The sequence below is a fragment of the Girardinichthys multiradiatus genome, chromosome 10, assembly GCF_021462225.1.
Source record: "Girardinichthys multiradiatus isolate DD_20200921_A chromosome 10, DD_fGirMul_XY1, whole genome shotgun sequence".
In the NCBI taxonomy this organism is placed as follows: domain Eukaryota; kingdom Metazoa; phylum Chordata; class Actinopteri; order Cyprinodontiformes; family Goodeidae; genus Girardinichthys; species Girardinichthys multiradiatus.
Genome location: NC_061803.1, coordinates 33,309,318 through 33,437,633, shown reverse-complemented (window position 1 = coordinate 33,437,633; position 128,316 = coordinate 33,309,318). Strand labels below are relative to the sequence as shown.

The window sequence follows — 128,316 nt, the reverse complement described above, 5'->3', positions numbered from 1 at the left end:
AACACAGGCCGACTACGGTAATTATTAACTGCAACAACATCTGGTTTAGTCAACTGGTGAATGCTATTTTGTGATTTAAAAAATAAATGATATAAATTCTACTTACAGATTTAACGAGAGGCGTATTCCTGAACGTTGGAGAAGTCAGCGTTTGTAACCGTCTGCCTCCGAAAAAATCAAAGTTGAGACGGAAACTTGTCTTTAAAAAAGACAATCCGATCCCAGCTAAACATATCCATGAAGGAGAGGGTGAAGCCATTCATGCGCCACAGTCCCCTGACCGTGCGCCGGAAAAATTAACAGCTCCGGAAGAGGTGAGTAAGTAAAAAAAAAAAAAAAAACTTTTCTATGCATATGTTTTCACGGGTGTATGCGATATTGCAGACTTGTTTTAACCCCTGAATAAATATTTTACTGTTATATCGAATGATTTAATCCAGAACCTAAGCCTGGATAAGATTCAGCAGAACTGTACCAGTTCAGTGCAGGAAGAGTTGAAACCACCCAGAACCGTTCAAATACCCTGTGTACGGATTAAGTTATAGTTATATTCAAATTCTGTTCTATCCAAATCTTCACAGAAACAAGATTTTTTTTTTCAAAAGACAGTAATATATAACTGTTTTATTCTTCTTATACTCATTTACGCCATCAAGTTTAACGCTTTTAACTGTATGTCAGACACTGTTACTGAAACATTGCGCTGATATCAAGGTAATTTAAACCGATCCATGGGTTTTATTCTTCTTATACTCATTTACCTACTGAATTAGTTTGTATATTTTATTAATTTATATATTTTTTCTTTATCTTTCCAGAGGCAGCGTTGATGGTGGGCAGCATGGCGGTAATTTCAATCCGGAGGTTGCAGTCAACCCTGATCAGATTGAGGGAGATCCTCCTGTGACTGTTGAACGTGAACGTTTTAATAACATTGAAATAAGGAGACCTTTTACCATCCCGCCTCCCTGCCCTGGTAATGTCCCTGATCTCGCTGCAGTCTATATAAACATCATGCGTATTCTCACTGAATTAGCCAATACTGTAAGATCTTTAGCCAGACGTAACAATGTTGTGAAGCTAGAATTAGTTGGGGAAAATCTGAACCGTAACGTCACGTTTACCATTAACGATGATGGAAATATGATTCTGCCTGCTTTTGATTTTTTAGATGAATTAGTACAGTCCAACGCTGAAATGCCTGCAGATAATAACCTGGAATTTGTTCTACAGGTAGTTAATGACCCTGGAGGAGGGTCGAAGCGTAAGGTTAAAGGAACGTTAGACTGTGAACTGATTAATAAGAAAAAGCGTCACCTGTATATTGTAGATAATACCGGTAATCAGTTATGCTTTGCCATCAGTCTTGCACACGTCTCTGACTCTAACCTTACTGATAATCAGGCTTTAGAGCTGGGGAGGGAGTGGCAACACAGGGCTGGTTTAGATGATCAGACAGCAGTAACTTTCAGCAACATTGGTAAATTTGAAAACATTCTAAAGAGAAAAATTGTAGTGTTTCACAGAACCGTTACAGGCTCTGCATGTAGGATCTCTGCTCCTCCCCTTCTGGTTGGTTCTGGCAGCTCATTGTCTGCAGCTGCAACGCATTCTCCTAATGAGCTCATGGGCTTCTTAAGGTAGCTGCTGATACAGACCTTTGCTGGAACATAACATCAGTTATGTGGACTTCTGTCTGCCTGCCTGTCTGCCTGTCGACCTGCCTATTGACCTGCCTATCGGCATACCTGCCTGCCAACATCTAGTAATACTCCCTCCTAAGGACTGCACTGTAAATATTCTCATCACCAGTACTCTCTCTTTCTCCTTGGATTCCTGGGTTTATCTCCTCCTCCTCTGGCTTCTGGACAACTCCAAATCAAGATTCCTTAAACAAAGTCTACAGTAGAAATAAACCTCATTTACCGTCTTATCCTGTATGCTGAGTCTGTTTCATCCTCTAGTTTTGTTCTACTTCGACTATTTAAGCAATTGATGATACTGCAGCTCTGTGTAAATTTGAGACCAGTTTCCCTGATCGATCAAACCCTCTTTTTCTGCTGTTATTTCAAGGTCACTACTATGGGATAAAAAATCTCAAGGGTTTTATAGGATCGAGATACATCTGTGCATATTGTTGCAGAAGCTAGGAAAAGCCAGAAACACACCATTGTGAAGGCTGTTGTCCGGTGTGTCACTCATATCAATGTATGCGTGAAATTAACGAGCCTGTCGCCTGTGCAGGTTGTCACAGAATCTGTCGTAATTCTTCATGTTTCAGCAGACATAAGAAACCTCGCAACAGACCTAGTGCTGACAGGCCTATGAGTGACTGTGAGTTGGTAAAACTGTGCAAGGTGTGCAAAAGGATATACGTTATTCCAATCAGCCAGCACGATAATGTAAAATACCGTATTTGCGGTGAGAATATACCTCTTGATTTAGATGTGACGTGTGATGGTCATCTGTGTTACATTCAACCCGGCCAAGCCTGTAATCAGTTAGATGATAAACAGATTTTTTATGATTTTGAATGCTTCATCAATGAGAACGGTGTGCACATCCCCTATCTGGTCTGTGTTAAAACACTGAAAGGTGAGGAATGGCATGCTTATGGATTGAATTGCACCCAAACATTTCTTCTCCATTTCAGGAGACCGATGTACAGAGGCTTTACCTTAATAGCACACAATGCATGTGGGTATGACAGCTACCTGATTCTCACAGCTATGCTGCAGTTAGGCATTAAACCTCATCTCATCATGCAGGGAAGTAAAGTTCTCTGTTTAACCGACCCTGATTACAGGTTAAAATACATTGATAGTCTGTCCTTCATGTGTATGAAGCTTAGTGCGATGCCGAAAGCATTAGGTTTTAGTGATCAGACCAAAGGTTTTTTCCCCCACCTATTCTCCTCTGAACAACATCTCCAGTATGTGGGGTCTTTTCCTCCTCCATCCTCCTACGCTGTAGAACGCATGAGCCTTCAAGAACAACAGGTGTTTAACAGCTGATACAGAGAAGTGAGCAAAGGGGTTTTTGACCTTGAGAAGGAAGCTCTTCGTTATTGTAAAAATGATGTGGACATTCTTTATCAAGGTTGTGTTAAATTCAGGGATGAGTTCTTTCAGGAGACAAGTGTGGATCCACTTAAATGCGTCACAATAGCCTCGGCCTGCATGAAGGTTTTTGTAACCAATTTCCTTCCTCCTAAAACCTTGGCCATCCCCTCACCTCTGGACTACAGACGTAGTAGTAAGACGTTTTCCAGCGCGTCCATTCATTGGCTTGGCTGGATTTCAGATAGCAGAAAAATAGACATCGAACATGCATTAAACATGGGGGAAAAGAAAATTGGTCCTTATTCTGTGGGTGGGTATGCAGATATTAACGGTGTCAAAGTTGCGTTTGAATTTTACGGCTGTTTTTTCCACGGCTGTAAAAAGTGTTACATGCCTCATGACAAGTGTCCTTTGAGAGGGGTAGCATTTGAGCAGTTTTACGCAGCCACTGTTGAGAGAAGCAAGGTGTTACAAACTGTGTACGGCCTTCGTCTCAAGGTCATCTGGGAGCATGAGTGGACTGAAATGAAAAAATCAGACCAGGGGGTAATCAGCTTTCTTGAGAAAATTAATGCACCCAAATCATCCCGAGATGCTCTGTATGGTGGTCGCACCTGCCCTATGAGGTTGAGGTACACAGCGGGGCCAGGTGAAACTGTACACTATGTGGATTACACATCTCTGTACCCTTATGTAAATGCTAACTGCGTCTTTCCCCTCGGACACCCCACCATCATTTACAAAGATTTTGATGATCCCAGCAGCTACTTTGGCATCATCAAAGCTGTGGTCTACCCCCCACGAGGTCTCTTTTTCTCCGTTTTGCCTTACAGAACATCCCAAGGTAAACTTGTGTTTACTCTCTGCCGCACATGTACTGAAATAAATAACCAGTCAGGTCCCTGCAGGCATAATGATGAGGACAGAGCTCTGACAGGTGTGTGGGTGAGTGTAGAGTTTTGTGTTGTGATTATTAATCTGAGAATATTATTTAATATTAATATTTTAATATTTTATCAAATAATATTTCGGTCTGTTAAGGGTTGTCCTGTGAATACCAGCCCAGTAAGGCGATGGTATTAGGACAAAACAGAAAGGTGTGAGATGAGCTCTGACATTATTGAACAGCATAAACTCTGCACACGCATGGAATGAATTCACACAATTTCTTAAAATACAAGAATTTATTAACAAAAATAAGTCAACTCAAAATCAAACATATTTCAATCAACAAACTCTTTACTATGCTAAAACAATCCAACTAAACTACCAAGCAGAATTAAAGAATAAGGAAGACTAATGGGCTATGTACAATATAAACAAGTTGATTAAAGACGATTGGAAATCATGACCAAAAGAGTGATGCAACATTACCATGCAATGTTTATGTTTGAGAACCAAGGATTACCTTGAAGGATCTGGAAATGAAGTTAAGTTAGTCATGGAACTAACTTAGGCAATATTCAGCAAACGTTTAGACAACCACTCACAATGCAAGATCAGATAAAATATTATTTTAATAAAATAATGTTTTAAATAATGATCTGCTGAATAAAATCAACCTTTTGGATGACCATTTCTCAACGGTGTCTAATTAGCTGCCTTTATTTATTGAAATAATATTTGAAGAAATAATATTAAGGGAGTATTTTGGAAACGAGCCAAATCTTTCTGGAGAAATGGGTCTTAATGGTGTTTACTTAGTTATCAAATCTAGTAAATGGTGTTTAGGGACTATTTACTGGATTGAAGACTAAACCTTTCTGGGTAAATATTATTTAGCACCAGAATCAAACACACACCTTTAAAAATACCGTTATTAAAAGGTTTAAAATGCATCCAATTAGACGCAGGCAAAATCGAGGTGAACCCTGCCAAAAGACAGGTAGCAAAACTGTGTTTAAACAGCTTTTGGGGAAAGTTGTCTCAGACCACAGTCGTCACTAACCCTGATGAGTTTTTCAGCTTCATATTCTCGATCAAATACAGGGTTAACTACTTCCATTTCTTCAACCCTGAAATGTGTGTAGTGCAGTGGAACTTAAGTAAACGTGTCATCTCTCCCCCAAGCAAGGTAAACAATGTTTATTGCAGCATTCATCATCGCTTATGCACGTTTAAAACTTCATTGAAATTCCTCAGCACATGATCAGGAGGGATAAAAAGAGATTCCGCTTAAGAAATGCTGCATTTGTTAAAAGGTTTCGGTTGGTGTATGACAAGAGATGCCTTTTTTCTGACAGGACAACTCTGCCTTGTGGTTATTAGAGCTTAAGAAGAGGAAGAAAGATAAAAATAAAAAAAATAATAATTTGCATTCTGCCGATTAACAGGAGATTGATTTTGATCCTAGCGCCTTTCTCATGTATGATTATAAGACCCAGCGGCTGCGGGAAAACGTTTTTTGAAAAAACTGTTTTGCAAAATAGTAACCACGTCATGGATGTTGTTCCAGAAAATATTGTGTGGATTTACACAGCTTTTCAGCCCATGTATGCTGAATTGCAGAAGATGAATAAAAATATTAAATTTGTGGAAGGATTGCCTCATTCTTTTGAAGATGATCAGAATCATCTGATTATTCTAGACGATGTTATCGCTGAAGCCTCAGATGATGAAAACGTGATGAAGGTCTTTACCCAGTTTTGTCACCATCATAATATGAGCGTCATGATGTTGACTCAGAATGTTTTTCATCAGGTAAAGTTCAGTCGCACCATTAGTTTGAACTGTAATTATATGGCGTTGTTTAAGAACCCGAGAGATAAACTGCAGTTGAATATACTGGCCCGCCAAATATTTCCATTGCAAAAGGGTCTCTTCCTGGAGAGTTTTGAAGACGCAATGAGAGAAGCTCATGGCTATTTAATTGATTTCACGCCTACCTGCCCGGAACATTTCAGACTGAGAACAGGCATAATTCCTCACCAGTGGCCTGCTGTGTACGTACCCAGAACAAAGTAAGTCATCATGTCTGCGCGTATAAAAAGGAATGTTCCATTATTCAGAGCTTTGTACCAAGCCAGTCCACAGAAACGTAAAGATATTCTCGCACACTGGTGACCCGACTTTCTTCAGGCTCTGTGTGAGATTGCTCTGAATATTTTAAAAGGTAACATTAAACTATCACCCTCTCAATACCAGAAATCGAAGAAACAAAGAAAAATCATCAGGTTGTTGGCTGATAAAAGAACTGGTATCAAACGTAAACAGCTGGCTCTCAAAAACCATGGAGGTGGTTTTATTCTCCCCATCTTAATGGCTCTTGCCCCCTTGATTGGTGATCTAGTGGGTGGAATCATCAGGAGATAATGTCTCTCAAAACATCGCAGAAAATGTCATTTCCCCTCATCAGTTCAGGCGTCTGACCCAGTTAGAAACATCCATCAGACAGACGGCGGAGGAGAATTTGGATGCTGAAATGAGAGCTATACTGAATGACCCTGGTTTGACTTCTTATAAAAAAATAAAAAAATATGATGCACTTTTGCAGAGGTATCTCACTCTACTCAAGCAGGGTGTGAAAGAAGAACCACGGGTGAGTTTGACGCTTCAGCGTGACACACCGAGCGAGACTCCAGACCGTGAGCAGCATAAAGCAGATAACTCTTTCTCCCCATTGGTCGAGATCCGAGCAGGAACACCCTAAAAATACTACCATGAAGCCAAAAAAGTATCTTCGTAAAACAATACTACCTCCCAGATGGATCACATTTTCACCATAAACTGTTATAAGAAAATGAGACGTGTAACCTATTTCTTTCATTCAATAAAATCTTCATTGATTATATATTCATGCCTAGCATCATGCTCTACTTCACACACACACACACACACACACACACACACACATACACTGATATACATTTTAATTAGAATTTAAACTAAATTTAAATTAGAAAAAACAAAATAGACAATTTAAATCCCATAACAATCCTGAAACATCTCCAAGGAGCATGCACTGAGTGAAAAATGCAGAACTCTAATTAATGACACATTTCTGGTGTTTTTTTACAAAGTTAGATACCATTAAATCATTCTTAAACACATCTCCAGTGTATTTAGAGAACACTTGCTGCAGTGATAGACTGCATGATCTATGACAGAGGTAATAAATACAATGGTGACCGCACATTGTGGACAGAGTGTTTTAGAGCTGGTTATTGTGATACAATATTTTTGATGATCTGTCTTTTAAAAATGTTACGATGCTTGACGGGTAGAAATCAAAATTCGGAGGGAACCCATAAGAGTCAAAAAAGCTGGCTTCGTCATTCTCTTCCAGAGTCAGAGCTAACCAGTGTTCTCCTGGCATGTGTGAAGGATGTGTTCACTATAAAGTATGCAAGTCCTGTGAATGTGTCAGCGAGCAGCGGCAGCTGGTTGCACGCCCACACACCGTAAAACAAATCTCCCAGCAGATGATGCAGCAGGTTCTCAATTTCACGATTATTCCTGTCTGATTAGATTAATAATAATCCACCAGCACACGCCTCTTTGAATCAATCTCTAAAATAGAGTCATAACAAGCGTAGAAGATCAGCGTGGTGGTATGAGGCAATGGTTGCCTGAATCGCATTTCCAATCTTAAATTCCCGCTGGAAAGTGGAGATAGAGCATCTGTGTCCTCACTTGGGTTACGATTAAATGCGAATAGAGAGTATCCTTGTTTAAATTCTTGACGTGTTATACTCAGCGGAAGATCTTTTAGATGTCGTCCTGTAGCCGTAAACAAGTTGTAATACTCTCTCACTGAATTGCCTTGGTTAAAATTGGGTTGGAAGGCCTTAGCTGGAATTTGTCTGCCATCCTTGCAAAAGGCTAAATATTCCATATCAAAATGATTAAAGTCAAACGGATTGAGATCTCGTGTTCCTGTAAAAGCGTCATGATCCAGTAAAGCAATCACCACATACTTGGGAAAGACGCCTAAGAAAAGATTCTCTTGATTGCACACCCTTGAATTTTCAGGGATGGAATATGTTTTTACATTCACACGTGAAAGTGGATACAGAGCATTTGCTTTCATTAAAGCTGAAGCGTGCCCCAGTCGTACAGCTGGAGAGACAGTAACTTTTTTGATAAAAAGAGATGCTCCTAATATCCTGAGTTTGTAAGTGGAGTCTCTTGCGGCCATGAGACAAAAGGCATCGTTGGCTCTTGTAAGTTTAATTTTAAGGTCAACAGAGTTTAAAAGAAGTCTCTCGCAGAAAAATATGTCTGCATGCAAGGGGCCTAGGAGATGTACCACCCTGGAATTTTCCGTAAAGCCTGCTCTGCTGTTAAGACCTTGGTTAGGGCTGTTAGTTGTAACAATAGAGTTCAGAGCCCCGGCAGTGTCTTTGAAAAAAAGACTAGAGCTAAACTGGCTTTTTAAAGAATCCTCAGAAAAGTTTAACAATGTCTCAATCATGGCTCTATATGGATGTGTGGCTCTGGATTGTGAAATCAATCAATCTCCGAGAGTGACATCACACTGACTGAAGATGGTGTTTAACAGGTAGTTGATGAGCCCTACAGGTGCATCATTCAGCAGGTTTGTTCCTTCCTCGTTAGTAATTTTCACTCTGAGATGCAACAGCGTATCGTTGAGATCTAGATACTTTTCTCTGTCTCCCGGAATGAAAAACTCGATTGGACCTCCATCGGTGATTGCTGATAAAGGCTGGATCTCGGTGTAAATTTTATCTTCAATCGATAGCTGCGTCATCGGGACAGAAAATAAGTCCAACTCTTCTAGCGTGCACTCTGATGATTTGTTAAGTAAAAGAGCCATTATTTAAAATTATCAAAACTTGCGGAAGACTTCCTTCCTCTTTGTTTGTCAGCTCCGACTGATCTCCTTTTTCGTTGTTTTTCGCTTGTTGTTTTTTAACCATCCTTATACGATTACCAGGGGGTCTTGTTCTGGGTCTTTTGGATAAAACCATAATTCCTGAACATTCTTGACCATCGGTGTGTGTAGAACCACTCATTTTACTCACGGCCTTCCTATGACATCCGAAGCGATATTTGATGCAGCCGTTTTAAGATGGGGTTTTGTAATAGCAAATCCCTTTTTAACCAGAGGGGATACAAAGTGGAATAATTTTGAAAATAATGATCCAATTCCGCGTCCGTACATGACCGGGGCCCCATAAAACCCTGGCAGATTACCGCCTGATTGACTTACATAGTAATTTACAAAGCGATTTGGATCACGTCTCAGACTTAGCTGTGCCATGTTCTGTCTTACCTGCTTGGTGCACAGTGTTGAAGGACCAGGGGAATATGAATGATAATCAATCAGTCTTAGAGGTTATGTATATCTCTGTTTATACAAATAAAATGTATCTCAGGCTACGTTGTGATATCACCGGTTTGAAGTGTAGTCTTACGACGGTCTTTCCATAGATGAAATTTACAGGAACATTTTGGTCCGATTTAATTTCTATATGGATATTTTCAAAATGTCTTCTGGAAACTGGAAGGTAGTGGGAAGGGTTAAACGTCAGAGTAACGATATCACTGAATTTGCCTTGTACTTTGATGGTCCTCAGTAAAGGTGCAAAAGCGCTGCCTACTATTTGCGGGCAGACCACGTCGCTGTAGCAGTATAGGTGATAGAAACCAGCCTTTATATCCGCAGGGAAAGGAGCCAGTGTTGGTTCAGCTACATGAATCCATTCCCTGGTTTCACACCCAGCATATAAGGTAGAGTACTGAAGAAGCGTATTTCAAACTGACTGCTTGCTTGAAATGCAAATCTCTTTTGAACTTTGCTGAATTTAATGTGGATACCCGAGTTCATTAAAAAAAAAAAACATTTCCATCTCACCGTACAGATTCTGAAAGGCATTTTCTGAGGTCACTTTCATAGGGCTCATTTTAATGCTGGTGTTGTAGCTGTGGTTGTAGCTTCTAGCTAAATTTTGCAGTACATCAATGTACCGCCGGGTGTTTTTAGCAGTAAAATATCTCCACATCCTTGTTTTTAACGTACGGTTAAACCTCTCAACCACAGAGGCTTTTGCTTCACTTGCTGTGGCAAAATGTTCAATACCGTGTTTCTCCATTAGAAGCTTAAATTTCTTGTTAAAAAATTCTTTACCTGCATCAGTCTGAAGTTTTTTAGGGACCTGACTTTCTTTAAAAACTGGTTCAAAAGCCTTTAGCACCTCTGCAGCAGTTTTCCTCTTCAAAACACGTACATACGCCCTCTTTGAAAAGATGTCAATGACTGTTAATAAATAATTGTAACCGTCATTTTCCTTGGCCAGAGCTTGCATGTCACAGAGATCGGCTTGGAACTGTCTCAATGGTCTGGCGACAAAAACTCTGTTTCTCGGGAACTTTATTCTTGCAAGTTTATGTAGAGTATAGGTATCTTCTCCCGATAAATTCTTTTTTAACTTTTTCAACTGCTACCTTCTTCCTCATTTCATCTTGCAAAACCCTCCTCAACCTTTCTATACCCCCTAAAATTCCCGGATTTGATGGGTTGTAATATACATTCTTCATCATCCTTCTTTCAGACGTCCCAGTCTTGTGCTCACTCTGATGACTACTTGTTAAATAATGAAAAAAAAAAAACACCCGAGGGTATATTTATACTTCTTTTGTATTTTTACCCGTCTTTAATAGAGAAACAGAAAAAACACATTCAGATAATAAAGATCAATTCAAACATTGCAATCTTTAAAAAAAAACAACAACAAAAAAAAAACAGTTATATATGTATACCAGTAGAAAGCCAGGAGAGAATGCAGAAAAGACAAAACAAGTCATCAAACATCTGAGATCGGATCGTAGCACTCTGAAACAGAGTTAAGCTGCTTGAGACAGTCATTACCGTTCATCTTATCGTACATATCAGTGATTACACTATGGAAGCCTTGTACCGATTTCAGTTCATATAAAACCGTCTCTGCAATCGTTTTCACTCTGAAGTCATCTGCTTGTATGCATCGAAGTGTCAGAAGTTTCTGAATAGTAGGAAGGAGCTTGGGGTTTATGAGTCGTCGCACGATGCATTGAAAGTTGATTTGGCCACCAATATCTCCAGGCACTGATGCTGTCGTTGGCTCGGGTGGTTCGTTATGCACCCGTAACAGGTTTCTTTGAGATAGTTCAAACAGCTTATGTTGAATAGATGAAGTATCGCTGTTTTCACCGTATTGATGAGAGAGGTTGAGATCCAGCCGTCAATTTCATCACCCAGATTACTCTCCTCCTCCTCTGGTGAAGGCTGAGGGGCAGGTATCGGATTTGGAGTTTGTGAGGAGGGTGAGTAGCTGATGGTTGACTTGTCCTCCATGACCACCCTCTTGTCTTCAGGTTGGACATCTGTGTCCGTACAGTTATGCACTCAATACTTGGTCGGGAATCCTTTGGCAGAAATGACTGCTTCAATGCGGCGTGGCATGGAGGCAATCAGCCTGTGGCACTGCTGAGGTCTTATGGAGGCCCAGGATGCTTCGATAGCGGCCTTTAGCTCATCCAGAGTGTTGGGTCTTGAGTCTCTCAACGTTCTCTTCACAATATCCCACAGATTCTCTATGAGGTTCAGGTCAGGAGAGTTGGCAGGCCAATTGAGCACAGTGATACCATGGTCAGTAAACCATTTACCAGTGGTTTTGGCACTGTGAGCAGGTGCCAGGTCGTGCTGAAAAATGAAATCTTCATCTCCATAAAGCTTTTCAGCAGATGGAAGCATGAAGTGCTCCAAAATCTCCTGATAGCTAGCTGCATTGACCCTGCCCTTGATAAAACACAGTGGACCAACACCAGCAGCTGACACGGCACCCCAGACCATCACTGACTGTGGGTACTTGACACTGGACTTCTGGCATTTTGGCATTTCCTTCTCCCCAGTCTTCCTCCAGACTCTGGCAACTTGATTTCCAAATGACATGCAGAATTTGCTTTCATCCAAAAAAAGTACTTTGGACCACTGAGCAACAGTCCAGTGCTGCTTCTCTGTAGCCCAGGTCAGGCGCTTCTGCCGCTGTTTCTGGTTCAAAAGTGGCTTGACCTGGGGAATGCGGCACCTGTAGCCCATTTCCTGCACATGACTGTGCACGGTGGCTCTGGATGTTTCTACTCCAGACTCAGTCCACTGCTTCCGCAGGTCCCCCAAGGTCTGGAATCGGCCCTTCTCCACAATCTTCCTCAGGGTCCGGTCACCTCTTCTCGTTGTGCAGCGTTTTCTGCCACACTTTTTCCTTCCCACAGACTTCCCACTGAGGTGCCTTGATACAGCACTCTGGGAACAGCCTATTCGTTCAGATATTTCTTTCTGTGTCTTACCCTCTTGCTTGAGGGTGTCAATAGTGGCCTTCTGGACAGCAGTCAGGTCGGCAGTCTTACCCATGATTGGGGTTTTGAGTGATGAACCAGGCTGGGAGTTTTAAAGGCCTCAGGAATCTTTTGCAGGTGTTTAGAGTTAACTTGTTGATTCAGATGATTAGGTTCATAGCTCGTTTAGAGACCCTTTTAATGATATGCTAATTTTGTGAGATAGGAATTTTGGGTTTTCATGAGCTGTATGCCAAAATCATCCGTATTAAGACAATAAAAGACCTGAAATATTTCAGTTAGTGTGCCATGAATCTAAAATATATTAATGTAAAATTTTCATCATGACATTATGGAAAATAATGAACTTTATCACAATATGCTAATATTTTGAGAAGGACCTGTATATTGATACCTGCTTCTAGCACATTTAAAACGTCTGTTGGGTGTGATTGTTTCTTTCTGAATGTACAAGTGTTGGACAACACAGGCTAGTTTATACATTTACATGGGATTCTTACAAGTTATTTATTTCAAAGTTGCACTCTTTTCCAGACTCAAATTTACATATAATTCCAGACCTAAAAATCTCTTTATTAACAAACAAAATAATCAACAGCCCAGCACAGGACCAGAAAGCTGCATTGATCTCCAGCTGATCATCTGCTGTATGCCATGTTTTTACCTGATCCCTCCAAACATTTTACCTGCAGTAGGTCCCTCTCTTATGTATGTATGAAAGTATTGCAAACCAACTGTCTTAAATAATAGACGGAGGTTCTGTGATACCAAACATCATGCATGTGACCTATCTTTGATTTAGTTTATTCTCAATTATCTTTCTGATGGATTCCATCTGGCATTGAGAAACACACACTGTGCCAGAGGAGTTAAACTCTGGCCCAGTTCATTCTTCAGCAGTTCAACGTCTTCCTGTGATTCAGGTATTATGGATATTCAAGAGATTTACCTTTTATGGTAAATTCAAAATTATTATTTTGGAAAAGGAGAATGATTCTTTATTCTAATGTGCAATACATGAAATCCTTTGTTTTACATGAAATATATATTTTTAGTAAAAAATAAAAAAAAAGACTCAAACTTTTTTACATGAATTCACAAAATTGTCGACCAATGTTCAAAACCTGAGAGACCCCACAAGTAACGATAACAAATCCTAGGTATAACAGGTTTGGTCTTGCAGTGTGTAGTGTCCAACAACGCCAAGCAAAACACAACCACACACAAACAAATTTTACTCACAAACATTCAGATGTCAGATGGTAAATCTCGCAAACCCTCTCAAGACCAAACGTGAATTCAGAGTAATTCCCTTCCGTGTTTCTAACACCTCGCTTTCTGATTGGCTACACATCACAGTGAACAGGCTGCGTGCTCGTTTATCTTTGGGTAACACTCCACACGGTAGGATATGGGGCCAAGACAATCCAACATGTTTAATTTCTGCTATTTAAGGTCGGAGCAGTCCTGACTTCCTTCCGAGCAGACTAGATCACTCTTAACACAGCAGGAATATCTCGTAAGATTATCTTAAGAGCCATCACTATAATCGGGGCATTTCAAAAGGGGAAGATTGAGTCAAAAATCTGCATAAACTCATGCCTTGTGAACCAGGCATCAGACCAGTGCTCTTGCTTCTTGATAGGAGGAACATCTAAACGAAGATACACTCACCAGCCACTTTATTAGGTAGACCTGTCCAACTGCTCGTTAATGCAAATTCCTAACCCACCAATCACATGGCAGCAACTCAATGCATTTAGGCATGTAGACATGGTCAAGACAATCTGCTGCAGTTCAAACAGAGCATCAGAATGGGGAAGAAAGGTGATTTAAGTGACTTTGAACGTGGGATGGTTGTTGGTGCCAGACGGGCTGGTCTGAGTATTTCAGAAACTGCTGATCTACTGGGATTTTCAAGCACTACCATCTCTAAGGTTTACAGAGAACGGTCCGAAAAAGAGAAAATATCCAGTGAGCGGCAGTTCTGTGGGCAAAAATTCCTTGTTGATGCCAGAGGTCAGAGGAGAATGGCCAGCAGACTGGTTCGTGCAGATAGAAAGGCAACAGTAACTTAAATAACCACTCGTTACAACCAAGGCATGCAGAAGAGCATCTCTGAACGCACAACACGTCGAACCTTGAGGCGGATGGGCTACAGCAGCAGAAGACCACACCGGGTGCCACTCCTGTCAGTTAACAACAGAAAACTGAGGCTACAATTCACACAGGCTCACCAAAACTGGACAATAGAAGACTGGAAAAACGTTGCCTGGTCTGATGAGTCTCGATTTCTGCTGCGACATTCGGATGGTAGGGTCAGAATTTGGCATCAACAACATGAAAGCATGGATCCATCCTGCCTTGTATCAACAGTTCAGGCTGGTGGTGATGTAATGGTGTGGGGGATATTTTCTCAGTACACTTTGGGCCCCTTAGTACCAATTGAGCATCATGTCAACGCCACAGCCTATCTGAATATTGTTGCTTACCATGTCCATCCCTTTATAACCACAGTGTACCCATCTTCTGATGGTTACTTCCAGCAGGATAACGCACCATGTCATAAAGCACTAATCATCTCAGACTGGTTTCTTGAACATGACAATGAGTTCACTGGACTCAAATGGCCTCTACAGTCACCAGATCTCAATCCAATAGAGCACCTATGGGATGTTGTGGAACGGGCGATTTGCATCATGGATGTGCAGCTGACAAATCTGCAGCATCTGATGCTATCTTGTCAATATGAACCAAACTGAGGAATGTTTCCAGTACCTTGTTGAATCTATGCCACAAAGGATTAAGGCAGTTCTGAAGGCAAAAGGGGGTCCAACCCAGTACTAGCAAGGTTTACCTAATAAAGTGGCCAGTAAATGTACTACTTCATCAAAATCCTCTGGACACAACAAACACAATCACAGTTCATTATATATTTCTAATATAAATAAATTACTTCAATTAAAGAAAGTTTTTTACCTGTTTTTGTCAATTTTACATCACAAATATGTTTGCGCAACCTTTTAGAGTGAAAAAAAAAAACTAAGGAAAAGGCAAAGGATATATGTTTCACTTGTTATTCACAAAGAGCACATACCTTTCCACAGGAGAGGAAAAATAAAATCTGTCACACTTCACAACTTTAGAGGAGGATTTTGTTTTTAACAAATTTATATTTTGGCTGGAAATCAGCAGGCTTTTACATTGTTTTACATGACTGAAATAATTTCCACACAGAACATCAGTGAAAACAAAATGTTTTGGGGGCACACTGAAGTTTTTAGAACAATCTTTACAAGTCTGGTCAGTTTCTGCATTCTTCATTTGCAAAACACACCTGCTAGGTTGACATGAAAAGCCCATTATCTTGTTCTAGGCTGAAATTCAAACATAATTGACCGTCTGTGCTTTTTCTCTCCCAGCTAGAATTTGGACCTCTATTATGTCTCACTTTGTCTTTGCTCAAACTGCTTCACTTTGTGAGTTTTCAAGTGAGATGTTAGCTTATATTTTTGGCTAAAACCTTTGCGGCAAAAGCTACAGCTATACGGTTTTTGTCCAGTGTGGACTGGCATGTGTTTTGAAAGTGAACCCTGGGACCGAAATGCTTTACCACAAACAAGGCAGACGAACGGTCGATCTTCTGTATGGATTCTCATGTGGACCTTACGTTGGGAGGTTTGGCGGAATCTTTTCCCGCAGACGTCACACTCAAACGGTCTCTCTCCCGTGTGAACTCTCATATGGATTTTAAGCTCAACTGGCCTGCGAAATCTTTTATCACAAACATTGCAGCTGAAAGGTTTTCCAACCATGTGAACCACCATATGATTGAAAAGAGTCCCTTTTGAACTAAAACTTTTTCCACAATCCTCACAAACAAATGGTTTTTCACCAGTGTGAATTCTCATGTGTATCTTAAGGTTGTCCCTTTTGTTAAATTTTTTCCCACACACGCTACACTCATGAAATTTCTCTTGTGTGTGGACTTTCATGTGGTTCTCCTGCTTTTCTTTTGTGCAAAATCTTTTCCCACAAACATCACACTGAAAGGCTTTCTCAACTCTGTGGACCTGCATGTGCATTTTGAGGCCTGAGCGTTTGACACATGTTTTGGGGCATGTGCCACAGCCAAAAGGTTTCTCTCCACTGTGCGCTTTTACATGTGCATTATGTTCTTCCTTCCTACGGAAACTTTTCCCGCAGACATTACAGCAAAAAGGTTTCTCATGAATGTGAACAACCATGTGTGACTTTAGACATGACTTAAAATGAAACATTTTCCCACAGTCCCCACAGCTGAATTGTTTCTCTTCAGAGTGAACTCTCATATGTCTCCTAAGACTTGAGAGTCGAGGATAACTTTTATCACAGACATCACAGCAAAAAGGTTTTTCATCTGCATGGACAAGAACATGTGACTTCAGATTTGCTTTCAGTTTAAATATCTGTCCGCAATCCTCACAGCTGAACGGTTCCTCTTCTATGTGAAGCTTCATGTGGGTCTTCAGATGCCTATGTTTTCTAAACCTTTCACCACAGTGCTTACAGGTGAATGGGTTCTCCCCAGCATGGACCAGCAAGTGTCTTGTGAGGCTCCGCTTGTAGCTAAACTTCTTAGCACACTCAGAGCAGCTGAAGGACGTTTTCAGCTTCTCTCCTGTGTGGACTTCCATGTGTGTTTTAAGGTGCAGCTTACAATGAAAACTTTTCCCACAGACTGTACAGCTGGATGGCTTTTCTCCCACATGCACTCTCATGTGTAGCTTAACTTCTCCCTTCCTGCGGAAACTTGTACCACAAACATTACAGCAAAAAGGTTTCTCATCTGTGTGGACGACCAGGTGCGACTTAAGATGCGACTTAAAACTAAAGCTTTTTCCACATTTATCACAACTAAACCCCTTTTGTCCAGAGTGGATTTGAGCATGCCTCTTAAGAGTTGAGCTATTCTGAAATGTTTTTCCACAGTATTCACAACAAAACTGTTTCTCACCTTTGTGGATGTTCATATGCATCTTAAGTTGCATATATTGGCTAAATGTTTCACCACAGTTTTTACAGAGAAATGGCTTCACTTCAGAGTGAACGTGCAAGTGCTTCATGAGGGACCACTTCCGGCAGTACAGTTTCCCACACTCAGAGCAGCTGTAGGATGTTGTAACAGCGTCACGGCTTTCATGATCTTTCAAACATGGCTCAGTTGTGTTGGTCTGCTTCAGACTTCCAGCACCATCCTCGGCTTCAGTTCCCGTATCAGCAGATTTTGGCCAGCAATCATTACCACTGACATCTGTATCTGAAGAATCTGAATCTGCTCCTCTACAATCCTCTCCATCAGTCTCTATCTTCATCTGCTCAGCTGAGCTGCTGGTTGAGGGCTCTGTCTCTCGATCATCTTCGGTTTTGATTTGATGAAGCAGCAATGGCTGATGTAGCCCGTCACCTTCTTGAGTCTTCACATTTTCAGCAGAGAGTGAAATTCTGATTTCCCTCTCTTCAACCTTAATCTCCATTCTCTTGGGGTGCAGCTCACTGAAGCTCAGAGAACCTTTTTTTCCACCAAGCTGCACTGAAACACAAGAGTATTTTAGACAACAGCATTTAAAAGGAAACTCTTTTCTACAGTTGCTGTGAGATGTTCACACAGGGCACCAATTACTTTTGTTGAGGCCCCAGCCATGATGTAAAACATTGATGAACATTGACACTGAACTGTACACAAAGGCCTGTATGAACCTCTGGGACCCAGTGTGCATGAATGTCTCCTTGCTGGCAAGCGGGCATAGCTCTTCAACTTGAATCCAAAAGTGACTACGATCATGCCAAACGTATGCAAAAAAGTTAAGTAATGATTTTGCTGTTCAATTACCTAGCATTCATTCATAGAAAAGGAATAAGAACATGCCTTTTCTTCTGAGGCTTCCAGAGGCAGCCCTAATTAAAGCAAATTTTTCCCCGCAGCCAGAGAACAAGGCATCGAGACCGCAGCATCGCACGCCCTGCTGCGAGCATGTCAACCACACATCAGCCACTGAAGGAGCCAAACATGCCTTTGCTGTATAGTTCAGTCCATATGTGGATGACCAGACAGCTTCGCATTCCTCAACCCGTTGCCCAGAAACCTTTTCCTCAGCATGGTTCACGTAAGAGGTAGTGTTTGACCAGAGAAGATGAGTTTAGAAGGAAATAATCTAAATAATGTTGTTTAATGATGTTTGTTTTTGTTTGTATTGAGAAAACTCAGCTAAGTGCTAGTAAAACAGCTGCTCAGCTAATGATGTGTTGTGTTTTTAAAGTTAAGACAAACTTTATTTAAAAAAGGTGGTTTTTAAACAGATCAGCCATAACGTGCTGTCAACGCATATGTATTTTCATCCTTTTATTGATGGTATTTTAAAAAGGTACATGTTTTATTTTAAAGGAGTGGTAACAAGCTATAAGGTCCCCTTTTTGTTAGCTGAAACCACTAATGGCTAAGGCTAAACATGTGATTCGCTGCCATCTTATGAATCTATTAAATATAATTTATCTATAGAGGTTGTTAGTTTCCAATTTAGGAAAACTAATATTTCCCTAAATATTATTTTACTAAATAAAGGCAGCTAATTAAAGATCAGTCAGACTAATTATATCCAGAAAGGTTTGGTTCTTATTCAAAATAATATTTCCTTAAATATTTTTTTAAGATTTCTTTAATTATACTTCCTTAAATATTATTGTACTAAATAAAGGAAGCTAATGAAACACCATTAAGAATTAGTTATCCAGAAGATTGGTTTCATTCAGCAAATAATTCTTTGAAATATTATTTTATTAAAATAATGTTTTATCTGATCTTGCATTGTGAATAGTTGTTTGAAGGTATACCAATTATTGTCTAAGTTAGTTCCAAGACTAACTTTATTTCCAGATTCCTCAAGATAATCCTTGGTTCTCAGACATAAATAACATTGAATGGTAATGTTGCATCACTTTATTGGCCATGGTTTTCAACCATCCTTGATTTACTTGTTCATATTGTATATAGCTGGTCTTCCCTATTCTTTCATTCTACTTAGTAGTTTAGTTGGATTGTTCTAGTATAGTAAAGAGTTTGTTGATTGAAACATGTTTGACTTTCAGTTGACTTATTTTTGTTCACAAAATCTTGTATTATAAGAACTTTATTCCATGTACATGCAGAGTTTTGCTTTTCAGTAATGCCAGAGCTTGGCTCACCCTTTTCACTATTGTCCTAATACCACCGCCTTACTGGGCTGGTATTCACAGGACAACCGTTAACGGACCAAATTATTATTTATAAAATATTTAAATATTAATTATAAATATAAAATAATGTATTCATAATAATAATCAAAACATGTTATAAGTCCAACATTAGGAGGAGGAGTTCAGCACACAGAAGAAAGGCTGAACAGATTACAGCAAAGCAGGTCTGTTTTATCCTTTTTTTATATGTCCACTCTCTCTCATGGAACATACAGGATATTGAAATATGTGCTGCCTATTGGAAAACTATGAAGAACAAAATGCTATATGTACCATCTGGAATACTCACAAGACCACAAAGAGTTTGATATTAAGAATTTCAGCTCCATAAAGATTATGCCTTTAACTGAGCAATTCTTCTGTGCAGTATTCATTATAATGCCATAAAATCATTGGTATACTCCTGAACAGGATTACTTAATCCTCAAAAAGTGAGACAGCATTGGAAGTAACTGTAGAAACAGATCTGTGTTTGGACTGTTTTGATCCTGTGGAGCTTCCTGAGTTATCAAAAATATTAGCTTCATCTAAACCTTCAACTTGTATGTTAGACCCAATCCCAACCAAATTATTTAAGGAAATGTTGTCTTTGAATACAAGCCCCATTTTTACATATGATTAATTTATCCTCAGTAAATTTATATGTATCACAGTATTTTATGGTAGCTGTAATTAAAACTTTACCTAAGAAACCTTCGCTTGATCGAGATGACTTAATAAATTACAGACCTATATCCAATCTTCCATTTTTATCTAAAATCCTTGAGAAAATAGTTGCTAATCAAGTGTGTGAGACATGTGTTGTGAATTGGCGCTGTATAAATAAAACTGAATTGAATTATTCATCCATAATTAGACACACGGTATTTTGCAAATTTGTAGTGTATTACATTACCCCCAAAAATATTTGTACCCCTGGTAAACATTTATAGAAAGCCTTAATCTAAATGCATATTTTATTGCAGTATAATTTATAATCAAAAGCCAAACTTTATTTATTCAGTGAGAGGGAAATCAGAATTTTGAAATAGGCGCCTCTTTACGGAATGTTTTTACAGAAATTGAGCATTTTAAAAATGTGCATATGACCCTGTTAACTTAACCTCCTGTTTCTTTAGAGTATAAATCTGACTTGACATAGAGCCCAATTTCCTTTATCTAGTGGCAACAAGGCTGAACCCAATTTTATCTTTCTCCATGAACAGTGAGCAGGATGGTAAGGGAGGTAAAAACATCTCCAAAGCTCACTGTTAAGAGAAGTCTTCCAAAGACCAACATCATAGGGGTCAACTATTAGATGTTGTCTGCACACACTCTTGTTTGGGATAGATGGTAGCAAAGAGCCTTTTCTGTCCTACCATCACAAATGTAAACATGTGGATTTTGCTAAACTCTGCTGGGGCTTTGACTGGACCTATGTGCTTTGGTCAGGTGAGACTAAGATTGAGGTTTGGTTTTAGCAACAAACACTTAGATGAGTCTGATGTGAAACAAAATACAAATATGTGGAAAAGCCCCAATAATGCATGGTGGTGGATCTGTGATGCTGTGGGCCTGTGTCTTTTCCAAAGGTCATGGGAACCTTGTTAAAGTGCATGTTATCAACACAAAAGTAGTTGGCCAGAACCAAATAAACCATCTTTAATGGGCATCTCAGTTCTTCGAACTAATCCTATAAAAAAAACTTGCTGGTTGAGCTGAAGCGAAGTTAACTTAAGAAAGGACCAGGACGGGACAGTCTAGAACAGCTTTGGCTTTTATTTCCCCAGTTAATAAATATATCCACATTTTAGAGAGAGAAAAGGACATCTTGACCACCTTGTGTTTTCAAAAGTGCTCTATCACATTTCTTCACATCACACCAATGGTCAAGCATTACTTTGACTAAATGCTAACTCGTCAATTAACTTGATTTAATTGATCATGTAATGTTTCACCAGTCCAAAATTAGGTAACCTTGGCCCACAAATTACAACTTCAAACCTAAAAAACCCAAGTTCACCAGATTCCACCACTTCTTGAGTGAATTTCAACATCTGCAGCAAAGTTTTTTTTTATGGAGGCCAAAAAAGTGTTTTATTCTGTCAAAGCTGCACCACCAGAAGAGACTCTGCATGAACTGTTTTTTTTTTATTTCTTAAACCAACAGAAGCAGGATCCTTTAATCAGTCTGTGTAGATAATAAAGTAAGATTCTAATGACCTGTCTCGGTCATCTGGTGTAGGAAGAGCTGAATATCTGAGCGTTTAACTCTTAGACATGACTATGTCCATGAGCAGTTTGCTCTTTAAAATCTATTCAATAATCTTTATCTATTGCCATTTTCTGTTGTACAGCTTTGACTGTGGAGTCCTGGGCCCATCTTCTTGTTTGAAAGCAAAAACACAAAAATACAAGTTTCTAGAAACTAGGGTGTCTTGACAACTTCATTCACAGGGACACCAGGCTGCAGAGGAGATGATTAACATACTGTTGCTTTGATGCGTAGGAAAGACAAGCTGTGCAGATAAGTCAGTTGCCTATCTATTGTTTAAGTTGTAACATAACGTGCTTAACTTTAAACTCTGCAATTTAGAAGTTTATGCTTGACTCTCTGATTGCCCAGTGAATGGGATATAGCTTTTCCTAATGATATACCTTTATAAATCATATACCTTGTTATGTAAATCCAGCTGCTCTGTGAAGTCCTCAAAGGTTTGTTAGAGAATAATATGAATAAAGAGCATCATGAAGACCACAGCTCAGGGGGAAAAATCTGCAAGGACCACCATTAGTTGGACTCCACAAATCCGGCCATTATAAAAGAGTGGCAAGCAGAAAGTCACTGTAAAAAGAAATCTATGAAAAGTCCAGCTTTCTATTTGTTAGAAAAGAGCAAACACGCAGAAAGTGATCTGTTCAGATGAGAACAACACTTTGTGTAGAAGGAAACTAACACTGCACATCATCCTGAAAATGATATCTCCACATTGAACATGGTGGTGCCAGCATCATGCTCTGGGGATGTGTTCTTAAGCTGAGACAGGGAAGCTGGTCAGAGCTGATGGACAGATGGATGGAGTTAAATAGGGGTTGATCCTGATGAAAACCTGTCGTAGGCTGAAAAAGATTTGAGACCAGCGGAGGAGGTTCACCTTACAGCAGGACAACAACCCTAAACACACAGCCAGAGCTACAATGGAATCACTGAGATCAAAGCTTATTCATGTACTAAGTCCGGAGCTCAATCCAACTGAGAGTGTGTGGTAGGAATTGAAAAAATATGCTCACAGATACTCTAAGTACACTCTCACTGTGCTTGAACGCTTTTGCAAAGTAGAACAGGCAAGACTTTCAGTCTCTAAATGTGCAAAGCTGGTAGAGACTAACTCCAAAAGACTTCCAGCTGTGACTATGGCTGTAGCGAAAAGTGGTTCTGTAAAGCATTGATGCAGGTGGGTTAAAAGCATATGCAAGCCACAGTTTTATTATTTATTTTGTTAAAACCAAGTATTAGTTTCCTTTCATGTCATAATGAAACACTACTTTGTGCTGGTCTATCGTATAAAGTACTGGTAAAATACACTGACGTTTTTTGGTGATAATGCAACACAAAGTGAAAACAGTTCAAAGGGTTTCAATACTTTCACACAATCATTGTAGTTTAGATGCCGAGAATGTTTCTTACTGAGATCTTTGCCGACTTGTGTCTGCTCCAGTTCTGATGTAGCAGGTATGGCGAGGACCACACTGAGTGCTCTGTGGCCATCTGCTCGGAGGCTTTTATTTTCTGACATCCTCTCTTTGCTTCCAATTTTCCGTTTTACACCCAGCGTTTAAAGCTCATGGATCAATCTGCAGTTTTTTAGGTTCTAAGATGCCTTTGCTGTAAATGTCAGGGAGAAATACTTGTTAAAACCACTGAGAACCCAGGGCAACTTTGAACATAAATGATTTATTGCATACTGTGAACTATTGTTTATAATCATATAAATCAGAATTTGTGCAGCATTGAAGCAACAACAAATAAGTGGATGATTTGTGTAAAGAGCTCTTTTTTTAACAAACTGAATCAAAATCAAGAGGAAGGGTAATACTGGAAATTTATGAGAGCTGCTTCTAGGATCAGCTTATTGCTCTTATTTTCTGCATATAGATGTTCTGCCTCCTGTTCTGTCAACTTTTCTTCTGGTTTTAATATGTCCCATCAGTTTAAGATTGTATTTTGTGGTCATTTGTGATCATCTAGAATCCTTCATCCCGGTTAGTTGCGTTAATGAGCAGCATGCCACAACACTGAACTGGATCTTCATGATCAGAGTACATTAAAGCAGGGCAGCTAAAGATACCCTGGATGTATCCAAGCTTTTTTGGTAGAACAACTTTCAGCCCTGACTGTGACGTTGGAAACCAAAGATAAATGTAGTTTTTGGAGCAGAAATGTAGACTAACCGTCCGGTTAACAGACACGGAGAGAAACATGTCCTTGTTGGTAACTCTGGTCTATCTAACGCTATCAAACAGCTCCTTACATTTCAGTTAATTGGTCTATTTATATGTGGAACAATCTGTCCCTCAGCAGTGATTCCAGCTGCAAAAGAGGGTCGCACCATGTTTACCTTTATTTTCTGCAGCAGCTTCGATCTTCCAACGAAGATTCACGGTTCCTCTGGGTTTATTCAGCCTCCATCATCGTCCACATGACTGGGTTCGGCTCCTAAAACCTATTCCAACACTGACAGGTTTAAGACTAGCGGTAAATGTTCTGAAGACACAAATAAATCTCTCCCGGAAGAGCTGCTTTATATCGGCGTGCCACAGCGCCATGTCAACATGTCCGCCATATTGGGAGGGGAAACCACTCCCGTTATAACCATTAAACTGAACGAATGAGCTGCTTGCGTATTGGGTTTTTAGCCGTTTGTGGTTTAACCTAAAAGTTTTAGACACACTTTCTCATTTATTGGTTTTTGATTCTCACTGAAAGCATCAACTCTGAATGAATGCCTATGGAAATATGTAGCAGACAAAAGAATTGTAAAATAACATTAAATGTGTTTGTGTTTTAGATACCTCAAAGTAGCTGCCCTTGACTGAAAAATTAATCTTTGGCCGTCTCTCACTGAACCGCTGGGAAGTTCTGTCAAGACTCTTTGGAAAACCATTTCAGGTGACCACCTCATGAAGCTTATTGAGGGAATGCCAAGAGAGCAAAGCAGTAATCAAAGCAAAGGGTGGCTATTTTAAGAGAATGTAAATGTTTTTAGATGTAGATGTTTAGAGTTATTTAACACTTTTTTTTAACTATATAATTCCATATGTGTTCACTCACAGTTCTGATGCCATCAGTGAGAATCTACAATGTAAATAGTCATGAAAATGAAGAAAACCATTAAATGAGAAAGTGTATGTAAAACATTTGACCAGTAGTGTATGTGAAAATTAATGTTTTAAAATTGTTTTTATGATCGATTTGGTGTAGAAACACTTTTCATCTCAACGACTGAAAAGCTTGAAAGATCCAACAATGTACAGTGCCTAGCAAAAGTTATCATACCTTTTGAACATGTTCAGATTTTGCCATAATACAACCCCACACCCCAAAGTGTATTTTAAAGTTAAAGGGGTACAAATACTGATTTTTGTGATAGACAAAGTTGTGCATGAATGTGAAGTGAAAGGAAAATGATTATGATTATATGAACCATTTTTACTAATGAAATGTCTGGCCTGCATTTGTCTTCATTCCATCTTAACCAATAGTTTGTAGAACTACATTTTGCTGTCATTACAGCTCCAAGTCTTTTGCCCATTTGTCTTTAAAGAATAGATGAAAATCAGTCAGCTTGGATTGGGAGCCTCTGTAAGCATCAATTAAGTTTTCCCACAGATTCTCAGTTGGATTTGAATGTAGACTTTGACTTGCTTCTATGTCATTGCTGAGGAAAAGCATCCCCACAACATGATGCTTCCACCACCATGTTTTGCTATGACAATGGTGTGTACAGGGTGGTAGTTTTCCATCACATATACAGTTTACATGTACATACATACATGTTCCCTACATGGCTTGTAGTAAACTGTAAACCATAATGTTCTTCTTGCCACTTTTCCATGAAGACCACATGACTAATAGTTGTCCGGTCTACAGATTCATTCACCTGACCTGTGGAGCTCCTCCAGAGTTACCACGGGCATCTTGGCTGGTTCTCTAATTAATGCTGTCCTTGTAAGCCTGACCCTGCCTACATTAGTTGTACATATGGAGACCACATTGGTATGAAATGGATTAAATACTGCCTGTCCTAAAAGAAAAGTCGCCACCTGAATTTAACTAAGCAAATAGGTACGAGCCTCCCATTGGATAATTACTGCATGGACAATTATGTTTCAGTTGGCAACAAGTTATTTAACCCAAAGTGGTTCAATGAGTTGCTTCTCATTTCTTAAACAACCTTGTCAAAAGACACATCCCGTGGTTGTGGAAAAGATGTCAGTCTGTTTCAGAAGGATCAAATCACTGGCACGCATCAAGCAGAGAAAACATCTAAAGAGATTGCAGAAACTACCAAAATTGGGTTAAGAACTGTCCAACGCATTATTAAAAGCTGGAAGGATAGTGGAGACCCATTGTCATTGAGGAAGAAATGTGGCCGGAAAAAAATCCTGAATGATCGTGATCGGTGATCACTAAAACGTTTGGTGAAATCAAATTGAAGAAAAACAACAGCAGAACTCCGGGCTATGTTTAATAGTGAAAGTAAGAGCATTTCCACACGCACAATGTGAAGGGAACTCAATGGATTGGGACAGAACAGCTGTGTAGCCTTAAGAAAACCACTAATCAGTGAGGCTAACCGGAAAAAAAGGCTCCAATTGACTAGGGAGCATAAAGATTGGACTCTGGAGCAATGGAAGAAAGTCATATGGTCTGATGAGTCCAGAATTTACCCTGTTCCAGACTTATGGGCGCATCAGGGTAAGAAGAGAGGCATGTGAAGTGATTCACCCATCATGCCTAGTACCTACTATACAAGCCTGTGGGGGCAGTGCTATGATCTGGGGTTGCTGCAGTTGGTCAGGTCTGGGTTCAGCAACGAACATGAGACATCATTCTCACACATGGACTGGCCACCACAGAGTCCAGACCTTAACCCCATTGAGAATCTTTGGGATGTGCTGGAAAAGGCTTTGCACAGCGGTCAGACTCTACAATCATCAATGCAAGATCTTGGTGTAAAATTAATGCAACACTGGGTGAAAATAAATCTTGTGACATTGCAGAAGCTTATCGAAACAATGCCACAGCGAATGCATGCTGTAAACAAAGCTAAAGGCGGTCCAACAAAATATTATAGTGTGTGACCTTTTTGTTTTGGTGGCCAGGCAGTGTATTTGCTCCCATATGAGATTGTCCAAAGAATACATAATAGCTTTATATGAACTTGCTTGAATACATGATAACTGGGTAAAAAGCAGGACCCAATTGTTGTACCATTAAGCTAATTGTGCCATTAAAGCTAATTTTCTTAAACACGAATAATGAATAAACCTAGATAAGGTGACAGGGGGCATTGCTGGAAATGAAGCCATACTGGTGCAAAGAACTGAGCCCGTTACTATTAAATAAGCCATTCTGGTAGTCCGTAGTAGCTTTTGTTGCCCGGCTCCTTATTGTCTCTTCTATACTGACAAGAGTCATAGTAACAAACTTTAAAAATACATCCATGAATGTATGAGAAATTTTTTTTAAATAAACCTGTACAAAAACTCTGGTCATATTGAGATATAAATGATCTAAATCTATTTTCGTTTATTTTACAGATCCCTATCTATTTATTTTATTATTATAAATACACAAGCAGGTCTGGGTTTGTAATCAGTGTGCTCCAAACTCAAACGAAATAGCTCCTAAAAGTAGACAAGAACATAATTTATGAAGAAAGTTACCCGCAGTACATTTAATGTTCTAACTTACAGACCAGGATGTACTGAGTACAGCATGATCTTACTGTAAAAAACACATTCTTATTTTGGGTTTAAATTAACACAACTGACTTAACAATGTGGTATATGTACAAACAAACAGTTGACTGACAAAAAAGCATCACCAAAATCTACCCATCTGTTCCTTGTCCTAATATGCACCTTGTTTGAAAATGTAATCATAATCTGCTCATAACCTTTTGAGCTATTTTGCAACCAGACAGACAGATTGGAGGGACAGACACACCAACAAAAACATAACCTCCTTAGCAGAGGTAATTAGTGTAAATATGCATGGTGTTTCCCAGCAGAGCAGATGGGCACTCTGACTTGCGGAAGAAACTGTCTCAATGGCGGCTGGTGTTTGCCATGAGCTCTCTTGAGACCTGAAGGAAAAAGTCTAAACAACTTGTGTCCAGGATGTGTGGGGTCCGCAGAGATGTTGGCCGCTCTTTCCTGATCCTAGACCTGTACAAGTCCTGGATCGAGGGAAGGTCATCCCCGATGATTTCTCTCCCGATGAACTTAATCGTTCTTTGTGGTTTGGCCCAGTCATGTTGTGTGGCTGAGCCAGTCTACACACTGTTGGACGAACACAGGACAGATTGAATAATGGCCACATAGAAGACGACCAGCAGTTCCTGTGGCAGGTTGTACTTCTTGAGATGCTGCGGGAAGATGCTTCTTCCAAACAGTATTTGTGTGAGGACCAGCTCAGGTCCTGAGGAAGTGTGGTTCTTAGGAACCAGAAGTGATCCAAAATGCACACAGTGTTGTTGACGCTAGTGAGGGGACGCTAGTATGGGTAAGGTTCACTTACACTGGTCTCCATCCACTGCACCTTGTCTGCACCCTCTTCTGCATTGGCTGCAGCTTTGGATGGCTGACCTCAATTGTTTAAACTGATCCACCTTCAGTGCCTCAGATCCTTCACAGTTCCACATCTGTTTCTCTTGTTTATACACATAGATTCAGTCTTGCTTCAACTCACTTTCATTCTTCTTCACTCCAGAGCAGACATCCACCTCACCAGTCTCTTTCATCTGCCCTACTATCACTGCAGATCAGTGTCATCAGTCAACATCATATTACATGGGTTTGTCCTGTCTGACCTAATCTACTAAAATGTCCATTAATCATGGTATTTATATGATCCCTGATCAAATCCCACCCCAGCATTTAACCCATCTGTCTATTCATAACACACTCCTCACCACTGTCTCACTGTCCTTGTACATGTCCAGAACCACCCCTCTTCTCTGCCATTTCCGATTTCCTCATTCAGTACTATAGTTCGTCTCTAGCGCCCCATCAGCTGCATTGTCTGGAGCTATAGCACAACTCCTTCTGACCTTCTCAATTTAAACTCAAGTGAATACTCTGGCTTCAGGCAAGGCAAGTTTATTTGTTTAGCAACAACACAGTTCATGATGAAAAAAACCCATTAAAAACAAAAAAGGAATATAGCAGTGGCATGGTAAAAGAAAAGTTGGATTACAGATTGAAATTTTTTCTAAAAACCCTCTGCGGGAAAATTTAAATCTTTAACCCATTCATTGATGCACTCTGTACTTTTTGTTCCACATTTTTTCATAATAAAATGAAACATTTCTCCCTGGGGAGGAGGTAATTCCTTAGTACCTTCCAGCCCATTATGCATCTAGGTAATGGGGGATATTCTTTTAAAACTTGTCCACATCTTTAAATGTAGATATTCTTACAATTCTTCAGATTATATTTTTTGCACTGCGCAGGGCAAATATTAAGCACAACGATGAGACAATTAAAACTTTTCAACAGCATACAAAACCATTGGGAGAAAACTCTGAAAGTTAAGAAAATTTAAGTTTTATTTGCAAAATATGATCTAGTTAGAATATTCGTTCTTACAACGGGCCATTACATCACCTTATTCCAGACTACAAAACAAAAATTTTTATATTTTTGTTTCTCACAGGTTGAATTTGCACATTTGGAGCTATGTCATTCCATTGCTAAAATTTAGACTACAAAAAAATGTTTCTAGTGTTTTTTTTTGGAGGATTATGGTGCAGAGAGACTGTTAAACACAACAAAACCCAAATTTTCATCACTGCATTCAGATGTCCTAAACACACCATCTTATTTTATAAGAACTGTTTTACATATAAAGCGTTCAGGAACACTTGATAATATCAAAAGGCTGAGCCTCCATCGGTTCCAGCTGTGCTGCAAACAGAAGTTACACACAGCCTTTCTAGTAGGATTCATTAAACTTTGTAGATAACAATATTTAGAAAGTACTCAACTTAAACATGGCCATCACAAGATTTTGATGGATTTTTGTATCTATGACTCTACATCCAGGTTCTGATTTTGGACCACTTAACATATGAGGCTGAGATAACATCAGTGTTCTGGTGCAGAATAAAAAGAGACAGTGCTCGTGGTTATGACAGCCACTTCACAAGCAGAGTAAAAAGAAAAGCCCATCACAGTGAAGTTGGCTCAATTTTCCCCAGGTTAAACTGGTTTCCTCTGTGGGTTCTCAGGTGCCTTGTTAATGTACGGTTTTCACTAAAGCTTTTGCTACAGACATTACAACTGAATGGTTTCTCTCCTGTGTGAACTCTTGTATGTTTTAAAAGAGACCCTTTCTCACGGAAGGCTTTACTGCAGATATGACAAATGAAAGACTTCCCCCCCGTATGGATTTTCATATGTATTTTAACATACGAGCGTTGGCGAAATCTTTTCCCACATATTTCACACCCAAAAGGTCTCTCCCCTGTGTGTATTCTCATGTGTATTTTAAGGTCTGCATTTCTACGAAATGTTTTACTACAAACGTTGCAGCTAAAAGGTTTCTCTACTGTGTGAACTATCATATGGTGCACAAGACTTCCTTGTGTGCGAAAACATTTTCCACAGTCCTCACAAATAAATGGCTTCTCCCCACTGTGGATACGCATGTGAGCCTTCAGATTTGCACTATGGTTAAATCTTTTTCCACAACCCTCACAGTCAAGAAGCTTCTCTCCTGTGTGGATCCTTATGTGATATTCATGGTGTCGTTTAGCACGAAATGTTTTACCACAGACCTCACAGGTAAAAGGTCTCTCCCCTGAATGTATGGTCATGTGTTTCTTAAGAAGCAGTTCAGAACTAAAGCTTTTTCCACAACCCTCACAGTTAAACGATTTCTCTCTGGTGTGTGTTTGCATGTGTCTCTTAAGATATGACATACAACCAAATCGTTTCCCACAAACATCACAGCCATAAGCATTCTCTCCAGAGTGGACTTCCATATGCGTTTTAAGATGAAACCTACAGTTAAAACTTTGCCCACAGATGCTACAGCTGCACGGCTTCTCATCAGTGTGCACTCTCATATGAGACTTAACATCTTCACTTCTGCGAAAACGTTTACCACAAACATCACAGCCAAAAGGTTTCTCATTTCCATGGACCACCATGTGGGACTTAAGATGAGCTTTAAAGTTAAATCTTTTTCCACACTCAGCACAGCTAAATTCCTTCTTTGCAGTGTGAAGTTTTAAATGTTTCCCAAGATTTGAGCTATTGTGAAATGTTTTGCCACAATGTTCACAACAAAACAGCTTTTTTTCTTTGTGGCTTTTCATATGTCTGTTAAGATGTATATGTTGACTAAATGTTTCACCACATGTTTGACATAAAACTGTTGTTTCTCCAGCATGAACATGCAAGTGCCTTGTGAAAGTCTTCTTGTGGCGAAACTGTTTACCACAGTCAACACAATCAAAGGACGTTTTGAAAGTGTCACAACCTACATCATGATTCAAGCCTGTATCAGATACACTTGACCAAATAGGACCACAGTCCTCTGCTCCAGATCCAGAGTCAGAAGGTCGTTGCCAGTAACCTTTATCGCTGACATCAGTTTCTGAGGAGTCTGAATCACAATCATTAACATTTTGGTGTAAAATAATATCCGGGCTTCTTGCTGGTTCTGGTTCACCACAGTCATCTCCATCTTTCTCCAATTTAATCTGCTGATCTGACTGGTTGGTTGAAGGTTCTGGCTCACTGTTGTCTTCAGTTGTGACTTGATTAAACATTGAGGAATGAGATTTCTCGTCATCTTCAGTCTTCACGGGTTCAGCAGCAAATGATATTTTAACTTCATTCTTTTCTTCCTTTATCTCCATAATATTTCGGTTCTGCTCTCTGAAGCTCAATGGAATCTTTCAATTACGAAGTTGCACTGAAACACATGTATAAATGGAAGAAAAAAAAATCACTTAATATCAAACCTGTCCTTCAACCCATGTAATAGATTTGCTACCTGGACCAAAGACACTCATTGTACCTTTTTGTTCTTCCCTGTCCACCAAAATTTGACACTACTGACTTGATCAATGTGCTTTTGGGCCAAAAACTCTTAAACTAAAAGTCACATAAGCAAATACTTCATTTATCACCACATTCCCTGGAAGTTTTTTTTATTCTTTGTTTGCATCAAATGTGCATTCTGTATACATTTTTAAAATTTTCCAAAATGGGCAAAAACTAACTTTCATTGGTAGCAAAAAATTAATGGCCATATCTCAAACATAGTAAGATATAGCAACCAATATTGAATTAGCAGTCAAAGAAGAAAGAATGGTTGCAAATCATGACAGATTAGCCTTTTAAATGTCATTTTAATTAGGTCTCCTCCTCTAGCAATGAAAGCAAAATCATTTTTGTTGGTGGAAATTACCTCATGTACTGTTGTTAAACATTGGTAAAAGTGTTTTCTATGATTTAATAAAGTCAATCAAGCTATTACCACAAAAGGATATCATCTCCAGATATCCTTTTGGAAGAGCAATACTGCTCTGGCACACTTAGGCAACCTGCTTCTCCATATGGTTTGCCTGAAATGCTGCAACAGTACATGTAAAAAAAAGTATTTAATATTATGCAGATTCTTAGAGTCTCTAATTCTATTGGTTTGTGAAAAAATAAATTCATATTCGTTCTGAAGACTATTCTGTCTTATTCTATTATGTCCAAAGCTTCTAGGCATGTATACAATATCTAAAACATCTTGGTGCTAATGTTGAGACACAAGTTTACACAAAAAAGTTGAGTCAGTTTTGTCCTTGACTATTACAGACTCAGAGTTAATGGACTCTAGCATGTCTGTTAAAGTGAGGTAAAATCTCTCCATCTTTGATCTAGTGCAATTGCAATGAATGTTTGGCTGAACGTTGTGTGCACAGCAAGAGGCTGTAGTAGCTGGAGGTGGATGCTTTATTTAGTTACTGATGATGCTATATTAACCTCTTAAAAATCATAGTTCAGCAATTGACATAAAATCACAAACATCACTTCACAAATCCCTTTAGCCACTCACATCATGCACGTTTATAACAGAACCGAGTTTAATTTCAGAACATGCAATTGGAATCACCGAACCGAGAGTGCATGACGTAAACATCAGCTTCCTTAGAAACAAACTTATTTTAAGAAAACACACTAAACTCATATTGATAAATCTGATAAACTGTTTCCAAGTTAAGCAGATAAACAAGGCCTCGTTGGAGAGCACAAACATGCAGCTAAATGTCTACTTACCTAACTTTGGCTAGTAGCTGCTGGAGGAGTGTTGAAGAAAAATTGTATTTTCTAAAGAAAGAGAATGATAACCTTTCAATCAGCTTTAGTAATTTAGCCTTATAAGGGAGACAGGTCTTTCAGCATCAGATGTATTACTGAGCAGAGCTGAGGCCGGTCTGCTGAGACAAAGGCTGACACTTCCTTTTATCAGCTTAGCAAATCCCCATGTGACCTGGCACCCCCTCTAGGAAGGGCAGAGGTGAGAATCAACCTAACTTTCACGCAGACATCTCGACTCCTCTGCAACAAATGTTCTTGTGTTGAACCAGCAGGGGTTCCAGGGGTAGGAAGAGAAACAAAACACCTTGTGTTCAGGCACATTTCCCCTTTAGCTTGTAAATGCAGTCGGGATGACCAACAGGAGGGGGCAGAAAGGAAGGTGGACGGCTTGTCACCTCAGAAGGACAAAAGCAATTTAAATTTTGAAACAAATGAAACGTGTTTCATGTGTGATCGACACTTATATAAAGCAAAATATAAAAAGAATAATACTAAAAAGGGAGAAACTGAATAATATAATAAAAGGAAGAAAAAAAAATACAGCCATCCTCTGTGTGAGTTAAAAACCTGTCAGACGGAAATTAAAACACATTTGTGTATCAACCAACAATCAGGCAGGAAAATACTCACATGACCCCTCCACCAAGGCGGTCACTGGCATGGTAAAGGTATGACCAGAAATAAAAGAAACACAACAAAAAACATGCAATAAAAAAAACGTGATATCCAAATCATCAACACTCTGTGTGTTCATTATTCTTACAGAAGCATCATTAGAATCAAGAAACAAAAAAAAATGATAAATGTAATTTGAATAAATGGAGATTAAACAGTGGGAAAATCATCAAGATCACCATCATTATTAAAGTTTGAAGCTGAGTCATCAGGGCCATCCAAGGAACCCCCTTCAGAAATATGTTTAGAAACAGGAACTCTAACCTTCTGGAAGAAGACAAATGACCTTATGATTTCTAACTTTGAGGCAAGGCGATGGGCTTTAAGTAGATTCTGAAATAACTTTGTACTGCCCAAGGGATTATTGTGCCCTTCCACCTCTTCAATCACTCGCCAGTAATCAGCTTACAGTTCAATTCGATTCAATTCAGTTTATTTATAAAGCGCCAATTCACAACACATGTTGTCTCAAGGCACTTCACAAAGTCAGGTACATACATTCCAATTAATCCTAACCATTGAACAGTGCAGTCAGATTCAGTTATTTATTCAAATTGGACAAAAAGTTTTTCTATCTAAGGAAACCCAGCAGATTGCATCCAGTCAGTGACTTGCAGCATTCCCTCCTCCTGGATGAGCATGTAGAGACAGTGGACAGTCACTGGCGTTGACTTTGCAGCAATCCCTCATACTGAGCATGCATGTAGCGACAGTGGAGAGGAAAAACTCCCTTTTAACAGGAAGAAACCTCCAGCAGAACCAGGCTCAGTGTGAGCAGCCATCTGCCACGACCGACTGGGGGTTTGAGAGAACAGAGCAGAGACACAAAGAGAACAAAGAAGCACTGATCCAGGAGTACTTTCTATGGGAAGGAAAAGTCAATGTTAATGGATGTAGCTCCTTTAGTCGTTTCATCTTGAAAGAAAGAACAGATAAACTCTGAGCAAGTTTTCAAGGTTAGAGTCTGAAAGAGAGCACATAGAGTTTGTTACAGTTAAGCTCAGTCAATCGCCATGTCTAGGAGAGAAAAAGGGTTAAACACTGAAAGACAGGGCCATGTGGATCATCTGTAGAAGGTGAGCATTAAGTTGTTGCCAGCAGAAGCTTGGACAATTCCCCTCTCCAGAAAGGTGTCACAGGTAGACACAGAGCCAGGCCAGGAGCTTCTAGGAAGAGAAAAGAGAGAACAAAGTTAAAAGCTGAAATAACAGCAAATAATGCAAAATAGGAGAGTGGTATGAGAATGTAGCGAAGAGGGTGAAAGTGGTCATTATGTCCTCCAGCAGCCTAAGCCTATAGCAGCATAACTACAGAAATAGTTTCAGTTCAGATTATTTAGTTAAACGGCGCTTATTTACAACGTCGTCTCAAGGAACCCCACAAAGGGTCCCACTGATGGTCATTGTTATACTAAAAACCACAAGAATCAGGATACCTCTCTCTGTCAGACTGATTATAACCATTGGAAAAGAGATGGGGTCATACACGTAGCAGAAATGGAGGGTGTGTTTGCACCTCAACTGAGCCGGTTTCGGCTAAACCTGACTGCCCCTTACTCCAACCAACAGGGAGGGAGGAAGGCTCCCTCCCTGGTAAACTAAGCCACTCTAACTATAAGCTTTATCAAAAAGGAAAGTTTTAAGCCTAGCCTTAAAAGTAAGGTAAGGTAAGGTAAGTTTATTTATATAGCGCTTTTTAGTAACGAGACACTCAAAGCGCTGTACATACAATTACAATACAATCACAAAGAGCACAGAAAAACAAATCAAATGCTAAGAAATGTAAAAATCTATGAATCCTTCTGAGAAATCTAAAAATCTCTGGCCAACATTACAATGATACAGATAACTTTAATAATCCTTTGGGTTTTAATGATAAGAGATGGTTCTAAACCAATCTTTCTAAAGAGGTAATTATATCATTAAGTCCTCTATGTAGGGGAAAGCATCTTGTGCTAAGAAGTCTCATCATTCCACTGAATTCTAACTAGTGAAGCTGAGTCACTGGTACAAAACAGTTTTAATCCACATTTTCAGGTGCTAATAATATATTGCTTTTACTGGTGCTGAAGTTGAACTAAGTAATCTAATTAAGAAAGCTGGGTCATTGGTGTAAGAGCATCTAAAGTCCAAGTTACTAATAATGTTTGGTTTTCGCTGGTAAAATCTATGAAAAGTAATGAAATCACACATTTAGGTAAAGTAAGATAGGAGGGGGAAAACATCTGACTCTATTCTGCTAAGAATAGAGTCTGAAGTAGTACAAAAAAACCTCAGTAGGGGTAAGCAACACACACATAAGTAAAGATTCAGCAAGGGTACGGTGGAATCTTGAGGGTGCGAATGTAAGTCTGAGTGTGTTTGTAAGAATTAGACTGTCAACGCTGATAGAAGCACCATTGTCCTTGAGAAGAGAGGTGGAAGTTTTATCAATCGGCCGCATAGTCCTATCAGCACACAGCTGGTAGGGGAGTGCTGGGGAAGAGCGTTGTGTTTATATAACATCCAGGAGACATTTTGTCGACAGCCAGTTAGCAGAAGTTGCCAAGGCCACATTGGGGCGCCAGATTTAGAAAAACAATAAATGTTGTGGTTCAGGCAGTTGTGAATTTCCAACCACCTTAAGAGTTTTACTGGTATGTCTCAAATGCAAATCCAAATAGCCAAATTTCTGGTATTTTTTGCAGATCTGGAGCGTACAACTTCTCCAAGATTATATCCTTTAACCTCTGAGTCCAACCGCTGCCAGGCTGCGATTCTGTTCAAGAATTGTGTCCAGCTTGCGATTCTGCTCTCTTAACATTTCAGTCTGAGTGTTGATCGCTCTACAGACTCCATCCAACATCGCAGTCAGCTTTGGAATGCTTTGAACAGCCACCCACGTTTTGTGAATCACTTGATAAGCCAGGTAACCACCAACTCCAAAGAAGCAGAACTCCAAATATGTACACATCTTCTACGTCCTCGACCGACATTGTAGTCAGGCACACAATCTTCCACTGCTGCCAAGAATCCATTGTGTTTGCAGAGAAGAACGTCCCGTCTGGACAAGAGGGTCTCCTTTATCCTGTCTTCCCGTAGGAAAAAAAAAAATTTGACCAATTACGTCAAGAGTCCAGCTGACCAAATCCATAATTTACAAGTTTGGAAGATATGCAAAGCGAGGCTCCGAGAAAAATACATACAAAAGCAGAAGCAGGGATCAGCAGGGAGGGAGGGAGAGAAAATGCGTCTTCTACCGAGAGCAAGAGAAAAAAAGCAGACAGGGTGTCTGCCTCATGGACCAAAACCGGGAGCTGGTTCCACAGGAGAGGAGCCTGATAACTAAAGGAGCGCTGTCTGCTAAAACCAGCAGCCACAGAGACAGTTTCTTCCCCCAGGTTGTTTCTCTGATGAACACTTGACAATCAAAGTTCCAGAACAACACCGTACATACTTGGACTGATCTCACATTATATTCTGTTGTAAAGTCAATTGTGGACATACAGTACTGTGCAAAAATATTAGGCATTTGTGAAAAAATGCTGTAAACAAAGAATGCTTTCAAAAATATAAATGACTGTTTATTTTTAGAAATTTACAAAAAGCTAAGTGAGTGAACCCAAACATTCATCCAGTCATTAAGAACTATCTTCAGCGTACAGAAGAACAAGACTTACTGGAAGTGATGGTATGGCCCCACAGAGCCCTGATCTCAGCATCATGGAGTGTGTCTGGGATTAGATGAAGAGACAGAAGGATGTGAGGAAGCCTGCATCCACAGAAGATCTGTGGTTAGTTCTCCAAGATGTTTGGAACAACCTACTAACCGAGTTCCTTCAAAAACTGTGTGCAAGTGTACCTAGAAGAATTTATGCTGTTTTAAAAGCAAAGGGTGGTCACACCAAATATTGGTTTGATTTAGATTTCTCTTTTGTTCATTCACTGCATTTTGTTGATTGATGAAAATAAATGATTAAGACTTCCATTTTTGAAAGCATTCTTTTTTTACAGCCTTTTTTCACACCTGCCTAAAAATTTGCACATTACTGTGTGTACATTTAAAAAGATATTCTTCATTATTGAGAGCATAGTGCATTGGAGTGAAATTCCTTGTTTGTCTGTACAAACTTGGCAATAAAGTTGATTCTGATTCTAGATATTGGCCTTATTGCTCGCTTGGATTATGCACCTGTAATTTTGTCCATGACCCAATAAGACCCACTGAATGCTAATTTTCTCTGACAATAAACACATCCCTGCTATTGGATGAACAATTCATATAGCTCTTGGAGAAAAGAAATCATTTATTTTAAGAACTAAGTTATAAAGATGACATTGACCCTAGAATCCTATGGGACAGTTATAAGGCTTACAAGAGGCGTGTAAATATCTCAGTCACATTAAAAACATTGAATGGCAAAGCAGTTGAAGTTAGAAAAGACGATGAAACAATTAGAGAATGCATTCTATTTTTTTCTGCAGCTAGCATAGAACAATGCAAAGAAACAGACAAATAACATTTATGTTACAGCCAACATACAAATATAGACTATCTATATCAGAATCAGAATCAGAATCAGAAAAGCTTTATTGCCAAGTACGTTTTTGGACATACAAGGAATTTGTTTTGGCGTAGTTGGTGCAATACAGTAGAAATTAAACAGTATAAACATATCTACAATATAATATAAATATATGTGCACAGTTTTAAGTGAGTGAGAGTAAAAGTAGAGCAGTATAAGATGCAAGAGCAATACAACAGTGCAGGTGATCATTGTGCAAGTAAAGCAGGAGTCCAAGCTGAGCGTTAATGTAACGCATAGAGTTACAGGTTACAAGTGTCCTGTCAGCAAAAAAAGGGGGGGGTGTGGGGGAAAGGGAGAATGTCAGGGTGGTTTCCGGGCTTTGTTAACCAGGCTGGTGGCCTATCAGGTAAAACTATTAGTGACAACAGGGACAAATGAACATTTATAGCTTTTTTGTTGCACTTTATCACCACGTATCTGCGAGCTGATGGCAGCAACCTCTAATTACAGTAAGGAGGGTGGCTTGGGTCAGCAAGTATAGCTTTAGTCTCCCTTGTGATTCTTGTCCTGTAGAGCTGAGGGAACTCAAGGAGATTAATCACTATAGTTTTGCTGCACATCTTAATAGTACTGTTTAGTCTGTGCTTATTTTTCACAGGAAGTCACTCAAACCAACAAACACAAGAAAATGTTAAAATCTCAATAAAACAGGAAAACAACATTTTCTTAAAAAAAGATGTCAAGTTTGAAACTTCTGAATTTACAAAAAAAGTACATAGGGTGGTTAGCCTTTGCACAGACTGCATCCGTATTAGCCTCAAAGGTCAAACAGTTGTTGATCATTTTATTGAGGTTTCAGACCTCAGTAAAATTATTATGCCTGTATGGAATGACAACTGTAAGAGTTTTGTTTCTGCCACTAGGGGGGCGGTGACGTACTTGTTTTTCTTCCTCAGGTCTTTTGTGTTCTGGAGCGATCGGCAGAGCTGATTTTTCTGTCCTCATATTTCGTCCATTTGGGTGACTTTGCTAGTCTGGCAGAGATTAAGTCTGACTTTGTTCGAGATGTGCCTTATTGTGATGCTCTGTGTTTAGTGGATGACAAAAGTAAGTATTGTCTGTCTGGACATGCATGTAGTGTTAAACTTGATGTGATTGGTTATCTGTGTATTCCTTTTTCCTCCTCAATAAGCAGCGTTTATCTGTTTATATGTTTATGCTAGTTTATTAGTAAACCGATTCCATATTGTTAATGTGGCTTGCATGTGCCGTGGCTGGCAGCTGCGGTGCCGCTGCAGGACGGTACAATTGCTTGCTCTATGAGGGGAGGAAGAAGCAGGGTAGAACGGTGTGTAGTTTGGGCACTCACCTGTATAATATGCAGGAGTTAACCAGTAGATGGTGCTGTTGAATCACCTAAGCTGCTGAACTTATAGATAGTGACTTTTAAGTGGTTATTATGGTGTAGAGCCCAGTTTGTATTTTTGTTTAAGTAATTATGTAAAGACTAAATGCTTAAATATGTTGTTTATTATTATTTTTACAGAACTATACCAACGCTGAGTTCTCACAATAAAGTGCACAGCCAGTGGAGTCTGTTGCAAGAAGATAAACCATCTCTCACTCATTATTTCTGTGTCCTGACTGGCACCGTATCTTGTTTCATGCATACCAACACACAAATTAGCGCCAAAGAATTCTCTCCTCTACAATGCCTTTATTAAAGGCAGAACTTTTTAATATTATTCACTATCAGAACTTTAATCCGACTCCAAGGGCCATTGTTTCTAAGGATGACGAAAGCAATCGAATGGGAATATATGTTTGGAGTAGTGAGAAGAATCGGTTTTGGACCAAATGACTGGGCTTGGAACAAATCTCTATGCAGAGCTCCTACTGCTTCAGTTGTAACAAAAGGTTTCCTGTCAGCTCCCTTTAAATTAAACAGAGACACAGCACAGGGAAGTCCATCATCTCCTCTCCTCTGCTCTGACCATTGAGCCTTTAGCTATGACTATTAGAAAGAATCATTGCAATCAACTGTCAAAGTTTTAATCTGAGATACATAGTATGAGCTTGGATGAACTTGCATGGTTAAGAAAATCCTGGTATACTTTAGTTAAATGTGCAATATTGAGTGATGTTTGGGAATGAATGTTGCTCCTGCCCCCTATAATTTCAATATGTAATAGATTTAAATGGGTATAATATAATATACTGTATAATGTTCATATTTCTCAATATATTTATAGTAAGTATAAAACATGAGTTTCCCCAAACTGTCCTGAATGTAAGACTCAAATTGGAACAAGCAGTGGTGTAGCAGGCTTTTCAAAAGTGCGGGGATGTTTTCTGTCTGTGGGTGGCATCGGCTGTAAATTAAGATTCTAAATGGGTGTGTTTTATGTTTTATATAAACTTTTCCAAGAGATTTGTTACAGTTTCATAAAAAATGCTTATAAACGTTACATGTACAATGAAAATAAGCACCTCACATACACACATACACACACAGTCTGCTTCAACTGACTTTTTGCACAAACTGTAACTAAAACATAGTGTAGTTTAAACCTACATTTATTTAATTGCTGACCTCTGAACCTTCACCTTCTCTGAAACTGATGCCTGCTGCAACTGCCTATTCTAAACCAGAAGGGTGCAGTGGTGAAGATTGGGCTCAAAATGATCTGAATACTTTATGGCTTAGTTTAAACAAAAAAATAATAATTCAAAATGTATTTGTTAAATTTTCATTTAAATAGGCTTTTAGCTTTTTACAGTAATATCACTTATAGAATTTCTCTTGAAAAAGTTGCCAATCTTCTCTCACCTTTTTCTTTTCGGCATCTGAATTATACTGAGTGACAAAAAACAATTAAAAGCTTGACAGTGTCATGAATCTGACTGACATGACTGCTTTTTTCTGGCAACGTATGCTAGCACATCCAGAGAAACATCATGTTAGCAAAAAGCGAGGTCTGTGTCGATACATACCGGTGTATCTTCAGCATGAACCAAATGTAAGACAAACACAAGACAGGCGGGACTTAAGGTGGAAAGCCAATCAGCAGCCGGTGTCAGGTTTCAAGAGGAGATGGAAGAGGAGAAGAGGAACCGGAGAATGGAGGAGAAATACAACGAGCACAAGCGGAGGAAAGAGACTGGATGCGCTGTGGTAAAAGTGAGGCTATGCAATCATCTCACAAGGAAAAGTGTGTGTGTTAAAACATCCACATCCCCCAGGGTTGTGACGTCCATGGGAGCAAGGCTCCTTTGTCTGTCGGAATGTCATTCAAACTTTCTAGAGGGCTGAATGTGCAAATATCAATCTTGGAAGTTTTTGTCTCAACAAAACTCAGATGTGTTGTTGATGGAAGGATTGAAGTTTTTCTGCAGGAATAGATGAAACCATTGGAAGCTCAGGGACTGAACTGTAACTTTGGCTCATGGATATTATGTACATGACCGAATATGTGGCTGGATCCATGTGGGAAGGAACTTTCTTCAATCCATTTTAAATATTTGTTTTATGTTGCGATGCATTGCTTTGTGTATTGGTCTCGCAATATAAGTAAAACAAATGAACATTTACATTTTATTTTACAGTCCATTATAAATGTGGATATAATTCCATTCCTGGGTAAAACAGGACCATTCAATGAATCCTTGGGAAAGATCTTACCTAAACGGTGAAACCAGAAAGTATACTTTGTTCCAGTTGCCATACTGTGTCCTTGGCAAGGATGTGCTTTCAGCTGTACTTACCATGTTGCGAACTTAGCTAGGCCCGTGTTTAAGAAATGAGTATGGAACATAGGTTTACAGGTCCTTCTCAAAATATTAGCATATTGTGAAAAAGTTCATTATTTTCCATAATGTAATGATGAAAATTTAACATTCATATATTTTAGATTCATTGCACACTAACTGAAATATTTCAGGTCTTTTATTGTCTTAATACGGATGATTTTGGCATACAGCTCATGAAAACCCAAAATTCCTATCTCACAAAATTAGCATATTTCATCCGACCAATAAAAGAAAAGTGTTTTTAATACAAAAAACATCAACCTTCAAATAATCATGTACAGTTATGCACTCAATACTTGGTCAGGAATCCTTTTGCAGAAATGACTGCTTCAATGCGGCGTGGCATGGAGGCAATCAGCCTGTGGCACTGCTGAGGTCTTATGGAGGCCCAGGATGCTTCGATAGCGGCCTTTAGCTCATCCAGAGTGTTGGGTCTTGAGTCTCTCAACGTTCTCTTCACAATATCCCACAGATTCTCTATGGGGTTCAGGTCAGGAGAGTTGGCAGGCCAATTGAGCACAGTGATACCATGGTCAATAAACCATTTACCAGTGGTTTTGGCACTGTGAGCAGGTGCCAGGTCGTGCTGAAAAATGAAATCTTCATCTCCATAAAGCTTTTCAGCAGATGGAAGCATGAAGTGCTCCAAAATCTCCTGATAGCTAGCTGCATTGACCCTGCCCTTGATAAAACACAGTGGACCAACACCAGTAGCTGACACGGCACCCCAGACCATCACTGACTGTGGGTACTTGACACTGGACTTCTGGCATTTTGGCATTTCCTTCTTCCCAGTCTTCCTCTCTTGCTTGAGGGTGTCAATAGTGGCCTTCTGGACAGCAGTCAGGTCGGCAGTCTTACCCATGATTGGGGTTTTGAGTGATGAACCAGGCTGGGAGTTTTAAAGGCCTCAGGAATCGTTTGCAGGTGTTTAGAGTTAACTCGTTGATTCAGATGATTAGGTTCATAGCTCGTTTAGAGACCCTTTTAATGATATGCTAATTTTGTGAGATAGGAATTTTGGGTTTTCATGAGCTGTATGCCAAAATCATCCGTATTTAGACAATAAAAGACCTGAAATATTTCAGTTAGTGTGCAATGAATCTAAAATATATGAATGTAAAATTTTCATCATGACATTATGGAAAATAATGAACTTTATCACAATATGCTAATATTTTGAGAAGGACCTGTATGACGTGAGTGAACAACAGCTGCTGAGTGTGTATCTTTGATCTACCTAAATTATGTCACAAGTAAAAGACAATAGAATGATACAAAACATGAGTTCATATTTTTATAAATCAAACTATGCATAATAAAGCTACACTAAATAGAACATTTAAATATGGTACAGACATTGTTTTGGTTATTGGTTTCTATGAATGCACTTTCAGCACCTGAGAAAAGCTGTTCTTTATTCTGGACCACTTAAGACTTTGTGTTGGGATGGAATTGTTTATGTTTTTAATGTTGAAGTCAGAGCTTGCGGCATTGGAAAAAAGTGACCTGGTATTAAGCAAGGACAAGCAACAGTTTAGTAATGAAGCTCTTTTTAATGGGGGGAAAAAAACTATAATCCCCATAAAGTTATACGTATACAGCCAGTTTGCAAGGAATGTGAATAAAGCCTGGACAGTTGTTTTTCTGAATCAGATTGGTTTGATGTGTGTTATCTTAAAATGATTCGTGAGTGCATGTTTTTCACTAAAAACATTGCTACAGACATTACAGCTGAATGGTTTCTCTCCTGTGTGAACTCTTGTGTGTTTTAAAAGAGATCCTTTCTGAAGGAAGGCTTTACTACAAATATGGCAGACAAATGACTCCCCTCCATTATGGAGTTTCACATGTATTTTAACATACGAGCGTTGGCGAAATCTTTTCCCACATATTTCACACTCAAAAGGTCTCTCCCCTGTGTGTATTCTCATGTGTATTTTAAGGTCTGCTTTTCTACGAAATGATTTACCACAAAGATCACAGCTAAAAGGTTTCTCTACTTTGTGAACTAGCATGTGGAGTGCAAGACTTTCTTGTGCACTAAAACCTTTTCCACAGTCCTCACAAATAAATGGCTTTTCCCACTGTGGATACACATGTGAGCCTTTGGATTTGCACTACGGTTAAATCTTTTTCCACAAAGAAAACAGTCAAGAAGCTTGTCTCCTGTGTGTATCCTCATTTGATATTCATGGTGTCGTTTAGCACGAAATGTTTTACCACAGACCTCACAGGTAAAAGGTCTCTCCCCTGAATGGATAATCATGTGTTTCTTCAGAAGCGGTTTAGAACTAAAGCTTTTTCCACAACCCTCACAGTTAAATGGTTTCTCTCTGGTGTGTGTTTGCATGTGTCTCTTAAGACGTGTCATATAACCAAATAGTTTCCTACAAACATCACAGCCAAAAGCTTTCTCTCCAGAGTGGACTTCCATATGTGTTTTAAGATGAAACCTACAGTTAAAACTTTGCCCACAGATGCTACAGCTGCACGGCTTCTCATCAGTGTGCACTCTCATATGAGACTTAACTTCTTAATTTCTGCGAAAATGTTTACCACAAACATCACAGCTAAAAGGTTTCTCATCTGTGTGGACCACCATGTGGGACTTCAGATGAGCTTTAAAGTTAAATATTTTTCCACACTCAGCACAGCTAAATTCCTTTTTTCCAGTGTGAATTTTGACATGTTTCCTAAGATACCATCTATGGGGAAATGTTTTGCCACAATGCTCACAGCGAAACACCTTTTCTTCTTTGTGAATTGTTAAATGTCTCTTGAGGACTATATTTTGACTAAATGCTTCCCCACATGTTTGACAAGGAAATGGATTTTCTCTAGCATGGACATGCAAGTGCCTTGTAAGGGATTTTTTGTGGTGAAACTGTTTACCACACTTAACGCAACCAAAGGAGGTTTTGGTAGTGCTACAACATACATCAAGATTCACACTTGACCTAGATACACCAGTTTTACTATAGCCACTGTCATCTGCTTCAGATCTAAAATCAGCAGATTTCTGACAATGATCATCCTCAGCATTAGTTTCTGACACATGGTTATTATCATTTAGCAGTAAAGTATCAGAGCTTCTGGTTGGCTCTGGCCCCTCACAGTCCTCTCCATCAGTCTCTGTCTTCACATGTTCAGCTGAGGTGGTGGTTGGAGGATTCGTCTCTCTGTCGTCTTCAGTTTTAATTCGATTAAGCCGTGAGGAGTGGTATTTTTCATCATCTTCAGTTTTTATAGTTTCTTCAGTAAAGGAGATTCTGACTTCCTTCGCTTCATCCTTAATCTCCATAGTTTCTGTATCCGGCTCATTGAAACTCAGGGGAACCTCTTCTTTACCAGGCAGCCCTGAAATACGTAAAATCAGGAACAAAAGTGAATGTATGAAATTTTGAACCTGATCTTTCACTCTTTGTTTTTACAGTGCCTTGCGAAAGTATTCGGCCCCCTTGAACTTTTCAAACTTTTGCCACATTTCAGGCTTCAAACATAAAGATATAAAATTCTAATTTTTTGTGAATAATCAACAAGTGGGACACAATCATGAAGTGGAATGAAATTTATTGGATGTGTCAAACTTTTTTAACAAATGAAAAACTGAAAAGTGGGGCGTGCAATATTATCCGGCCCCCTTGCGTTAATACTTTGTAGCGCCACCCTTTGCTGCAATTACAGCTGCAAGTCGCTTGGGGTATGTCTCTATTAGTTTTGCACATCGAGAGACTGAAATTCTTGCCCATTCTTCCTTTCAAAACAGCTCCAGCTCAGTGAGGTTGGATGGAGAGCGTTCGTGAACAGCAGTCTTCAGCTCTTTCTAGAGATTCTCGATTGGGTTCAGGTCTGGACTTTGACTTGGCCATTCCAACACCTGGATACGTTTATCTGTGAACCATTCCATTGTAGATTTGGCTTTATGTTTTCGATCATTGTCTTGTTGGAAGATAAATCTCCGTCCCAGTCTCAGGTCTCTTGCAGACTCCAACAGGTTTTCTTCCAGAATGGTCCTGTATTTGGCCCCATCCATCTTCCCATCAATATTGACCATCATCCCTGTCCCTGCTGATGAAAAGCAGGCCCAAACCACGATGATGCCACCACCATGTTTGACAGTGGGGATGGTGTGTTCAGGGTGATGAGCTGTGTTGCTTTTACACCAAACATATTGTTTTGCATTGTGGCCAAACAGTTCGATTTTGGTTTCATCTGACCAGAGCACCTTCTTCCACATGTTTGGTGTGTCTCCCAGGTGGCTTGTGGCAAACTTTAAACGAGACTTTGTATGGATATCTTTGAGAAATGGCTTTCTTCTTGCCACTCTTCCATAAAGGCCAGATTTGTGCAGTGTATGACTGATTGTTGTCCTATGGACAGACTCTCCCACCTCAGCTGTAGATCTCTGCAGTTCATCCAGAGTGATCATGGGCCTCTTGGCTGCATCTCTGATCAGTCTTCTCCTTGTTCAAGATTAAAGTTTAGAGGGACGGCCGGGTCTTGGTAGATTTGCAGTGGTCTGATACTCCTTCCATTTCAATATGATTGCTTGCACAGTGCTCCTTGGGATGTTTAAAGGTTGGGAAATCTTTTTGTATCCAAATCCGGCTTTAAACTTCTCCACAACAGTATCTCGGACCTGCCTGGTGTGTTCCTTGGTCTTCATGATGCTCTCTGCGCTTTGAACAGAACCCTGAGACTATCACAGAGCAGGTGCATTTATACAGAGACTTGATTACACACAGGTGGATTCTATTTATCATCATCAGTCATTTGGGACAACATTGGATCATTCAGAGATCCTCATTGAACTTCTGGAATGAGTTTGCTGCACTGAAAGTAAAGCGGCCAAATAATATTGCACGTTCCACTTTTCAGTTTTTAATTTGTTAAACAAGTTTGACACATCCAATAAATTTCCTTCCACTTCACGATTGTGTCCAACTTCTTGTTGTTGATTCTTCACAAAAAATTTGAATTTTATATCTTTATGTTTGAAGCCTGAAATGTGGCAAGAGGTTGAAAAGTTCAAGGGGGCTGAATACTTTCGCAAGGCACTGTACCATTTCATATTCAACAAAAGTACTGCTGGCCAACTAGTATAAGAAAATGATTTTGATCAAAACAATGTGAATAAATGCTGATAGGTTTTTAAGGGTTTCAAATCCCAAGCAAGCGAGGAGAACAGGAGAGAAGGTAGGAAACCCTAAGGTACATTCTGTGTTGTCTGTCCAGCTGCGGTCTGGCCACTAGAGGTTATGAAAAACTAACACACAAGTAAACAATACAAAAGACACCACTGCTGATACAAAGATCCCCTCCTTTCCTATTACTTAACCCAATGCTTTTTGGTCTGTAACCCCAACATATAGAAGTGCTTTATGTATTCCCATCTTAATGTGATGATTTTTTTTTATCAAAGAGGCTACACCACATCCATTTCCTCCTAGATGGCTAATACTACATAACATTTGAAAAAAAAAAAAGTTAAATCTTTTTTAACACGGAGGGTTTGAGGTTCAATGGTAAAAAAGTTGCCAGAAATAACATATTTAGATAACACCTGAATCTAAACACCTGTGGGTCTGAGTGTGAGCGCGCTTGTGTATACAAGGTTTCTCCATAAAAATATGCAATAATGAGGCCCGACAGAGCCCAGGGGTCCAGGCCCTGGCAAGCAGCTACTGGAAGTGAGCTGGCACACACCAAAGCACCCAACCTTGGACACTGAGAACCCCAAGTAAACCAGCGGACAGAGACACCAGCCACCAGCAAGTTGTGTGGCGGAGAGGAAATAGGCCCCACATTTGATGGGAGGCCTAAACTAATCCAGGAGAGCCAATTCTGATTCTGGTGTTTAGTGTATTGTACAATCGGTCTCCTATTTTTGTCCATTTGTGTTTTTAAGATGATCATATATGCCGTTAAGGTGCAATAACTAATACACTGAGTCCAAAAGCTCTATAGAGCCAACTGAGCTGTCTCTCCTTTGTAAGGAGCCATCAGCATTTGACGAAACATGTTGTGGATCTTCCATAAGTCTGGAGAAGATAGAAGTAATTTACCTCACAGCTTGTCAGGCCCTCAAAACTACACACAGAGCTGAGTTAACCAATAATCTATTCCAAAGCATCTTTAAAGGGGCAGTAGATAAGATTATTTCCTTAAACCAAGATAACCTTTTACAAAGGAAACCTTGAACAAAAGGATATTTTAGTGCCACGTCTGGACCAAACCCTGTCTACCTCATAGTGTCCTTAAAAGAGTGATTCACTTTGTTGTGACTTATAGACTGGACTATTGCAACTCTCTCCATACTGGGATGGACAAGTCTCTTTTTCATCGTCTGCAGTTGGTCCAAAACAATGCTGCCCGTCTGCTGACCAGTAAAAGGCAATGTGATATAATATAACAAACATGAAACGACTCTGTAGGATTAAGTATGCATATGTTACCTTATTCATCACCTTCTGAAACCGTTGTGACAGTTTATATGTTTAAACTGATTTTGGCCAGGTTATTGTGTGCAATCCAACAGTCCGTGTCTTGCATTTTTTTTAATAGCAATGTTCCCATTATTAATCCAGTGCACATGATGGATACTGCATACACATGCCACATGTAAGGAATATTGTGCTTACTGGGATCTTCGCTGGCTTCCGTCTGCTCCAGTTCTTATGTAGAGGCTGCAGGTACGAGGACAGTCTGAATGAATGTTCAGCATTCAGACAACTTCCCTCCATTTGTGATTTTCCTCCTTATTAGTGAAGAGGTTTATAACTGTAATCACACAAAACCTAAGCAGTATTAAGTGAATTATTAGTGAAGTCATTGTCCAACATGAGGTAAGCATTCAAACAATCTCCTACATTTGAAACCATACTGTACAAAACGCTGTTTTGGTTTATGTACATCAGGATATAAAAACGCATCTGATCCACTGTTCAGATGGTGGCATTTGTCACGGATTAGTGCTGCTGCTGCAGATTTTAACCTTTTTAACCATGAAAAATGCAGGCAAAATGCAGAAGAGACTAAGTTAACCTGCTCCTACTGCTTCAAGTGGACAGAGAAATGAACAGTTTGCTACTGCAAAACAATTCGGCTTACCACAGTTAAAGAGCCTGATTGCAGCTGGTTCTTCGTCGGATTTTAAGATTAAGGTTTTCATCTCTGAACTGAACCTATCTCATATGAACACACAGAATAAGTAAATCAGGTTAACAACGTTAATGAGCGGCGTGGTGTCAACACAGAACCGAAATCTTTATGTTTAGAGTTGGTGAAAGCAGATCAAATGAAGATATCCTGGATGTGTTAAAGCTGTTCGGTAGAACATCTCTCAGCTCTGTGACGTTGGAAACCAAAAATAAATGCAGTTTTTGGAGCAGAAATGTGGACTAACAATCCTGCTAACAATCAGACAGACACGGGAGAAACATGTCTCTATCTGCTCATGTCCATCTTCTAATCGGCGGGTAAAATGGTCCGTCTGTGTATCTGGGGACCAATCCAACCATCATCAGCTGCTAAAGGCGGCCCCACCATGTTCACCTTTGTTTTCTTTCTGTTTGATCCTCCAACGATGATCCGATCGGTGGTCCTTCTGGGATTATTCGGCTAATATCATCCTCAATTTATAATAATCTGTCCCCTAAAGTTTAATCCAACCCTAGGTGCATACACAGCAGCGGTAAATAGCCTGTGGAGACGGAAATCTCTCCCGGACTCCTCCATGTCACGCACAGAGCGCCGCAGTGACACGTCAATACGGCCGCCATATTGGGAGGGGAAACTGCAGCTATGATAACATTTAACTGAATGAAGGAGCTGCTGTTTCTCACTGGATTTATAGCAGTTTATGGCTTGTATGTGACAATAAATTCTTTAAAATTAGGGTTGTATTGTTTACATGGTGTAAAAACATTGTTTATTTCCTCACAGAAGCTTGAAAGTTAATCATTATTAAAAAGGCATTGTTGGTTTATTTCATCATTCACTGTAGCATATTATCATCAGGTCTCTAGAACTGTCATTAACAAAGCTCACATTTAATGTGGGGCTGAGTAAAATATTTTAAGTCAGGAAAGCTGTTTATAGACATCCAGGAGCTCAAAAACATGACCATTGATCTAATAGTCTTTGTAGTTGTCCGAGCTACTGAACCGTCGGCGGTTAGACGCCTCGGAGCTCCACCAAATTCTTTTTCCCCAGAAATGTCACCACTGTTTTCAACCATGTCTCTTAAAGTAGTGACTCTCAAACTATTCTATACCCTCAACAGTTTTATTCTAAATAAGGCAGAGGAATACTTCCAAAGATCAGCGCTGATGGCTCCCGTCCTTAACCCTCTTGGTGATCAAAGTGACGAAGCAGCCTCGAAAGAAGGCCACACACGGTTTCTATTACTAGCACTCCCATGCAAGGGACATACACTCCCTCAGTGTTTACCAGTAGACAATGTGTCACCATTGTGGTGTCTGATAGAGTGTGTAATAGCAGGTGTCCAACTCTGATTCTAAGTGTGGCTGCAGCAATTTAATCAACCCCGTTACAAACTGTCCCACAATCAAACCCAATATACTAAACTTTATGTCAAACTCTAGGTCATTTGTCCTTATAATGTGCGTCTGTGAGGAGTCTTATCCCATCCTGACAAAAGTGAAAACGTTAGGATTTATACTTTATCATTATGGTGTGTGTGTAAAAGCTCATCAATAAGTAACAGTAAACAAGGTTATTCCTAACAAGTAATATTAATGTATATACGCTCACAGTGTTTTACATGCTTTTCTTTTTTCTAAGCTGAATCTGAAGTATTGCAAACATGAAAAGAAAAAAAAAACTGAACATGATATTCAACCAGAAAGTAACTTCTTGTTGAGATCTTAATGAAATCCTATGTCATTGTCAGTTTGTTTCCTTAGATTTTGAAAATGAAAATGGCAAAAATTAATCCTGTCTGAAAACCTGGCTTACTTCTATGTATTGTACTTGCATTAACCAGAGGATCCAGTCTTCGCTTTCGAACTAGTTTCAGTTTATATATTTCAAATACACCTCAGCTGCTGCTTTTACTACAGAATTAATTTATTTCCTCTTTCATCCATTTTCTCTCCCGTTTTGCTCTCTGGTGGAATAAGGACCTGTTTTGTAGTTTTGCAAATTTATCTCAGAGGTTCTCAATGTATAATAATAATATAAGATTTCCTTTTTTTACCTTCAGTTTAGTGATGGGAGTTAGACCTTAATCCAGATCTCCTGGTATTTATGATATTCTACCCTTGTTTGATTCTTCATGTCTGTCTTAGGTGAACTCAGTTTAGGCCCCCTGATGACTGGTGGAAAATGTCCCTTAAAGCAAGTCATACCTAATGTCCTTGAGGGGCAGTTTACAGACAGTAGTCACATCAGGTACATCAACACAGGAGGTGCGAAAACAGAGAACACAACCGACAAGACATACTTAAAAATGTTCAGTCAAAGTCCAATATCACTTGCTGTTTAGAAGTCATAAAGAAGAATATAAGATTCAGTAAAAGCAGAATAAAAACACAGTTCTGTCAATACTAATAATCCTTAAATTTTCTTTTAAAAAAGACACTGATTTAAGTCTTAGATAAGCAGCCAGTATTTTTTTTATTAAAATATATTTTATTATCCCCTCCTTGAACCACCACCTTAACGTGGTGGAGGGGTTTGAGTGCTCAAATGATCCTAGAGGCTATGTTGTCTGGGGCCTAAATGCCCCTGGTAGGGTCTCCCATGGCAAACAGGCTCTAGGTGATGGGTCAGACAAAGAGTGGTTCAAGAATCCCTCATGAAGAAAAAAATATTGAGGCACGTGACGTCGCCCGGTATGGCGGAGCCGGGGTCCCACCCTGGAGCCAGGCCTGGGGTCGGGATTCGTCTGAGAGCGCCTGGTGGCCGGGTTGCTCCTCGCGGGACCCGGCCGGGCCAAGCCCGAACGAGAGACGCGAGGCCATCCCCCAGTGGGCCCACCACCTGCAGGGGGAACCGTGAGGGACCGGTGCAAAGAGGATTGGGTGGCGGACGAAGGTGGAGACCTCAGAGGCCCGATCCCCGGATGCTTAGGCTGGCTCTAGGGATGTGGAATGTCACCTCGCTGGGGGGGAAGGAGCCTGAGCTCGTGCGGGAGGTCGAGAGATATCGACCTGAAATAGTCGGGCTTGCCTCCACGCACAGCGTGGGCTCTGGAACCCATCTCCTTGAGAGGGGTTGGACTCTGTTCTACTCTGGAGTGGCCCACGGGGAGAGGCGGCGGGCTGGTGTGGGTTTGCTTGTTGACCCCCAGCTCAGCCGTCTCGTGTTGGGGTTTACCCCAGTGGATGAGAGGGTCGTATCCCTGCACCTTCGGGTTGGGGAGAGGTCTCTGACTATCATTTCAGCCTACGGGCCGAGTGGCAGTGCACAGTACCCGGCCTTCTTGGCGTCCCTGTCGAGGGTGCTGGATAGTGCCCCTCCCGGGGACTCCATTATTCTGCTGGGGGACTTCAACGCCCACGTGGGGAACGACAGTGACACCTGGAGAGGCGTGATCGGGAGGAATGGCCTCCTCAATCTCAATCCGAGTGGTGTTTTGTTATTGGACTTCTGTGCTGGTCACGGATTGTCCATAACGAACACCATGTTCAAACATAAGGGTGTCCATCAGTGGACTTGGCACCAGGACACCCTAGGCAGGTGGTCGATGATCGACTTTGTTGTCGTATCATCAGATCTTCGGCCGCATGTTTAGGACACTCGGGTGAAGAGAGGGGCTGAGCTGTCCACTGATCATCACCTGGTGGTGAGTTGGATCCGCTGGAGGAGGAAAAAGCCAGTCAGACTTGGCAGGCCCAAGCGCATAGTGAGGGTCTGCTGGGAACGTCTGGCGGAGCCCTCGGCCAGGGATGTATTCAACTCCCACCTCCGGGAGAGCTTCGACCAGATCCCGGGGGATGTTGGAGACATAGAGTTCGAGTGGACCATGTTCTCCGCATCTATTGTCGATGCTGCTGCCTGTAGCTGTGGCCGTAAGGTCTGCGGTGCCTGTCGCGGCGGCAATCCCAGAACCCGGTGGTGGACACCGGCAGTAAGGGATGCTGTTAAGCTGAAGAAGGAGTCCTATCGGCTGTAGTTGGCTTGTGGGACTCCTGAGGCGTCTGACGGGTACCGTGAGGCCAAGCGTGCTGCGGCCCGGGCTGTGGCAGAGGCAAAAACACGGGCCTGGGAGGAGTTCGGTGAGGCCATGGAGAAGGACTACCGGTTGGCCTCGAAGCGATTCTGGCAAACCGTCCGTCGCCTCAGGAGGGGGAAGCAGTGCTTCGCCAACACTGTTTATAGTGGGGGCGGGAGAGACTGCTGACCTCGACTGAGGACATTATCGGGCGGTGGAAGGAGTACTTCGAGGATCTCCTCAATCCTGCCATCACGCATTCCGTGGTGGAAACAGAGGCTGGGGACTCGGGGTCGGACTCTTTCATCACCCAGGCTGAAGTCACCGAGGTGGTTAAAAAGCTCCGCGGTGGCAAGGCTTCGGGGGTGGATGAGATCTGCCATGAGTACCTCAAGTCTCTGGATGTTGTAGGGCTGTCATGGTTGACACGTCTCTTCAACATTGCGTGGCGGTCGGGGACAGTGCCTCTGGACTGGCAGACTGGGGTGGTGGTCCCCCTTCATAAGAAGACCCTTCTTATGAAGGGGGACCGGAGGGTGTGTTCCAACTACAAGGGGATCACACTCCTCAGCCTCCCTGGTAAGGCCTACGCCAGGGTATTGGAGAGGAGAGTCCGACCGATAGTCGAACCTCGGCTTCAGGAGGAGCAGTGTGGTTTTCGTCCCGGCCGTGGAACACTGGACCAGCTCTACACCCTCTACAGGGTGCTCGAGGGTTCATGGGAGTTTGCCCAACCAGTTCACATGTGTTTTGTGGACCTGGAGAAGGCATTCGACTGTGTCCCTCGTGATGCCCTATGGGTGGTGCTCCAGGAGTATGGAATTGGGGGCCCTTTACTAGGGGCCATTCGGTCCTTGTACGAGCGGAGCTGGAGTTTGGTCCGCATTGCTGGCCCTAAGTCGGACCTGTTCCCAGTGCATGTTGGACTCCGGCAGGGCTGCCCTTTGTCACCGGTCCTGTTCATAACTTTTATGGACAGGATTTCTAGACGCAGCCAAGGGCCGGAGGGGGTCGGGTTTGGGGACCAGTGGATTTCATCTCTTCTTTTTGCAGATGACATGGTCCTGCTGGCCCCCTGTAGCCAAGACCTACAGCATGCGCTGTGGCGGTTCGCAGCCGAGTGTGAAGCGGCTGGGATGAGGATCAGCTCCTCCAAGTCCGAGGCCATGGTACTCGACCGGAAAAGGGTGGCTTGTCCTCTTCAGGTTGGAGGGGAGTTCCTGCCTCAAGTGGAGGAGTTTAAGTATCTCGGGTTCTTGTTCACGAGTGAGGGAAGAATGGAGCGGGAGATCGACAGATGGATTGGTGCGGCTGCCACAGTAATGGGGGCGCTGTGCCGGTCCATTGTGGTGAAGAGAGAGCTGAGCCGAAAAGCAAAGCTCTCAATTTACTGGTCGGTCTACGTTCCTACCCTCACTTATGGCCATGAACTTTGGGTCATGACCGAAAGAACGAGATCCCGGATACAAGCGGCTAAAATGAGCTTCCTCCGTAGGGTGGCCGGGCACTCCCTTAGAGATAGGGTGAGGAGCTCGGCCATCCGGGAGGGGCTCGGAGTAGAGCCGCTGCTCCTCCACATCGAGAGGAGCCAGTTGAGGTGGCTCGGGCATCTATACCGGATGCCTCCTGGACGCCTTCCTTGGGAGGTGTTCCAGGCACGTCCCACCGGGAGGAGGCCCAGGGGACGGCTCAGGACACGCTGGAGGGACTATGTCTCTCGGCTGGCCTGGGAACGCCTTGGGCTCCCCCTGGAGGAACTGGAGGAGGTGTCTGGAGAGAGGGACGTCTGGGCGTCTCTGTTGAGTCTGCTGCCCCCGCGATCCGGTCCCGGATAAAGCGGAAGACGACGAGTACGAGTACTTTATTATCCAGAATAGTACCGAAGTGTGTAAGTGTGTACAGTTCCACCACATCAGCTGGAGTCTCATTACTGGGACAAGGAATATAGGGATCATCTTCCTTTGGCCTTGTCGATATTGATTTGAAGGAAAGACTAGTCACACCAATCAAAGAACTCCGTAAACACAGAACCATGATCAAATTCAGAATCCTTGAAAAGGTTCCCGATAACAGAGCAATCAGCATATTTAAGAATGAATTGTGAGTCATGGTTACTTTGACGTTAATTAAAATAAAAATGACTCTTAGACAAAGTCTGATTATCCCAGAAGGTATGAAACCCATTAGTTAGAAAGTTAGTGAGCCAATACACTAAACTAAAATCCAACTTAAAATACGTCAAAAGCCATTGTGAATGAATGTGTGGCTGTATACAGATAAAGGCAAGTGAAAGGTTAACAAAGAGAAGTGAAGCATGATTCTTATTTCCCTCCAGAGGCCCCAAAACAAAACTGACAAGCGTTGTCAAGATTCTTGGGACTTTCTCTGAAAGCTGAAAAATGTAAAAAAAAAAAAAAGCCACTTAGTTGCAGGACATATCTCCTCAACACCTTTCCTCCTAACCACCAGAACCAGGGATTGGATCTTTTCTTCCTTAATACAAGAAGGCGATTTCAAAACATTTAAAATGTCCATTAATAAATTCATCAAGCTCATTACTGAAATCAACAGTATCAAAAGCAGGGTAAATATATTCAGCTAATCTGCGAAGTCAGCATCAGACCAATAAGGAAGACAACACATTGATTCTATTCTGCAAACCAACTTGATGGACTTGATTCTTTTCCAACCTAACCCTAAGCAACCAAAATGAAGCTCTCTCTATTTTTGCTTTGTAATGATTTCTGTCATATTAATCTCTCTTTTGAAAATTCAATTCAATAAAAAAATATATATACTTTATTAATCCCAAAGGGAAATTAAATGTTGTTGTAGCTCATTATGAAGGCTTCTTCAAAGAGCCGTTGTAGATGCTGATGGCTGTGGGCAGGAAGGATCTCCAAGTATTTCTGCAGATGACAGGAGTCTGTCTTGTACTGGAAGTCTGAGGTGTACAGAGTGAAAAGGAATGGTGAGAGTACAGTCCCCTGTGGTGCTCCTGTGCTGCTGACTACCTGGTTAGACTCATAACCCTTCAGTCTCACAAACTGTGGTCTGTTGTCAGGTAGTCTTTGATCCAGGAGATCATTGAGGCCTCCACCCGAGTCTTCTGGAGTTTCTGACAAAGCAAATCAGGTTGGATTGTATTAAATGCACTGGAGAAATCAAAGAACATGATCCTCACAGTGCTGCTGGCTTTATCCAGATGACAGTGGGTTTGTTGAAGCAGGTGTATGATGGCATCTTCAACTCAAACTCCACAGCGATAAGCAAACTGAAGGGGGTCCTGATGGTTTACTGTTTGCTTACTCAGGTGGGCCAACAGGTGTCTCTCTAGGACCTTCATGATGTGAGATGTCAGGGCAACAGGTCTATAGTCATTGAGGACTGATGGGTGAGTTTTCTTTGGTAAATGTGAGGTGTTACTGGACAGCTGTGGGTCCTTCTTCATCCCTGTCCACACATCTCTGATATCGTTTTGCTGGAGCTTGCTCTCTAGCTTCTTTTTGTACACCTCCTTGCTGTCTCTTATCTTGACTTTAAGTTGCTTCTGTATACTCCTCAATAATTCTCTGTCTCCCTCTCTGAAGGCTCTTTTTTTCTGGTTAAGTAGGTCCTTCAGGTCACTGGTAATCCAAGTTTTGTTATTGGGGAAGCATCTCACGGTTCTGGTGGGGATGATGTTATCCACACAGAAGTTTATATAGTCGGTTATACACTGAGTCATGGCATTGATGTCCTCTCCATGTGGCTGGCACAGTGCGTCCCAGTCTGTAGCCTCAAAGCAACCTTGCAGAGCTTCTTCAGCTTCCTGTGACCATTTTCTCACAGTCCTCTTTATTACAGGTTGCCTCTGAACAAGGGGCTTATATTTCAAGCAGAGAAAAACAAGATTGTGATTTGATTTGCCTAGAGGAGGTCTTGCTTTAGAGATGTATGAGTCCTTGACATTTGCATAAAACAAATCCAGCTGACAAACTGTTGAAACGTTGGAAGTGTAGCAGAGAGTGGAGCATGGTTAAAATCACCAGAAATTGCCACAAAAGCATTGGGGTTTTCTGTCTGTAGCTTAGCAACAACTGAGTTGATGGCATCACATGCAGTGTCAGCAACAGCGGAAGGTGGAACGTAAACTGTTGCCAAAATAACACTGGTGAACTCTCTGGGTAAATAATATGGACGAAAACTTACTGCCAATAGTTCAATATCTGAACTGCAGAGATGACACTTCACAGTTACATGTCCTGGATTACACCATCAGTTGTTCACAAGTACTGCCAGGCCACCTTCTTTACATTTGGTGCTCCTCTTTAAATCTCTGTCTGCTTGTATGGTTAAAAAGCCCGGCAGAGAGACGCTGGAGTTGGGGATATGATCCTGCAGCCATGTCTCAGTAAAACACATAATACTGCATGCCCGGTACTCTGGCTGGGTCCTTTGTAGGGCTTGGATGCAATGCATCATAACAAATGTTCAAAAATAGAAAGTATTAGGAAAAATCCTCCAAGCTGCACAGCATCTGACACCGGAGAGGACAGTTGTCCAAAAAAAAAAATCAATTGTATCCACCACAAGAGGAAGAGTTCCCAAAAAATAATAAATCAGAATCAAAAGTAACAGAGCTACTCCAACCTGCTGCCACCTTGAGCGGCGAAATTCTATAAAAAGCTTGTGGACCTCCTTCTTGTCAAGGTTTGCAATGTAATGAGAACTATCTTCCCACTGATTTAAGTAGGATTTGTCATTTACTATTATAATAAATATCACCACATACATTCAAGTCTGAACTATTGCATAACTAGATCCCAGTCTGAGCACCTAAACACTCACTGAGATGCTGTACAGAACCATCAGTCTCAACAGGAACAGTTCTGTAATCAACTTTTTAATGATGGGACAGATAGGCATCAAGTTTAATCCAGTAGTGACCACTAAGAAACGTTTTCAGGCTCTTTTCCATGTCTGATCGGACAGGAGATATACTATTTGAAGTGATTCATGACAAAGAACGCTGATTTGTATCCTCCATTATAAAATTAGTAGTGCAGAATCCTCAAAGTCTGAGAAAATCCTTCTTATCCAGAAAATAGAGAAATGCCCTGTAACCTCAAAAATGTGGAGGATATTGATCAATGGACAACAAAATTTTTACACAGCAACAGGGTCTCAACAATACACACTTTGTTTTGTTTACCCCTTAATTAGCTGCTAAATAATTTATTATAGTTATAAAAGTTATCAGTGCAGCAAATCATCTCATTTCCCTTTAAAAGTGTAAAAGGTTTTTGCCTACAAGTTAGGAAATTGTATGTATGAATAATACATTTATTTAACTTAATCCTACTTATTTAGTCCAGTTACAACTAATAACTGAAACATCTTGTACATTTTCATATTTCTTCCATGACCTACATCAGACATGTCAAGCTCAAGTGCTGCAGGCCACATCTACCCGCAACACATTTATAACCGGCCTGTGAGATAATTGTATATATTTATTACAAATGGCTCGTCAGTAGGTTAAATAGCAATCAAAATTAATGTTATGTAATGCACCACAACAGCTCCTTTACAAGGTAAGGTTATGGCTCTGTTGGGACTTTTCCACAAAACTGCTTCCAGTGCTTAATCGATGTTCCTACTCAGTGCCTGTTCTGTTACCATTGACTAAACTCTGACACTAGCCATGAAAACCGGTGCTAAACCAACACCAGCTCCTCGCCAGAAGAAAGAACCCATTTTGTCACGAGCTAGGGGTGGGCCAAAGTTGAACAGTAGCCAATCAAAATGTTGTGAGAGCCATGTTTAAAACTGGAGTTTAGTTTTTTTTGAGCAAAAATAAAACAAAACAATAAAGTAAAAATACAACACTTCAGTTATATTAGACTAGCATCAGAGTACTAAAGTCTTATTTTCATAAAGTAAAATTTTGAAATAACCACAATCACATTCGCGGAGTTCCAGCAGGTCTATGCCCTGCTTATAGCTGCACTCAAAGCTGATTATTTCCATAAATGTTATCTCCAACTCAGTTCTTTAACACTGTTGGTCTTGCAATATCACCAGATAGTAATAAGAAATATTTCTCTAAAAGTTGTGTTTAGGTCTGGTTTTCCAGCTGCTGGTGAAGATAGATCCGCTGATCAGGATTGTGAAGCGTTCATAAGCAACGCTGGTTGTTTAAAATGGCATTAATAAATTAGGGTGAGGATATTATTGCATCTATTTGCAGGAATACTGGGATAAATATTAGTAAATTGTTTCTACGTGCTGTGGTCCTTCACAAAAACTAAATGACGCGTTTATGCTGACGAAATGACGTGGTTCAGACTGGGCCAAAGTGGTGGAAACCAGTCAAGATCCAGCTCTAGCACTAGCCCTGGTTAAGAACCGGAAACTCTGGTGGAAAAGCCCAATAAGTAAAGCCTAGTAATGACAAACCAAGTTAGGTTTCCAAGTGCACATTTTTTGACGGACTGACAGATACTTTATGTTGGGACCACAGCCATGGTTACAACATGAAGTTTGGTACAGACTTTTCTGGAACTTTCAAAATAAATTGCATTAACCTACTTCCGGCACAGCCAGGGAAAGGGGTACTTCCCATGATGCCACTGTCTGTATAAAAGCAACCCCTTTCCAAGGAATTGATCTCTTCTACGTGGGTTCCTCCAAGGGGTCCGGACAGAGAGACACAGCGCGCTACTGTCTCTTTACTGGCAAACAGACATACAGGTCCTTCTAAAAAAATTAGCATATTGTGATAAAGTTCATTATTTTCCATAATGTCATGATGAAAATTTAACATTCATATATTTTAAATTCATTGCACACTAACTGAAATATTTCAGGTCTTTTATTGTCTTAATACAGATGATTTTGGCATACAACTCATGAAAACCCAAAATTCCTATCTCACAAAATTAGCATATTATTAAAAGGGTCTCTAAACGAGCTATGAACCTAATCATCTGAATCAACGAGTTAACTCTAAACACCTGCAAAAGATTCCTGAGGCCTTTAAAACTCCCAGCCTGGTTTATCACTCAAAACCTCAATCATGGGTAAGACTGCCGACCTGACTGCTGTCCAGAAGGCCACTATTGACACCCTCAAGCAAGAGGGTAAGACACAGAAAGAAATTTCTGAACAAATAGGCTGTTCCCAGAATGCTGTATCAAGGCACCTCAGTGGGAAGTCTGTGGGAAGGAAAACGTGTGGCAGAAAACGCTGCACAACGAGAAGAGGTGACCGGACCCTGAGGAAGATTGTGGAGAAGGGCCGATTCCAGACCTTGGGGGACCTGCGGAAGCAGTGGACTGAGTCTGGAGTAGAAACATCCAGAGCCACCGTGCACAGGCGTGTGCAGGGAATTGGCTACAGGTGCCGCATTCCCCAGACCTGGGCTACAGAGAAGCAGCACTGGACTGTTGCTCAGTGGTCCAAAGTACTTTTTTCGGATGAAAGCAAATTCTGCATGCCATTCGGACATCAAGGTGCCAGAGTCTGGAGGAAGACTGGGGAGAAGGAAATGCCAAAATGCCAGAAGTCCAGTGTCAAGTACCCACAGTCAGTGATGGTCTGGGGTGCCGTGTCAGCTGCTGGTGTTGGTCCACTGTGTTTTATCAAGGGCAGGGTCAATGCAGCTAGCTATCAGGAGATTTTGGAGCACTTCATGCTTCCATCTGCTGAAAAGCTTTATGGAGATGAAGATTTCGTTTTTCAGCACGACCTGGCACCTGCTCACAGTGCCAAAACCACTGGTAAATGGTTTACTGACCATGGTATCACTGTGCTCAATTGGCCTGCCAACTCTCCTGACGTGAACCCCATAGAGAATCTGTGGGATATTGTGAAGAGAACGTTGAGAGACTCAAGACCCAACACTCTGGATGAGCTAAAGGCCGCTATTGAAGCATCCTGGGCCTCCATAAGACCTCAGCAGTGCCACAGGTTGATTGCCTCCATGCCACGCCGCATTGAAGCAGTCATTTCTGCAAAAGGATTCCCGACCAAGTATTGAGTGTATAACTGTACATGATTATTTGAAGGTTGACGTTTTTTGTATTAAAAACACTTTTCTTTTATTGGTCGGATGAAATATGCTAATTTTGTGAGATAGGAATTTTGGGTTTTCATGAGCTGTATGCCAAAATCATCCGTATTAAGACAATAAAAGACCTGAAATATTTCAGTTAGTGTGCAATTAATCTAAAATATATGAATGTTAAATTTTCATCATTACATTATAGAAAATAATGAACTTTATCACAATATGCTAATTTTTTGAGAAGGACCTGTAAACTCTTCAAACTGGATCCAAGAGTGCCATACGGTCATCGATCATATGCACCAAGTTAAGTATGAATGAATTACTGTTTGTGTATCCGGTAGGTTCATTCATGAACGGGATAATTAAGGTATAAGCGTTGCTTGACTTTCTCTCTGAGGCCTACAGATCAAACTGTGTTATAGAGAGTTCACAGCAGAGACGCTGTCTCTACGACGCCGAGTGAAGCAGTTTCCCGGTCTGAAAGGAGGACAACAGGGATCGCATCACCGTGGTTACCGTAGCAACTGTGCAGTTTGGCCGGCCGACAGAAAGAGCCGCCCAGCCACACCTATGGAGGTCAGCTGGAAGCTAACCCTTTTGTTCACAGAGCTTTCTTCAAACTTCGTCGTCGCCCGGACAACTTTTCCTCAGCACGGTTCACATACGAGGTTAGGGTTTGGGCAGAGTGATAGAAGTAATTTAGAAATAAATAATCTAAAAGTTTTTCTTTTTATGAAGTTTGATTTTTTTTTGTGTTGAACTCAGCTATCTTGGTGCTAGCAGGCTATCTGCTCAAAAAGTGCTCAGTTTTGTGTTCTGTGTTTGTGTGTTTTGAAAGTTAAGACAAACTTTACTTTAAGGGTGATTTTAAATACAGAAGATTGATCATAACGCGCCGTCCGCACTCATGCATTTTAAACCTTTTATTAACGGTATTTTAAAGGTGTTTGATTCTGGTGTTAAGCTATCAGCTTCTTTTTTAAGCTTTAACTGCTAACAGCTAAGAACACGTGCTTGCCTGCTAAAGAATATTTACCCAGAAAGGTTGTTAGTTTCAAACTAGTAAATAATAGTTCCCGAACATTATTTTACTAAACTCGATAACTAAGTAAACACCATTAAACTCCATTTCTCCAAAAAGATTTGGCTCTTTTCCAAAATATTTCCTTAATTTTTTTAGCATTTCTTTAATAAGATTTCTTTAAATATTATTTTAATAAATAAAGGCAGCTAATGAGACACCGTTGACAATTGGTCATCCAGAAGGTTGGTTTTATTCAGCAGATCATTCTTTAAAACATTGTTATTAAAATATTTTATTTGATATTGCATTGTGAAGGGTTGTCTAAAGGTATGCTGATTATTGCCTAAGTTAGTTCCAAGACTAACTTGACTTCACTTCCAGAGTCTTAAATATTGCATGGTAATGTTGCATCACTTTTGGTCATGGTTTCAGCCATCTTTAATCAACTTGTTTATATTGTACATAGCCCATTAGTCTTCCCTATTCTTTAATTCTGCTTGGTAGTTAGTTGAATTGTTTTAGCATAGTAAAGAGTTTATTGATTGAAATATGTTTGACTTTGAGTTGACTTATTTTTGTTAATAAATTCTTGTATTTTAAGAAATTGTGTGAATTTATTCCATGTGTGTGCAGAGTTTTGCTGTTCAATAATGTCATAGCTTGGCTCACCCTTTTCGATTTTGTCCTAATACCACCGCCTTACTGGGCTGGTATTCACAAGACAACCCTTAACAGACCGAAATATTATTTGATAAAATATTAATATTAAATAATATATTCAGATTCATAGTCACAACATTTATTTATCCCAAGATAAATTTGAGTATCCAGTAGTATACAAAAAACCATAAATCTGCACATTAAACATACATTGAGCCTAGGCAAATAATAAAAGATAAAAATATATCTAGAAATAGCTGTTAACACAGTAGCTGCAGTAAACAGTTCAGCACAGTGCAAATAAAAGTGAAAATGAGCAGCAAAATAAGTAGGTTTAGCCGATAAATTGAGAAATCGGCAGATTTAAGTTCATATGGCGCATAGCTGGACTGTAAAATATTATCTGAACATAATTTAATGTTTGGTTGTTTTTTTGCAAGTTTTTCTTTCAAAGACTAACATTTTTAGCAAGTTTTTTTTCATTTCATGATTTATAAAAACTGTGCTGTACTGAGGAAAAATTATTTTTGTTCTAGTTTTTTCAAATACAAAATTTCAGTGAAACAGGGCTATTTTAATTTTGAGAGTAAACATTCTGGCCAAAGCAAAATATTGGTAACTCATTTTTCAAGCAAATAATCCAAAGCTTGCTGTCACAAAGCAATCTAAAACGTTTCTCTCAGTTCAGGTTGCTTTCCTGCATGAATTTTCATGTGATTTGTTAGTTTACCTTTTTCTTTAAAGCTTTTGCTGCACACGCTGCAGCTGAATGGTTTCTCTCCTGTGTGGACTCTAATGTGTCTTGAAAGAGATCCTCGTTCGCGACATGCTTTACCACAAACATGACAAATGAACGAGTTCTCTCCTTTGTGGATTTTCCTGTGCATGTTAAGGGTTGAATTTTGGCGAAAACGCTTTCCACAAACGTCACACCCAAACGGCCTTTCTCCTGTGTGTATTCTCATGTGTATTTTGAGCTCTACTGCTCTACGAAATGTTTTCCTGCAAACATCACAGCTAAAAGGTTTCTCTACAGTGTGAACTATCATGTGGTGAGTAAGACTTCCTTGTGCACTAAAACTCTTCCCACACTCCTCACAAACAAATGGTTTCTCTCCTGAGTGGATCCGCATGTGAACGGTTAGATTAGTGCTGCGGTTAAACCTTTTGCCACAAATCTCACAGTCATAAAGTTTCTCTCCTGTGTGGATTCTCATGTGTTTATCACGGTTGTATTTTGCCCGAAATCGTTTACCACAGACATCACAGCCAAAAGGTTTCTCTACTGAGTGGATGGTCATGTGTGTCATCAGGTGTGATCTGAAACTGAAGCTTTTTCCACAATCCCTACAGCTAAAGGGTTTTTCTTTCTTGTGAATCTGTTTTATGTGTCCCTTAAGATGGGACTTATAATTAAATGTTTTCCCACAATCGTTACATTGAAAAGGTTTCTCCCCAGTGTGAATTCTCATGTGTGTTTCAAGATTCAACTTACAATTAAAACTTCTCCCACAGACGGAGCAGATGGAAGGACTTCCTTCACTGTGAACTCTTATGTGAACCTTGTATTCTCCCTTTCTGCGAAAACTTTTCCCACAACTGTTACAGCAAAAAGGCTTCTCATCTGTGTGGACAAGCATGTGCGACTTCAGGTGAGCATTACAATTAAATTTTTTTTCACACTTACAACAACTGAATTCTTTTTCTCCGGTGTGAATTTTTACATGTCTGGCTAGATTGACACGACTGTGAAATGTTTTTCCACAATACTCACAACAAAACCGTTTCTCTCCTATGTGGATTTTCCTGTGAGCCTTCAGTTCCAGGCGTTGACTAAACGTTTCACCACATTTCTTACAGAGAAATGGTTTATCTCCTGCATGGACACGAAAGTGTCTTGTGAGGGACCCCTTGTGGGAAAACTGTTTACCACACTCAAAACAACTGAAGGCAGTTTTGGAACTGTTAACTTCCTCATCATTCAAACCTGACTTGGGTACAACACTCCAACCATAGCCACCATCTTCTGCTTCTGATCTAGGATCTGATGAGTTCTGCCAAAAATCATTATCACTAACATCAGTTTCTGAAGAGTCTGAATCTATTTCATTGATAATCTTTGAATTGATGTTTGAAACAAGCCTCCTGACTGGTTCTGCTATTCCATGGTCCTCTCCAACAGGTTCCATTTTTATCTGTTGAGTTGGGCTGCTGGTTGGAGGTTCTGTCACTTTGTTCTTTTCAGTTTTTATCTGACACAGCTTCTCATCATCTTCAGTCTTCACGGTTTCAGAAGCAAAAGAAATCCGGACTTCTCCCTCTTCATCCTTTATCTCCTTAGTGCCCAGGTTCTGCTTGATGACGTTCAGGTGAATCTCTTCACCAAATCTCACTGAAACACATATGCACACACATTGATATTTTGACAAATTTAACCTCATATTAGTGTTTTGATAAGTAGAATAAGAATTTAAGGGGTAACATCTAAACATAAAATGATTTAGAACTAAGAAATGAGAATATATGCTGATGAGGTTATGCTTTCTAAGATTATTAAGAGGTTAATTTTATCAGTCTTGGCTTAGATGGTAATGGTCATAATAAAATATACTCTGCAGAATTAAGGTACCGAGAACAGGTTTTTATTCCAAAACGGATCTCCTCAAATTTGAAATGTATTAATACAGTAAAACTAGAACCTTTTGTGTGTAAATGTATGAATTAGGGATGCATCGGTTTGGAGGCTAGAAATGGTTAGGCTTCTTTTACACTGAAGAATCAGACTAGGTCAGCGACAGTGACGTAACTAAGCTAGCTACAGTACACAGCTGGTCTTTATCATGAAAGTTCATTGTGACTGTAGATGACCCAACTTCAGCTTCTTTTAGTATCACTAAGATGTTTGAGAGGGTAAGGGGAAGCACAAAATGTGGAAGAGGAAACTGTTTCCCCAAAAGGTATGCCTGCTGTTCAGGGATGTGGCCACATGAACAGATGACAAAAAGGATGAAGGGAAAATCTGTCAAGAAACAGGCTTGATTTGGAAATATTTAACCAAGGTGGGTTGTATTATGATGTAAAAAAACAAACAAAGATGGCTATTCTGGTTAACAATGCTAACTGTGCTAATCACTAAAAAAGTAATGATCAGCTTTCATTTGTTGGCGTTTTTCAGATAAGTATCGTCATTTTGAACATGTATCGTATTTGTACTCAGGTATAGTTATTTCATTGTTTTATACATTATATTGGTAAATTTCTTAGGATAATGAGTCTTGTGTTTTGTTCAGATTCTGTGCATGGCCTAAAACATAAACCAATAACTAAACCTGTAGAGAGATGGAATGGTTATCATGTTTATTAACCCTAAAAAAAAGATTAAATGTCTGCAGATCATTTCTGACCTGTGACTCTGGAGATTTTGCAGGCACCATATGCACTTATAGAGACCCTTATATATTGTCAGGTTGTTCACTGACAAGCTCAGACTGGCGCAGAATTTCAACAACAAAGCATAATGTGGTTCAGATCAGGCCATTCCCTCAAATGTCTTCTGAAAGCACCAGTAAGACAGTGAAGTCCCCAGACTGAGTTCAACCACTTCTTCAAGAAGGTAGGGGAGTCTGATCTGTTGCTCGCCAGATAAGCAGGAACAACAATCAGAATCTCTCCCACACCTGAAGACATGATCCTCTGAAGAAAATTCCAACAATTGGTCAACAAAACTGAAAGACCTGGGTTACCATCATTAAGCCAGTCTCTGGTCGCATAGTTCTTTACCCAGCAGACATCCACAAGGTATCTTTACTAGATGCCAAAACCAGCTAAAATAGCTCCTGTCAAGGTGCTCACTGCTTTTCTGCTGCTTGTAATCACAACACGATTCTTTCTGACCTTGCTCATTACCACAGGGGAAGGTTGGAATGTAGTACATATTGAAAATCAAGTTCTTTCTCTTTACTACAGAATTCACTATCTGTATAACTGCAGCTCAACTACCGTCTGCTGACTGATTTCCCACTCCATTTACCCCATACAGGAACAAGAACCTCATGATTAAACTCTGTTATGTAACAGTTTTTCACTACCAAGCTGAAGGTAGATGTTGGCACTTTTCTAGCAGATGACCGGCAGCATCAGAACAACAGACCCAAAACGTCTTTAAACCTTGAGCAGTAAGCAGCCAAACATCAGGACATCTCTGCAAACCAACAAAACGTTTTCTGCCAGTAGAGTGGACTCCTTTAGAATAAAAACTAAATGATGAACCTGTTTTTAAGTAGTAACAAATTGCAATAAATCTATTTTTTAAGTTAAGTTCGCTTTTATTTGAATAACAACCAAAATCTGCCTCTGTAGGTTAACTTATACTGATAATCTTATTTCTCACTAGGCCAAACATCATTAAAACACTGTGGTGTCTCACATAAGGTCAAACATCAGGTAAATTTGGTGAGATGGGACTAAATTTATGTTAAGTTCTAATACTTCTGGTATTTATGAAGTGCATCTGGTGGATAAAAGATACTGATTTTAGGTTATGTTTTTCTTACTAGGATTGACGCCAGCTTTTCTCAGCTCCAGTTCTGATGTGGAGGCTGCAGGTATGAGGAGCTCTGCAGGATCATCTGAATGAAGGTTTCTCCTTTCAGACATCTTCTCTCCACCTGTGCTTCTCCTCTTCACCCTCAATCTTTGCAGCTCAGAGATGGATCGGTGATTTCTGGAAGAATTTGCTGTCTCCAGCTGCTTCCTCGGCCCAGCTGTATGAAACTGTCATCGCACAAACACAAACACAGATCAGTTTTAATTCAAAACATTTTAAATGATAACTTCAAAACATTGACTCAATAATGATTGCATCACTGCTGCAAAGTTAGACACATCTGATTCTGTATCATTGTAAAGGCAAATCATGGATCAGGGTCAGGTACTAAATGTTTCTGTAAAATTGTGCACTTATTTAAAAACTGAGCCAATATGCAGAAAAAGTGACAAAGTTAGTCCATGTTAATTAGTCATGTTACTCATGCTTTTGCACCTTTGATCATCTTCCATGGGGGGGTTTCAGACCGACCATGCATCAACGCATCTGCCTCATGGTTGTGTTGTACCTGCATTGATTTGATTAATTTGCTCATAGTTTGCTGTGATGCCAATAAATGATATCAGCAGGAGGTGACCCAGATATATTTTGGTGTGATCAGTTGTCACAATCTCTTTTTTTCTTTTTGTTTTTCAAATTTTGTTGCAAATAACACAAAAGATGTAATTCTTGCATTTAGTGAGACTAAAATAAGAAATTACAAAATAATTCAATTTGAGGGTTTTAAACATCAGAAAATGTTGTTGTCTTTTGTTTCCTCTCTGTCCTATAAAATATTCATTAAATGGCCCCAAAAACAAACCCCTTCTCCACTGGCTTCAGTTTTCTTTCCATACTTCAGAATTTAGCAAGTGTTAAACCCTGATTTAAATTTCAGCAGATAAAACCTAAAATTTCCATCCATAAATTGGTTTTCTTTATCCACTTAACCCTTACAAGGGCATGACCAACGGGCACACCCTGGATAGCTCACCAGTCTATCACAACCCAACAACAGAAACACACAGGACAGCAATTTAAAGTGACCAATTAAACGAACACGCAACTTTTTGAACTGTGGGAGGAGTCAGGATGCAAAAAGTCACACATTGGAAACATTCCCATATTTACCAAGTTCCCATGGTAATGATGGGAATTTGGACATCAAGCTATAATTGCATACATCAAATTTATTTACACAATATTTGTAAAGCTTACTTCACTTTTTATAGTCCACAGGCTCAAATACTCTGTAGTCCAGGGTTGCAGGAACCTTTCTGGTGAATGTGCAGGGGGCGTGGCTTCAACACCCCTTCAGTAAGGGAGCAGAATAGCACGCATACTCTAAACTGTGATTGCACTGATGGTTTTAGTTAAAATTATGCTGGAATATAAGAAGACCAACTGTACATAAAACCCTAGGTAGGGGTCAAACAACATTTATAATCAATATTTTAAATTTCTAGATAATTTCTATGATTTCCGATTATTGTTTCCATCTTGGAAATTTCCCAGAATTTTGCTAACCAATATATCTACATAAACATGATAATGACTTTATTGTTTTCCATGTTGGAAATCCCGGCGTTACAACAGTACAAACACATGTAGATTATAGATAAAGGAAATAAAAGTATAAATGACAATAATTAGAATAATAATGAAAAAAATAACAATAATGACAATATTTCAGGTCTGATGAAGATACTCTGGTTGTGTTAAAGCTGTTCGGTAGAACATCTCTCAGCTCTGTAACGTTGGAAACCAAAGATAAATTCAGTTTTTGGAGCAGAAATGTAGACTAAGAATCCTGCTAACAACCGCACAGACACGGAGAGAAACGTGTCTCTCAGTTCATGTCAACATTCTAGCAAACAGCTCCTTACCCTTCTATCAGCGGGTTAAATGATCGGTCCCTCATCAGTGATTCCAGCTGGTAAAGAAGGCCCTACCATGTTTACCTTTCTTTCCTGACGCAGCTTCGATTCTCCAGCGAAGATTCACGGTTCCCCTGGGTTTATTTAGCGGATAGCACCTCAGTTTGACTCGGTTCGGCTTCTAAAACTTAACACAATACCAGAACATGGATCTAACATCAATAAAGGACCTCTAAAGGCAGCAGAAATCTCTCCTGGGATCACACAAAGACAGTGCCATCTTGTGTCCCACCTTTATTTTCTTCCTCTTGTAAAAGAGAACACGTCAATCCGTCCGCCATGTTGGAAGAGGAGACAGCAGCCAGGGAATATTCAAGTTCGTCAGAGGAGCTGCTGTTAGAATCAGAAGCGGTTTAAGGTTGGTATTTACAAACAAAAGTAACTGTTTGACTGCCACGAATTCTAAACGTGATCATTAACCTTTTCAAAACATAAAACAAAAATATACAAATATATTTAAGTGTTGGGTTTCATAAAAACTACCTCAGTAAAATTAAGACATAGTTGTAATAGTATATCTGGAAGCAAATGTGTCAAGAGTTGTATGTAAAAGCCACTGATTTCATATAAAAGAGCATTAAATGAGCATTCAAATGATACCAACATCTGGTTTGTAGGTGAAACATTCTGACATTTCCAGTATTTTGAAGGCCTAAATTCTCACATTTACATTGAAATCTGAAAAAGAAGCTGTGCAGTTAACTGTTCGACTGTCTTTGGTGGTTGTTCTGTCTTTTCAGTGGTTGGAATAAATGTCAGTTAATCAACTAAATTCAATAAAATATCACAATTTGTTACTGTAGAACACAATACCAATAAAACATTGAGAAAATGCAATAAAACAAAATGTACACTTGTGCTGACGCCGCTGTGTAAATACAGACCTTCACGTCAATATTTATTTTGTCAACAGCACATGTAAACCTCAACCATGTAGTTATATACAGAGTATACAGTATTTATATTACAGAATTCAATTCAGTTTATTTGTATAGCGCCAATTCACAACACATGTTGTCTCAAGGCACTTCACAACAGTCAGGTACATACATTCCAATTAATCCTAATCATTGAACAGTGCAATCAGATTCAGTTATTTATTCAAATTGGATAAAAAGTTTTTCTGTCTAAGGAAACCCAGCAGATTGCATCCAGTCAGTGACTTGCAGCATTCACTCCTCCTGGATGAGCATGTAGAGACATTGGACAGTCACTGGCGTTGACTTTGCAGCAATCCCTCATACTGACCATGCATGTAGCGACAGTGGAGAGGAAAAACTCCCTTTTAACAGGAAGAAACCTCCAGCAGAACCAGGCTCAGTGTGAGCGGCCATCTGCCACGACCGACTGGGGGTTTGAGAGAACAGAGCAGAGACACAAAAAGAACACAGAAGCACTGATCCAGGAGTCCTTTCTATGTGAAGGAAAAGTAAATGTTAATGGATGTAGCTCCTTTAGTAGATTCACCTAGAAAGAAAGAACAGATAAACTCTGAGCCAGTTTTCAAGGTTAGAGTCTGAAAGAGAGCACATAGAGTTAGTTACAGTAAAAGCTCAGTCAATTTCCATGTCTAGGAGAGAGAAAAGGTTAAACACTGAAAGACAGGGCCACGTGGATCATCGGTAGAGGGTGAGCATTAAGTTGTTGCCAGCAGAAGCTCGGATGATCCCCCTCTCCAGAAAGGTGTCACAGGTAGACACAGAGTCAGGCCAGGTGTAGCTTCTAGGAAGAGAATAGAGAGAACAAGGTTAAAAGCTGAAATAACAGCAAATAATGCAAAATTGGAGAGTAGTGTGAGAATGTAGCGAAGAGGGTGAAAGTGGTCGTTATGTCCTCCAGCAGCCTAAGCCTATAGCAGCATAACTATACAGATAGTTTCAGTTCAGATTATTTAGTTAAACGGCGCTTATTTACAACAATGTCGTCTCAAGGAACCCCACAAAGGGTCCCACTGATGGTCATTGTTATACTAAAAACCACAAGGATTGGGATACCTCTCTCTGTCAGACTGATTATAACCATTGGAAAAGAGATGTCATGATTAAAAGTCTGTTAATCCTGTCTGATCATATGACTGTTTTAATAAGTTGTAGAGCACATACATATAAAAGCAACCAGTGGTGCATCTACATATTCTAAGTCTATGGTACCCTGTACCTTTACATGTAAACAGGAAATTAGGTTTAAATTTAACATGCTTTGATAATCTTTCTTAATTTTAAATAGGCTTGTTTCATATATGATTGTGCTTACAGTCTATGCTCTACCTCCTTCAAGGTAGATTTTGAGACAGAGGATTGGATGGGGTTTTGTCAAGGGCAACCTTGATTCAATAAATCGTTTAGCTCTACCTAATAATAAACATTGTAATACCAGCCTTTATTAAAGAGCCTTGTGGAAGCCAATTTTATTTATTGAACATTTTACAGAAAAGGTGCAATACATCATACCCAATTACATTGTAAAAACCACAAAGGATAAAATAAAACTGAAAAGACCAGTTAGCGACTGTAGTAATGAGATCATGAACTTTTTGAAATATCGATATCACTTAAGATTCTCATATGAAACATGAACCACTAATAAATCTGGGACCTCTGGGAGAAAGTCCAGAGGTACAACAGGAAAAAAAACTTCAGTATGACAAAGGCCTAGTAACTGTAAGGATAAATCTGCATCCTCTTTATAGAGCACACATTAAAACATTCAAACACTGTTTGTGGAGGCAGACTATGGAGACTCCTGCTGAAATTCATGTGCCCACCTTATATGGTAGAATCAAAGGAGCCGTTTGACCAGCACGTTTGCATTTGACTGAATGCCTCAAAAACAAGGTTGGGTCGGGTTTGTTCCCAATACTATTCTAACACTTATAGATTTATTTAAATGGTGTTCATTTTACCTTTCATTGCTGTGCCCTGTCCACCTGAAGGGATCACAACGAGACAAAGCAACTTCTAAGTAGGGAGCTGGATTGAACCAACTCAGAGGTGGAGGAGGACTACAGTTTAGCAAATATTTTATTTTTTTTTGCTTGCTATTTAAAAATAGAATAATGAACAAAGTCTTTTGATCATATTTCTTTGGACCAACAAGATGGGGGAGCAGAAACAAGCTGCCCCACTGGCTTTATTGTCTGGCCTCCTGTGTTGCTAATCATGGGACTGGGAATTTAACAAGTGAATATCAGGCTAAATAAAAGGCTGTTGTTGTCAACAGGGATCATTACAACCTAGCACTGGAGTGGATTATTAAAATCTCTCCTGCATATAAGTTGGTTAATCTAAAATGTATTTTATTTGAGCACAGGGAAACTTTACAAAGCAAAACCTTCTAATTCTTGTGCTGAGTGGTCGCCACAGTGCCTTCCTCTGCCTCCATCTAGCCTTCGACCTGCTCTAACAGCACAGCAGGGTGTGTAAATAAATTATTAAACATTATTAGAACTCAAGTGAATATTCTGGTTGTAAATGTACAGATTATCAACATTGTTTTCTAACTTGGTTTCCCAACTTGGGTTCCAAAATTGTCAAGCACAGCAGTGACACAATTATAATAGCCCCCCTTTCCATTGCCTGTAGAAAGCCCCGGGCTTTGTTTAGCCCAGGTTGCATTTAGATACAAATTAACTTTAATTAGCTTGAAATTAAATTTAAATGTATTTGTTACAGGGACAGTGCATATTAATGAAATTTCTTTCAATATGCCAGAGTTAGCCAGAACGCTATCTTTCAATAAGAATAAAACTACATATTTACATTAACAAAATAACTATTACACTAGGTCATTTTCTACCGCTTCTTCCATAATGGGTCGTGGGGAAGCTGGTGCCCATCTCCAGCAGTCTACAGGTGGGGGTACACCCTGGACAGGTCACCAGTCCATCACAGGACAACTGTTACTGCTATTACAATACATTTAATAAAAATACTATGAAAGCTAAAGTACATACAGACCAATCTTTAAAAAAAAATTATCAAAGATAATAAAGAAAAGATGATAGCGAGGCCAGCAAGAGCATTATTATTATAGCATTATTATTACTATCAATTAAAGCTAATGTTGACAACTCTGATTTTCAATAAGCCATTTCTTTAGCTGTATCCTAAATGCGTTGTAGTCATTTTGATTTCTGATACTTTCATGGGTAAATGGCCCTGGTCGGAAGTAAGTCTTTTCAGGTTTCCCCAAGATTTGTTAAAGGGGCCGGGTTGTGGGCAGCAAGGCTTAGCACCAGCAGCTTCAGTAAAGGCACAGGTTTTTTAATTAATTTGTCACAACAAGTAGTTTTAAGCTGTTTTTAAGCAAAAAAGTACACCTCAAAACTTCATCTGTGCAGTCAGTTTATCAAGAATGAGCCAACTTTGACATGTTTTTCCTGAATTTTCAGAGCAGCGAAGCTGTTGGACACTAACCGCTACCTGATCTCGCCCAGGCACTCTGGGACTTCCCGCTACCTGTTATCCGTTTGTGGCACCTGAAAGTGAATATAAAGCATTTAGTAGGTATGTGGTGAATAACTGCAAGTACCAGAAGATAAAACATAATATTTATCACTGGAAAGTTGTGACATTTTAAGTTATTGCTGGCATTAATTATAAACTGTTTCGCCACAGTTCTGTTAGACAAATATTTTAATCCAATGCTGATGATCAGGTCACTTTACCCTCAAGGCTGTCTTTTCATGTAAATGTAACTTAGTAGAGTATGAACTCTTTAATATTATAAATGTTTCATAGTTTTATGCAGATAGCTACTTTATATAAATATTTAGTTATGATTATACAGTCAAGGTCAATACTTCCTGACTGATTATCCGTTTTTTTATTCTAATGAATAACATTTTTACAAAGATCTTTTCTCTAGTTATCTGATATGATATGATTTGACCTGATGATAAAAGAAAAATAAGTGTTAATTGGTGTTTAGTAGTTATTGTAAATGAATCGCACCATTGTAAAGCAACAACTCTGGCCAGATGCAGGTTGGTTAAAATGTATTGTAAAATGATTTAAAACTTTTCCTGCTTATGGATCCAGTCCAATTTAGGGAATAATGGAAGGAATTAATCAACTACTCATTGAAATAAAAAAAATATTTATTAGCTAATGGGGGGTTTTCAAATGATGTTGGGGTCACGTCAGAGTTGGTCGCCATCTTGGGTGGCAGCTACAGCCTGTTTTCGTTGTTTCTCCATGATCAGTGAAGCGAAACTCCAGACCATTCAATTTAACTATGGGGAAAACTTGTTTAATTGTGGGTTGTACTGCACGTGGAGGTCAACACCAGCGTTCAGTCTAACGTCTGCCAGCCGTGATAGAAAATCAGTGTTGGAAAACAAAAAGACTGAGTACACAACGTCGACTACTGTGGCTGAATCGGATATCCAGGGCAGATTTGGATGGCTTGAAGCTCACTCACGCCCAAATGTGCATTATTTATTTATAGGTAAATAAATAATGCTCGACTACATTTATTGTAATAATATTCCGGAAAGTAGTTTGCCAAGTCCGTGAGCTGATCAGTTGATTCTGAGCTGGATGGCAGCACTCAGCGCAGTGACCTACTTCAGTAAGCTGCGCTCTCACGCCTTGACCAGCTAAATATAAGCTGCAATTTACCTTTACTGTTATACAGTAAATGCATTATCTAGTAATATAACTATTATGTAATTATCCAATAAAAGACAATATTGAACCTACCATGGAGGTTGTGCCTATGTTGTGGCTATGAAAAAACTGTTGCACACTTGTCTAAAAATTATGTGCAGCCAATCGTATGGATTTGCACTAAACAAACCAACATATGGATCCTTCTCGTTGATGATCGCAATTTTCTTGAGGTACGTGGCCTAATCAGGAGGCTGTAACGACTGTAGACACTTATCCATAGTCGAAAAAGTATGTAATGTTACAAAGTTGTGAAAAGCGTGAAGCGATACCGAGACACCCAAGATGGCGGCTCGAAGTGTGGCAGCGACTTCAGTGAAAACCTCCCATAGTCTTTTAAACAGACTAAAGAAGTAATGCCATCTGCTGGAATGAAGGTGTATTGCAGTTTTCTTCATATCTTCCCCATAAGTCATTGGGTTGATTTAAATAAATGGTCCGTGGCCTCTATAAGCCATGGAAAAAGAACATACAGAATTCCCTGGGATTCCTATTACTTTGCTAAAACAAATCCTGGGGCTTTAAATCCTAGGGCTTCTAGTGAAAAGGGGCTAATGTAACAGGAGCATAATAAACCATTGGAGAAAACCAGAATTGAAGGTTTCTGTTCCATTTGAAATTTTATTTATTGAAAATATCCAGATGGTATGATTCACTTGTCATTATGCAAGCCAAAAGGAAACCCCACATTTGGACAGCTACAAAAGGACACAAACCAGTCTGTCATCATGAGCCAGTCTGGTCAGTATATCCTGGCCCAGATGAGTTTCCTGCATGTGTTTTCATGTGAGCTGTTAGCTTATATTTTCGGTTAAAATGCATGTCACAGACACCACAGCTAAATCGTTTTTCTCCTGTGTGGACTCTCATGTGCTGTGAAAGAGATCCCCGCTCACAGAAAGCTTTACCACAAACATGACAAGCACAGGATTTCTCTCCTGTGTGCATTCTTATGTGAATCTTTGCATGTGAGCTTTGACTGAACTGTTTTCCACAGATATCGCATCTAAAAGGCTTCTCTCCTGTGTGCACTCTGGTGTGTATTTTAAGCTCTACGGGTCTACGAAATGTTTTCCCACAAACATCACAAGCAAAAGGTTTTTCAGCTGCATGGACCACCATATGATTCACAAGACTTCCCTGTGAACTGAAACTCTTTCCACAGAAGTCACAAATAAATGGTTTCTCTCCTGTGTGGATTCTTATGTGCGTCTTTAGATTGGCGCTGCGGAGAAATCTTTTACTACAGAAACCACAGTCAAAGAGTTTCTCTCCAGTGTGGACTCTCATGTGTGTCCCACGATGCTCTTCTGCACGAAACCTTTTCCCACAAACATCACAGCTGAAAGGTTTCCCCACAGAATGGGTGATCATATGGGTCTTCAGAAGGGATTTAAAATTGAAGCTTTTCCCACAATCCCCACAACTAAACGGTTTGTCTTTAGTGTGGTTTTGCATGTGCATCCTAAGACGTGATTTAACTTTAAACGTTTTACTACAAAGATCACAGCTGAAAGGTTTGTCTCTGTGGACCTTCATGTGTTTGTTAAGGTTCATCTGATAATAAAATCCTTTTCCACATGTGCTACAAATGAGCGGCTTTTCGTCAGCATGCACTCTTAGATGCGCCTTATGGTCGCCCATTCTGCGAAAACGTTTACCACAAACATCACAGGGGAAAGGTTTCTCATCTGCGTGTATTTTCATGTGTGTCCTCAGTTGCACATATTCACTGAAAGTTTCACCACAATTTTTACAGAGGAAACGCTTTTCCCCAGTGTGGACCCGCAGGTGCTTCTTAAGGGACCACTTGTGGCGGTACTGTTTACCGCACTCAGAGCAGCTGAAGGATGTTGCAACAGTTTTACAACCTACAATATTCTTCACACCTGGCTCAAGTACATTGGTCTGCTTCCAACCATTCTCACCAGTTTCTGTTTCAGATCCAGAACCGGCAGATTTCTGCCAGTAATCATTACTACTTACATCTGTTTCGGAAGAGGCTGAATCATTTTCATTAGCATTTAGCTGTAAATCAATATTTAGATCATGTTTCCTGTCTTGTTCAGGTCCTCCACAGTCCCCTCCTTCAGTTTTTATCCACTGAGCTGAGTTGCTGGTTGAAGGTTCTGCCTCCATGTCTTCAGTTTTTATTTGATTAAGCAGTGAGGATTGAGGTTTCTCTTCATTATCTTCATTCGTTACAGTTTCAGCAGTGGATGTGATCCTGACTTCCTTTTCTTCATGTTTCATCTCCATAGTATCGGGTTTCTGCTTGTAGAAGTTCAGGGAAACCTCTTCTTTTTCAACCAGACCTGAAACAAATGTATAATCAAGACTCAACAACATTCAAATATCAAACTTAATTTGGTTTATTAGTAGAATTTAAAAACAAACAAAATGTTAATGGCTTGTTGCTAAATTAGGTTTAATTTTAAGAACTAAATGTGAAAATAAACTACTGAAATAAAAAAAAATACAATAAACTTCACAACCCTTTGCAAAGATTAAATGAGCTGAAATGGTTTTGGTTTATCATGTAAAGAGAGAAAAACGTAAAATGACCTTTTAATTTTAGTTAAGTGTTTAAAAATAAAGTTTGTGGAAAGGCATAAACTAAATATTTTACTAGATGTCTGGTTGTTAAGCATACAGGATGTCTTTTAGATGAGTGACACTATTTCAGCATAGGGAGCGGGAAGAACGACAGCAGATAATGGAACATCGCTGGATTATAGAAGCTACTCTGTGTCATTTTGTTGAAGAAAATGTTGACATCATTTTTGAACCTTTTTTTTCACAAATTAAAAAATAGATGGAGACTCAATTAGAATGACAATGACAACGGTTATTGACATTCTCATAAATAAATAGCTTCTATGTCTGTTGAGCTGAAATTAGTGTGTGGACAGCTGTCTTTTATACAGATAACAAGTTCAAACAGGTGCAGTTAATACAGGTAATGAGTGGAGAACAGGAGGGCTTCTCAAAGAAGAACTAACAGGCCTGTGAGAGCCGTGATTCTTAATCGTTGGTAGGTCATCAAAAACTGATGTCATGCAATAAAATGTAAACTAATTACTTAAAAATTACACAATGTGATTTTCTGGAGTTTTGTTTCAGATTCCGTCACTCACAGTTGAAGAGAACCTATGTTAAAAATGAAAGACTTCTACATGCTTTGCAAGTTGCAAAACCTGCAAAATCAGCAGGTTCTCCCCCCTGTAAATGTAAAACACACCTGAAATATTTTAACCATGTTAATGTTTGGCCTCTCTGTCTGGACAGTAAATATGATCAGGGCTCTGCAACCTTCACAATCCAAAGAACATACAGGTCCTTCTCAAAAAATTAGCATATTGTGATAAAGTTCATTATTTTCTATAATGTAATGATGAAAATTTAATATTCATATATTTTAGATTCATTGCACACTAACTGAAATATTTCAGGTCTTTTATTGTCTTAATACGGATGATTTTGGCATACAGCTCATGAAAACCCAAAATTCCTATCTTACAAAATTAGCATATTTCATCCGACCAATAAAAGAAAAGTGTTTTTAATACAAAAAACGTCAACCTTCAAATAATCATGTACAGTTATGCACTCAATACTTGGTCGGGAATCCTTTTGCAGAAATGACTGCTTCAATGCGGCGTGGCATGGAGGCAATCAGCCTGTAGCACTGTTGAGGTCTTATGGAGGCCCAGGATGCTTCGATAGCGGCCTTTAGCTCATCCAGAGTGTTGGGTCTTGAGTCTCTCAACGTTCTCTTCACAATATCCCACAGATTCTCTATGGGGTTCAGGTCAGGAGAGTTGGCAGGCCAATTGAGCACAGTGATACCATGGTCAGTAAACCATTTACCAGTGGTTTTGGCACTGTGAGCAGGTGCCAGGTCGTGCTGAAAAATGAAATCTTCATCTCCATAAAGCTTTTCAGCAGATGGAAGCATGAAGTGCTCCAAAATCTCCTGATAGCTAGCTGCATTGACCCTGCCCTTGATAAAACACAGTGGACCAACACCAGCAGCTGACACGGCACCCCAGACCATCACTGACTGTGGGTACTTGACACTGGACTTCTGGCATTTTGGCATTTCCTTCTCCCCAGTCTTCCTCCAGACTCTGGCACCTTGATTTCTGAATGACATGCAGAATTTGCTTTCATCCGAAAAAAATACTTTGAACCACTGAGCAACAGTCCAGTCCTGCTTCTCTGTAGCCCAGGTCAGGCGCTTCTGCCGCTGTTTCTGGTTCAAAAGTGGCTTGACCTGGGGAATGCGGCACCTGTAGCCCATTTCCTGCACACGCCTGTGCACGGTGGCTCTGGATGTTTCTACTCCAGACTCAGTCCACTGCTTCCGCAGGTCCCCCAAGGTCTGGAATCGGCCCTTCTCCACAATCTTCCTCAGGGTCCGGTCACCTCTTCTCGTTGTGCAGCGTTTTCTGCCACACTTTTTCCTTCCCACAGACTTCCCACTGAGGTGCCTTGATACAGCACTCTGGGAACAGCCTATTCGTTCATAAATTTCTTTCTGTGTCTTACCCTCTTGCTTGAGGTGTCAATAGTGGCCTTCTGGACAGCAGTCGGGTCGGCAGTCTTACCCATAATTGGGGTTTTGAGTGATGAACCAGGCTGGGAGTTTTAAAGGCCTCAGGAATCTTTTGCAGGTGTTTAGAGTTAACTCGTTGATTCAGATGATTAGGTTCATAGCTCGTTTAGAGACCCTTTTAATGATATGCTAATTTTGTGAGATAGGAATTTTGGGTTTTCATGAGCTGTATGCCAAAATCATCCGTATTAAGACAATAAAAGAACTGAAATATTTCAGTTAGTGTGCAATGAATCTAAAATATATGAATGTTAAATTTTAATCATTACATTATGGAAAATAATGAACTTTATCACAATATGCTAATTTTTTGAGAAGGACCTGTATTCTACCCTTAGTCCAGCTACATAAACCTCCTTTAGAGCTGCAAATGTCACACGAATCTTGTAAGTTTGTTGTAGTTTTTGATGAATATCTACGACAGAAAGATTGTTGTCATCAATCAATCAAATTTTATTTTCATTTTTAAAGAACCACCATTTTATTTCTATTTTTAGGTTTTAAAATAAAACAAAAACCTAAAACTTTATCAAAAAGAGGATGGATACAGTTCCTTCTATGGGATGTTGCAAAATCCAATAGTTATTCTATGAACAAAACGAAAAACTGCTAAAACCTGCATTTTTACTACATCTATATTTAAAAAAATGAGTTGGTTGAGTTGGAGCCAAAGTTATTAAGAGTTATTGTGGAAGATCCAATAAGCCAGTTGTGGCTCCGGAGCCGAAGGTTGCAAACACCTGGAACAGATCATATAGAACCCGAAATAATCGCCACAACAGTTTCGGCATTCATAATGTAATCAGTAGATTGTTTTAAACAGAAAGTAGCCGTTTCCTGTAAAGGTAAGTTGTTTTGCCAATGTATTCCTAGAAAAATGATCGTTATTTGATAATCCAGATGTAGAAAGTCTAAACTGTCCCTAGTTTCTTTGTTGGAATGTCATGCTGACAGAGAATAGGTCAGATTAGTCTCCAGAAAGGTATAAACAATACATTCTCATGTATGCGAAACTGTTGGCTATGTTTGTGTGATGGGTATAAAATCATCTGATCTTAACTACGTTTCTGATTTTTTCTGATCCGCTCTGAACATGCAGTTTGGGTGTAAAATTGTATTTCAGAATGAAATGATGTGGGTTGCCAGAATTTCTAAGAAGTAGAGCAAACAGCCAAAATAACAGTGGACAGCAGAATGGTACGAAAACCACAGCATGTCAGACTATTTTAAACCTCTTCTTAATGCTGCAACAGTGCTGAAGGAAAAAGGAGTATTTGAAGTGGCCTAGTTAAAGTCAAAATGTGTTTAGTCTTAAATCCAATTGAGAAGCTGTGGAACCTTAAACAGGCCATTCAAAGTACAAAAACCTCTGATGCAATTCTTCAGAGAACAATATTTCATAAACTATCGGGAATATTTTACCATAAACTCTTGATGTCAGTTGTTGCTGCCTACAGAAGCACAACTGGGAAAATTACGTAGGGCCAGTTTGGTTTTGGGAGATTTTTTTCCTTCATAGATGAAGTCATTATTTGAAAACTGAATTTTGTATTTATTCAAGTTATCTTTGGTTTTAAATTTTATTTCATGATCTCAAATGGTTTAATTAAAAACAAAAACAGAGGACATCTTTAAGGGGGAAACTCCTTCTCTGACTTTTTAACAGGGTTCCTGCATGTTTTCATCAAAACAATTCCCTGCTTCTCCAGATTGCATAGGAAACCTGCTGTGAACAACTGGCTCTGATTCAGCACCAGAACCATTTTAGTTGAAAACAAACCTTCAGTCTCAAAGAGATCAACAGCGCTAACCTTAGTTAAAATGGTGAAAGTGATCTAACGTGGGGACCTTTCCTAAAATAAAACTTGAGAATATTGGGTGTTCCTTCTTTCCCTTTTATCCTAAATTTGAATTCTGAATGTGTTATTTTTATTTACAAATGTATTAAAGATTAAATTCAAGCATGAAAGCTACCTATCCTGATCCATTTTTGACTCAGCCCTGTGGGTCATGCACATCGATCAGCTATTCCAGTAAATATGCTCTCTCTCTCCATTTATTCATAAATGCATTTTAAACAGAGTAAGAACTGAAGTGAATTTAAGGTGCATTCAAACCACCGACCTATAAACAGTCAGTATAAATGAGGATTTATGAAGTTTGGCCAGATCTAATTCACTACCTAAGTACGGAGACTAATCATTGATCTGATTATGGATGTTTCTTCTGATTTTTCATTGGATGAAAAAGGTGTAACAATGTTCAGAGTTTCTAGGAATTTTCCAAGACTGCGTAAATCCACTTTATACTTCACCACTGCTTCCACTCAATTATGACAGTAAAGCTAGGTGTGATAAATACCATTTCACACAGTAGCTCATTTGAGATGATTTAGCATGAAAATGTTCTCCTAAACAGGTTGATGAATGATACTAATGCTTCATGTCATGCTTACTGGGCTTTTATAGGTTGGCATAAGTTGTTTTTTTGTAACTGCATGCAGTGCCTATGTAACTAAATCCTTGTCCTTATGGTCATATCATGATGTAATACTCACTCTCTGATTATCTGTTTGTGTTGATTGTAACGTCCGCCCTATAAAAGATGTTTCAACCATGATCTCACTGCATGAAATATGTTTTCCAACAAATTTGATGATGGAATATTAACAAACTTTCAGGTATAGCAAATTTAAAATAAAATATTTTGGCTGCTTGTGTTTTTGTCTTCATTTAAAAAGCAATTTAAACCGCACCAACATCCTAAAGAGAAGGATTAAAACCATCATTCAAATCTGAAAAAACCCTACCTCCAAATTAAGAAAAAAAAACCTGCATGAATGAATTTAATCTGTGAACCTCTCTCCTTGAGAGGGGTTGGACTCTGTTCTACTCTGGAGTGGCCCACGGGGAGAGGCGGCGGGCTGGTGTGGGTTTGCTTGTTGCCCCCCAGCACAGCCGTCTCGTGTTGAGGTTTACCCCAGTGGATGAGAGGGTCGTATCCCTGCGCCTTCGGGTTGGGGAGAGGTCTCTGACTATCATTTCAGCCTACGGGCCGAGTGGCAGTGCAGAGTACCCGGCCTTCTTGGCGTCCCTGTCAGAGATGCTGGATAGTGCCCCTCCCGGGGACTCCATTATTCTGCTGGGGGACTTCAACGCCCACGTGGGGAACGACAGGGACACCTGGAGAGGCGTGATCGGGAGGAATGGCCTCCCCGATCTGAATCCGAGTGGTGTTTTGTTATTGGACTTCTGTGCTAGTCACGGATTGTCCATAACGAACACCATGTTCAAACATAAGGGTGTCCATCAGTGGACTTGGCACCAGGACACCCTAGGCAGGAGGTCAATGATCGACTTTTTTGTCGTATCATCAGACCTTCGGCCGCATGTTTTGGACACTCGGGCGAAGAGAGAGGCTGAGCTTTCCACTGATCATCACCTGGTGGAGGGTTGGATCCGCTGGAGGAGGAGAAAGCCGGACAGACTTGGCAGGCCCAAGCGCATAGTGAGGGTCTGCTGGGAACGCCTGGCAGAGCCCTCGGCCAGGGATGTATTCAACTCCCACCTCCGGGAGAGCTTCGACCAGATCCCGGGGGATGTTGGAGACATAGAGTCCGAGTGGACCATGTTCTCCGCATCTATTGTCGATGCTGCTGCCTGTAGCTGTGGCCGTAAGGTCTGCGGTGTCTGTCGCGGCGGCAATCCCAGAACCCGGTGGTGGACACCGGCAGTAAGGGATGCTGTTAAGCTGAAGAAGGAGTCCTATCGGCTGTGGTTGGCTTGTGGGACTCCTGAGGCGTCTGACGGGTACCGTGAGGCCAAGCGTGCTGCGGCCCGGGCTGTGGCAGAGGCAAAAACACGGGCCTGGGAGGAGTTCGGTGAGGCCATGGAGAAGGACTACCGGTTGGCCTCGAAGCGATTCTGGCAAACCGTCCGTCGCCTCAGGAGGGGGAAGCAGTGCTTCGCCAAAACTGTTTATAGTGGGGGCGGGAGACTGCTGACCTCGACTGAGGACATTATCGGGCGGTGGAAGGAGTACTTCGAGGATCTCCTCAATCCTGCCATCACGCATTCCGTGGTGGAAACAGAGGCTGGGGACTCGGGGTTGGACTCTTTCACCACCCAGGCTGAAGTCACCGAGGTGGTTAAAAAGCTCCGCGGTGGCAAGGCTTCGGGGGTGGATGAGATCCGCCCTGAGTACCTCAAGTCTCTGGATGTTGTAGGGCTGTCATGGTTGACACGTCTCTTCAACATTGCGTGGCGGTCGGGGACAGTGCCTCTGGACTGGCAGACTGGGGTGGTGGGCCCCCTTCATAAGAAGGGGGACCGGAGGGTGTGTTCCAACTACAGGGGGATCACACTCCTCAGCCTCCCTGGTAAGGCCTACGCCAGGGTATTGGAGAGGAGAGTCCGACCGATAGTCGAACCTCGGCTTCAGGAGGAGCAGTGTGGTTTTCGTCCCGGCCGTGGAACACTGGACCAGCTCTATACCCTCTACAGGGTGCTCGAGAGTTCATGGGAGTTTGCCCAACCGGTCCACATTTGTTTTGTGGACCTCGAGAAACCATTCGACTGTGTCTCTCGTGATGCCCTGTGGGGGGTGATCCAGGAGTGTGGAATCGGGGGCCCTTTATTAGGGGCCATCCGATCCCTGTACAAGCGGAGCAGGAGTTTGGTCCGCATTGCCGGCACTAAGTCGGACCTGTTCCCAGTGCATGTTGGACTCCGGCAGGGCTGCCCTTTGTCACCGGTCCTGTTCATAACTTTTATGGACAGGATTTCTAGACGCAGCCAAGGGCCGGAGGGGGTCGGGTTTGGGGACCAGTGGATTTCGTCTCTTCTTTTTGCAGATGACGTGGTCCTGCTGGCCCCCTCTAGCCAAGACCTACAGCATGCGCTGTGGCGGTTCGCAGCCGAGTGTGAAGCGGCTGGGATGAGGATCAGCTCCTCCAAGTCCGAGGCCATGGTACTCGACCGGAAAAGGGTGGCTTGTCCTCTTCAGGTTGGAAGGGAGTTCCTGCCTCAAGTGGAGGAGTTTAAGTATCACGGGGTCTTGTTCACGAATGAGGGAAGAATGGAGCGGGAGATCGACAGACGGATCGGTGCGGCTGCTACAGTAATGGGGGCACTGTGCCGGTCCGTTGTGGTGAAGAGGGAGCTGAGCCAAAAAGCGATGCTCTCAATTTACCGGTCGGTCTATGTTCCTACCCTCACCTATGGCCATGAACTTTGGGTCATGACCGAAAGAACGAGATCCCGGATACAAGCGGCTGAAATGAGCTTCCTCTGTAGGGTTGCCGGGCACTCCCTTAGAGATAGGGTGAGGAGCTCGGCCATCCGGGAGGGGCTCGGAGTAGAGCCGCTGCTCCTCCACATCGAGAGGAGCCAGTTGAGGTGGCTCGGGCATCTATACTGGATGCCTCCTGGACGCCTTCCTCGGGAGGTGTTCCAGGCACGTCCCACCGGGAGGAGGCCCAGGGGACGGCCCACGACACGCTGGAGGGACTATGTCTCTCGGCTGGCCTGGGAACGCCTTGGGCTCCCCCTGGAGGAGCTGGAGGAGGTGTCTGGAGAGAGGGACGTCTGGGCGTCTCTGTTGAGTCTGCTGCCCCCGCGACCCGGTCCCGGATAAGCGGAAGACGACGAGTACAAAGTTTGATGAGGAAGTGACTTATTGTACTGGTTGCATCTCTCTGCTTGTAATTTAATACTTCCTATCAGCTAGAGGATAGTTTGTTCTTTCTGTGACATTTTGGATCATCTGATGTTGTCCAAAGCAGTTTCATGTGAACATGCTCATACGTAACATCAGAAACCCTCAGTTATTTCACTGTAGGCATGTTGATATTGCAAGTCACTTTTCCTAAATTGCAGCAAAGAAACTCCATGCTGGCCTTTCTATTTGTAGCAGAGATCAGCTGATCAACCTAGTGCCAGTCAATCTGTTTGCCATACCAGCAGATGTTCAGGCTGAAATCAACAGAAACACTGAAGGGATGCAGAGCTGGACTAAAGAAGAAGAGGCAGAGAGATGTGAGGTGAGAAAGCCGAGGATGTTGGAGGAGCTATTTCTGGATCTTCTTGTTATAGTTTAGTTAAAGCAGATCAGCTGAAGATACTCTAGATATATTAGACATGTTTGGTAGAACATCTCTCAGCTCTGACGGTGATAAATTCGGCTTTTTGAGCAGAAATGTAGACTTATAACGCTGTTGACAATCAGACAGATATGGAGAAAAACATGTTGGCAACTCTGCTTATGTCAGTCTCCTTATCCCCTCATCAGCGGTTTAAAGTATCTGTCTGACAAAACAATCTGTGCTTCGTCAGGAATTACAGTAGGGAACGAATGCCACACCATGTTTACCTTTGTTTTCTCTCGGTGCTCCAGCGAACATTCATGCTCCCTCTGGGTTTATTCTGTTAGCCTCTTCCTCCATTTTGTACATCCGGGCTCCTAAAACTCACCAGACTTCAAACAGCAGCCACTGGTCTAAAGAGACAGAGAAATCTGATTTTACAGCCGCCGTTTTACCCAGGAATGTAGCTGTAAAGCATGGGAAACATCTCTACCGGAAACACGTGACCTCTACCGCCGGAAATACGCTCTCACTCTCACTTAGTGGAATTAACATTTATTTTCCTATTTGCTGCACACCGCAAATCACCTGTTGTTTAAATAATATCTGTCGGAGTTAGCTGCTGTTAAATACTAGAACACACAACATTTTAGCGTTAATATAAGATTTTCAAAGTAAGACTCATACAAACAGTCACACAAGCTTATGTTTACTATGTAGACAGAAGACACATCCCAGACAGGAAACGGGCAGGAAGAGAAGAAGGAAGACATGCGGCAAAGATCCGAAGGTCAGGAACTGAACCACAGACAGCTGTATCTAGGAGTAACGCTTGCACAACCGTAGGAGCATCAATTTGTACAAAATTTGTATTACAGAGATGTGGGCTTAATGACAATTACGTTTAATACCTGCTTAAAGGTTATTTTCAAAAGGTACTTTTAACTTCTGACAAACCAGCCAGATTGGAATGCATATTCTAATTTATTAAAAATGACTACATTTTCTTTTTTTTACATTTTCATAAAAAAGAACATGTTAAACATTATTTATACTCAGTAATCAACAGAAAGATCTGTAGTCACATTACACCAATTAAACCAAACCCTTCTAATTGCTAACCAGCATTTTGCATGTTTCCACTGGTATTTTGGCAATTTATCTTCGGTGATGAGCTCCAAATATTTTAGGCTGGATGGTCTTGTTTCCATCACCCTAATCAGATTCAAGTCTGGCTGGGCCACTCCAGGACATCAGCATTGTTTCCAATCAGAAGAAGTGTGTTTGTAATTGTAAAAGATTACTTTAAATCTGATGTATGAATAAATTCCTACCTGACTGTCCTTGGTCTAAAACTGTTTTCTCTCCAGTGTCCAAGAATCTTAACAAACTAATATAGACATAAAGTAAAAAAGTAGTTGAGCACAAACTACTGATATTGTGTAATTTATTTTTTTATAGACACTGCAGAGTCACATCCTGGCCATAGATTTGTTCAGTTTTGTTATTTGTGTCATTACTTTTTTGTAGCATTATCAATCCTGTTTGAGCACCATCGGGAAAGAAAAGGGAGCAGAGTGAAAAAAAATGGATGAAGGACTGTAGTCTCTGCATATGGAGCATCTGGCAGCACCACAGATTTGGACATTTTTTTTTAAATTAGGTACACATCAATAAAGTGCTATGGAATATTCATAGTATTTCACATAGTTGTTTAATTCTGATATCAAAGACAACATAATGGAGATGTTTGTTCTGTTTAACTCTCATTTACTGGTCTTCTCCGATGGTGTCAAATTATCTTTATAGTGACCATCAAAGTAATAAGTGATTTTCTTTTCCTAATCATGAACTAAGTGACAAAAAATTAATTACTGTAACTTGAGAAAGATATACTGCTCGTATGAGCCAGTTTAAAATTTGTCTATAATATTTCTCACATAACTTTTTTATGCAAGTTTGACCTCAAACAGAATAGGGTTTCTGCTCTCCATTCTCTAAATGCTCTGACCAGCAAAATAATTTTTGATACCTTAAAAACTATGTTCTTTATGACCCTCAGTTTACATTAAAAAGCCAGAATTTAAATTAGATGGATGGATGAAGCTTTGACTGATTTGATGACTGCTCATTATTCATTATAAACTCACAATATTTTGTGCAATGCTCCCCCTGCAAACGTTCCCTTTGCAATGATTATTAAGGAAAGCTTAAATTCAGCCTTGCTTTGATGAGAAGTTCAGTTAAAGCTACAATCATTATTTAAACAGAGATACCCCCCAGAAACCTGCTATAGTTGCAATGAAAGCTGGTTCTTAAAATAGGATTCAGGGAGTTAAATACAAATGCACAAGTTTGTCACGTTTGTTTTATTTTTTATTATTTTACCATGTGAAGGTTTGAGGCAAAAAAGCACAAAATTAACATTTTATTCTTAAAAAAGCATTTGGTTAATTAACAATGTGGGTTATGGGGCCACGCAAATTCACAATTTTTTACAACTTAAACATAATCATTTACTGTCAGTTAGGAATACAATAAATCATTTAAGGCGTGTTTACACCCCTTAAAACAGTTTCTTTAAAATTATTCAGAGTCAAACTATGTAGAAATTTAAAGCTGTTCATGAAAACGTGCATTTTCGTTCACTTAATGATGCACAATTTTGTGAATTAATTCCCAATAAAATACATAATTTAAGGTTGTAAAATGACAAAAATTTAAACTGGTTATGAATAATATTACAAGGCACTCTTAATTCCTCATGTCTTGGTGTAGTGGCTTGTGTAAAGTAAAACTTCAGGGATAGGAACCTTTAGTCGGGTGCTTTGTTGAAAAGGAAGGGGGAGCAAAATAATGGAGGAACTGAGGAAGCTGGTTTTTGGTTGTTTTTACAGATTTGCTTCTCTTGGCTTAATCTTCGGCGGTTTAAGAAGTTTAAACTATAGTTAATGGTATGACAAGGAGATGCCCGGCCAATTGAGAGAGAATGGTGGAGGCTAAATAAATCCAGAAGAACCCTGGATCTTCGTTGAAGGAGCGAACAGAGAGAGGCTGAGGGAGAAAACAAAGGTAAGCATGATGTGTCCTTTTTTCATGCTGGACTCACTGACGAACACACAGACAGGACCAGTGTATCAGAGCTCCCTGATGGATCTGAGTGATGTTCCATTTGTTATGATTTTTTTTGGTTTGTTCGATTTTAGAGGAACAGCAAAGCATATAGGGTGTGTAAAGAGCGATGCCTGATTAAAATCACGCCTAAATTAAATAAACCCCTGGTTCACAGCCCAGTTGTTGTTTAAATATATATGTGTATTTACAAAGGTTTTACTCAATATTTTTAGTTTAATTAAAGATGTTAAGTTTACCAGTAAAAATTTACGTGAACGTAACAAAACGCGCTCTGCTCTGCTGCGGTACGCCAATGAGTCCGCCATATTGGGAGGGGAAACAGCTAAAGTAAACCCGTTTAAGTCAACCGAGGAGCTGTGGTGTTAACTAGATTAATGGCGAATTATTATTGTTATATCAAAAATATCAGTTTACACAAATTTGTGTAAACGTTGTTTTTAATCAAATATTAAATGTAACGAATATTGTCTGTTAAAGAAAAAACATGTATCAGGTTCCTGCATGAAAAGCATTAAATCAAACAGTAAATAAAGGGATAACAAGATTATTCTCTTTTTTGGATTAAATCATCTGTCTCTATCCTTTCTTGGGTTTTTATAACGCTCAAAATAAAAGGTTTCAGGAAGCATGTTGTTTGCCGACACTTTACAGACAGAAAAAGGGGACATCTGATGCACTTAATGACCAGGAGGGATGGACTATTAATTTTGATGTAGTTAATGACCAGGAAAAATAATGAGCTATGGGAATATTATCAAGTGCACAGCTTTGAAACTGAACCTGCTGAACACTGAGCTGCTGGTGTTTCTGAAACTTGCTGCTGTCTTCAACTGCTAAAACTAACCAAAAACTTGAGAGTTCAGATAGCTCATTAGACAAATACTGGTTCAGTTATTGTTCATGTCATTTTGAGGGGGAAGTAGACACTTTGGTTTAATGGAAGTAAATGCAACTTTTGGGATGTTCGGTGCAATAAAAGCTCAATATAAACAAAGGGAATGTGTTTTGCTGCCAGACCTGTGCAATGAGTTGCTTCTCATTTCTTAAACAACCATGTTGAAAACACATCCCGTGGTTGTGGAAAAGATGTCAGTCTGTTTCAGAAGGGTCAAATCATTGGCATGCATCAAGCAGAGAAACATCTAAGGAGATTGCAGAAACTACAAATATTGGGTGAAGAACTGTCCAACACATTAAAAACTGGAAGAATAGTGGGGACCCATCATCTTCGAGGAAGAAATGTGGCTGGAAAAAAATCCTGAATGATCGCTATCGGCGATCACTTAAACGCTTGGAGAAATTAAATAGAAGAAAAACAACAGTAGAACTCCGGGCTATGTTTAATAGGGAAAGTAAGAGCATTTTCACTTGCATAATGTGAAGGGAACTCAAAGGATTGGGACTGAACAGCTGTGTAGCCTTAAGAAAACCACTAATCATTGAGGCTAACCGGAACAAATGCTTCAGTTTGCTAGGGAGCATAAAGATTGGACTCTGGAGCAATCGAAGAAAGTCATATGGTCTGATGAGTCCAGATTTAACCTGTTCCAGAGTGATGGGCGCATCAGGGTAAGAAGAGAGGCAGGTGAAGTGATTCACCCATCATGCCTAGTGTCTACTGTACAATCCTGTGGGAGCAGTGCTATGATCTGGAGTTGCTGCAGTTGGTCAGGTCTGGGTTCAGCAACAGTATGTGTTCAAAGAATGAGGTCAGCTGACTACCTGAATATACTGAATGACCAGATTATTCCATCAATGGATCATTTCTTCCATGATGGCACAGGCATATTCCAAGATGACAATGCTAGGATTCATCGGGATCGATTTGTGAAAGAGTGGTTCAGGGAGCATGAGACATCATTCTCACACATGGATTGGCCACCACAGAGTCCAGACCTTAACCCCATTAGGATTCTTTGGGAGAAGGCTTTGTGCAGCGGTCAGACTCTACCATCATCAATGTAAGTTCTTGGTGAAAAATAAATGCAACACTGGGTGTAAATAAATCTTGTGACATTGTAGAAGCTTATCGAAACAATGCCACAGCGCATGTGTGCCGTAATCAAAGGTCCAACGAAATATAAGTGTGTGACCTTTTTTTTTTTTTTTCGCCAGACAGTGTAGCTGTCAGTCAGTGCTTGGCAAAGCTGTATAGGAGAACCTTAAAGTAACCGGAAAAATGTCTGTCACATCAGCCTGCCTCCACTGAACTGGGTTTTGACACATAGTGTAACAACCCCTCCGAATTTCCAGAATATTTATTTGGGCATCATACCCCAATTTTATTTTATATTTATATTAAATAAAGTAGCCCATTTCATAGATTACATCATATAACTATACTCTTTCCATACAGGTAAGAGGCTACACAGTAAATTATTTCCCCTGTTTTATAGATCCTGCACCCTGCAAATTTCATTTTAACTTTAAATAAAAAAATATAAATACTACTAATACTACATTAAGAAGGTAATTACCTTAAATAGTGAGATGTTCATATATCTCCTGATGCTCCTCTATATAATCTCGAAAATCAACAGAAGCAACATCATATTATAGTTTAATTTGTCTGCCTTGATATTTAATCACTGGAAAGTCACAATAAACATGTTTGCTTATTTTACTGCTTTACTGTGACAAACAGCCCAGATGTTCTGACTCCAATCAGACCGGAGCATCAGGAGTGTTTGGACGCTATGCAAGGCTAAGTCCCCACATGTGTTCAATCCATCTAGAGCCTTTTGTATGGTCTCTGTTTTTTTTTTTTTTTTTTGTCAATCTAGAGAGCTGCTTTTGTTGAAACCTGTGTAGTTTCAGAGAATGACATACTTACAACGCCCATCTTAAAAATTTATAAATGGATGCTTTCAGTGTAAATAAAATTGCAGATAATATAACATAAATTAGTTTCCAGCTTCACTGACCCCTCCCAGCGTGTGAGAATGTAACATGATTTATTTTAGATGTCTGTAACTGTGTAATGCAGCCTTTATATTCTGTCTGTTACTGTTTGTTTCTACAGCTGAGAAAAAACCTCTCAACACATCAACTCCAGAGGAGAGAAAACCTTTTTAAAGCTCAGTCCAGACAGGATCTGCTTTTAATGTTCCTGCTGAAACAAACAGGTAAGACATTAGTGAAATTATTTTGTTATTTCTTGTGCAAATCAAAAGTTTTAGATTAATTAAATACTTTATTGTATCTCCATGCTTGAGAAATACATAAACTGCTAAACTCATTCTTTAGAAATAAACATTCAGAATTGTTAGCATTGACAATATTTTTGCATGTAGAGCTTTGTTGCTCTGTTTGCATTTTGATTTTTCTGTTATTCCTTGTAATTTAGAAAGCGTTACTCTGTTGCTTACGTAAAAATAAATGTAAAGAAATTTTACGTGTATTTTATTTTATTTTTTTCAGGCGGAGAGAAAAGCCTAAAGAGAGAGCAAAAGAGGTCTGTTGGGCATAGGAAAGGAAGGAGGAATGAAATACAGTAGGAAGGATGGAAAGTAAGGGCAGAAGGGCTAGAGATAGGATGCAATGAAAAAAGGAGAAACAGAAAAAGGAAAGAAAGAAGGGATTGACACAAAGTTAACAGTGAGGGACGAAGGACAACATTTAGACAATGGGATAAGGAAAATAAAGTATGCAAATGTAAATATTTCTCCTTACCCTTATTTTCCTTTTCCGTTCCTAGCCAGACCTGGAAAATAGTGAAATCAAATTCCAGGCTTTTCCAGAATTTCCCTGACTGTATAGGAACCTCGGATTAGATTATTTTTTCCAGACAGCCTTACTAAAACAGCAGCAGTGGATACATCATAAAGTCTAAACTTTAAAATATCCTCAAATATGTAGAAGACATACTCAGGTGGAGCGAGGATGTCTGATACGATGAAGGTTGAAGTAGAAAACCTTGGAGGGTTCAGTCTGGAGCTCCCCATACCTACAGCATCCACATCACAAGTGGAGCAGACACCAGACAGGAAGGATCTCAGTAAGTCACACACATTTAAGCTATGAATCCTTGCTCTCCTCACAATTTAGTTTGGTTATTATTTTTTAGCTCAGGATTCGATTCATCTTCATCATGCATCTTGATGTACTGCCTGCTCTAATTATGGTAACACATGAATCTATTGGGTGCTTCAAAAAAAGACAGCTGTCTTCTCTATAAAAACCTAATCTTTTTAGTACTATTATAACATCACAGCAGTCAGTGGGCTCGTGAATCTAAGAACTCCATGTAGCAGCTCCTCAGTTAGCAAAAGAGTGGAGCAGGTTATACTCTGACACTCTTTCAATTTAAAAAACACTAACACATTTTTATAAATAGGAAAATAAATTCTAGATTTCGTTTGGAAGGTGTTGTGGAATTTTCTTATCAAAGTGGGTAGAAGTTGACTCATAACAAGAGAAAATCCGGACTTTGTCTTATAAGTTTTATTCAAAGGCATTCAGCGTTTGAAGACCCTGACACTGAGGTTAGTCAGTGAAACAGAGCCCCGATCAACATTTACACACAGTATTTATACCAGAACATGACAGTGTTATCTCAACACTTCAAAGAGTCTGTGTTTTATGACCCCAGACCCTTCTCGGGTTCAGAGGTGACTAGGTTACCTAGGAACAACCATCTACTCTCCCTGAGGCATCACCCTAACAAATGCCCTTAACCATTAAACCTCTGATAATGGCTTTTACAGCTTCCTTCACTAACACAGATGTTCACTGGAGTGAGGTAAACCAAAGGTCATACACTGTGGAATGCTTACTGCAAGAATTTCCATCACACTCCTTTCTTCTGATTACAAGATAATCACAACTAAAGGAAAATTCTTCAAAACCATCACCCCTCTCAGCTAACAGATAATCCAAAGCCATTCTAGATTGCAAACTCATCGTTCTAATAGCTTAGGCTGATTGAAGTATAAGTTGTGACCGTAGGTAGTAAGTGAGCTAGATAATGTACTCCAGACCAAGTAGCAGGCAGATACAGATATGATCTATTTCCACACATCCAACCCATGTTCTTAGGACACGAAAACCCATCTCTACTAGGAAAAGTAACAAGAACCCTGGTTAATTTACCTGCCATGCCATACAATTAACCTCCATCCGGTAAGGCTGTAAGATTAAGAGTTAACACAAAGGGATCTGGAGCCAAAGATTCTGAAATAGTATAAGGATCAGTCCTGACAGGACAAGGTCTAGATGTATTAATGTGGGTCAAGGCACATGAAACTGGTATAATAGTTTTACAACCCTCCGTCTTTCCAAGGAAATAAGGTGTACTTTCCTCCTGTGTAATACAAATATCTGGATCTTTAATCGGATTTCTAATACCCCGAATTCTATAAAGAGTTCCTGTAGACGCACACGTTAAATTAATTTCACTAGAAAATCTACTAACATTTCTGCTTTTTCTTACAGTATAATTCCTCACAGTTTTGATGCATAAGTTGCCACCATACATTATCAGTATGATCATAGTAGTCAGAAAAGTGATGAATCTCTCTTCGAATCCACTGATGAATATTATTAGTCAGATTAGCCTTACATTGTCTTTGTTGTACCTTTTCCCAAAATGAACACAAGAGTTATAAAAATACTTGCAATACCAATCATTAGCATCAGAACAAACCATCTTCCATATAGCTGCATCGTGACCTTGAAGTGGAATGTCCTTTCTTCTGGTACTGAAAGCAAACAGTTTTTTTTTCAAAGAAAACAAATTATAAACACAACTTAAAAAACAAAAAAAACAAAAAATCCTGCTGTCTCTCCTGAGTGGCTTCAAGCTGCCCTGTTACCAGTCTGGTACAGGTGGGCGGTCGTAGGAAGCTCCTCTAGAAATATGTTTAGAAACAGGAACTCTAACCTGCTGGAAGTTAGGCTTCCATAGTCCAACTAAACAACGGTGGAAATGAACACATTCAAATTTGTAATAATACCATAATGATAAATATCAAGCAATAAACATAAAAGTTAGATAAAAGCATCCGAGATTTCCTCCTCAGAGTCAGTCTCGCTGTCAAAGTGGGAGGAAATAATCTCTCACTGTGGTGTGTGTGCAGTGAGGCAAATGACCTTATAATTTCTAACTTTCAGGCAATGCGATGGCCTTAAGTAGATTCTGAAATAACGTTGCACTGCCCAAGGGATTATTGTGCCCTTGTAAGAACTATGTTCTTCAACCACCCCTTCAATCACTCGCCAGTGATCAGCTTACAGTTCTTTGTCTTGTGGTGGTCCGCTGTCCTCACACCTTTCAGCCGTGGATGATCCAGTTAGAAGATGACTTGTGTCCTGGAAGCCAGATGAAGCTGGAGGAGCTGGTGCTTTCCTGCAGCTTTCCTGGGTGTCTAGTAGGATCTGATATGGGCCATTCCAGCCCTGGACTTCCTGTGTTTTCTCCTAAATTCTCTGAGCAGAATCCAGTCGCCAGGAATAAAGGACTGGAGGGTGGAAGTGGCTGTTTCTGGTAATGCAGCCTTCACCGTCTGTGAAACTTGAGAAAACACAGTGGACAGGTTTTGACAGTAAAACAACATCCTATCTTCACACAAAGATGTGGAAGAAAATGATCTCGGCAATATCCCCATGTCCAAATTAGGAGACCTGCCACACAGCACTTCAAAAGGACTGAGATTTACCTGTGTCCTTTGTCTCAATCTCATATAAGTGAGAACAATAGGTAGAACCTTCACAACACTTGGCTAATTTTCAATTCAAAGTCCCATTCTCAAACCTAAGTGCTTAACTACATGAACTTCATCAAAACATCCAACAAAATCAAAAGAATTGATCTTCTGACTTCACCTGATATACTAGCAATGACCATCAGCTAAATATTCTGAATATCAAAAATGTGACATGATGTTTGAGGAAGGTCTGATTACAGGTCAACATTTCATAGTTTCAGAATACCCAAAAATAATTTCAAAAATGGTCTAATCTGTGGAGATATAAAATTTCACAAAAAATCAACACCATAATTTCAGAGAGGTTTTCAGAATGTGGTCTCAGGGAGCTATGCACCATTTATATAAACAAAGTACAACGTCTCTCTCGCATTGTCACTAAGTCCTCACTGGAGGTATGAGCTACCCTTTTTCCCATGAGTGCAAAAACTTTTGGAACCCCATGTTGCTTTATTTTGACATTCCCCTCTTCTGGTGCAGGGTCCAACCCATGCGACAATCCAGCAAAAAGTTTGTACAAAAATGTTCTAGTAACCAAGATCACATTACATAGAACCAAAGAAATGAATTCTGACATAACTATGTGTCACTATGAATTTAACGAAAGCAACATAAAGAAAATCCAGATGTTTTTAACTGCAATTCAGTTCCATTAACAACTAAACACAAACTTTAGTTATTCAGTTCATCAATGTCTCACTTAGAAATTAGTCACATATCATCCTGATTTGTCTTGTATAAAGATGAGTATTAAATTAATGGACATCTAATGTAATTCAGATGCATAAACACTACAAATTCGAATCTAATAAATAATTCCCACCAAGTATAAAGTCATGACTCAGATTCTTTATCAAAAATATATTCCTTACTTTTGGCATATCTTGAACTGTCAGCTAGCTTAATGGCACCAGGGAAAACTTTCAATCTAATAAATCACCAATGATTCTGTATGCAAAACAAATTCTTCAAACTAGTTTAAACTATTTCATTAACCTTTTAACAATAAAACACTTAAATCTAAAAGTCATGCTACATCCTTAATCATTATACAAAAAAAAAACATGTTTTTAAGGCAACAATCACTACAAGCATTTTGATTCTATTGTCTCTTAAACAGTGTTAAAACTCAGGAATGGAGGTGCTGAGCGTTACCATGACAACAAAGGCATGAACCAACCTGGTAGGTGGGTGGGGTCAGGCAGAACTAACCTTTGATTGACAGCCTATGGGCGGACCCACAGTTTCTTCATCCCATCCCATATTAGTGAACCTTAAACTGCAAAACTGTTAACATGCACCTACCTCAGAAACAAGCTGCTTATTAACTCTCCTGAAAACTCAAAGTTTAATCAATCTGGGATTTAGAAACATTATTCTAAACATGGATTATTGTTTCATGCAACATATAATCAAACATTCATTCCATCAAAACAAAGACAAAACATCAGAGACAAACAAATGACCAAATTTGAAGCTTCAAGAATTCAAAGAAATTTTTAACAATCCTGAGAGTTATTGTTATAGTTCTCTTTTTGTTTGGCTCAATTTGATCGCAGCTGCATTGCAGAATTTCAAGTTAAATGCAAAGAAGTATTTTTAATTTAATTCAATTCAAATTCAAATATACTTTATTGATCCCCGAGGGGAAATTAGAAAAGTCAGCGTTGACATTTTTATGGTATACCCAAACTAAACAAAACTGCAGTGTTTGACTTAATCAGAAATTAAGATAAGAAGCTTGTCTCCAAACTGGACTTTTTCTCATTTTCATTAATTTGGGCTATTTAAATTTTGAGAGTTGGGGAGAACTTATTACTAGAACCCCTCTTTAATAATCCAAATGCTGATAAATGTTCCAATATTTTATCTCTTAGTAATCTGAAATTACCTTGTGTACCTTTGTACTCCTATGTATTCCTTTAATCTTTAAACCCTAAGAAATCAAACAAGGAGACTTGAGTTTGAGCCGACCATCCTCTTACTGTTAAGAGGGCCTTTATTTCTTTTCTTTTCCTAAAATGAAGGATTTTACTTGTCTTTATTCCGTTATACAAGTCCTATCCTTGGTTCCAAAACTAAACTCTTCAACCCCAATCTGTGTTCCCCAGAGTAGAAATTTTTGAGTATTATTGCATTTCAAAGCCACCAAATGACTGGAACTCATCATTGGCTTAGATCTGTTTTAATAGGTAATCGGTCTACCTTTAATTAAGTATTATAATTTTATGGACCCAAAATCTATGGCTTACGGGCTTCAGGAGTCCAGGAACTACAATTTCAGTACTACTGCATTGAACAATGGTGTTAACTTTCTGCAGAGATTGAAGGATTGGCTAAATATATTGTTTTTGCTTGGACAATAATCAGATTTAAAATTATTAGTTCACAGCTCCTAATTTACCTCAGATCATATTTGCTTCTAACCCAGTTCATAAGAAGCTTCAGACAAATATTATGCTAAAAAAACAAAAACAAAACAAAAAAACAGATCTGTTTTAAAATAAAGAAAAAGCATCCTTAAAAAAACTTGTTACTGTGGTGGAAAATAACTCCACGGTTCTGAAGGCCTTTTCATGCAGTCTTTTAGGAAACATGAGATTAGTTTAATTTTTGTGTGGTACCACTGTCCAATCAGATTCTTTCTAAATAACCCCATTTTACATTCTCATTTTAAAGGTTTGTTTTTACCAAGGGAAATGTGTTTAACAAAACCAATTACTCTCAAAAGTTTTAAAAGTTTTAGCCAGTGATATCTTAGAAAACAACAAGTGTTTTAATATTTCTATGCAACACAGAACTGATTAGGTTTCTCTTTCCTTCTCCAAAGGGAGAAAAAAGGAAACTGCAGAACCAAACCTTTCATAGTTTTTGTCAAGACCTGATATAAGGTACAGTGTAAATCAACACACTGCATGAATCAGAAGAGGGAAGAAAAACCTAATATAACCTCTTCCCAGCAGCTGCTGTGAAAAACAATGAATTTGTTCCATAAGAGTCAGTTAGCACTTGCGGACAAAAACTGCACCAAACTGGAAGTACTGTGTCAGAAACTGTATGAAGACCATCTGCAGTAAAAACTACGCCTGTTTTAATGAGGTCTCTACCCATTAGATTTATGGGATACAAACTCTGACAACAGAAAATAATACCTGAAGGAGAAACCCATCAGGTTTTACGCATGCGCTGGGTTTTAAAAATACTCCTTCATGAGATCTGTCCTGAGAATAACATAGAAACACTTGGTTACTGCTGAGTTTTGGAGATGTTGTAACTTCCTCTGCATTTTCATAACTTTTAATAACTATAATAATTGACCCTGAATATTCCACGACGTAAGAGAACTTGCTTCTCTGAAAGAATTAACTGGAAAGTATCAAATGAGCTAAGTTATCACCCTTTTAAAGATACTTTTCTAACCCTAAAATAATATTTTAACCCGCTATATCTGTCAACGTCAAGCAAGCGTCACATGAGCAGCGGTTAATAAGCGTTCTTCGTTGCAGAAAATAGGAAAAGATTTATGCAAATGTGTGTGTGTTTGTACGTTACCCCCATCAGTTTCTTAATCGCTCCAGAGTCAGACTGTCAGGCACACAGTTCTCTATCAGTCCAAAAAAAAAAAAAAAAACAACCAGGCCCTTCCCAGGTCTGTTGGTGAGACATTCACTCATTTTTTGTCCACTTTAACTTCTCCAGGAGGGAGAAAGAAGAAACTTTGCTCCGGTTTCTCTTCTGCCCGCATAAGATGCTTTCAATATAAATCCAGTGTATCGCTCTTCTGGCTCTTGCAAACAGCATGGATCGTTGTCCATCTCAGTGGGTCCAGACTTCTTCTGAGTTTTGTTTTGTTTTTCTTGTAGAAAGTCACACTGCGATTTTCAGCATGCAGGAAGGCAGATCTCTCTCTTTCAGGCCGTGCTGGAGAAGCATCTCTGGCGGAGTAGCCATGGAGAAGGGCAGGTTTCTAAAATCCAGACTCAAAAACGCAGATGTTGAACTCAAATCCCATATATGTGTGTATATGTGTGTGAGAGAGGCAGAAGAAAAGTTTAGTATAGGTTCAGATTTTGCACAAATAAATATTATCAGTCAGTCAGTCAGTTGTCGCCCTGCCTGTCACTTCCTTCCACAACATGCACTATAATCCTTTCTAAAACAACTTTCTTTTCGCATCTCTAATGTCCCTTTTCACTTTTACCTTCTTTCCCGACTGATCGCAATATTTAAGACAAACAAAACTTCCTTCAGGAAAGTTTTAACTCTTTAACCCCTTAATTGATGCACTCTGCTTTTTAATCTTTTCTTATGTTTTTTTTATTTATTTTTCCATCAACTGTTTTACTTGAAACTTTTTAAACTTTTTAACTTATTTACACTCAAACTTCCACGCTGTGAAAAACCAAACTTATCTTCCAAATTAAAGCACATTTAACACAATCATCCCCACTTTTTCCTTTCATTATTAAACTTCTTATAATAACAGAATTAATTTGAATTTCTGTTAAATGTGGACCACCAACAGAGTTCAGTATAGTAAAGAAAAATGTTCAGGTAATTTCATGTTGGCTGATCATGTTTCTCTGCTGTATGTCTGTTTTTTAGCATTACTTGAAGATGCCCAACAGCAGACTGTAATCAAGGAAGAGGTTTCCTGGAACACTAATTTGGACCAGCACAGTGCAGAAGTGGTTCAGATAAAACAGGAAAAGGAGGAACTTTGGATCAGTCAGGAGGAAAAGCAGGTTAATGAGGAACTGGAGACGGATGTCAATGAATTCCCCTTTACAGTTGTTACTGTGAAAAGTGAAGATGAAGAAAAACCTCAGTTCTCAAAGCTTCTTCAAATCAAACCTGAAGACAGCAGAGAACCAGAACTTCCAACCAGAAGGTCAATCGAACCGATAAAAACAGAACCTGATGAAGAGGACTATGGAGGACCAGAATCCGCTAAATATTCAGATCAGCCTGGTCATGCACAGCCAAAGACAGATGAAATGGCTTTAGACTCGCCCAACTCTGTTAAAACAGAAGCAAGTGATGATGAATACTGGCAGAAATCTTCTGATTCTGAACTTGAAACTAAAGATGAAGACTATGATCCATGTGCACCAGTATCAAGTGAAAATGATGATGTTAGAGGAAACTTTGTAAAAATGACGTTCAGCTGCTCTGTGTGCAATAAGCAGTTTGATTCAAAGTTCAATCTAAAAACACACATTCGAGTGCACACAGGAGAGAAACCTTTTGGCTGTGAAGACTGTGGGAAACGATTTACCCAAAATGCAAATCTCCTCAGACACAGACTCATCCACACAGGAGAGAAACCTTTTGTTTGTGATGTTTGTGGTAAAAGATTTAGTCAGAGTTCAGCACTCAAAACACACATGACTGTCCACACAGGAGAGAAACCACTTAGCTGCTATGTTTGTGGTAAAAGACTTGCTACAACCTCGAATCTTAGAGCACACCTGAGCGTACATACTGGGGAGAAACCATTCAACTGTGATGTGTGTGGTAAAAGATTTAATAAAAAAGCAAATCTCCGGGCACATTTAACACTCCATACAGGAAAGAAACCGTTTAGCTGTCATATTTGTGATAAAAGATTTACTCAAAGTTCTATTCTCAGGAGACACATGGACAGCCACACAGGAGAAAGGCCATATAACTGTGATGTTTGTGGTCAAAGATTTAATACAACTGAAAATCTTGAGGAGCACATGAACACCCACATCAAACCAACTAGCTGTGACGTTTGTGGTAAAATGTTTACTAAAACTGCAAATCGTCTGGCACACATGAGCACCCACACCGGAGAAAAACCATTTGGCTGTGATATTTGTGCCAAACGATTTACTCAGAATTCAACGCTCAGGAGGCATATGAATGTCCACACAGGAGAGAAGCTGTTTGGCTGCAGTGTTTGCGGTAAAAGGTTTACTCAAAACTCAACTCTCAGTCGACACATGAGTGTCCACCCAGGGGAAAAGCAATTTAGCTGTGACGTTTGTAGTCAAAGATTTGGTACAACAGCAGATCTCAGAGCACACATGAGTACCCACGAAGGAGAAAAACCATATAGCTGCAATAACTGTGGCAAAAGATTTATTCGAATTGCAAACATGAAGAAACACACGTGCATCCAAAGAGAGAAACTGTCAATTTCATGATCAGGATGCTGTTTAACTCTTTACTTAATGTTAAATATCCAGATTTGGCCAATGGTGTGCCATTTCAAGTTTCTTATGTACAAAATATATTGATTATTTGTTTCCAGTAGTGAGGAAAATACACTTGTTTGAGTTGATGCAATCTGAATAGAGAAATGCTACAAAACATATTTGCCCAAGAAGATAATCAGTCCCTGCTATCAGACACCTCTTATACTTTTAACTTGACACTGTTAACGTTTATTTTGCTTTGGCATCTAAAACCCTTAAACCAAATCAAATAAAGTGTCTTCTTTTTAAAAAAAAATCTATGATATTGAACTGGTGGATACTAATCTGTTTTCTACAAAAATTCAGTCCTGTGCAGGGCTGTGAGCATTAATGGACTGTAGTCATATTTCTCATTCTGAGAGTCATATAGCTTAGTAAAAAAAAAAAAAAGGGTAACACCATCAATTTACTTAAACAGTGAGATGGTGTTCCGCATTCAAACAGATAAAGTCCTCCGGGCCTCTTTTTCTGAGTTTTTATTCAAATTGGCAACACTGGATTTCAGTTTTAACCAAGCTATTTCAGTGGATATATAAAAAAGATGCTTCAAAAATGCTGGACTGCGTATATGCCATTGTCTATTTCTTTTTATCTGAATTGACAGATGGCTGTTAGGCTGTTGATTTTAAATTTCCTCAGTATATGAAACTTCATCTATGGTTGCAATCAGAAATATTTAATCCCCTTACCACAAAAGCCACTTTACTGATGTGAATGAAGCAAAACATATTTATCGATGCATGTATATTTACTTGTTATTTTGGTTTGTGCAAGTGTAGTATTGTTAAACCCTCAGGGTCTGTACTTTAAGAAGCATCCTTTAGATGCATTGTGGTGCTGACAAGTATCTTACACATCTCGATCTTGATGAGAACCTTTGCTTTTCTTCTCATGAAGAAAACCTTCTACTGTAGCTCAGTGGTGTTTGATGGCACCCCTGCTTTAGCTGCCTCCTTCAAATCCAACCAAAAATATAAAATTGTTTTATTCTGGTGATTTATAGGGACACTTGGATTGTTTCAGGATCTTCTTCTCAATCAAGTGCTGGCTAACTTGGAGCTGTACCTGGGATCATTGTCTTGCAATGATCACCAAGTTTTAATTGTTACCAGAAGGGATACCATGCTGATATCGCCTGGTATTTGATCAGGATTGCCAATTCAGTGACTGACCTTCATGCTAGACCATGGGGATGGTAATCTTCTGGTCATGAGTTCATTTGTTCACAGAACTGTGTCTCAATGCTCTGAGGTCTTATCCAAACCCCCTTGTCATTTCAGTTCACTTTTAATGTTCCTAGTGGTCAAGAATAGAGTGCATCATTGGGTATGGCCATGAACCTGTTTAATCTGGTTCCAGAAAGCTCGTGTACTAGCCTGCATGCAGTCATTCTTAAGATGGAGCCATACTACACAACTTTTCCAGTATGTTCAGACTTTAAAATGACTTGGAGTACACACTAAAAGAATGGTTTCTGTAGATTTTTGTATGAAAGCTAAAGAAGTGGAGAACCTGCAAACACTAGTTTCCTTAATGTAGTCAGAAATATATTGAGAAAAAAACTGCAGCTGTGTTGTTTCATCTTAACCTTCATAAAAAGACCAGATTGGTTCTATAATACCGAAGCTGGATTTACTGGTTATCCTGGCAGCACAAACCACTCTACCTTCTTTGATTGGCACAATTGTCATTATTTTTGGATCAGTCCGATGACCATGATGCGGTCTGCGAACTGAGAGACCTTGGCTGCTGGGTCTGTGGAGGTGCAGTCTATGGTGTAATGGGAAAAAAAAACGGTGGAGAGAGGACACAACCCTGAGGGGTGCTAGTGCTCCTGTCTGTCTGCCAGGAAGGCGGAAGGCAGGGGGCCGCCACATAGATAAATCTATCCAGGTTCAGCCACAGAAGAGGCAAACCCAAATGCTTGTGGAGCAACAGAGAGGCTAGTCATCAGTGTGAAATACATGTTCTTTTTCTTTTGAGTTTCCTTCTCAGCTCTTAACAGCTATATGTTCTTCACAGAAAAAAAAAAAATTAAACCTTGTTGCAAAGGTCACAGACAATCTGATCAATTAAAAGATTCCCAGTGTCAGAAATGAGTTTTCTCTATGACTCCTGTATTTTTTTTATTCGTACATACTTTACTGTTGGTGTCTTGTCTGTAAAGCTCATAGGATATAAGCATTTTTGTATAAATAAAGATACGAAGGTGTAGATTTTGTATTTGAAAATTCTTAACTCCTCCAAGAGATCCAAAAGGTTTTTAAAAAAACACAGCTTCTGTTCGGTATATTTGTTAAATTTCCAGTCAGGGGTTAAGGAGTTTTGAAGAAAAGCTACCAAATGCTTTTGGTAGCTTCAGGTGACTGAAAGCTGCAGCTAAAGAAAACCTGCAGACACATCTCTGAGTGGCAAACAAGGACTGTGAGTAAAATAGTCTGAGAGGAAGTAAAGATGTCCTGGAAGAGAAACCTTTTATCAGATTGCCCCCAGAGGGCTCAGTTTGATGTCCCCCAAACCCGCAGCATTTACAACAGAACTGGAGCAGACACCAGACAGGAAAGCTTTTAGTAAGTGACAGATATTTGTTTCTCTCTGTAATTTATTTTGGACAAAAAGCGAATGTGGCTTCAGTTTAGTTGCTGTAATGATAAATACTATGGAGCAAAGTTATTCTCATCAAAGTCACAAATTTATATTAAATGTTTTACAACAATCTGCACATAAGTTTTATTTAATGCAAATATGGATAATTATCCAAATACAAATGTATGAGACTGAACACATTTATAACAACGTTTAAGTAACACATTTTAAACAAAATTCACCCTCTTAAAAATAAAAATGATCAGCTGAGTGATCAAAAAGGGTTGATCTGATGATGTAATTGGATACTGCTAGGTAAAAGCCTGTCTCTCCTGTGTGGACTGTTCTGACGTTTTGTTGTTTTGCTTCTGTTTTACTGGTTTATATTAGCTACATCGCTAAAGAGGTATTTTTCTCAGCATAAATAATTTTCACCCAATTCAGGTGATGTGGTTTCTCTCTGATCTGAGTTTCTCTCTTCGGTTTCAGCCTCAGCATCTGAAAAATATATTTGCATAAGCATCCTCTGTGTCATCTGCATGTATTGTGACTTCAGTTTCAAAAATTACTCATCAGTGTTTGGGTGTAAGTGAGTGTTTGGATTTGGGGTTCCTGTCTTTCGCAGTCTTTTACAACAGCTTCAGTTTTTATCTGTTCTGTTCAGCAGTGCTGCTGGTTGGAGATTTTTTTCTCTCTTTTGTCTTCAGTTGAGAGCTGATAACTCAGGGTTTTCTTCATCTTCACAGGAACATAAGTTGACCTGCAGATATCAGTATCTTTCTGCTTATTAAGCAACTCTGCCTCCTGAGGGCGGATACCTGGGCTTTGTAGTTTTGGTACAGTGTAAAACACCTCAATCACTCAGCCATCTATCACTAGTGCATTTCTTACAAGAAACAAAGGAGCAAACGAGAAGTAAAAATTATGCATGACTTACAGAGTAACTGTAATTTAGGACCTACACAGTACCCATGCTAAAGTCCCTTACAAAAGTCTTTACAAAAATGTAACTAAAATGTTAGTTTAGATTTTTTAAATGAGGTTCTGTGGGATATCAATAATAGTTCCCTTACCTGAATTAGAAAGATGTCAAATCACCGTGAGTTTGTTGGAAAGTAAATAAATGATAGAAAGCACAGGAACATACCATCTTTAATATTGCTACACAACTAACACAATATTGAGATGTTTGATTATAGCGGACGGATGAGTCAATGCTGATTCAGTGGATTAATACAGCTAAACTCAGGCTCAACCAAGGTAACTTCACATAGAAACATAGACATTCGGCTAAAGAAATAGGACCCGACATAATGATCTCTGTAAAACTGTCATGGGTGTGGGCACGGGCTTATATATATTTTTTATTTATTTACTCATACTCGTCGTCTTCCACTTCATTTGGGACCGGGTCACGGGGGCAGCAGACTCAGTAGAGACATCCAGACTTCCCTCTCCCCAGACACCTCCTTCAGTTCCTCCGGGGGGAGCCCAAGGCGTTCACTGGGCCTCCTCCTGGTGGGACATGCCTGGAAAACCTGCCGAGGAAAGTGTCCAGGAGGCATCCGCTGCTCCTCTTGATGTGGAGGAGCAGCGGCTCTACTCCGAGCCCCTCTCCTTTCCGAGCCTCCTCACCATATCTCTAAGGGAGTGCCCGGCCACCCTACGGAAGAATCTCATTTCAGCCGCTTATATCCAGGATCTCATTCTTTTGGTCATGACCCAAAGTTCATGGCCATAGGTAAGGGTAGGAACGTAGACCGACCAGTATTCGAGAGCTTCGCTTTTAGGCTCAGCTCTTTCTTCACCACAATGGACCGGCACAGTGTCCCCATTACTGCGGCAGCTGCACTGATCCCCCTCTCCATTCTCCCCTCACTCGTGAACAAGACCCCAAGATACTTAAACTCCTCCACTTGAGGCAGGAACTCCCCTCCAACCTGAAGAGGGCAAGCCACCCTTTTCTGGTCGAGAACCATGGCCTCGGATTTGGAGGAGCTGATCTTCATCTCAGCCCCTTCACACACGACTGCAAACCTGCCCAGCGCATGCTGTAGGTCCTGGCTAGAGGGGGCCAGCAGGACCACGTCATCTGCAAAAAGAAGAGACGAAATCCACTGGTCCCCAAACCAGACGCCCTTGGCTGTGCCTAAAAATCCAGTCCATAAAAGTTATGAACAGGAATGGTGACAAAGGGCGGCCCTGCCGGAGTTCAACATGCACCAGGATCAGGTCCGACTTAGTGTGGACCACACTCCTGCTCCACTTGTACAGAGACTGGATGGCTCCAGGTCTCTAGGTCCACAAAACACAGGTGGACCGGTTGGGCACATGTAGTACCCTGCAGAGTGTGTAGAGCAGGTCTAGCGTTCCTCGGCTGTGATGAAAACCATACTGCTCCTCTTGAAGCCAAGGTTTGACTATTGGCCGGACTCTCCTCTCCAATACCCTGGCATAGACCTTACCAGGGAGGCTAAGGACTATGATCCCCCTATAGTTGGAACACACCCTCCGGTCACCCTTCTTATGAACCACCACCCTGGTCTGCCAGTCCAGAGGCACTGTCCCCGACCACCACGCAATGTTGAAGAGGCGTTTCAACCATAACACGCTTCTTCAACATACAGTACAAACCATACGTTTGGACACACCTTCTCATTCAAAGAGTTGTTTTATTTTCATGACTATGAATATTGTAGCTTCACACTGAAGGCATCAAAACTATGAATTAATACATGTGTAATTATAAACTAAACAAAAAAGTGTGAAAAAACTGAAAATATGTCTTATATTCTAGGTTCTTCAAAGTAGCCACCTTTTGCTTTGATTACTGCTCCGCACACTCTTGGCATTCTGTTGATGAGCTTCAAGAGGTAGTCACCTGAAATGGTTTTCACTTCAGGTGTGCCCTGTCAGGTTTAATAAGTGGGATTTCAAGCCTTATAAATGGGGTTGGGACCATCAGTTGTGTTGTGCAGGAGGTGGATACAGTACACAGCTGATAGTCCTACTGAATAGACTGTTAGAATTTGTATTATGGCAAGAAAAAAGCAGCTAAGTAAAGAAAGCCGAGTGGCATAATTGCTTTCAGAAATAAAGGTCAGTCAGTCCGAACAATTGGGAAAACTTTGAAAGTGTCCCCAAGTGCAGTCGCAAAAACCATCAAACGCTACAAAGAAATTGGCTCACATGAGGACCGCCCCAGGAAAGGAAGACCAAGAGTCACCTCTGCTGCGGACAATAAGTTGATCCGAGTCACCAGCCTCAGAAATCGCAGGTTAACAGCAGCTCAGATTAGAGAACAGGTCAATGCCACACAGAGTTCTAGCAGCAGACACATCTCTAGAACAACTGGTAAGAGGAGACTGTGTGAATCAGGCCTTCATGGTAAAATAGCTGCTAGGAAACCACTGCTGAGGACAGGCAACAAGCAGAAGAGACTTGTTTGGGCTAAAGAACACAAGGAATGGACATTAGACCAGTGGAAATCTGTGCTTTTTTCTGATGAGTCCAAGTTTGAGATCTTTGGTTCCAACCACCGTGTCTTTGTGCGGCGCAGAGGAGGTGAACGGATGGACTCTACATGCCTGGTTCCCACCGTGAAGCATGGAGGAGGAGGTGTGATGGTGTGGGGGTGCTTTGCTGGTGACACTGTTGGGGATTTATTCAAAATTGAAGGCATACTGAACCAGCATGGCTACCACAGCATCTTGCAGCAGCATGCTATTCCATCCGGTTTGCGTTTAGTTGGAACATCATTTATTTTTCAACAGGACAATGACCCCAAACACACCTCCAGGCTGTGTAAGGGCTATTTGGCCAAGAAGGAGAGTGATGGGGTGCTGCGCCAGATGACCTGGCCTCCACAGTCACCGGACCTGAACCCAATCGAGATGGTTTGGGGTGAGCTGGACCACAGAGTGAAGGCAAAAGGGCCAACAAGTGCTAAGCATCTTTGGGAACTCCTTCAAGACTGTTGGAAAACCATTTCAGGTGACTACCTCTTGAAGCTCATCAACAGAATGTCAAGAGTGTGCGGAGCAGTAATCAAAGCAAAAGATGTGCTACTTTGAAGAACCTAGAATATAAGACATATTTTCAGTTGTTTCACACTTTTTTGTTCAGTATATAATTCCACATGTGTTAATTCATAGTTTTGATGCCTTCAGTGTGAAGCTACAATATTCATAGTCATGAAAATAAAGAAAACTCTTTGAATGAGAAGGTGTGTCCAAACTTTTGGTCTGTACTGTACATATATATAAAATATTCATATATATGTATTTATATATATGTATATATAGTATGAGTATAATGTTTACATATGTATACTTATATTCAAGTGAACATAGGTATGTGTGTAAATGTATGCACTTGTTTAAATTTAGATATATATTTTTTGTTGACTTTGGATCAGGAGCACACAAGACAGGAACAGGAATCCGGAAGATTATTATTCACATTATGGGCTATAAATTGGAGAAGAGGCATGATTAAATAAGTTTTACTTCTTTTTTTTTACCAATTAAGATCAAGTCTTAGGGTATATAGACTTACAGATATGTACAATTGGATATTTTGTTGAAATTATTAGTTTCCATTTATGTTACATTTATATATGGATATGTAATATGGCGTTGAGTTTAAACTGAAGAATATGTATGTGTTGATTGCAATTTTCTGTTTTGAAGTTATTATTCACTGATCACTTTTTTAAGGTGGAAATCTTTCTGAAATAAATCCATCATTCATTCATTCATAACTGTGTGACATGATTACGTGATCACAGAGGGCTCAGTTTGGTGCCTTCCACACCTGCAGCATCCACATCAGAACAGGAGCAGACACAAGACAGCAAAGATCTCAGTAAGTGTCTTCTCAAATGAACTTAAGTCGTAGCATTTAAAATATGTGACAAACATTCTGGAATGACTGCTGGTATGGCTCTTGAAGGTCTTCTAAAAGCCTCATTTTGGTGAAATTTGAAATCTGATTAGAATTTTCCTCTCTTTGCTGAATTAAAACAGGAGTTTTTCCAGGTTTGTACAGATTTTACTTACACCTGGTCCCGAATAAGCGGAAGACGACGAGTACGGGGGCATTTCCAGACTACTCCTTTGTGTCCTTACCTGTCCTGTTTTTTGGATGAGCCAAACCACACTGAGATGGACGAAGACAGGACGGCCTGAATGATGGCAATGTAGAAGATGATCAGCAGCTCCTGTGGAAGGTTGTACTTCTTGAGTTGCCTCAGGAAGTACAGTCTCTACTGGGCTTTCCAAAAATTGTCTATGTGTGAAGACCATCCCAGGTTTCAAGAAATGGTGGTTCCTAGGAACTGGAAGTGGTTCACAGCAGACATAGGTTGAGGATGGTGAGGGGGATATATGGGGGTGGTGTTCTCCGAAAGTCCACCATCCTCTCCACAGTCTTGAGTAGGTTAAGTTACAGGTGGTTCTCACCATACCAGTGTGCCAGCCGATCCACCTCGTCTCTGTATGCAGACTCATCACTGTCCTGGATCAGTCCAATAAGAGTGGTGTCATCTGCAAACTTCAGGAGTTTCACAGACGGGTCTGCTGAGGTGCAGTCATTTTTGTAGAGTGAGAAGAGGAGTGGGGAGAGAACACACCCCTGGGGGGCGCCGATGATAAATTTAACATCGATATATGCTTGTTTTGTCTTTTTTGCGTCTTTAATCCTAAAATCATGTCAATTACTGTCCAATTCCTTCAATATTAAGATGTTTTCTTTCAATTTCTGCATTTGTGGGAAAAGCATGTCACAGGCACTTTAAGTGTTAGGGCTCTGTAGTAATAATAAAGATTACTCTGAAAAACTCTGCCCACTTATATTTATCATTTCTTCACAAGTTCAGTATAAAATAACAGCAGTGTGCCTCCTGACAGCTCTGCAGTATTGCTGTCTTGCTTTCATGCTGTTGTTTTTTTTTTTCTTTTCATGGTTTTTGAGTAAATCAAATCTTGCATGACCTAAGAAACGCTTTGGAAAGTAGGCAAGAAACATGGGGCGAAATAGGTAAAATCATGAAGTGAAAATACACTTCTTTTAATTTAAATTCCCTGACGATAACTTGAAACAGATTCTAAAAAGTGCAATTATACAAACCGCCCCAACAGAACAAAGGGTCTATCTAGCCCGACACTATCCAGAGCTAAAAACTACCTTCTAGTTGTGAGTCATTTACATTGTTAAATCATTTTAAGCATGTTTTACATCATAAGATCGATCAAGTAAGAAGGAGGAGGAAAAATGTAACTTTTCCGTCATATAAATTGCAAACTTTTCATCTGAGACCTCGATATGTAATCACTCCCTTTTCAGTTAGCAGTGATGGACGTGTTCATCTATTAAGGGCTTCTAGAGTGGCCACAGGTCATCCTCTCTTCAGTGAAACTCATGTTTACCATCTGCAGCAGCTTGACTCATATTTGGCAACAAAATAAGACTCCACATAAATTAGACTGAAGCTGGCAGTTCGTTAAAGGAAATATTTCATTGTGGGATGGTACAGATCAGTGCTGTCTGGATTACTGTAAATTTATGCACAAGATATCATAAAGGATGCAAGGAATACAATACATAACACATGTTGGGAGAGGAAGAGAGAGACCTTGCAGGAGCTGCTCTTTTCCAGCTCTTAGGTGTAGCGAGATCTTCAGTTATTCAACCCAGAGCTGCAGGAATGGGAAAAACAAAGGGGACTGAAACAATGATGCTAGGTCATCACAGGTCCGATAAAGGGATAAAATGTATTCCCCATTTTCTGGGATGATCTCAAGGTATAAATATTCGTACATTGAAATAATTTTAATTGATTCAACACAGTTTTTCCAATATGTATTCTTTATTCCAGGTTTTCCTGCAGATGCCCAGCAGGTGACACAAGAAGAGGTTCCCTGGAGCTCCAGTTTGGACCAGCAAGAGATGAAACCTTCCCACATTAAGGAGGAACACTGGACCAATCAGAAAGGAGATCAGCTCAGTGAGCAAGAAGAGACAGATATCACCAGGTTAACTGTTGTTACTGTGAAGATTGAGGATGAAGAGAAACCCCTGTTAGCTCAGCTTCATCATGTTAAAACTGAAGAACCCAATGAGCTAGATCATCACATAAAGACAGAAATTGATGGCGAAGAGTGTGGGAGACGAGACCAGATCCCAGGTCCAAATAGTTGCATACAGACATGCTCTAATATAAGAGTTTCAGACTCTCCTGAAACTGAAGTAAGTTATGGTGATTGTTGGCTGAAATCATCACATTCTGAACCTTTAAGAGAAGAAAGTGAAAATCAGAATCAGAATCAGAAAAGCTTTATTGCCAAGTATGTTTTTGGACATACAAGGAATTTGTTTTGGCGTAGTCAGTGCAATACAATACAAATTAAACAGTATAAACATATCTACAATATAATATAAATATATGTGCACAGTTTTAAGTGAGTGAGAGTAAATATAGAGCAGTATAAGATGCAAAATAGTTTAAAGCAGACAGTGGTGTCAGAGTTGGGTGTAAACTGTTGCACTACCAGCTCTGGTAAAAAGCCTTTCAGTTGCCAGTTCTGTGGTAAACGGTTTCTCTACAAGCAGTCGTTTAAGAATTATCTGAGGACCCACACTGAGGAGAAACCGTTTGAATGTGATTATTGCGGTAAAAGATTTAGCAAGCGAGGAATTCTTTTACAGCACATGAGAGTTCACACTGGAGAGAAACCTTATGGTTGCAATCAGTGTGGTAGAAGATTCAGCGATCAGGGAAATTTTTCAAAACACATAAAAGTCCACACAGGAGAGAAACCATTTAGCTGTGATGATTGTGGCAAACGGTTTACCCGAAACTCACTTCTCACAGTTCACAGGAGAGTCCACACTGGAGAGAAACTGTTCAGCTGTGATGACTGTGGCAAAGGTTTCAGTGAGCATGGAAACCTTAAAAAACACATGAAAGTCCACACAGGAGAGAAACCTTTCAGCTGTAAGGAATGTGGTCAGCGATTTGCCCAGAGCACACTTCTAAAGACTCACATGAGAGTCCACACAGGAGAGAAGCCTTTTAGCTGTGCTGATTGTGGTAAGCAATTTAGCGAGCAGGGGAATCTTTCAAAACACAGATTAGTTCACACTGGGGAGAAGCCGTACAGCTGTGACAGCTGTGGCAAAAGATTTAATCAGATGATGCATCTTAAGGGACACATGAAAGTCCACAGCAATGAAAATCTGTTTCCCTGTTGAGACTGTCGAACGATATTTTCAGATTGAAGCGATCTGTCTGTACACATACAAGCTCACACTGAAGAGGAACATGATGTTTCCAATCAGAGAGTGTAAAAAGACATTTTGAGGAAGATCCAAACAGCCAGAACTTATTTTATAACTTGCACAATTTAACAACCTAGTTTGTTGTAATGACATTTATCCTTTGCTGTGTGCGAAAGAATACCTGGAGAAGTTCAAGTATCTCGGGGTCTTGTTCATGAGTGAGGGAAGAGTGGAGTGGGAGATTGATAGATGGATCGGTGCGGCCGCCACAGTAATGAGTATGCTGTACCGGTCCGTTGTGGTGAAGAAAGAGTTGAGCCGAAAAGGGAAGCTCTCAGTTTACCCTCACCTATGAACATGAACTCTGGGTCATGACTGAAAGAACGAGATCTCGGATACAAGCGGCTGAAATGAGCTTCCTCTGCAGGGTGGACGGGCTCTCCCTTAGAGATAGGGTGAGGACCTCAGCTATCCGGAAGGAGGACGGAGTAGAGCCGCTGCTCCTCCACATCGCGAGGTGTCAGTTGAGGTGGTTCGGGCATCTTTATTGGATGAGGTCCTGGATGCCTCCTTCTGGAGGTGTTCCATACACATCCCACCGGGAGGAGGCCCTGGGGACGGTCCAAGAGGCTGGAGTGAATTTGTCTCCTGGCTGGCCAGGGAATACCGCGGGCTTCCTCCAGAGGAGCTGGAGGAGAGGTCCGGGGAGACGGAAGCCTGGGTGTCTGGCTACACCCACGACCCGGTTCTGGAAAAGCAGAAAACGATGAATACGAAAAGAAAAAGAAGTCTATAAATGATGCAATCCAAAACATTGATTGTAATTAGTAGCTTTTGTAGTGTTTTCAAAAACCCTGATGTTCTTTGCAGGGTCTTGATGAGGTCTTCTGGGTTAAAAGAAGTATATATGGTGGAGCATGAAAGTTCGCAGAAGGTTTTGAGTGGGTGCAAACTTTGTAACTCTGTAAAAACAAACCTTTGCCACTCAAAATGTCCTGTAAAAATACCAGAAAAACCCTTTGAAGCATTTACTGAGCTTAAATGTGTTTAGACTCACAAAATCCACTAGACATCACTGTCATCTAAAGGTTCAGCTTTTCCAACATGTTCTCCATTTTCATCTTTTTCAACATGGTATGAAGTCAGGTGCTTTACTAAAGAGAAATAGAATTGATTAATAAAATAAGGATCTATCATTTTCTTAAACATTCTTGACCAAACAGTTGATTTGTTGATTGGCACTGTCCGATCAAACCGCACAAGCGGAGTGCCCCTGATGACAGATGAAAAGCTGATGAAGAAAGGATGCGGAACTTTTGATTACTGTTCCTCTGAAGGAGTGATCGCAGTGAAATGGTTTGACAACAAATGTGTTCACTTTCTGAGCAATGCCTGTGGGATCCTCCCTTTTCACAGAGTCAAAAGATGGAGCAAAGAGGCCCACAAAAAGATAGATGTCCTGTGCCCATCGCTTATTGACTCCTACAATCAGCATATGGCAGGCATTGATCTCGCGGACATGCTGGTGAACATGTACAAGACTCCAGCAAAGTCGAGGCGATGGTATTTTCCCTTGTTTGCATACATCTTGGATCTGTGCGTCTCAAACTCCTGGCTTGTCTACAAGAGGGACTGTGGCCTTCTGAGCGAGAAATCAATCTCTCTCAAACGGTTCTGCCTTGCAGTCGCCCACAGTTTAAAGCAAGTCAACAAGCCAGCTCCTGAAGTCCGCCGACCATCGTCCTCTGCTCCGGCACAACTCTGTATTCATAGGAAACGCTACACCCCAAGACCATCACAACCCCAACCAGATGTTCGTTATGACAACTGTGGACATCTGCCACTCCACTGTGAAAAACGGGGGCAGTGTAACCTCTGTCCAAAGGGTGTGTCGAGGTGGAAATGCCAGAAATGTGACGTGTTCCTGTGCTTGAATGCACACCAGCAATGCTTTGCAGGATATCACCAGAAATAAACAAGAGCAAATTCTTAAAGATATGCTGTTGCAGTTGATTTCTTTTTTTTCTAAGATATTTTTTCAGCACTAGTGGCCTTTACTTATTTATTTTTTTTTGACAGTAGGCAGACAGGAAAGAGGGGGAGACATTCGGCAAATGTCGCCAGGTCCGGGACTCGAACCCGGGACGGCCGCTTCGAGGACTGTTACCTCCGTATATGGTTGCGTGCTTAATCCCTACACCATCAGCGCCGTGCCCTGTTGCAGTTGATCCTGATGCACGAAGATGCATTTGATTTTGCCAGCCAGTTTAGGGTCGAATTTTGGATGTTTAAACTTTATTTTAGGCATTTGGTGTTTTACCACAAAATGAAATTTCAGTTATTTAGTAGAAAATAATATTGTTTGAATAATAGTTAAACGTTATTTTTGTCTTCACAAAAACTAAAATCTAATATAACTGTTAAAAGAAGCAGGAAAAGCTCTTGTTGTTGCTTAAATTTATGATAAACAGCTCTATGGTCGACATATAGTAAGACAGCCTGTAGAACCACCTTTAGCAGCAATAACGTGGCAGTGGTTCTCTCTCTGACCTTATCAGTCTCTTACATCATGGAGGAATTTTGGCCCGCTCATGTTTCACAGAATTTCAAACAGGTGGTGCCCTGAACTAGACAATTGCAACACATTGACCAAGCTTCTGCCGTCAGACTCTATGCCGCTAGGTGCCCAGGTCCCGTGGCTGCAAAACAAGCCCAGATCACTAGCCTTCCACTGCTGTGTTTGTCAGTCTGTTTGAGGTGTTTGTACTGATTTTGTGCATTATGGTGCATCTTGTGGAACATCATTTTTACAGATGAGACCAAATAGTCTTGCTTCATTCAAATGCAGCTGGGCAAATCTAAGTCAAGCAGCCATATTCTTTGACAAGAAGAGGCTTTCCACTTCAACTCTTATTTGTTTTTTGTTTTTCTAAATGTTCTTTTCAAAAACATTTTAGATAATTAATTTCAGAGGAAAAGTGTGCATTAATGAATATTTTGAATAAATAATTAATGTAAAGGCACCCAATTGCTGCCTAAGATTGGTTTTTATGTTTTTCTCCCTGCCAGATGGCACAAGCAGAACAACCTAAAAAATAATATATGAATCACTAAAACAATTTTTAGACAATATAACGGTACCAAAATACAGGTCCTTCTCAAAATATTAGCATATTGTGATAAAGTTCATTATTTTCCATAATGTCATGATGAAAATTTAACATTCATATATTTTAGATTCATTGCACACTAACTGAAATATTTCAGGTCTTTTATTGTCTTAATACGGATGATTTTGGCATACAGCTCATGAAAACCCAAAATTCCTATCTCACAAAATTAGCATATTTCATCCGACCAATAAAAGAAAAGTGTTTTTAATACAAAAAACGTCAACCTTCAAATAATCATGTACAGTTATGCACTCAATACTTGGTCGGGAATCCTTTTGCAGAAATGACTGCTTCAATGCGGCGTGGCATGGAGGCAATCAGCCTGTGGCACTGCTGAGGTCTTATGGAGGCCCAGGATGCTTCGATAGCGGCCTTTAGCTCATCCAGAGTGTTGGGTCTTGAGTCTCTCAACGTTCTCTTCACAATATCCCACAGATTCTCTATGGGGTTCAGGTCAGGAGAGTTGGCAGGCCAATTGAGCACAGTGATACCATGGTCAGTAAACCATTTACCAGTGGTTTTGGCACTGTGAGCAGGTGCCAGGTCGTGCTGAAAAATGAAATCTTCATCTCCATAAAGCTTTTCAGCAGATGGAAGCATGAAGTGCTCCAAAATCTCCTGATAGCTAGCTGCATTGACCCTGCCCTTGATAAAACACAGTGGACCAACACCAGCAGCTGACACGGCACCCCGGACCATCACTGACTGTGGGTACTTGACACTGGACTTCTGGCATTTTGGCATTTCCTTCTCCCCAGTCTTCCTCCAGACTCTGGCACCTTGATTTCTGAATGACATGCAGAATTTGCTTTCATCCGAAAAAAGTACTTTGGACCACTGAGCAACAGTCCAGTGCTGCTTCTCTGTAGCCCAGGTCTGGGGAATGCGGCACCTGTAGCCCATTTCCTGCACACACCTGTGCACGGTGGCTCTGGATGTTTCTACTCCACACTCAGTCCACTGCTTCCGCAGGTCCCCCAAGGTCTGGAATCGGCCCTTATCCACAATCTTCCTCAGGGTCTGGTCACCTCTTCTCGTTGTGCAGTGTTTTCTGCCACACTTTTTCCTTCCCACAGACTTCCCACTGAGGTGCCTTGATACAGCACTCTGGGAACAGCCTATTCGTACAGAAATTTCTTTGTGTGTCTTACCCACTTGCTTGAGGGTGTCAATAGTGGCCTTCTGGACAGCAGTCAGGTCGGCAGTCTTACCCATGATTGGGGTTTTGAGTGATGAACCAGGCTGGGAGTTTTAAAGGCCCCAGGAATCGTTTGCAGGTATTTAGAGTTAACTCGTTGATTCAGATGATTAGGTTCATAGCTCGTTTAGAGACCCTTTTAATAATATGTTAATTTTGTGAGATAGGAATTTTGGGTTTTCATGAGCTGTATGCCAAAATCATCCGTATTAAGACAATAAAAGACCTGAAATATTTCAGTTAGTGTGCAATGAATCTAAAATATATGAATGTTAAATTTTCATCATGACATTATGGAAAATAATGAACTTTATCACAATATGCTAATATTTTGAGAAGGACCAGTAAAATACATAATATAAAAATAGCACAACATCCCAAGTAGATAGACATCACCTCTAGTGGAGGCTCTTGAGATTTTACCTAGAGAAGATAGTTTGAAAATGGCTTTCTAACCCTTACCAGATTGGGAAAAGCACCAGTTGCCTTTCTAAATTCATTGCTGATGTATTTTCTGTAGGATCCGAATCTTCAAACTACCAGAACTCCTGCGTTTATAAAGCTGTTAACACTGCTGATGATCAGCTAGTACGTTTGATTATGAGCACAATTTTGTTTGCTGTTTATATATTCTTTAGATTAGATTTAATAAAACATTGTAGATTTAAGACCAGTGCCTTATTCAATTCATTTCAATTCAAAAATACTTCATTAATCCTAAAGGGAAATTAAATGTTGTTGTAGCTCATTATGAAGGTTTCTTCAAAGAGCCATTGTAGATGCTGATGGCTGTGGGCAGGAAGGATCTCCTGTCTTACAGCAGATCTGAAGAAGCCTCTGACTGAAGACACTGTTGTTGTAGGACAGTCTGATGAAGAGGATGATCAGGGTTCTCCATAATGTTCTTCATTTTATGAAGAATCATTCTTTGCACAATGATCTCCAGAGGAGTCCGCAGAACAGAGCCAGCCTTTTTTATCAGCTTGTTGAGCTTTTTTTAAGTCCCTGGTTCTGATGCTGCTTCCCCAGCAGATGATGGTAGAAGAGATCACACTTTCCACAACAGACTTATAGAAGATATGCAGCATCTTGCTGCAAACACCAAAGGACCTAAGCTTCCTCAAGAATGCCCTGATATTTGGAACATTAGACTTGAAAGAGGGTGTACTTTCCTTTTTGTTTCGTTTACCATGACTGAATGCTCACAGCTGCCTGTGACAAGAGAGGCCAGATAAATAAATATGATCCCACCATCCCGCCATCTTTAAAAAATATCAAAAGTTTAAATACATTAAAGTCAAATCCTTTCCATTATTGTTATTGTTCTTAATTTGAATTATTTTATTGATCTAATGTCTTTATTTTGCATATATATTATGCTTTACTAAGCTGTTCCTTTTCCAGGAGGCCTTGGTTATAAAGAGAGGTGGTTATTTTGTTAGACCAGAAAAAGTATTAAGAAACTATGAAGCAGCCTTCGGTCGCATTAATTAATTTTTGTTTTTATGAATGTGTTTGACTGATTACTTTGAGGAATATCAACTTGAGAAAATTCTAATAAAGTTTTTCTTCCTCTTTTGCTCTGTTTATTTTTACTTATACACAAAGAAGATAATTTATTGCAGCCTGTAGCTAAAAGATCATTAAAAAAAATTCTAAAATACACAAAGTACATAGCCAGAATAAATACTTCCATACATAGCTCATACATGTTCCTACATATAAATAGACATGCACACACCTATCTATTTATATACATTCCATAAAATTATTTCAACATTTCCTACAGTTGTTGGCATTGTTGCCTTGCAGCAAAAAGATCATAAATGCCATTCCCAGTCTGGGGTCATTCTGCAATGAGTTTATATGATCTCCACAAGCTGGCGTTGTTTTCTCCTGGTCAGTTTGGACATTTGCTTGTTAGGTTAATTCGTCTCTCTTAATTGACCGTAAATATGAATGTGTGTGTGCACCATTGTCTGTCCTATGTTTCTCTGTGTTTCCCTGTGAAGGACTGGGGACATGTCCAGGGTGTACCTCGCCTTTTGCCCAATGACCGCTGGAAATATGCGCCAGCCCTCCACAACCCTGCAGGAAGACGTGGAGATGAAGCGATGAGTCACTGTATACATGAGAATGTATGGATCGATGTTGTGAGAGCTAGTGTGGATACTTTTAATTTTACTGACCTGATTGATCGCCTGATTCATTTTGTCCCAATGTTAAACTTTAAAGTTACCATAAAAAGATGATATTAAAGGAGAGAATATTTTCAGTAAATAATCTATAAACCACTGTCAGCATTTTTCTTGTGTTGAAGCTTCTCAGTTTTCTCAAAGAAGAGACTTGTCTTGAGTCCCAAATTATCTCCATAATAAACTCCCATTAAGTTTCTACCCTGGGCTGAATTTCCATGGAGATTATTTTCTGCATCAATGTTTAATTAAGACTTCTCCGAACAGCTGATGACGATGGATATGTGTTCATGAGATTTGGATCATGTATCATCTGAAAGTACAAGAAGTATTTTCTTTCATAGGGCAGCTTGTCTCTTCCTTAAGCATAGAGTGGCGAGTTCCTTCACCGACAGGGAGCTTCCACATCAGAAGGAGTCTGTTAAGTTGGTACGTGCATCTGATCAGCAAGACTCCTGAAATCCTCCCATTGGTAGTTTTCCAGGGGTGTCCCAATAAGAGGACACCCCAGGGCAGGCTGAGAGCCATCTGGACAAACTTTCTAACCCTTCTAGTGTCCAATGGCTTTGGGCTAACAGAGAATGACCTGGGTCCTTAGAAAGGGGGATGTCTGGGTTTGCCTAAAGGACCTTTTACCCCCATGTTTCAGAGAAGTGGAATAGTCGGATAGACAATGGTATTTCAAGATGCACAGATATCTATCCTGGTAACCATGATTAAGGTGATGAAATACCCACTGACCAGCTCCAGTTTAGCAGATTATTTTACCTTTTGGCTGTGATAGTTGTTACTTTTTCTTTATCTAATAATCATCTAAAACAAATGCTGACTCATTCAAATATCTACTAAAAGAAAAATCTGACAAAATTTCGTATTGAAATTATTTTAAAAAAGTTTTTTTTAGCAGTAGTTTGTTTCCAAATGTACTCGTACTCGTCGTCTTCCGCTTTATCCGGGACCGGGTCGCGGGGGCAGCAGACTCAGCAGAGACGCCCAGACGTCCCTCTCCCCAGACACCTCCTCCAGCTCCTCCGGGGGGAGCCCAAGGCGTTCCCAGGCCAGCCGAGAGACATAGTCCCTCCAGCGTGTCCTGGGCCGTCCCGGTGGGACGTGCCTGGAACACCTCCCGAGGAACGCGTCCAGGAGGCATCTGGTATAGATGCCTGAGCCACCTCAACTGGCTCCTCTCGATGTGGAGGAGCAGCAGCTCTACTCCGAGCCCCTCCCGGATGGCCGAGCTCCTCACCCTATCTCTAAGGGAGTGCCCGGCCACCCTACGGAGGAAGCTCATTTCAGCCGCTTGTATCCGGGATCTCGTTCTTTCGGTCATGACCCAAAGTTCATGGCCATAGGTGAGGGTAGGAACATAGACCGACCGGTAAATCGAGAGCTTCGCTTTTTGGCTCAGCTCTCTCTTCACCTCACCACCGCAATACATTGTTTCTAAATGTATTGATAGTAAAAACAACTAAGTATTTGTTTGGCTTATCAATATAGTTAAAGGCTGACACCTCAACAGGGTAGTCATTTTTTTATCAGAACATGGAGGGTTGTGAAATTATTTTATCTGAGTGTTTATCTGAGTATTGCTGCCTTGAATCAAGTATTTTTTTTCTATACTGTGCCTTATTAATAAAAGACTAATTGCACAAGTAAACAAAGCTGTGCTGTGCTGTCAAGATAAACTAACATAATATTTAAATTTATAGCGTTTCTTCACTTAATTAAAGTGAAAACCTCTCTGTGGTCTTAAAAATAGAAAATAAAGCAACTTTAATAAGCATCTATGATAGATTGTTAAAGTGTTTTAGGTTGAAGCCTTCCCCATAAATGGTGCTAATTAAACTGGGCCGAGCAGAACCTTTGGAGATGCAGGGCTCCAGGTGAACATGATGAGGGTATTTAGAGCAGCAGAGGCACTGATATAAAGTCATCTGCAGCAATAGAGCAGTTACAGCACAAAGCTTTGTCTGTTAGAGTGCATTATCTGTCTTCTCAGAGGTCAACATGATGCTTCAGTGTGTCTTCAGGTAAGTTCCCAAGTGATAGGTATTATTTAGTCAACTCAGAGGTAAGGAAACGACACAGTCAGTTATACTTGCGGCAAGGGTAGGTCACACTCTGCAGTGCAAAACTACAAAGTATTAACACTCCTCCCTCTTTATTTATACATGCTTGGTCACACACAGTTCAAACAACATTCAAGGTGGGTGGGTGTGTGTGTGTGTGTGTGTGTGTGTGTGTGGGGTCAGAAAGGTTAGGGTTCATGTGTCTTGATTTTAGAGAAAGGAGTGAGGATTGGTGCCAGTTCCTAGATGTTGCTGATAATAGTATAACTCACCCTTCTCTCTTATCTCTTTGTCTATGACATGTGGGGGAAGAAAGCACTTAGAGCAGACACAAGTGATAAACAATATAAAAAGTCATAAAAACCCTAACACCAAGCTTAATCTTTTATTGTTGATATTTTAGTGTGTTTACTGAGATTTCCTATCTGAACAGGAGTTCCTGCATTTGCTTGCTGCTTTTCAGTTTTGGAGCTTGTGCTCCTGCCAGAAAAGGTAATGATACATGTTTTTGTAAAGGCCTCCAGTTAATTAACTGGTTTTATCTGGACATGGTGAGGGTACAGGATCTGGTTCCAGTGCTGGTGATTCCTTTGCTCTTGGTACAGGCTCTGGTTTTGCTGTTGGTGGTGCCTTGTCTGGTGTTGGTGCTGGATCTTATGTTGGCTCTAAAGCTGGGCAGGATGCAGGAATCTCTCAGATGATTGCTGACTTGCTGCGCTTGAGCCCCTACGGTAGCCGTCCTCTTCTCCAGTTTCACTGGAGCTTTTCCCGGGTTCCTCAGGGAATGGCCGCGACCCGCCCTGTGTTCCCTTCATCCCTCATCATCCACAGTGACAGTGGCTACCAGCGAGCATGAGACTTCCGTACTAACTCCAAATACACCCAGGATATATTTCACCACATTCCTAAACCTGGAATACCACAGACCCCAGAGTCTGGGTCTAAAGAAAAACTTTCAGCACCAGCCTGGAGTGTGAGCAGCTCTGGTTCCTGCTGCATTCAGAAGCTAGAGATGAGATAGCAGCACACCAGAGAACTCCTCCACAGATGGGGAGCGTTGTAGATGACCATTTAGACTTAGGCTGCTGACATCATCATGTACAATACAGCAAATTCTGATTCACCTCCTTTACATCTTGCTTCTTTGTATAATAGTGATTAAATTATTGAACTGTTGTCTAGAGTTTGTATTTATGGATAGGCCTGTATATACTTTTGAGTTTTTCCAATTTTTCTCCAAATGTATTTTTTGAAAGTGTGACAGGCAGAAAGCATTTCACTGTCTGTTAATATCAAAATAAATAAGTTCTAAGAAATAACTTAGAATTTGAGAAATTCTAAGATTTTTCTTATGACGTCACTAGGAGCTACTTTTAGCCTTAGGATTCTTTGTGAATACGGGCCCGGATCTTGAGGATTGGGCAAAAGGGAGTGAACGATGGAAAGTCCGTAAGTCACAAGGGAGTCAGCTCCAAATGATTCAAGAGTGATGTTAACATTATAACCTAGCGAAATGTTAGGGGGATTCAAGAGAGACAGCCTGCTCAATGATAAAGGCAAAATGGCGGAACCACCAGGTTGTTTCCTCTCAGAAGACCAGCAAGCGAGATCAACATTGACTTCACAGTTTAAAACCATGACTTCAACTTTATCATTTCTATCCATACATCACAATTGATGAATAGTACTTCTCTTACATATACAGTAGATTAAAAAAGTCCGATAACATTTATTTTTATGAAATCAAATCTTTTTGCATTTGTATTCCTCTGTCATCAGTGTGAAAATCATAATTCCATCAACAATCATTGATATGTGTTTAACATGATTTTTAAACAGATCATCCTTATGATTATAATTAATTTGATATTTTGTAGATTACACTCTTATTTCATCATCAATTTATTTTAGTCTCAATCATCTGCAAAAGAAAAGAAAATTAATACATAACTCCAAATGGGCCTTCCAGACTTTACAGCTTTAGAATGTGAATATTTACTGATTCATATTCTATTGATTTAATTGTGAGGGTTTAATTAACTTTGTATGGACACATGGAAATATCTCACTTCATTTTGACACACTAAAATTTAAAGCAAGCCATAAAGGAAAAATGGGACACATATCTTATGAAAAGAGGTGACCACTTACCATCATAACAACCATGGTATAAGGTTGTTGTGACTTCAGCATCTGTATTGTTTCCTGTTTGTAATATTTTTTTATATTACCCCCCAAACTGTTCTTATGTTTGTATTTTACTCATTCTTTCTGTATTTTCTTAATGTAAAATGTCCTAATGGAAAATAAAAAAATTTAAAAAAGCAAACCGTAAAATGTTCAGTTACCACTTGATGTTTTTTTTACACATTTGCTAAAGCATAACTAACCTCAGTTTGGCCAGCTTTAATGCTCTCCTAACTGACAAGCTATTTTAATCAGTTTTCTAAAAGCTGCTCTCCTTATGGGTAACTCTGCTTTAGTTAAAGGAAAATTAGTTCACAATCTTTGACTACACTTTTAATTCTGGCCAAACAAGGTTGGTGTTCATGTCTAAAATCTTAAATCACAAATTAATTACACCTGTGCAAGGATTTTGGTTATACTTACCTGTACGATGGTCAAAGAGAAAATTTAGATGTAGCAGAATGTATTATACTTTATTTTAACTGCTCTCTCTGCTATTTGTCATGCTTGTTTTTAATTGGATTGTTATAAGTATTATAAATGAAAATCTCTTACAATTAAAGTATTTGTCTAACTGCTTGAGCAGGTGATAGTCTTTCCCACCCTCTAATGGGACTCTGCCTGCTTTTGGGCCATAAACCGATAAATTTTGTAGACTGAGGATGTTATTGGTTTGGGATGTAAGGTTCTTCTGGCTAACTTTAAGAGTCCAGTAAGAGCAATTTGAAGGTCTTGGTAAAATATTTCTGAACAAACTCTCTGTAAAACTGCTCACGAATTATGACCTACCTTAGATCAGCTTCAGCAACATGTTGGAAATGTCTGGATGAGTCAAAGTCAAAGCATGTTTCTATTTTGACATCTTGCTCCAGCAATGTGCTTGATTTAGTGATATTATACATGTATTTAATAAACCTCCCTAGGAATCTAGCTAGCACAGCAGTGCAATCAGCCAAATGTAAGTTTGGTACATGAATTTTGGTGGAATTTACAAATCAGGGCCCGTATTCATGAAGAATTCTAAGACTAAAAGTAGCTCCTAGTGATGTCATTTCAAGAAAAATCCTTTTTTTCCCCTCGATAAGATAAAAGTTATTAATGAAGCACCTTAGGCCCTAAAGTGAGGAAATGTTAAGAGTATTGAGGAGGACATTTAGTGAGCCTAAGAGTGTTTTAAGCAGAGAAGATGGTGGAAAGACAGAAAGGAGAAATATTCTCCAAACGATGAAAAACAGCTGCCCGATTGTGCAGGGATCCAACGGTCCAATAAATGAGCACATAAACTTCTATAATAATCATACAATTATTAACGAAGAGTCTGAGAATCTTTGTGAATATGGGCCCTGGTCTTTCATTGGTTGAAATATTAAAGGTTCCCACTGCATCCAGAGTTGATGAGACTGCAAAACTGATCAAATAAGAGCTTTTATGTTTAGATAAACTTCTTGATTAATAAAGTCAAAAGCAAAAAAACTTACATGACTGTCAGACGTGTCAAACACAAATGACCAGAATTTGGCAAAAAGTTCACCAGTCTAGGAGGATAAATTATTGTTATATAGAATTTTCTGCACTTTGTTCTCAAAACGGTTCTTGTCAGTGGGTTAGATCATTATAAAGTTGTCTTTATAGGTCTCTGTAAAAAAAAGATTATCATCACTTCAATAAGGAAAAGATTATTTTTTACTATGGCTTTCCCTAGAAACGGTAAAATTCTGTTATCAGTTCGACTTAATCATGTTTTAGCCATTTGTTTTAAAAATGCATTTCAAAATTTCTATTTATGTGATGTTTTAATTTTACTTATTCATTTACTAATGTATTTCTTGTTTTTAATACATTTCTATAGCTGTAATCCCTTATTTGAGTATGATGCAGTGTTAATTGCCATGTGAATGAATGGTGCTAAACAAATCAACTTGCTCTGCCTTCTGCATCCATGTTACAGTGAATAAAATTGGGAACTTGTTGAATTTCAGGGCCCATATTCACAAAAAATCCTAAGACTGAAAGTAGCTCCAATTGACGTCATTCTAAGAAAAATCTTGGAATTTCTTGATTCTAAGATTTTTCTTAGAATTTTCCCTCATCATAATTCTTACATTTATAATCCCGAGTTTCCAAACTGAACTAAGGAGAGCAGCACATGTTGAGCTGCAGGGCTCCAGGTGAACATGATGAGGGTAATCAGAGCAGCTGAGGCACTGACATAAAGTCAGCCGCAGCAACTTCCAGGACAAAGCTTTTCTCTTTCAGAGATTAGTCTGGTCAAGCTTTGCTGCCATTGCAGAGGTCAACATGGTGTTTCAGGGTGTTGTCAAGTGAGTTCTCCTTTATAATCTTTTGTGGTTCAGGTCTTGGGTCTTGTACTTACCAAGGATCTTTATCTCAACAGGAGCTCCTGGATTTTCTTCCTGCTCTTCAGTATTGGAGCGTGTGTCCCTGTAAGAAAAAGCAAGTGTACCAGTTCTTTGTAACTGGGATTCTCTGTTTTGTTGCCTTAAAATCAAAGTTTTAGGATTAATGGCCAAATTCTTTAGACAGTTCTCAACAGTTCCCCCTTTTGACCTCTGCAAAAGAGGTCAATATTCAAAGACATAGGAATGATAAGTAACAAAAAGAATAATAAGGTCAAATTGGCACACCAAAAGATTAGTACTCTGCAAAGTAACAAAGGAAAGCCATGAATTACAACTGGGCCTCTAATTCCCAACCTTCAGCAACAACATTTTGCATCATATTATATGGAGGTGGCTAATGAGTGAGTGCCCCTTTTTCAATAGTTGACGTAATAAGTCTTACTGTAAGAGAGCGAATACATGGCACACAGTGACAGCGACTACCAGCGAGCACGAGACTTCCGTACTGACTCCAAATACACCCAGGATATATTTGACCGCATTCCTCAACCTGGAACACCACAGACCCCAGGGTCTGGGTCTAAAGGACACCAGGAGGTGTAATGGGGTAAGTGATTACAGTGGACCACAAGACCTTTTATGATGCTGACACTTCTGTTTTCTGCAGGTTTAACCTACTGGAGCCTTAGACACTGGCATCTCTGGAGCATGAATCCAGACAATAAAACTTGTACAAATACAGGTCCTTCTCAAAAAATTAGCATATTGTGATAAAGTTCATTATTTTCTATAATGTAATGATGAAAATTTAACATTCATATATTTTAGATTCATTGCACACTAACTGAAATATTTCAGGTCTTTTATTGTCTTAATACGGATGATTGTGGCATACAGCTCATGAAAACCCAAAATTCCTATCTCACAAAATTAGCATATTTCATCCGACCAATAAAAGAAAAGTGTTTTTAATACAAAAAACGTCAACCTTCAAATAATCATGTACAGTTATGCACTCAATACTTGGTCGGGAATCCTTTGGCAGAAATGACTGCTTCAATGCGGCGTGGCATGGAGGCAATCAGCCTGTGGCACTGCTGAGGTCTTATGGAGGCCCAGGATGCTTCGATAGCGGCCTTTAGCTCATCCAGAGTGTTGGGACTTGAGTCTCTCAACGTTCTCTTCACAATATCCCACAGATTCTCTATGGGGTTCAGGTCAGGAGAGTTGGCAGGCCAATTGAGCACAGTGATACCATGGTCAGTAAACCATTTACCAGTGGTTTTGGCACTGTGAGCAGGTGCCAGGTCGTGCTGAAAAATAAAATCTTCATCTCCATAAAGCTTTTCAGCAGATGGAAGCATGAAGTGCTCCAAAATCTCCTGATAGCTAGCTGCATTGACCCTGCCCTTGATAAAACACAGTGGACCAACACCAGCAGCTGACACGGCACCCCAGACCATCACTGACTGTGGGTACTTGACACTGGACTTCTGGCATTTTGGCATTTCCTTCTCCCCAGTCTTCCTCCAGACTCTGGCACATTGATTTCCGAATGACATACAGAATTTGCTTTCATCCGAAAAAAGTACTTTGGACCACTGAGCAACAGTCCAGTGCTGCTTCTCTGTAGCCCAGGTCTGGGGAATGTGGCACCTGTAGCCCATTTCCTGCACACGCCTGTGCACGGTGGCTCTGGATGTTTCTACTCCAGACTCAGTCCACTGCTTCCGCGGGTCCCCCAAGGTCTGGAATCGGCCCTTCTCCACAATCTTCCTCAGGGTCCGGTCACCTCTTCTCGTTGTGCAGTGTTTTCTGCCACACTTTTTCCTTCCCACAGACTTCCCACTGAGGTGCGTTGATACAGCACTCTGGGAACAGCCTATTCGTTCAGAAATTTCTTTCTGTGTCTTACCCACTTGCTTGAGGGTGTCAATAGTGGCCTTCTGGACAGCAGTCAGGTCGGCAGTCTTACCCATGATTGGGGTTTTGAGTGATGAACCAGGCTGGGAGTTTTAAAGGCCTCAGGAATCTTTTGCATGTGTTTAGAGTTAACTCGTTGATTCAGATGATTAGGTTCATAGCTCGTTTAGAGACCCTTTTAATAATATGCTAATTTTGTGAGATAGGAATTTTGGGTTTTCATGAGCTGTATGCCAAAATCATCCGTATTAAGACAATA

At 40.1% G+C, this 128,316-nt stretch overlaps 5 protein-coding genes and 2 long non-coding RNA genes across 22 annotated transcripts; 4 read left to right on the top strand and 3 right to left on the bottom strand.

Moving 5' to 3' along the window:
• Positions 1-15,507: 15,507 nt before the first annotated feature.
• Positions 15,508-24,437, bottom strand: LOC124875399 (gastrula zinc finger protein XlCGF58.1-like). Of its 4 annotated transcripts, none has more exons than XM_047377538.1 (3): positions 24,230-24,437; positions 23,299-23,496; positions 15,508-17,931 (listed from the first exon to the last, which is right to left on the bottom strand). In XM_047377538.1, the coding sequence occupies exons 2-3, from the start codon at positions 23,405-23,407 to the stop codon at positions 15,800-15,802; spliced, it is 2,241 nt and encodes a 746-aa protein (XP_047233494.1). In that variant the 5' UTR covers positions 23,408-23,496; positions 24,230-24,437; the 3' UTR covers positions 15,508-15,799. The 4 variants fall into 4 exon arrangements, with proteins under 4 accessions (XP_047233494.1, XP_047233495.1, XP_047233496.1 ...); XM_047377539.1 differs by having other exon boundaries at positions 15,508-17,926; XM_047377540.1 differs by lacking the exon at positions 23,299-23,496.
• Positions 24,438-39,376: 14,939 nt separating this feature from the next.
• LOC124875538 lies at positions 39,377-41,302 on the top strand. Its single transcript, XR_007040048.1, has 2 exons — positions 39,377-39,510; positions 39,950-41,302. It is a non-coding gene; the product is annotated as an uncharacterized LOC124875538 (long non-coding RNA).
• A 2,447-nt stretch (positions 41,303-43,749) lies between these two features.
• Positions 43,750-69,922, bottom strand: LOC124874649 (gastrula zinc finger protein XlCGF57.1-like). 12 transcript variants are annotated; one of them, XR_007039862.1, is made up of 6 exons: positions 69,604-69,721; positions 68,936-69,029; positions 67,686-67,905; positions 64,628-65,524; positions 48,858-49,013; positions 43,750-45,573 (listed from the first exon to the last, which is right to left on the bottom strand). XR_007039862.1 is itself a non-coding variant. In XM_047376096.1 (6 exons), the coding sequence occupies exons 1-6, from the start codon at positions 69,636-69,638 to the stop codon at positions 63,798-63,800; spliced, it is 1,815 nt and encodes a 604-aa protein (XP_047232052.1). In that variant the 5' UTR covers positions 69,639-69,721; the 3' UTR covers positions 63,256-63,797. The 12 variants fall into 12 exon arrangements, 9 of the variants coding, with proteins under 9 accessions (XP_047232052.1, XP_047232048.1, XP_047232051.1 ...); XR_007039861.1 differs by having other exon boundaries at positions 48,858-48,996; XM_047376096.1 differs by lacking the exons at positions 43,750-45,573; positions 48,858-49,013 and having other exon boundaries at positions 63,256-64,756; positions 64,907-65,008; positions 65,120-65,524.
• LOC124874652 lies at positions 69,875-76,457 on the top strand. Its single transcript, XR_007039864.1, has 3 exons — positions 69,875-70,012; positions 74,045-74,159; positions 76,321-76,457. It is a non-coding gene; the product is annotated as an uncharacterized LOC124874652 (long non-coding RNA).
• Positions 75,918-86,532, bottom strand: LOC124874651 (gastrula zinc finger protein XlCGF57.1-like). The gene is made up of 2 exons (XM_047376099.1): positions 86,311-86,532; positions 75,918-77,638 (listed from the first exon to the last, which is right to left on the bottom strand). Exons 1-2 carry the CDS (start codon positions 86,339-86,341, stop codon positions 76,050-76,052), a joined length of 1,620 nt encoding a protein of 539 aa, XP_047232055.1. The 5' UTR covers positions 86,342-86,532; the 3' UTR covers positions 75,918-76,049.
• Positions 86,533-86,737: 205 nt separating this feature from the next.
• On the top strand, positions 86,738-105,194 carry LOC124874650 (gastrula zinc finger protein XlCGF57.1-like). 2 transcript variants are annotated; one of them, XM_047376098.1, is made up of 5 exons: positions 86,738-86,813; positions 88,921-89,095; positions 92,181-92,283; positions 92,579-93,155; positions 100,468-105,194. In XM_047376098.1, the coding sequence occupies exons 4-5, from the start codon at positions 93,041-93,043 to the stop codon at positions 102,033-102,035; spliced, it is 1,683 nt and encodes a 560-aa protein (XP_047232054.1). In that variant the 5' UTR covers positions 86,738-86,813; positions 88,921-89,095; positions 92,181-92,283; positions 92,579-93,040; the 3' UTR covers positions 102,036-105,194. The 2 variants fall into 2 exon arrangements, with proteins under 2 accessions (XP_047232054.1, XP_047232053.1); XM_047376097.1 differs by lacking the exon at positions 86,738-86,813 and having other exon boundaries at positions 88,858-89,095.
• Positions 105,195-112,132: 6,938 nt separating this feature from the next.
• Positions 112,133-112,925, top strand: LOC124875455 (gastrula zinc finger protein XlCGF49.1-like). Its single transcript, XM_047377628.1, has one exon. The coding sequence runs from the start codon at positions 112,164-112,166 to the stop codon at positions 112,923-112,925; it is 762 nt and encodes a 253-aa protein (XP_047233584.1). The 5' UTR covers positions 112,133-112,163.
• The last annotated feature ends 15,391 nt before the right edge of the window (positions 112,926-128,316 follow it).

Bases quoted from the DNA above. Each gene is read 5' to 3' on its own strand.
- LOC124874650 (XM_047376098.1), top strand. From the start codon at position 93,041: ATGTCTGATACGATGAAGGTTGAAGTAGAAAACCTTGGAGGGTTCAGT. The intron at 93,156-100,467 runs GTAAGTCACACA...TCTGTTTTTTAG, and splicing joins ACCAGACAGGAAGGATCTCA to CATTACTTGAAGATGCCCAA.
- LOC124874651 (XM_047376099.1), bottom strand. From the start codon at position 86,341: ATGTTCGCTGGAGCACCGAGAGAAAACAAAG. The intron at 77,639-86,310 runs GTAAACATGGTG...CATTTGTTTCAG, and splicing joins AGCACCGAGAGAAAACAAAG to GTCTGGTTGAAAAAGAAGAG.
- LOC124875399 (XM_047377538.1), bottom strand. From the start codon at position 23,407: ATGTCAGAAAATAAAAGCCTCCGAGCAGATGGCCACAGAGCACTCAGT. The intron at 17,932-23,298 runs GTAAGAAACATT...CTTGTGTTTCAG, and splicing joins ACAAGTCGGCAAAGATCTCA to TGCAGCTTGGTGGAAAAAAA.
- LOC124874649 (XM_047376088.1), bottom strand. From the start codon at position 69,638: ATGAGGGACCGATCATTTAACCCGCTGATAGAAGG. The intron at 67,906-68,935 runs GTAAGCTTTACA...GTGCGATGACAG, and splicing joins TGTGGACTATAAAAAGTGAA to TTTCATACAGCTGGGCCGAG. The intron at 65,525-67,685 runs GTAAGAAAAACA...TATGTGTTTCAG, and splicing joins AAAAGCTGGCGTCAATCCTA to TGAGATTTGGTGAAGAGATT.
- LOC124875455 (XM_047377628.1), top strand. From the start codon at position 112,164: ATGCAAAATAGTTTAAAGCAGACAGTGGTGTCAGAGTTGGGTGTAAAC.